Raw genomic sequence first — 134,709 nt, forward strand, 5'->3', positions numbered from 1 at the left:
GCCACAAATGTGCATGTGTCTGCTCAAACGGTCAGAAACAGACTCCATGAGGGTGGTATGAGGGCCCGACGTCCACAGGTGGCAGTTGTGCTTACAGCCCAACAGGACGTTTGGCATTTGCCAGAGAACACCAAGATTGGCAAATTCGCCACCGGCGCCCTGTGCTCTTCACAGATGAAAGCAGGTTCACACTGAGCACGTGACAGACGTGACAGAGTCTGGAGACGCCGTGGAGAACGTTCTGCTGCCTGCAACATCCTCCAGCATGACCGGTTTGGCGGTGGGTCAGTCATGGTGTGGGGTGGCATTTCTTTGGGGGGCCGCACAGCCCTCCATGTGCTCGCCAGAGGTAGCCTGACTGCCATTAGGTACCGAGATGAGATCCTCAGACCCCTTGTGAGACCATATGCTGGTGCGGTTGGCCCTGGGTTTCTCCTAATGCAAGACCATGCTAGACCTCATGTGGCTGGAGTGTGTCAGCAGATCCTGCAAGAGGAAGGCATTGATGCTATGGACTGGCCCGCCCGTTCCCCAGACCTGAATCCAATTGAGCACATCTGGGACATCATGTCTCGCGCCATCCACCAACGCCACGTTGTACCAAAGACTATCCAGGAGTTGGCGGATGCTTTAGTCCAGGTCTGGGAGGAGATCCCTCAGGTGACCATCCGCCACCTCATCAGGAGCATGCCCAGGCGTTGTAGGGAGGTCATACAGGCACGTGGAGGCCACACACACTACTGAGCCTCATTTTGACTTGTTTTAAGGACATTACATCAAAGTTGGATCAGCCTGTAGTGTGGTTTTCCAATTTAATTTTGAGTGTGACTCCAAATCCAGACCTCTATGGGTTGTTAAATTGGATTTCCATTGATTATTTTTGTGTGATTTTGTTGTCAGCACATTCAACTATGTAAAGAAAAAAGTATTTAATAAGATTATTTATTTCATTCAGATCTAGGATGTGTTGTTTAAGTGTTCCCTTTATTTTTCTGAGCAGTATAGTTAGGGCTTTGATACCGGCAATTCCTTTCAGATATAAGCAAAAGGCGGAAAAAAGTTAGTGATATGAAAAACGTCTTATTCATTAAAACAACTACTACAAGGCCTCCCGAGTGGTGCATAGGTCTAAGGCACTACATCGCAGTGCTAGCTGTGCCACTAGAGAACCTGTTTCGAGTCCAGGCTCTGTCGCAGCCAGCCGCGACTGGGAGACCCATGGGATGGCGCACAATTGGCCCAGCATCGTCCGGGTTAGGGGAGGGTTTGGCCGGCAGGGATGTTCTTGTCCATTTGGGCACTAGCGACTCGTGTGGCGGGCTGGGCGCAATGCACACTGACACGGTTGCCAGGTGTACGGTGTTTTCTCCGACACATTGGTGTGGCTGGCTTCCGTGTTAAGCGGGTGTTGTGTCAAGAAGCAGTAAGAAGAAGAAGCCTGGCTGGGTTGTGTTTCGGAGGATGCTCGGCTCTCGACCTTTGCCTCTCCCGAGTCCATCTAGGAGTTGCAGCGATGGGACTGGACTGTAACTACCAATTGGATACCACGAAATTGGGGGAAAAAAGGGGTAAACATTTTTCAAAAAAATAAAAACAAACAAAAAAATATATAAAACTAATACATGTCAAGAGGACAGATCAAGAGGGATGCTTAGATAGGCAGAAAAATATACAGAATTAACTATAACGATTATATGGCTCTATTGCAGGAAAAAGCTGTTTCAGGTGTTTGAAAAATACAAAATTCTCCAACTTCCCAACTGGGGGCCTAGCCCCCGTCCTAACCACTCACCAGTAATCCTCATGTACTTTGTGCCCCATCAGACTTTTGGGGTGCATGATGGCCCTGCAGAACCTTGTAAGAGAGTAACACTAGACTTCCTAAATCTCTTGCCATGCTGCTCCATGTAAATTGCTGATACACAAGACAAAATGTCTGTTGTTCCTCTTAACATACACTATTCATCTATCAGTTAGTCACAGTCAATAGTACCTCTAAGTGAACATGGAAATATTTGAGATAAGGACATTTCCATAACACAATAAGATATTCTATTTCAGAGGTACATGGCTACACTGCAAATTGCTAATTTTCTACATCAGTATTATAAAGCTTATACTCTTTAATTTGGTTGAGTGCATACGATCACACCAATAAATAGGAATAGCTGGCTATGAATACATTCTGTGTGCCAATATTGGTGAGGGCAATCACACTAAAAACCAACCTGGTCTCAGAGCATTTCGTATTATTCTAAACCGAGACACTCCATTAACCTGTTGAGGACAGACGTTCCGCTAGCGGAACCCCGTTCCGCCTGCGGAACCCCTAGCCAACAGCCAATGGCATCGCACGGCGCGAAATACAAAACCAACTAAAATACCACAATTCAATTTTCTCAAACAATCAACTATTTTACACCATTTTAAAGATAAGACTCTCGTTTATCTAACCACATTGTCCGATTTCAAAAAGGCTTTGCAGCGAAAGCAAAACATTAGATTATGTTAGGAGAGTACATAGACACAAATAATCACACAGCCATTTTCCAAGCAAGCATATATGTCACATAAACCCAAACCACAGCTAAATGCAGCACTAACCTTTGATGATCTTCATCAGATGACACTCCTAGGACATTATGTTATACAATACATGCATGTTTTGTTCAATCAAGTTCCTATTTATATCAAAAACCAGCTTTTTACATTAGCATGTGATGTTCAGAACTAGCATACCCACCGAAAACTTCCGGTGAATTTACTAAATTACTCATGATAAACGTTGACAAAATACATAACAATTATTTTAAGAATTATAGATACAGAACTCCTTTACGCAATCGCTATGTCCGATTTTAAAATAGCGTTTCGGCGAAAGCACATTTTGCAATATTTTGAGTACATAGCTCGGCCATCACAGACTAGCTAATTTGACATCCACCAAGTTTGGGGTTCACTAAACTCAGAATTACTATTAGAAAAATTGTATTAACTTTGCTGTTCTTCGTCAGAATGCACTCCCAGGACTTCTACTTCAACAACAAATGTTGTTTTGGTTCCAAATAATCCATAGTTATATCCAAATACCTCCGTTTTGTTCGTGCGTTCAGGTCACTATCCGAAGGGTAATGCGCAAGCGCATTTCATGACCAAAAAATTCAAAATATTCCATTACCGTACTTAGAAGCATGTCAAACACTGTTTAAAATCAATTTTTATGCTATTTTTCTCGTAAAATAGCGATAATATTCCAACCGGGTGACGTTGTATTCATTCAAAGGCTGAAAGAAAAAAAATTGAGAAGTCTCGTGAACGCGCATCTCAGTCTCACTGTCCCCAGGCTGACCACTTACAAACTCTGCTGTTGTACTTTGCCCAGAGACAGCAGACACCCCATTTCACTTTCTGCCGGCTTTAGAGAGCCAATGGAAGCCTTAGAAAGTGTCACGTTACAGCACAGATGCTGTAATGTCGATAGAGATGCAACAGAAGGACAACAAATTGTCAGACAGGGCACTTCCTGTATGGAATCTTCTCAGGTTTTGGCCTGCCATATGAGTTCTGTTATACTCCCAGACACCATTCAAACAGTTTTAGAAACTTTAGAGTGATTTCTATCCAAATCTACTAATTATATGCATATTCTAGTTTCTGGGCAGGAGTAGTAACCAGATTAAATCGGGTACGTTTTTTATCCGGCCGTGAAAACACTGCCCCCTATCCCAAAGAAGTTAAAAGGGAAAGGTGGATACCTAGTCAGTTGTACAACTGAATGCCTTCAACAGAACTGTGTCTTCCGCATTTAAAACAACCCCTCTTTAGTATGCTATGTTATGTTTTGTATGGTATGTATTAATTTGTCAATGCCCATGACCTATTTCGTATGATATGTTATGAATTTCAATTCGTTTTATATGTTATGAATTTGCAAAACATACAACATGTTACAAATTTGCAAAAAATGTATGATATGTTATGAATACTATCTAGGTGGCTAATTTGAGGCACCTGGCTAATGTTATCTAGGTTAGGGGTTAGGGTTAAGTTTAGGAGTTGGGTTAAGGTAAGGGTTAGGGGAAGGGGAAGGGTTAGCTGAAAGGGTTAGGGTTAGTGGAAGGGTTATCTAGCATGCTAAGTAGTTGTAAAATAACTGAAAAGTAGTAAGTAGTTGAATATTTGCTCATTAGCTAAAATGCTAAAGTTGTGCATGATTTGGGTTGCTAGACATTCGTGTTATACGCCCACCAGACCACCCACCCACCGTACTTTCATTTTTGCCTTTAGTAACTATCTGTCTTATATAAACATATCAAAAGTAACATTTCATACTAATTTGAGTGTCCCCGATTAACATTTACTATGTTTCGTCCAGTCTATGAGACCAGGCTGTAAAACTGGTCCTGACACCCAGACATTCACAGTCACATGTTAACATAATTGAGTAACCATAAGAGACATTCCAATCATGCACTGCAAAGTTGATAAGGTCTGTTAATATGAGTAATGGAAGAGTTTTAGGTATAGAGAGCTCTCTGTTTAAAAGTTACACCGGCTACACTTTCACCAGTGATTGGGCAATATAGTGTGCCATAATCTGAGCAAATATTAACCTATATCATGATACAGTACTATATGATATGACCATTTAAAATAAAACAGTGTAGGGCAGGCAAATCAAGTTGTACATGAATGGCCAGACCATGGTTGATAAAACAGTCACACCTGCCACCTGAGTCAGAGAGGACAGTGTGCAGCTGTGATTGGGTGCAATCTGGAGGCTGGCTCACCCATCACTAGTCTCCTTGAGGCAAAGGTCATGTCAGTAAGGCAGGACTCTCAGAGGCTGCTGTAGGGTCGGGCCAGATACTGTAGGTAGGCTGGTGTAAATCACATTCAAGCCAGAATCCAGCTGGGGCCTGAGTCTGCCTTCCACAGGTATGCGAGACATTTTGGAAAACAAACAGAAACCTGAATCCTCACATTGCACAAGTTGAATTCAATGTTTTGACAGGTTGTACCCAACTACTCTCAGGTTGAAGTTACAGGACAGACAGAGACCAGGCAACTCTGATCAGAACAACTCTAATTATGCCATCTTTAGCAGTCTTCTTCTTCTTCTGTATAATGGTGTTTGCAACAATAGCCTACCTGTAGTAGTTTGGTAGCAGTCCCTTATTTATGAGGACCAATTGCCAATGCGTTTTCAATGCCTGATAATACTTTTGTATTCAATACAGAATGGCAGAACATTGAATTCAGAAATTCAGATTGAATTCCCTATCAAATAAAGTGCACATGTAGGTCTCAGTGTGTAATATGAATTACGGACCACACCTTGAATGGACAGTCTCTCTATAACCGGGATGGGCAACATTGATGGGGGGGTGGTCACAAAAAAATCTGAACTCATCATGAGGGGCAGCAGTGGCTCGTGGGTCTGCAGTACCCACATCCATACCCACACATGCACTCAAAGCCGGCACTAGCACTAGCCATTTGGCCCCAAAGCATTTTAGCGGCCCCCCTCTTGACAGCAGAGAGAATGTTTCAGAGTTAATTTTCTGCAATTCTACACATTTTGCCATGGGGCGTAGAGAAAATGTTGTACTTTTTTTTATCCGGTGGGCCTCCAGTTGCCCATCCCTGCTCTATAATGTACATTTGTATCCGCAACTTTCTGAATGCCGCTTACCCCCCCCTCTAAAAGCGGAAGTAGAACTTCCTCGACAGTCGGTGAGAAGTGTGTCTGTCAAAATATTGTGTTCTGCTACTTCTGACAGTGACCGCTCGACCTGCCGAATACCTGCTCTAAGGTAAGTAGCAAGTCGATAAAGGTTCGCAAATTATTTAGCTAGCTTCCAATTTCTGTCAACTGTAGCGGCATCCATAGCCTTGTAGTTAGTTAGCTAGCTAACGCTAATGCGTGAACTTCTCGATACCAACGGCGTTTAGCTAACGTTAGCTAGCTAGCTACACACCCACAAAATGAAGTTATTGGACTTTGCGCCAAGCTAACTAAACTAGCTAGCTATCTACCTAAACATTACTGAGGGGTTGTACATGGAAATACAGCTAGCACAGCTGCTGTAGCTAGCTAATTAGCACTCGCTCAACCTCCTCAGTGCCACCTTAGACAGGTCAGGGAATTTACCAGCCACGTCAGAGCTTGTCTGCTGTTTCTACTGTGTCTGCTGCTGCTACTTCTGTGTTACTGGAAGTACCACGCCTCACTCAGCTGTATCAAAACACCACTGCCATTGGCCAGTGTGCCAGAAAAAGGTGAAAGGGGATTAGGTGAAAGCCACCTGCCTCAATACTATCATTCATTCTTCAAAGTTTAGTGTGTTGTTGATGCATAATGTTTCTCTTTTCTGCAGTAATTGAAATAAGGATAAGGGATGGCACCAAAGAGAAGGGCTGCCTCATCCACCAAAGCCAATAAAACGGGTGGAAAGAAGGTCAAGCAAGAGCCTGACACACCAAAGGATGCCTTTACCTCTGCCAAAGAGGCTCTGAAAGCTGCAGGGCCAGAAGTTAAGGGCAAAAGGAAGGCTGATGAGCACTGCTTGCTGTCAGAACAGCATTCAGGAAGGGTGAGTTGGACATCATGCCATATCAAGGCAGGGAGTAGACTATTTATTGGGCTGCCTGTGCCACCAATCATATAAATGTATTGTGTACTATTTCAGCTCAAAAGTCCTCCTGTGCAGTCAGTATTACTCATTGAGGTACTTTGAAAGTGTTACTGTGATTGAAGCACTTGTCACACACTGACTGTAAAGGCTATGACAATGAATGGCTGTGTGAGTTTAGTTCAGCCACACCCTTCATTTAGAATCAATGAGGTTTGACTACATTCCAATATACAAACCTTAGAAGTGACATGTAGGGTACAGTAATAGTTTCAGTTGGAAGTAAACTCCCTGAGAGTGAGAGACATTTGCCTCTTGCATTCATCTAATACAGAAGGGGACTATTCTCTTCTTTCCTTGTTCAAGACATTACCTCTGCTCAGTTGTAATGTACGCTCCCCCAAGATACCTGAGATAATGAGTGTGTAAGGTCACTCATATCTACTGTATATGCTGCATTCAGTTACAGCTGTTTCAAAAGACCAATGTGTTGCTACAGCGTGTTTGCTAATCATTCATATGTAGCAGAATCTGAGAAACTGTCACTAGTAACTGGTATTTGCCTTGATTTGTTTGATCAGCCTTGCAGTCACCTCAGTAGGACAGACTGCTGTGCAGTGCAATAGATGAATGTCCTCCTTTAATCTCCCCCACAGGTGCATGAAGATTATGATTGCATGCTGAATCAGACCAACATTGGAAATAACAACAACAAGTTTTATGTCATTCAAGTGTTGTGTATAGATGACTCTTACTACTGCTGGACCAGATGGGGGAGAGTGGTAAGCTTAATTTCAGACAAAGACACGATGGTAGTTTACTACACATTCCTGTGTATACTTTAGTAGTAAATCTACATTTTAGTTAATTATGTTAAATACTAAGCTATTAATTTATTGAGCACCCAGAATTGAGCATCATCTTCTCCTCTCTCCCTTAAAGGGAGAAACAGGCCAGTCAAACCTATCAGACCTCTCCAACAGCCCAGACAAAGCCATCAAAGACTTTGAGAAGAAGTTCAAAGACAAGACGAAGAACAGCTGGAAGGAGCGGGACAACTTTGAGTCTCACCCGGGGAAGTACACACTGATAGAGGTGGATGGAGACCAGGATGCAGAGGTCAAGGTAAAGTGGTGGCTGGGTCTCAGTAGGACCACAGATTCTAAAGTAGGGTTTGGCAATTTTATGTATCAATGATGTTTGACAGTCATTGTTGATGTTTTAGCATATTTGAACTTGAATTCACCACCGGAGTCTGGCAGAGCAATGCTGAATACACAGCATTGCGACAAGCCAAATGGCCTATTCCCTATTTGCCATAGCGAAAAAACGAAACGTCCACTCACTGTCAATTGCGTTTATTTTCAGCAAACTTAACATGTGTAAATATTTGTATGAACATAAGATTCAACAACTGAGACATAAACTGAACAAGTTCCACAGACATGTGACTAACAGAACTGGAATAATGTGTCCCTGAACAAAGGGGGATCAAAATCAAAAGTAACAGTCAATATCTGGTGTGGCCACCAGCTGCATTAAGTTCTGCAGTGCATCTCCTCCTCATGGACTGCACCAGATTTGCCAGTTCTTGCTGTGAGATGTTACCCCACTCTTCCACCAAGGCACCTGCAAGTTCCCAGACATTTCTGGGAGGAATGGCCCTAGCCCTCACCCTCCGATCCAACAGGTCCCAGATGTGCTCAATGGGACTCGTCAATGAAGAGCACTTTTTGCCAGTCCTGTCTGGTCCAGCGACGGTGGGTTTGTGCCCATAGGCAACGTTGTTGCTGGTGATGTCTGGTGAGGACCTGCCTTACAACAGGCCTACAAGCCCTCAGTCCAGCCTCTCTCAGCCTATTGCGGACAGTCTGAGCACTGATGGAGGGATTGTGCGTTCCTGGTGTAACTCGGACAGTTGTTGTTGCCGCCATCCTGTACCTGTCCCGCAGGTGTAATGTTTGGATGTACCGATCCTGTGCAGGTGTTGTTATACGTGGTCTGCAACTGCGAGGACGATCTGCTGTCCGTCCTGTCTCCCTGTAGCGCTGTCTTAGGCGTCTCACAGTACGGACATTGCAATTTATTGCCCTGGCCACATCTGCAGTCCTCATGCCTCCTTGCAGCATGCCTAGGGCACGTTCACGCAGAAGAGCAGGGACCCTGGGCATCTTTCTTTTGGTGTTTTTCAGAGTCAGTAGCAAGGCCTCTTTAGTGTCCTAAGTTTTCATAACTGTGACCTTAATTGCCTACCGTCTGTAAGCTGTTAGTGTCTTAACGACTGTTCCACAGGTGCATGTTCATTAATTGTTTATGGTTCATTGAACAAGCATGGGAAATAGTGTTTAAACCCTTTACAATGAAGATCTGTGAAGTTATTTGGATTTTTACGAATTATCTTTGAAAGACAGGGTCCTGAAAAAGGAACTTTCTTTTTTCCTTTTTTTTTTTTACATACAGTGCCTTTGGGAAGTATTCAGACCCCTTGACTTTTTCCACATTTTGTTACGTTACAGCCTTATTCTAAAATTCATTAAATAAATTATAATCCTCAGCAATCTACACACAATACCCCATAATGACAAAGTAAAAACCTCATATTTATTCAAATATTCTTTACATAAGCATTCAGACTCTTTGCTATGAGATTAGAATTTGAGCTCAGGTGCATCCTGTTTCTATTGATCATCCTTGAGATGTTTCTACAACTTGATTGGAGTCCACCTGTGGTAAATTCAGTTGATTGGACATGATTTGGAAAGGCACACACCTGTCTATATATGGTTCCACAGTTGACAGTGCATGTCAGCGTAAAAAAAAGTAATGAGGTCAAAGGAATTGTCTGTAGAGCTTCGAGACACACTTCGAGGCACAGATCTGGGGAAGGGTACCAAAAATGTCTGCAGCATTGAAGGTCCCCAAGAACACAGTGGCATTCATCAATTTTAAGTGAAAGAAGTTTGGAACCACCAAGACTCTTCCTGGAGCAGGAGCTGACATGCACTGTCATTCCAGGGTTTTTCTTTAATTTTCCTTTTTTTTTTTTTTTTTGTAGAATAATGGTGAAGGCATCAAAACTATGAAATAACACATATGGAATCATGTAGTAACCAAACAAGTGTTAAACAAATCAAAATGTTGAATATTTGAGATCCTTTAAAGTACCCACCCTTTACCTTGAGAACAGCTTTGCGCACGCTTGGCATTCTCTCAACCAGCTTCATGAAGTAGTCATCTGGAATGCATTTCAATTAACAGGTGTGCCTTGTTTAAAGTTATTGGTGGATTTTCTTTCCTTTTTAATGCGTTTGAGCCAATCAGTTGTGTTGTGACAAGGTAAGGTTGGTATACAGATGATAGCCCTATTTGGTAAAAGACCAAGTCCATATTATGTCAAGAACAGCTCAAATAAGCAAAGAGAAACGACAGTCCATCATTACTTTAAGACATGAAGGTCACTCAATCTGGATATTTTCAAGAACTTTGAAAGTTTCTTCAAATGCAGTTGCAAAAACCATCAAGTGCTATGATGAAACTGGCGCTCATGAGGACCGCCACAGGAATGGAAGACCCAGAGTTACCTCTGCTGCAGAGGATAAGAGTTGGCTGCACCTCAGAATGCAGCCCAAATAAATGCTTCACAGAGTTGAAGTAACAGACACATCTCAACATCAACTGTTCAGAGGAGACTGCGTGAATCAGGCCTTCATGGTCAAATTGCTGCAAAGACACCACTACTAAAGGACACCAACAAGACAAAGACTTGCTTGGGCCAAGAAACACGAGCAATGGACATTAGACAGGTGGAAATCTGTCCTTTGGTCTGATGAGTCCAAATTTGACATTTTTGGTTCCAACCACCTTGTCTTTGTGAGACGCAGAGTAGGTGAACGGATGATTTCCGCATGTGTGGTTCCCTCCGTGAAGGATAGAGGAGGAGCTGTGATGGTGTGTCGGTGCTTTGCTGGTGACACTGTCTGTGATTTATTTAGAATTCAAGGCACACTTAACCAGCATGCTTACCACAGCATTCTGTAGCGATACGCCATCACATCTGGTTTGGTCTTAGTCCCACTATCATCTGTTTTTTTCAACAGGACAATGACCCAACACACCTCCAGGCTGTGTAAGGGCTATTTGACCAAGGAGTGTAATGAGTGCTGCATCACATGACCTGGCCTCCACCATCACCTGACGTCAACCCAATTGAGATGGTTTGGGATGAGTTGGACCACAGAGTGAAGGAAAAGCAGCCAGAATGTGCTCAGCATATGTGGGAACTCCTTCAAGACTGTTGAAAAACATTCCTCCTGAATCTTGTTGAGAGAATGCCAAGAATGTGCAAAGCTGTCATCAAGACAAAGGGTGGCTATTTGAAGAATCTCAAATATAAAATATATTTTCAATTGTGTAACACTTTCTTTGGTTACAACATGGTTCCATATGTGTTATTTCATAGTTTGATCTCTTCACTATTATTCTACAATGTTGAAAATAGCGGTTCAATTGTTGTGAAGAAGGCTTCAGGGCACCCAAGAAAATCCAGCAAGCGCCAGGACCGTTTCCTAAAGTTGATTCAGCTGCGGGATCGGGACACCACCAGTACAGAGCTTGCTCAGGAATGGCAGCAGGCAGGTGTGAGTGCATCTGCACGCACAGTGAGGCGAAGACTTTTGGAGGATGGCCTGGTGTCAAGAAGGGCAGCAAAGAAGCCACTTCTCTCCAGGAAAAACATCAGGGACAGACTGATATTCTGCAAAAGGTACAGGGATTGGACTGCTGAGGATTGGGGTAAAGTCATTTTCTCTGATGAATCCCCTTTCCGATTGTTTGGGGCATCCGGAAGAAAGCTTGTCAGGAGAAGACAAGGTGAGCGCTACCATCAGTCCTGTGTCATGCCAACAGTAAAGCATACTGAGACCATTCATTCATGTGTGGGGTTGCTTCTCAGCCAAGGGAGTGGGCTCACTCACAATTTTGCCTAAGAACACAGCCATGAATAAAGAATGGTACCAACACATCCTCCGAGAGCAACTTCTCCCAACCATCCAGGAACAGTTTGGTGACGAACAATGCATTTTCCCGCATGATGGAGCACCTGCCATACAGCAAAAGTGATAACTAAGTGGCTCGGGGAACAAAACATCAATATTTTGGGTCCATGGCCAGGAAACTCCCCAGACCTTAATCCCATTGAGAACTTGTGGTCAATCCTCAAGAGGCAAGTGGACAAACAAAAACCCACAAATTCTGACATTCTCCAGGCATTGATTATGCAAGAATGGCTGCCATCAGTTAGGATGTGGCCCAGAAGTTAATTGACAGCATGCCAGGGTGGATTGCAGAGGTTTTGAAAAAGAAGGGTCAACACTGCAAATATTGACTCTTTGCATCAACTTCATGTAATTGTCAATAAAAGCCTTTGACACTTATGAAATGCTTGTAATTATACTTCAGTATTCCATAGTAACATCTGACAAAAATATCTAAAGACACTGAAGCAGCAAACTTTGTGAAAATTAATATTTGTGTCATTCTCAAAACTTTTGGCCACGACTCTGTGTGTGTGTGTGTGCGCACACAGTTTGTGGTCACTTAGAAATGTCCTTCTTTTTGAAAGAAAAGCATTAAATTTCCATTTTTTAAAACGACATCAAATGGATCAGAAATACAGTGCAGACATTGTTAATGTTGTAAATTACTATTGTAGCTGGAAAAGGCTTTTAATGGAATATCTACATAGGCGTACAGAGGCCCGTTATCTGCAACCATCACTCCTGGGTTCAAATGGCACATTGTTAGCTAATCCAAGTTTATCATTTTAAAAGGCTAATTGATCATTAGAAAACCCTTTTGCAATTACGTTAGCACAGCTGAAATCTGTTGTTCTGATTTAAAGAAGCAGTAAAACTGTCCTTTTAGACTAGTTGAGTATCTGGAGCATTAGCATTTGTGGGTTTGATTACAGGCTCAAAATGGCCAGAAACAAACACCTTTCTTCTGAAACTCGTCAGTCAATTCTTGTTCTGAGAAATGAAGGTTATTCCATGTGAGAAATTGCTATGAAACTGAAGATCTCGTACAATGCTGTGTACTACTCCCTTCACAGAATAGAGCAAACTGGCTCTAACCAGAATAGGAAGAGTCGGAGGCCCCGGTGCACAACTGAGCAAGAGGACAAGTACATTAGTGTCTAGTTTGAGAAACAGACGCCTCACAAGTCCTCAACTGGCAGCTTCATTAAATACTACCCGCAAAACACCAGTCTCAATGTCAACAGTGAAGAGGCGACTCTGGGATGCTGGCCTTCTAGACAGAGTTGCTAAGAAAAAGCCATATCTCAAACTGGCCAATAAAAATAAAAGATTAAGATGAGCAAAATAACACACACACATAAAAGTCAGCTCCTGAAAAACAAATTATTTAGCCTATAACATTCTTTATAACACTTGAATGAACATTGGTGTAGGCAAAAAATGAATAGGCCAATTAGCATATAAGTATAGGCCAACAAGTTAGAAAATAAAGTAGCCTAAACAAAATAAGTACTAAAATAACAAATGAGTCCAAAAAAATATGCATGTAAGTCTAAGGGTTTGACAGCCTATAGATTAGGCTAAAATATTCTATATCTTTCGAATAAGATGCATCTGGATTTGAATATAGGCTACATTTAAATAAAGTGCAATGAGGAACCATTAGGTTTAGTTGTTTTTTACCATGTCTTAGACCTACCTGAAGGTTTCTGGCAGCAAACGCCAGCATGTTCACCTTTTCTGCCCAGAGTAACTCCGCAGGATGATGGACTTGTAAATGTTGGAGGTTTGTAGTCTGTCCATCCATTGCCTGAAACCGAAGGACTGCTTAACACCACCAAGTCAGCCATTGTTTTTTTTCTGATTTAATATAAGGCAGGCTATTCTAAAGTTACTTAGTGAAATGTTTTTTTTATTTTTTATTATTTACAGTCTGAAGTAGCCTAAATGAAGAATTATGCAAATGCCCTTACCCAGATCCTCAAGATGATGCAATAGCCTGCACTTGATATGGCTGTAAATATATATATATATATCTATCTTTGTCTCTATCAAAAAATAGCTGTAATTTCAGACATCGCCCAACCATACTCTAAAGAATAACAACTTTTTACCTTCCTGGTTCTTGTAATTAGTATATCTTACAATACGCTCAGGCGGTCAGGCTGACTCATTTATAGTTTTGCTGTGTCCATTTCTGTTCCCTCTCTATAACATGCTCTCTTCTGGCTTTTGCAGGTGGACTGTGTTGATGGGAAGATTGTCAAGGGCCCCAGAAACATCCTCCCTTGCACCCTGGATAGCCCCACGCAGAAGCTCATCCAGCTCATCTTCAGCAATGACATGTTCAAAGAGGCCATGGAGTGCATGAACCTGGGTGGGTGTCAATCTGTCCAGCACACCACCTGTACCCCTCCAGCACTGAAGCAACTTTCTGTTCCTCAGTCAGTAAGCCTGGGTGCTGTCTGTCTATGTACACATGTTCTGTTATGTAACATACCTGTTGGACTGGACTGCTTGTTGTATTGTGTTTTACTCTGTCAGTGCAATGATATACTAGGCTGTTAAACTGAAGTCAGGGAAGCCCAGGCATCTGTTCTATGTGATCAGAGAAGAGTATCCTAAATCATTAGTCATTTTAAATGGAGGGTAAAGCCTGGCGATCTGGAGCTAAATGTCTAATCCATATAAAAACCTAGTTTGTCTGATCGATAATGTAAGTATGACTGTAAAATGTATACAATGTTTATTCAGCTGTGTTGCAAGTTCCCTAACTACCACATTTTACCAATGTAGAGGAGAGCAGTCAACATAGGCCTATATAAACTTTGCAGGTGTCTAACATATGAACTCAGACAGAGCAGTGATATGTGTGTAATCATATCCCCCATTTTTGTCTCTCTCTTTGGGCCACCAGACATAAAGAAGATGCCCCTGGGGAAGCTGAGCAAGATGCAGATCGCTAAGGGCTTTGAGGTGCTGGAGGAGATCGAGGGAGCCATGAACGCCAGCAGGCCCAAACTGGAGGAACTCTCCTCCAAGTTCTTCACCACCATCCCACACAACTTTGGACGCACCAGGCCCCCGGTCATCGACAGTTCTGAGATCGTGGAGAAGAAGAAGGAGATGCTTCTGGTGAGATCACCTTGTACTTGATTAGACGCTGTCACAGTATTGTACTTTATGGAATGACATTGATCTTGGTCAGTACTATTTAGGGCCAATAGTTTTTTAATAGCCTACAATAAGAAACCAGTTTTCCCTGATCAGGTCTGGTGAAACTCCTGGCCCTAATCATGAGTGGTCTTGTCCAGGCCTGATCCCATTCCTGACTGTGCTGTCCCCTGCAGGTGCTGGCTGATATAGAGATAGCCCAGAACTTGAAGGCTGAGACTGAGAAGGCCCAGGAGCAGATGGAGGTGGAGAAAGTACCTCATGCACTGGACCAAAACTATCTGTCTCTCAGCTGCAAACTCAGTCTACTACAAAGAGATACACAGGAATTCAAGGTACTGTGGTCTCTAATAGAAGTTGAATTCTATACAAACACCACTGTATTGTTCAAAATCAGACAAGTCTTTAGTGATATACTGATGGTCATATTTAAATGGGTGACTATATTTACTGTGACAAAGCATCATTTATATTACAAAGAGAAGAATATTGCAAATGTTAAGCTTCCATTGTATTTCCATTCTTGCCTCATTTAAAGGTAATAGAGAGATACCTGAAGGCCACTGCATGTAGTCACAACCAGCCAAAGATTATAGATGTCTGGGAGGTGGACAGAGAGACTGAGGTGGGTAACATATGGCTCAACAACTTCATGTCATAATCCTTGTAGCGTGTAATAGAGTATTTTCTTTTTTACTAATTTGCTGTGATCTTGATTTTTGTGCTGATGTATGTACAAGATAAATATATTGTTATAACTGTAGGTTTGTTTGACTTAGCATTAGTATTTAAAGTGATTGATCTTTCTGTGGGGATTGTTCTCCCCAGGCAGAGAGATTCAGGGAGAACGACGGTCTAGAGAACCGGCGTCTGCTGTGGCACGGTACCAATGTGGCGGTGGTGGCAGCCATCTTGAAGGGCGGCCTTCGGATCATGCCCCAGTCAGGGGGCCGTGTGGGCAGGGGCATCTACTTTGCCTCGGAGAACAGCAAGTCAGCTGCATACGGTGAGGCTATAGCTACCATGTGGCTGAACTACCGGTATCTCTTTTAGACGTCATCTTCGGAATATCCAGTCAATTTCCAAATGTATGTTCATGTAGTGAGTATAAGACTGTTAGGTGCACTACTACGACACTGTTTGTTTTGTGAATAAATAACGTGCTACTTACTACATATGTGTCCTGTCCCTGTGTAGTGCGTACATCTAAAGACAGGGGGGTGATGTTTCTGAACGAGGTGGCGCTGGGGAAGGAAAACACCATCACTATGGACGACAGCTCCCTGAAGGAGGCTCCTACCGGCTACAACTGCGTGGTGGCTAGAGGACAGTTGGAACCAGGTACAGTAGCCTGAGCTATGTTGATGTCAATTAAGAAGAGCGTGGGTCCTAGGATTGCGCTTTGGGGTACTCCCTTGATGACAGGCAGTGGCTGAGACAGCAAATGTTCTGACTTTACACACTGCACACTTTGAAGAGGTAGTTGGCAAACCAGGCCAAATTCCCCTCAGACACAAATACTCCTTAGCCGATCCACAAGAATGGAATGGTCTACCGTATCATAAGCTTTGGCCAAGTCAATAACAGTAGCAGCACAACATTGCTTAGAATCAAGCGCAGTGGTGACATAATATATGACCTTTACATTGCAGTGACACATCCATAACCTAAGCAGAAACCAGATCGCATACCAGAGAGAACACTGTAGACCAAGAAAACCAGTCAGTTGACTTTTGATAAAAAGAACAATATAGAAATTGACCTATGACGGTTAGGATTTCCCAGTGCCTTCCAAGCACTGGGAAACTCCCCAGAGAGGAAAGACATGTTAAAGGTGACAGAGGCTCAACGATGATGGGGGCTGCAACCTTAAAGAAGAAAGGGTCTAAACCATGTTAGGTAGGGCAGTTAGGGTATAAGCGGGTGCTGATGGTGGATGATGGCAGTCAGCAACAGTCAACAAATAGCTATTTGAAAGCTTAAAACCAGCTAATCAAGTTGTTTGGGAACAGACTTAGTGGAGACTACCGAGCACTGAATGTGTTCCTTGGTAAAGATTGCCACTCCACCACCTTTGGAAGATCTGCTTGCCGAAAAAGGATATAACCAGAAAGGTTAACATCAGTGTTCAGAACACTCTTTCTTAACAATGTCTCAGTAATGACCAACACATCTGGATTGGAGCTGTGAACCCACACTTTAATGTACTTGTCCTCTTGCTCAGTTGTGCACCGGGGCCTCCCACTCCCCTTTCTATTCTGGTTAGAGCCAGTTTGCGCTGTTCTGTGAAGGGAGTAGTACACAGCATTGTACGAGATCTTCAGTTTCCTGACAATTTCTCGCATTGAATAACCTTCATTTTTCAGAATATGAATTGACTGACGAGTTTCAGAAGAAAGGTCTTTGTTTCTAGCTATTTTGAACCTGTAATTGAACCCACAAATGGTGATGCTCCAGATACTCAACTAGTCTAAAGAAGGCCAGTTGTATTGCTTCTTTAATTAGCACAACAGTTTTCAGCTGTGCTAACATAATTGCAAAAGGGTTTTCTAATGATCAATTAGCCTTTTAAAATGATAAACTTGGATTAGCTAACACAATATGCCATTGGAACACAGGAGTGATGGTTGCTGATAATGGGCCTCTGTACGCCTAAGTAAAAAATCTGCAGTTTCCAGCTACAATAGTCATTTACAACATTAACAATGTCTACACTCTATTTCTGATCAATTTAATGATATTTTAGTGGAAAAATTAGCTTTTCTTAAAAAACAAAGGACATTTCTAAGTGACCCCAAACGTCTGAAACTGTAGTTAGATTCTTACCCGTATACATGGATGAAAGCTTCACGGCAGACTGCAACCCCTTTCATCTTTTCCATTTAGTTTGCACAGCTTGTTTGGCCCGTTGTGTTCCACTGATTTCTAAACTCGGGTCAACGTCTCCGTGACAACAACACTGTTGATCGCCGTTTCTTCCCCATCACAGTCATCAGAAGACTCTACAATGTCTTCTTCTGCTCTTCCTCCCGGGGAAGGACTGCCCGTTCCATGATCTCGCCATCACGGTTGACAACTCCCTTGTGTCCTCCCAGAGTGCTAAGAACCTTGGCGTGATCCTGGACAACACCCTGTCGTTCTCCACTAACATCAAGGCGGTGACCCGATCCTGTAGGTTCATGCTCTACAACATTCGCAGAGTACGACCCTGCCTCACACAAGAAGCGGTGCAGGTCCTAATCCAGGCACTTGTCATCTCCCGTCTGGATTACTGCAACTCGCTGTTGGCTGGGCTCCCTGCCTGTGCCATTAAACCCCTACAACTCATCCAGAACGCCGCAGCCCGTCTGGTGTTCAACCTTCCCAAGTTCTCTCACGTCACCCCGCTCCTCCACTCTCAACACTGGCTTCCAGTTGAAGCTCGCATACGCTACAAGACCATGGTGATTGCCTACGGAGCTGTGAAGGGAACGGCACCTCCATACCTTCAGGCTCTGATCAGGCCCTACAACCAAACAAGGGCACTGCGTTCATCCACCTCTGGCCTGCTGGCCCCCCTACCTCTGAGGAAGCACAGTTCCCGCTCAGCCCAGTCAAAACTGTTCGCTGCTCTGGCACCCCAATGGTGGAACAAGCTCCCTCACGACGCCAGGACAGCGGAGTCAATCATCACCTTCCGGAGACACCTGAAACCCCACCTCTTTAAGGAATACCTAGGATAGGATAAAGTAATCCTTCTAACCCCCCCCTTAAAAGATTTAGATGCACTATTGTAAAGTGGTTGTTCCACTGGATATCATAAGGTGAATGCACCAATTTGTAAGTCGCTCTGGATAAGAGCGTCTGCTAAATGACTTAAATGTAAATGTTCTTCAATGAAAATGTTTTTACCTAAATCAGGGATTTCCTCATCGTCTGATACATTTACAGAGTCCGAGAGAAAGTCAGCATGGCACAGTCGTCCTCCAGAAAGTAGTCCATCACAACTTTTTCCCACTGACCTTTGTCGATAGCGCCTGATAAATTCTGGGCAGCGGTGTTATTGAGAACAGTAGCAACATATTTGCAGTTCTCCATGGCTGAAGTTATATCTTTCGAACAAACTGCAGTAGAAAGGATTATTTACGCATAACGAGCAGCTCATTTTAAAGACACAAGATGCTACACCACAGAACAATCTGAAACTCATCTCTCGGCATGTCTGGCCCACTCATTATCTCAGCTAGTCATGGTTAGCGGGAATGTTCCTGGCTTTTTCTTTGGCTAAACCAACTAGGCTATTAATTTATCAACTTTATTTGTGTTTACAGATGGCAAAAAAGTTTGTTTTTAAGGCACTTGAAAGTTCATGTTCGAGAACACATTTCTCCCAGAAAACGCATTTTGATCAAATATTTTTTTACGTTCTAAAGTCTCTCGTGACTTGCGACATATGCCTAGTTTCCTGAATCGGGTCACATATTGTACAGCATTTTCATCAGGTAACGTGAATAAAAAGCCGGAGGGAGGTAGTTGAATAGGATGGGAAACCAAGAGTCTGTGTAAGAGAGTTGTAGTTGCAAGTGTCTTTCTCCATATACACTACTGAAGTGGTCACTGTATGTCTAAACATCCGGTAGATGATTAGCAGATATCCAGAAGACTGCATAAGTCTAGTGAACACTTTTGTTGTGTATATCAGTACAGTGTTTGTATAGTGTTTGTATACTCTACCAATTAGACAGAGTAGGAGACATCTCTCTCCTAAACACTTGTGTGTTTCAGCTGTATGGTTGTGTAGTGAACACTGTGTGTTGTTTCAGACCCGTCTAAGGACATCTTCCTGACTCTGGATGGTAAGCAGGTGGCTGTGCCTCAGGGTGAGCCCATTAAGCAGCCCCAGTACAAGGACAGCTTCTTCTCCAACAGCGAGTATCTGGTCTACAAGGAGAACCAGTGTCGCATCCGCTACCTGCTGGAGCTCAAGTTTTAACCGGAGAGGGGAGAGGCACCTATGCCATCTAGGAGAGAGATGTCTCCTACTCTGTCTAATTGGTAGAGTATCAAGAGTATTATTCAAATGAAGGTGGTTGTTAGACATCACTGTCACTGAGTACCATATTCAACCAAAGTTGTCTATAATGTATCTGATATACTTCTCTGTGCCTTATGCTTTACACAACAGGCTTTGAAGTCTTCCATTGTCAGTTTTAGTTGCAAGTCGTTGGTGATTCTACTCTTAACCGGAGTATAAATACTGCACTCACTTAAAATTATAATCCTTATTGTAATTCTATTAGTCTACAATATTTACTTTGAGCAGACCATAGTATTGTGGATTTTCAATGTTATTGTACTATTTGGCCACTCATTTCTGTTATGGGAGGACTATTCTCTTTACCTTTTACTGGATTTAGTGTGAATACTGTACCTTGACTAATATGCAATACAATACCTACCTGTATCTTTATTCTGCACTATACGTTTTCATTTAGCTGTGAGTATTTCCTACTCTGAATATACTTGTATAAAGCTTTATTTTCACTCACCTACTTTGTGAAAACATCTCTCTTCAATAACTGTTTGAATGTTAGTGCATGCAACATAATTCAATACACTAGATAGGCCTATATGCTGTATTGGCATGAAATAAAATGCATGTTTGAAGGAATAACTGTCGAGTTGATCTGTATGCTTATAGAAATTTGATTTGCATGTAGTGTGTGTCTATGAAGGAGACCATGCAGCTTTGCAGATCTATAATCCCAGTGTACTGTGTATGTTAATATTCATGTGTTACCTAGCAAGGCTCTGAAAGTTCCTGTGGTGATGATCAATGCTCTTGTTTCAGTTTATACATTTTCCTGGGCCTGGGTCCAGATTCACAAAGCGTCTTGAGTAGGAGTCGTGATCTAGGATCAGTTTTGCCTTTTAAATCGTAATGAATAATTGGATGGTGATCTGATTCTGGATCAGCACTCAAACTCTGAGACGCTGTAAGACTATTGGGCTGTTTATTGCACATAGCATCCTGTTGAGAGAATGTCCTTCTGCCTCGTAACCAGGAGGTGTCACTAGTGAACACTCAGTCTCAGACCACCTCTCTGAGCCTTTTTGCACCTGATCTATTTACTTGAAGGCTCAATAAACAAATAACCCTCCAGCTGGCTGTCAGACCTCTCTCTCTCTCTTAGGAGACTGCATATGCTTTCAACTATTTATGTAACTCAGCCCAGACCCCAGTGTTTTGACAAATCACTCTTAAGTTATTTTTTTTCAGCACTTTTGATACTTCTGTGGGTTGCCACTATTTAGTGTTTGTTGCTCAACATGTTTGCAACATGCTGTAGATGCACAGTTGGATGTGTTGACCACATTCTTCAGACAACACATTCAACATTTCCATAAACAGCAACACCAACACAGATGGTTACCATTAGTTTCTTCCATAAACCTATATATTGAACAGTGTCATCCAGTGATTGGTGGAAATGTTCTCATATCACCACAGCTGGGTCAATCACTAAATCCAATATAGGAAAGTTCAGGAGTCACGACAAGATTATACCTCATGTTTTAATAACCCTCACTCTATGAGTAATGTGATATTTGGTTGTAAAACATTTTTTTTGGGGGGGGGGTATTTGCATCTAAGTAGTACAGACACACATTGTTGGAAAAAGCCAACATGTTAACTGCAACTGGCATATACATGTTAATGCAGAGCTGATGTCAGTCTTTTGAATTGGTGTGCTCTAGGGCCCAGGGAATAACTGTCTCTTTAAGGGACAGTGGAGTGTGTGTCTGTCTGGGAGGGAGGGGGGGAATCACACAGTGCACAATGTGTGACAGTCACTGCCTTCCACAGTGATAGAGAGGAGGAGGAGGGATGGAAAGCGCATCCTCACATCTGTCAGGGACTTAGACACCATCCTGAGTGAAGTGAAGTGATCACCCTCTACACACCTGCTCACACACTAGTGTCCCTCTGTGATCACAGCCTGGTCTGGACCAGGGAGATTCCCTCTACACCTATACCAGAGACTTCAAAACCTCCGGAAAACCCATTGGCTAACTCTATCCTCAGCAGTGTGGAGCTTGTCCTGCTCATCCAGTGGAAATACCCAGTGTAACTGGTCTATGTGGACCCGTTCAGGTCTGGATCTGCTTAACTGAGTTCTCCTAAACTAAAACAACACCTGGGATATCCAGAAAGGAGGAATCATAAAATCCTGCTCTCTTTGAATTGGACTGGACATATCATAATCTCATATGGGTAGGTTACAAGACTTCTTATCATTCTACTTATTTTGACTCAGTTCACAAGTTCACAAATCCATAAAATGTATCTTCAACAGGGGGCATAGCTAACAGGTGTACATTCTGTTGGAGATGCACTGTGCATTTTTACATAGAGTGAAATCACTTGAATGTTTCATCAGATAATCATAGATGAGCTGAAAGTTGAGGCAACAAGCTATTTTAAGAGTCATTGTTTTTTGGGGAGTGGGTTTTCTAGTTCAGGTGCATGTGTTTCAAATACAAGGTAATGTACAGTATATCTCCAGTGTTCACTATGTCTATGTGCTCTTAAGAAATTACTTAATCTTTTGAGTAGAATAGTATATGGTAATTTCCTGAATGGAAATTTAACAATGTTTTTATATCCCATCTATTATCATTCATAATACACAGCCTTACAAAACGTTTGCCTCTAAAGCTATCTTTAGCTACATCCTAAATACAAAATGTAAATTTTAAGAAAATACTTTTAATATATTAACATTGAAGGATATTATACTGACTCATCTCAGTGGGTTACCCAGTTGACAGTAGCTGTGCAGGGACAGCTCGAGCTGAAATGGCTGGGGGAGAGGGAAGGGGTGGGCTCAGAGAAGGACAGGAAGTGGGGTGGGGGCAGTGAGGGGTACATTGGAGGGACAAGCATGGGTGACTCATGTGACCTCTCAAATATAGCACCATTTAACAGAAGTCATTGGTCCTTCAGTGCAAAACATGTTATTTTTAAGTGTTATACTTTTTCTCCTGTCTGTAGAAAATACACCTTTCTAAAGATGGAAAGGACCAGGACATGAATTAAAGGGACTAATACTGGGCTTATGAATCAAAGTCAAAAGTTGTTTTGCTTTCTTCTGTGAGTGAAAGGTTGTTGTTGCTCAATGTTTGAAGAGAAAGTAGGAAAAGCACCACAATCCATCCATTGGCCCCGTGCACCACACCGTATCTAATGTGCCCTTTGCTGTTACCTACTTCGTGTTCCCCAAATCCATGCAATGCTGACACCATGTAGCAAGGAGTAAGGACTATATGTTTTAGACAAACTGTAGTAACCCACTGGGCATAGACGCAAGTTCGTCTAGTTTTGATTTAAATTCAACTAACATGAATTCAACATGAAATTTAAAAAAATTATTCACCATGTCATTATATTTAGCTTAAAAGTTAGCTGAAGAAAATACAAAATGCCCTCATGTTTATAACTGTTTGGAAATCTAATAATTTTTCCAAGTTGGTTCAACTTCATCACATTATTGAGGTTTTGAAATGACATGTAAACAACATTGATTCAATCAGTTTTTGCCCAGTGGGAAGTACTTTATCTGAACTAAAACAGTTTTTTTCTAATTCAGAATCAACTTATGCATCTGTTTTTCTTATCAAAATAGTGAAAATGCATGTGTATTCTCATTTCTTTAGCTGTCTTGGTTTTAGGTCCATGTGATCTGGTAGTTTGGCTTGTCAGATAACCTCCAGGCAGTGAAATAGAGAGCGCTCAGGCCATCCTCTTATGACTATAATGCTGTAGAAATGTAAATAATATCCAACATTTTACAAATTCATTTGCTTTGTTTTATTTTTATTCTAACTTCATTACTATATTAGATTATACACTGAGTGTACATAACATTAAGGGTTAGGGTTAGGCATGGACTTTACAAGGTGTCAAAAGCGTTCCACAGGGATGCTAGCCCATGTTGACTCCAATGCTTCTTGGCTGGATTTCATTTGGGTGATTTCATTTTGGATTTCATTTTGTATTTTACCCCCTAATTTCATGATATACAATTGCGATCCAATTACAATCTTGTCTCATAAACACAGCTATTTTTACTCTTATTTTACCCTAAATGTTTGTTTTTATTACCCTCTCATCCTCTTCTGTGTGAGCAAGGCAGAGCAAAGACGTCATGAAGATTCAACTTGTAGAATATTTTTTTCTCAAGAGCCTGTCAGACAGAATGTCTTTGAAGGCTTAAAGGGTTATTTAATGTAGAACATATTTTTTGTCAATACAATGGGGTCTCCAGGGCCTTCTGAAATGGAATAAATCAGTTTGGGTGTCCCTCACATGACAGGGATGAAGACTGATTTAATAGAAAAAGATTACTAGGCATCAAAGCACTATGTACCGTAGGAGCAAACCATATGTTAAGCTGCATCAGCATGACATTTCAAGCTCCTATACAGTAAATGTTTAAATTGTGTTTTTGTCTCCTTAACAGGACATATCCAACATGATGACAAGTACGTGAAAAGAGAAGAAAGTAAACATTGCAATGGGGCCTGCTGCTGTAGTGATGCCTCTGACTACTCTTCTGTGAAATATGGAGAAATCTGGTCCGATGCTGGCCTCTATTCCTAATCGCACAGGGGACAACCTCACAACCGGTCTATGGGGACCCAACCCCACAGTCCCTGCAGAGGTGGGAGTGGTCACCAGCTCCCAGTCTCAGATTAAAGATCTGATTGGGCTGTTTGCAATGGTGACCCTTAATCTCATCGCCCTATTGGCCAACACTGGAGTCATGGTGGCCATCGCCCGCGCCCCACACCTGAAGAGGTTTGCCTTTGTGTGCCACCTGTGTGCAGTGGACCTGCTGTGTGCCATCCTCCTCATGCCCCTGGGCATCATATCCAACTCACCCTTCTTTGGCACCGTGGTGTTCACGGTGTTGGAGTGCCAGGTCTACATCTTCCTCAACGTGTTCCTCATCTGTGCCTCCATCCTCACCATCACCGCCATCAGTGTGGAGCGCTACTACTACATCGTCCATCCCATGCGCTACGAGGTGAAGATGAGCATCAATCTAGCCATCAGCATAATGCTCCTCATATGGGTCAAGTCCATCCTTCTGGCCCTGGTCACCCTGTTTGGTTGGCCTGCCTACGGGGCCCACAGCTCCATTGCTGCCAACCACTGCTCCCTCCACTGGAGCCACAGTCGGTTGAGGAAGGTGTTCGCCGTGCTCTTCAGCGTGGTGTGTTTCCTGTTACCTGCCATTGTCATCTTCGCTGTCTACTGTAACGTGTACAAGGTGGCGCGCTCGGCTGCCCTGCAGCACGCACCCGCGACCACAACCTGGGCCTCGTCCAACCCAGCCAAACGTGCCAACCGTTCTGACTCCATCAACAGCCAGACCACCATCATCACCACCACCCGCAGCCTGCCCCAGAGACTGTCCCCTGAGAGGGCATTCAGCGGGGGTAAGGCTGCCCTCACCCTGGTGGTCATTGTGAGCCAGTTCCTGCTCTGCTGGCTGCCTTACTTCTCCTTCCACCTGCACTTGTCCTTCAGATCGTCCCTGCAGAGTCCTGGGGACGTGGAGGAGGCCGTCACCTGGCTTGCCTACTCCTCCTTCGCTGTCAACCCTTTCTTTTATGGCCTTCTCAACAGGCAGATCAGGGAGGAGTTGGTCAAGTTCCGGCGCTGCTGCTCCTCCGGGCCAGTGGAGCTGGTGGCCTCCAGCCATGAGGGCTCCTTTCAGGAGAACTTCCTCCAGTTCATTCAGAGAAGCAGCAGCACGGCCGACAAGCGCTCCAGCTGCACCAACTCCAGCCCCAGGAACACTCTGGACCAGGGGGTCAGAATACCTGGCCAGATACCAGAGGAGCATGGCTAAACAAAGGACAGTGGACAACACACTTCAATTTGGACTGTTAATATGACAGCTCTCTGTACTCTCACCCTGAGTTTTTCCTGATTATGTGTCCTGACCAGGAAAACTATAGGGCCCTGAGGTTTTTCAGGTCAGATCATGTGGTTGGTAAAAACTCAATCCTGTACTCATAAGCTGTACCTAATATGCCTCTGAGTAGGTGTCCATTATTTATTGGTATGGGATTCATTCAGGTAAGGTCTCCAACACAAGACCAGTGTTTTAATGTGAAATAAGAAATTATTGTGACAGAATTTAATTGACTTTACCATTGTTTCATGACAGGCCTAAACCGAAACATTATGTTAAACAGTCTCCATATATACTTCCATTCATTGTTTCAACTGGTAGCAAGGGACCTTCAGATGAGTTTCGTGTGGCCTCACCATCATGTTCGTTAGAGTCTCATCTTTCCATAGTTTGTAGGCCAAACCGTTGGTACGCTACAAATGATTTTGTGAGCAGACCGATTTTCGGGATTGTCTCGTGGTCTGACGAACACCACTCTAGTTCTTTCACCACAGATGCAGAATTGTGATATAGGCAGATGTGGTGGACTGAGAGGCATCCATTTCCCCCAAAAACACATCTCTAGCTTAAATTGACAGATTTTTATGGGGATTTTTTTATTATTACAATTAGATTTACACAGGGGCGCGGACATCGACCTTAGGGGGTTAAAATGTATGCTTGTTTTATATAATGTTGTATGAATCATAATCTCAGCAAAAAAAGAAACATCCTCTCACTGTCAACTGCGTTTATTTTCAGCAAACTCAACATTTGTATATATTTGTATGAACATAACAAGATTCAACAACTGAGACATAAACTGAACAAGTTCCACACACATGTGACTAACAGAAATTTAATAATATGTCCCTGAACAAAGGGGGGGTCAAAATCAAAAGTAACAGTCAGTATCTGGTGTGGCCACCAGCTGCATTAAGTACTGCAGTGCATCTCCTCCTCATGGACTGCACCAGATTTGCCAGTTCTTGCTGTGAGATGTTACCCCACTCTTCCACCAATGCACCTGCAAGTTCCCGGACATTTCTGGGGGGAATGGCCCTAGCCCTCACCCGCCGATCCAACAGGTTCCAGACGAGCAGTATGGCTGGTGGCATTGTCATGCCAGGATGAGCAAGGATGTCAGGATGAGCCTGCAGGAAGAGTACAACATAAGGGAGGAGGATGTCTTCCCTGTGACACACAGCGTTGAGATTGCCTGCAATGACAACAAGCTCAGTCCGATGATGCTGTGACACACCGCCTCAGACCATGACGGACCCTCCACCTCCAAATCAATCCCGCTCCAGAGTACAGGCCTCGGTGTAATGCTCATTCCTTCGACGATAAATGCAAATCCGGCCATCACCCCTGGTGAAACAAACCCGCGACTCGTCAGTGAAGAGTACTTTTTGCCAGTCCTGTTTGGTCCAGCGACGGTGGGTTTGTGCCCATAGGCGACGTTGTCGCCATTGATGTCTGGTGAGGACCTGCCTTACAACAGGCCTACAAGCCCTCAGTCCAGCCTCTCTCAGCCTATTGCGGACACTCTGAGCACTGATGGAGGGATTATGCGTTCCTGGTTTAACTCGGTGTTACGGGAATTAAGTTATCAATGTTCTTAAACCGAACTTCAATTTAACTACTCAGTTTGTATACCAGAAAGTGTAAGGTTCTGGTTGAAAGAAACAGACTGAGACCCAGCTAACAATGGTCAGAACGTTTATTTACGAGAGCTCTAAAATCCATACAATGCACACAGCTTTTTATATTACCACACACACCCAAATGAACTCGCATCAGTAGAGAACTCCACCCCGCTTTAAGCGGCTGTATTTTTCCACAGTACACATACATTCATTATCAAACCTTGCAACCTGTCTTCTAATCTCCTGCCAGCTAAGCCATTCTCAGGCCGTTGTTTCTCATTCTCAGGCCTCTTCTCCTGTTCCTTTCCCAAGGTCGTCTTATCAACTCTGCCCTGCACATTTTGAAGTAGTAACAGTGTCCTAGTCTTAAAAATCTACTCACACACAGCATTGGATTATAGTCTTTAACACCTTATTATAGCCTTATAATTTCTAATACATTTCAACAGGTTATATGGTTTCTGAGTGAAATCATTTAGTCAAACCTTTAATCATATAATTTCCATTACACTCGGACAGTTGTTGTTGCCATCCTGTACCTGTCCTGCAGGTGTGATATTCGGATGTACCGATCCTGTGCAGGTGTTGGTACACGTGGTCTGCCACTGCGAGGACGATCAGGTGTCCTTCCTGTCTCCCTGTAGCGCTGTCTTAGGCATCTCACAGTACGGACATGGCAATTTATTGCCCTGGCCACATCTGCTGTCCTCATGCCAACCTTCCAGCATGCCAAAGGCACGTTCACGCAGATGAGCAGGGACCCTGTGTTTTTCAGAGTCAGTAGAAAGGCCTCTTTAGTGTCCTAAGTTTTCAACTGTGACATTAATTGCCTACCGTATGTAAGCTGTTAGTGTCTTAACGACTGTTCCACAGGTGCATGTTCATTAATTGTTTATGGTTCATTGAACAAGCATGGGAAACAGTGTTTAAACCCTTTACAATGAAGATCTGTGAAGTTATTTGGATTTTTACGAATTAACTTTGAAAGACAGTGTCCTGAAAAAAGGAAGTTTCTTTTTTTGCTCAGTTTATATTCTGAAATAACATTTATGGACGTGTTTACTCATGTTTCCAATGAACAGGAAAAAAGGTATTGGAATACTTTCCTATTATAAAATTGTACAGCGGGAATGTAAAGCTTCTAATTTACTTTCTCTCATTAACACATTATTTAAATAAAGCATAATTACAAGAGTAACAACAATGGATTTATCTTTTCTAATAATTACAATAATTAAAACCATCTTACAGTGAAAAACTATATGTCATGTGCAAGTACATATCAATGCAAGGGATAAAAGGCAAAACTAGTATAAAACATCAAAAAAGCAACATGGAGATTTAGAAATGGAACCATCCACCATGAATCTGAGGGATGCCTTAAATGTCGTCTGTGCCTGTCGCCATGGAAATGCAGTGAGGCAGTAGGCAGGGACACATAGCAACAATGCTGGATGCAGTGCTGCAGTGCTGGATGCTAGGCTTTTGATCCAGTTTGGGAGAGCATAGAGCGAAAGAGAGAGAGGCCTGAACCTGCTCTTCACATTACATAGGCTGTGGGTCTCATTACCCACAGCCTATAGCTACAGACATACAGAGAGACAGAGCTTATTATCATCTGAATAAAGCCAGTGAAAAAGGATAGGCCAGCATGAGACTTCTCAGTGATTGAATCTACCTGACTACATATAGTGGCACAGTTCCAGTGAGAAAGAGATAGTGAATGTCCAATGGAAATCATTACTTAGTGACGTTAACGCTCTAGGAGTGATGACACTCATTTTATGACTGCTCTTAATCTGGATTGGGGCTCAGGGTGGATTCTTCCCAGCAAATAATGGCACATAGCATCGCCATAGAACAGGTGTATTTGCGTATTGTTATGTAACCTGCGTTGTATGACCGATCCATGAGTTAGTAAGAACAGGGAGGTAGATTCTCAAACACACACACCAGACCTGGGTTCAAATACAGTTGCAAGAAAAAGTTTTTGAACCCTCTGGAATTACCTGGATTTCTGCATTGATTACTCATAAAATGTGGTTTGATCTTCACCCCTTAAAATTAGTGGATTCGGCTATTTCAGTGACACCCGTTGCTGACAGGTGTATAAAATCGAGCACACGGCCATGCAATCTCCATAGACAAACATTGGCAGTAGAATGGCCTTACTGAAGAGCTCAGTAACTTTCAACTTGGAAACATCATAAGATGCCACCTTTCCAACAAGTCAGTTCGTCAAATTTCTGCCCTGCTAGAGCTTCTCCGCCCAACTATAAGTGCTGTTATTGTGAAGTGGAAACATCTAGGAGCAACAACGGCTCAGCCGAGGTGGTAGGCCACACAAGCTCACAGAACGGGCCGCCGAGTGCTGAAGCGCGTAGTGTGTAAAAATGGTCTGTCCTCAGTTGCAACACTTACTACAGAGTTCCAAACTGCCTCTGGAAGCAACGTCAGCACAATAACTGTTCATCGGGACATTCACAAAATGGGTTTCCATGGCCGAGCAGCCGCACAGAATCCTAAGATCATCATGTGCAATGCCAAGCGTCGGCTGGAGTGGTGTAAAGCTCGCAGCTATTGGATTCTGGAGCAGTGGAAATGTATTCTCTGATGAATCACACGTCACCGTCTGGCAGTCCGACAGACTAATCTGGGATTGGCGGATGCCAGGAGAACGCTACCTGCCCCACTGCATAATGCCAACTGTAAAGTTTGGTGGATGAGGAATAATGGTCTGGGGCTATTTTTCATGTTTCGGGCTAGGGAAATCTTAACTCTACAGCATACAATGACATTCTAGACAATTCTGTGCTTCCAACTTTGTGGCAACAGCCTGGGGAAGGCCCTTTCCTGTTTCAGCATGACAATGCCCCTGTGCACAAAGTGAGGTCCATACAGAAATGGTTTGTCGAGATCGGTGTGGAAGAACTTGACTGGCCTGCACAGAGCCCTGACCTCAGCCTCATCGAACACCTTTGGGATGAATTGGAACGCAGACTGTGAGCCAGGCCTAATTGCCCAACATCAGTGCCCGATCTCACTAATGCTCTTGTGGCTGAATTGAAGCAAATCCCCGCAGAAATGTTCCAACACCTAGTGGAAAGCCTTCCCAGAAGAGTGGGGGCTGTTATAGCAGCAACAGGGCAACAAACTCCATATTGATGCCCATGATTTTGGAATGAGATGTTCGACGAGCAAGTGTCCGCATACTTTTGGTCATGTAGTGTATTTCATCCGTTAAAACATGTTTAAATTATTTATTTAAAGGTAGACTCAGCGATATGACATAGATGCATTAAGTAAACAGCATAGTAGGTCAATTTCCGGAACAACTAAGAGTGTTGATCGCGAGGCACAACTTCTCCGCTGTTTTGGTGGCCTGGCTACCACACTGTACCAACGTGAAGTGAACCCGTGCACATGCGAAGATACTGTGTACGACGGTTTGAGAGTGTAGTCTTTCATCTCACTCATCTCAATATCTGCGGTGCTGCTTGTGGCAATGTCATTTCGCTGAGTCTATCTACCTTTATGTACATTATTTATTGAAATGTCTTTTAAAATGCCAGTCCGATGCATCCGGGGATCAGACACACACACTGGAGATCTACTAATGGGTCTAAAGGTTGGATAAAGCAGATGTTCCCCTTAAAGCACCCTGGGAATCCACTGTGCCAAAACTGGTAGGGGGTAATGTGCTAAGAGCAAATTCAGACAGAGTTGTCTATTTGAACCTGTAGTCAGCTGGAGGTCCTGGCCCAAAGCCCCTCTCTCTGATGATCTACAAAGATAACATAGAGTAGTGTCTGGCAAAGGTGAGGGCCACAAAGGGCTGCCTGCTAGCTTAGTAGTTGTATAATTCAATGTTTCTATCCACACATTACTTGATTACAGTGCTTTCAGAAAGTATTCACACCCATTGACTTTTTCCACATTTTGTTGTGTTAGTCTGAATTTAAAATTGATTAAAAATATATAATAATGTGTCACTGGCTTACACACAATACCCCATAATGTCAAAGTGTATTATTATTTTTTTTTAATGTTTACAAATTGATACAAAATAAAAGCTGAAATGTCTTGATTCAATAAGTACTCAACTTCTTTGTTATGGCAAGCCTAAATAACTTCAGGAATAAAAATGTGCTTAACAAGTCACATAACAAATTGCAGGGACTCACTCTGTATGCAATAATGGTGTTTAACATGATTTTTGAATGACTACCTCATCTCTGTACCCCTCACATACAATTATCTGTAAGATCCCTCAGTTGAGCAATGAATTTCAGACACAGATTCAACCACAAAGACCAGGGAGGTTTTCCAATGTTTCGCAAAGAAGGGTACCTATTGGTAGATGGGTAAAAAAAGAAGCAGACATTGAATATACTTTTGAGCATGGTGAAGTTATTAATTACACTTTGGATGGCGTATCAATACACCCAGTCTTTACACATATACAGGCGTCCTTCCTAACTCAGTTACCGGAGTGGAAGGGCACTCCGGGATTTCAGGGATTTCACCATGAGGCCAATGGTGACTTGAAAAAAGTTATAGTTTAACTTCTTAAAGTATAGGGGGCAGTATTTTCACGGCCGGATGAAAAACGTACCCAAATTAAACTTGTTACTACTCTGGCCCAGAAACTAGAATATGCATATTATTAGATTTGGATAGAAAATACTCTGAAGTTTCTAAAACGGTTTGAATGATGTCTGTGAGTATAACAGAACTCATATGGCTGGCAAAAACCTGAGAAAAATCCAACCAGGAAAGTCTGAGAATTGTAGTTCTTCTTTTGAATCTCTACCGAAACTACAGTGTCTGTGGGGTCATGTTGCACTTCCTAAGGCTTCCATTGGCTGTCAACAGCCTTCAGAAAGTTCTTTCAGCATTCTCCTGTCACTGGGCAGATAATAGTAGCTCAGTCAATCAGTGGACTGCCTGGGGACAAAGGGATTGGATATGCGCGATCCCGCGAGCGCCGTTCCTTCTTTTTCTTCTTGAATGAATATGCTATTGTCTGGTTGGAATATTAGCACATTTTTACGTTAAAAATACCATAAAGATTTATTTTAAACAACATTTGACATGCTTCTAAGAACGGTAATGGAACATTTTGACTTTTCGTCTTTGGTACCGCACTCGCGCGTTATGCCTTTGGATAGTGCTCTGAACGCACAAACAAAATGGTATTTGGACATAAATATGGATTATTTCGAACAAAAACAACATTTCTTGTGGAAGTAGCAGTCCTGGGAGTGCATTCTGACGAAGATCAGCAAAGGTAAGAGAATATTAATAATACTAATTCTGAGTTAAGTGACCCCGAACTTGGCGGGTGTCTGTATAGCTTGCTGTGATGGCTGAGGTCTGTACTCAGAATATTGAAAAATGTGCTTTCTCCGTAAAGCTATTTTAAAATCTGACACAGCGGTTGCATCCAGGAGTAGTCTATCTATAATTCTTTAAATAATTGTTATATATTTTGTCAACGTTTATGATGAGTATTTTTGTAAATTGATGTGCACATTCACTGTCCATTTTGGTGGGAATACATTTTCTGAACATCACGAGCCAATGTAAAATGCTGTTTTTGGATATAAATATGAACTTTATCGAACAAGACATACATGTATTGTATAACATGATGTCCTAGGAGTGTCATCTGATGAAGATCGTCAAAGGTTAGTGCTTCATTTAGCTGTGTTTTGGGTTTTTGTGACATATATCCTTGCTTGGAAAATGGCTGTGTTGTTATTTTTGTCTATGTACTCTCCTAACATAATCTAATGTTTTGCTTTCGCTGTAAAGCCTTTTTGAAATCGGACAATGTGGTTACATTAAGGAGAAGTGTATCTTTAAAATGGTGTAAAATAGTCGTATGTTTGAGAAATTGAAATTATGATATTTTTGCTATTTTGTATTTCGCGCCATGATATTTCACTGGCTGTTGAATAGTGTGGGACGGTCACGTCCCACCGAGGCCAGAGAAGTTAATTGCTGTGATAGGAGAAAACTGAGGATGGATCAACAACATTGTAGTTACTCCACAATACTAACCTAATTGACAGACTGAAAAGAAGGAAGCCTGTACAGAATAAAAATATTCCAAAGCATGCATCCTGTTTGCAAAAAAGCACTAAAGTAAAACTGCAAAAAATGTGGCAAAGCAATGAACTTTTATTCCTGAATACAAAGTGTAATGTTTGGAGCAAATACAATACAACACATTGCTGAGTACAACTCTCCATATTTTCAGTCATAGTGGTGGCTGCATCATGTTATGGGTATGCTTGTAATGGTTAAGGACTGGGTAGTTTTTAAAGATAAAAAAATTATGAAATCCTAGAGGAAAACCTGTTTCAGTCTACTTTCCACCAGACACTGGGAGATGAATTCACCTTTCAGCAGGACAATAATCTGAAACACAAATCGGCCAAATCTACACTGGAGTTGCTTACCAAGAAGACAGTAAATGTTCCTGAATGGCGGAGTTACAGTTTTGACTTAAATTTACTTGAAAATCTATGAAAAGACCTGAAAATGGTTGTCTAGCAATGATCAACAACCAATTTGACAGAGGTTGAAGAATTCTGAAAGGAATAATTGGCAAATGTTGCACAATCCAGGTGTGGAAAGCTCTTAGAGACTTACCCAGAAAGACTCACAGCTGTAATCGCTGCCAAAGGTGCTTCTACAAAGTATTGACTCGGGTGTGAATACTTATGTAAATTAGATATTTCTATATTTAATTTTCAATACATTTGCAACATTTCTGAAAAGCTTGTTTCACTTTGTCATTATGTGTTATTGTGTGTAGATAGGTGACATTTAAAAAATATATATATTTTGAATTCAGTCTGTAACTCGACTAAATGTGGAATAAGTCAAGGGGTATGAATACTTTATGAAGGCACTGTATATGATATGACAGATTAACAAAGCCACGGTGGCTTGAGTTACGCTACATAATTTCTGTTGTGTGATAAAGAGCAGGCACATCTCTATCTCTGTCTGTGCGGCTCACCCACCAAGATGCCTGGTACACTCCATCACCATGATTTCACCACACATCAATCATCCCATCCAGTCTCAAAACCCTACCCCAGAACGGCTGCTGTAAAACCAATCCACCCATCAAGACACTCCATTCAGTACACTATATCACCAAGTCGAAGCTTATTTGATGATGATTGTTGTCTGTATATTTATCTACACTTTGACTCAAGTCTGCAATAAGCAGCAATGGGTAGTGGTACAGTACAGCAGACAAAGATGTGTGAGGAAACTAATTCTAATTCACCCTGCATGTTTGGCAATAATGTTTCATAGGCTTCTAAATAGACAAATGCAGAGTACAAAGTCTTGGCCAGCAGAGAGCGCTATAAAGACAAACGTTCTATCTCACTTTCAATGGCTCTATTACAAGGCTTTGAACAGGCTGCTTGCTGGCTCTCCATGTCTGCAGACTGAAGGGCATACTGCGTCAGCTCCGTCTCCTGTGCTGTTCAACCAGGCGATGACAACAAAATCACATCACATCCATGTGAATCATGCTGGGTGTGGATCTATTGAAGCAATTCAATGTCTGACACTTGTATATGCCCTGCGATACACTAGATGACCAAAAGTATGTGGACACCTGCTCAATGAACATCTCATTCCAAAATCATAGGCATTAATATGAAGTTGGTCCCCCTTTGCTGCTATAACAGCCTCCACTCTTCTGGGAGGGCTTTACATTAAATGTTGGAACATTGCTGCAGGGACTTGCTTCCATTCAGCCACAAGAGCATTAGTGAGGCCGGGCACCGATGTTGGGCGATCAAATCAAATGAAATGTATTTATATAGCCCTTCTTACATCAGCTGATATCTCAAGGAGCTGTACAGAAACCCAGCCTAAAACCCCAAACAGCAAGCAATGCAGGTGTAGAAGCACGGTGGCTAGGAAAAACTCCCTAGAAAGGCCAAAACCTAGGAAGAAACCTAGAGAGGAACCAGGCTATGAGGGGTGGCCAGTCCTCTTCTGGCTGTGCTGGGTGGAGATTATAACAGAACATGGCCAACATGTTAAAATGTTCATAGATGACCAGCAGGGTCAAATAATAATAATCATAGTAGTTGTAGAGGGTGCAACAAGTCAGCAACTCAAGAGTAAGTGTCAGTTGGCTTTTTCATAGCTGATCTTTGAGAGTATCTCTACCGCTCCTGCTGTCTCTAGAGAGTTGAAAACAGCAGGTCTGGGACAGGTAGAACGTCCGGTGAACAGGTCAGGGTTCCAGCAGGTCTGGGACAGCAGGTCTGGGACAGGTAGCACGTCCGGTGAACAGGTCAGGGTTTCAGCAGGTCTGGGACAGCAGGTCTGGGACAGGTAGCACGTCCGGTGAACAGGTCAGGGTTCCATAGCCGCAGGCAGAACAGTTGAAACTGGAGCAGCAGCACGGCCAGGTGGCCTGGGGACAGCAGGGAGTCATCATGCCAGGTAGTCCTGAGGCATGGTCCTAGGGCTCAGGTCCTCCGAGAGAGAGAAAGAAAGAAAGAAAGAGAGAAAGAGAGAATTAGAGAGAGAATATTTAAATTCACACAGGACACCGGATAAGACAAGAGAAATACTCCAGATGTAACAGACTGACCCTAGCCCCCCGACATAAGCTTTTGCAGCATAAATACTGGAGGCTGAGACAGGAGGGGTTGAGAGTCACTGTGGTTCTGTTGAGTTTATGGACCCAGTTTTCCCATCTCGAGGCCATAATACCCACTTTATAATACCCACTTTATAATACCCACTTTAAAATACCTACTTTATAATACCCACTTTAAAATACCCACTTTAAAATACCCACTTTATAATACCCACTTTAAAATACCCACTTTATAATACCCACTTTATAATACCCACTTTATAATACCCACTTTAAAATACCCACTTTATAATACCCACTTTATAATACCCACTTTATAATACCCACTTTATAATACCCACTTTATAATACCCACTTTAAAATACCCACTTTCTAATACCCACTTTTTAATACCCACTTTATAATACCCACTTTAAAATACCCACTTTATAATACCCACTTTATAATACCCACTTTATAATACCCACTTTAAAATACCCACTTTATAATACCCACTTTATAATACCCACTTTTTAATACCCACTTTATAATACCCACTTTAAAATACCCACTTTATAATACCCACTTTATAATACCCACTTTAAAATACCCACTTTCTAATACCCACTTTTTAATACCCACTTTATAATACCCACTTTAAAATACCCACTTTATAATACCCACTTTATAATACCCACTTTATAATACCCACTTTATAATACCCACTTTAAAATACCCACTTTAAAATACCCACTTTATAATACCCACTTTATAATACCCACTTTTTAATACCCACTTTATAATACCCACTTTATAATACCCACTTTAAAATACCCACTTTATAATACCCACTTTATAATACCCACTATAGGAGGGGTCAGGAGACACCGTGGCCCCATCCGATGAAACCCCCGGACAGGGCCAAACAGGCAGGATATAACCCCACCCACTTTGCCAAAGCACAGCCCCACACCACAAAGCACAGCCCCCACACCACACACCACGCGATTAGACCTGGCTCGCAGTCTACATTCCAATTCATCCCAAAGGTGTTCGATGGGGCTGAGGTCAGGGCTCTGTGCAGGCCAGTCAAGTTCTTCCACAACGAACTTGACAAACCATTTTTGTATGGACCTCACTTTGTGCACAGGGGCATTGTCATGCTGAAAAAGAAAGGGCCTTCCCCAAACTGTTGCCACCAAGTTTGAAGCACAGAATCATCTAGAATGTCATTGTATGCTGTAGCGTTAAGATTTCCCTTCACTGGAACTAAGGGGCCTAGCCCGAACCATGAAAAACAACCCCAGACCATTATTTCTCCTCCACCAACCTTTACAGTTGGCACTATGCATTGGGGAAGGTAGCGTTCTCCTGGCATCCGCCAATCCCAGATTCTTCCTTCAGACTGCCAGATGGTGAAGCATAATTAATCACTCCAGTGAATGCTTTTCCCCTGCTCCAGAGTCAAATGGCGGTGAGCTTTACACCACTCCAGCCATCACTTGGCATTGCGCATGGTGATCTTAGGCTTGTGTGCGGCTGCTCGGCCATGACAACCCATTTTATGAAGCTTCCGACAAACAGTTTTTGTGCTGACGTTGCTTCCAGAGGTAGTATGGAACTCGGAAGTGAGTGTTGCCACTGAGTACAGACGATTTTTATGCGCTTCAGCACTTGGCGGTCCCGTTCTGTGAGCTTGTGTGGCCTACCACTTTGCGGCTGAGCCGTTGTAGTTCCTTGACTTTTCCACTTCACAATAACAGCACTTACAGTTGACCGGGGCAGCTCTAGCAGTGCAGAAATTTGACAAACTGACTTGTTGGAAAGGTGGCATCCTATGATGGTGCCACGTTGAAAGTAACTGAGCTCTTCAGTAAGGCCATTCTACTGCCAATGTTTTTCTATGGATATTGCATGGCTGTGTGCTCGATTTTATATACTTGTCAGCAATGGGTGTGGCTGAAATAGTCAAATCCACTAATTTGAAGGGGTGTCCCCATTATTTTGTATATATATAGTGTATATCATTGTCTCACTATGTATTTTGTGTCTTAAAATACGGCAAAATATGTTTTACAGGACGAAGCAGCATTACCAACATCATTGTAATTAGCACAGTGTTATCAATGGACTCAAATCAACACGTGTGCCTCAGATATTTTTTTTATATAATTCGCTCATTTTACTCTGTCAATTACAATGTGGAGGACAGCTCCTACTTTAGGAAAGTTCTCACACAGGTCAAAATTAGCTCCTTCATTTGACCTGTCAGTTGTAGAATGTCATACGTTATGGGCCTGTGAAAGCCAATTTGGGAATTCCACATTGAGGGAGTATGCACAGACGCAGTCACCAGTCCACTATGTCCCACTGGGGTGTCAGCGACTGGGCTGCTGGGGTGAGAGGAGTAGGATTGGTCTATGGTGGTCAACCTCCAGAGCGACCCCCGCCTTCATCCTCTGTCCCAGCCCAGTGAAGGTGCATGCCTCTGAGACACACACACCATGGCCACGGGACATACGCCAGCCAAGACCAGGCTAGACCTGGAGGACATAGTGGAGCAGGAGACTCCTCTGTGGGTCCCACCCCTGGGGATTCCTCCAGACAGATACACAGCAGAGGGACTACTGGAGGAAGTAGTCGAGGTAGAGGCAGAGGAACCAGCCCAGGAGGATGACTCTGTTTCACTCTCCATCTCTATCCACAGTTACACCAGGCCTCTGGTGAAGGACAGGGACCCAAGGGGAGTCAACAAGTGTCTAAAGGTAACTGACACACACGGCTGCACAGCCCGGTAAACAGCGAGTTAAAGTGAAGGTTTATACAGACAGAGAGCACTCTGTGGGAGATAAAAGCACTGCGTGTGCTTGCAAATACTCCACATACCACACATCCCCTGTCTGTTGACTTCCAGATAGGGGAAGGGGAGGTTAAAACACAGGGATGATATAAGAGAGAGAGACAGTATAATCACGTATTGATGTTCTGAGATCCTCTGGAAATGTTATGGTTGAGATAGGGAAGGATTTGGGTTACCTAAATAGAGCTCTCAGTACGACATGAGCCTTTAATGGTAAACTTGTTAGATAATGTCTATACAATGCATACAATGTTCAGTGGTATGGATTAACTGGCTAGGATTTTATTGAGATGAGCACTCATGTATCTCAAACCCCATAACTTTAATGGTAGACTGGACATACATCTGAAGGCAATAGAGAGGGAGATCTGGCATCCAACAAAGTGGAATCTGATGTTGAAAACTGGTGTGCTGAGCGATGCTGACCTCATGTGGACACAGTTTGAACTAAACTTTGTTTTTCATCTCGCACCGTGACCATATTATAAGTAATGATTCAGTCCCATTGTAATGTGGTTATTGCAGTGAGTGTGATTAAGTTCATGTCTGTGGCTTCTCTGCATCACATTAAATAAATAAAAAATAAAAAGTATTTGAGAACCTCCCAACCTCCTTATTCTGACCATCCCTATACATAGAACTTCACTAAAGTCCCATTCTAAAGAGAGCTCCCACCAGGCCATGCCCTGATTGTACTCTGTGTCTCCTGGGGTGACGTTTGAGGACATGATAGCCGAGCCCCCCTCGGTGCGGAGCTTCGATAAGGTGTGGCTGTGGAGCCACGCCCTGTTTGAAGTGTCCCGTCTCTGGTGCTACCGGCTCATCTCCCTCCTCCTGGCTGTGCCCGTCTCTCTGGTAGCAGGGATCCTCTTCGCTGTCCTCAGCTGCCTACACATCTGGTGGGTCCTCTCACCTTTGACCTCCTCTGATGTGGTCCATTCAATGTCTTCAGTTGGTGCTTGATGGAGTTGAATGATGCGCCTGTTGTTTCAGTGCATTGTGTATAGTATAAACTTGCTTTAAAAGATATTGCACTGGCCTGTTAATGCTCAATCTGTCTGTCTGTCTGTCTGTCTGTCTGTCTGTCTGTCTGTCTGTCTGTCTGTCTGTCTGTCTGTCTGTCTGTCTGTCTGTCTGTCTGTCTGTCTGTCTGTCTGTCTGTCTGTCTGTCTGTCTGTCTGTCTGTCTGTCTGTCTGTCTGTCCGTCCATCCATCCCCAGGCTGATCATGCCCTGTATGCAGCTCTTCCTGATCAACATGCACTGGGTTCAGACCGTGTGGAGTAGTTTGTTAAACATCGCCATCACTCCCTTCTTTAAGAGTATGGGAAAGTGCTGTGGTAGCATCAACGTCCGACTAGCCAGGGACTGATGTTGGGCTTTGCCACCTTCTATGGGAGTGTGGAGGGATGGTGGAGGGAGGGTGGAGGGAAGGAGGGAGGGAGGGTGGAGGGAGTGGGCTGGGCTGAAGCACACTACATTGGCACTGGTTGTTTGCAGTCATGTCTTATTCTCAAAGAAAAAACTACTTTGCAACCTTTACTCTGCAAAGGACGAATTTTGAAAAGTAGAACTTGTCATATTTATTTAGTAAATCTGTTAAATTATATTACACAGTATCTAAAAATGATATAATTTATGTTTTTATTTTAGTACAAAATACAAATTTAGAACTATTATTGGTTCATTGGAGTCAGTTTCATCTCTAAACCATAGCTTGATAAAACAGAAGGAGCTACTGACTTGTCTCTGGAGCCTAAATAGACTTAGGCAATTATAGCTGCCCCAGCAATTCAAATTATGTAAACTTTAAAAGCACTGCACAGCTGTTGTGAGATGTTAATGCACTCTACCGTACTAATCATTGGTATTTCTGACCCTTAGCATGCATACACTACCATTTTCTGGAGCTAAGAGCTGTGCAAAGATACAGCAGGGGAAAGGGCCAAACTTATGAAGCAACTATTTTTGTGATACAGTTCATTTTCAATGGAAATTGCAGTGAACCTTGCCTATACCACAGGGATACATTCTTCAACTTCTCTGGGATTGTAAGAAACCCTTTTAAGTTGTCTGGTGGACCGTACTGTTCAGTAAAGAAGTCAACATCAATGTCAAAACATCTAGGAGTCTTAGACAATCAATTTCACTCCCATGAGGTCTATCTGTGGGGGTGCCATCTGTCTGTCTGTCTGTCTCAGTCTGTCAGTCAGGACCCACTGCAGTTTACAGCATTGACACACACAGGAGACACAGGCATGCCCTCCGTGGCAATCAGGGATCTATTTCTGTCCCTCCTCCTTCTCCGTGCCTCGACCCCCAGCCCACCAGACCCCAGACCACACTCTGATCCCATTCCACCACTCCCCTTTCCTCTCTCCTACCCCCTATTTCCATCTCTCCCACTCTCTGTCTCTCTGCCCAAAGGGAACTGGTACAGGGAACATGATCAAGCCACTGCTCTTCCCTAAAGAAACACTTCAGTTGACTCAATACAGTATTTGTAGCATTCTACTAGACAGCAGTCTGTTGATGGAGATAAATTGCAACAGGCTTACAATAGTGATACACTGCTATTACTGTTGCTTGCTTAGCTAACGCTTCTTTTTCCTCCTCTCCTTCCTCCCTCTTTTCCATATCATCATAATGTATCTATGGTCTTGTTTATGCAACAAGTAAATATAGGATGAAATGACTGATCATGACAACTGTAAGGAATCCTAAATCAGATGATACATTTATTTTGAGAGAGTATTGCGTTTTATAGGGGTATGTAAGCAGTTAGACAGAGCTGACACTGTAAATCATGAAAGATCCCAGTTTAAATAATTTTTTGTGCATTGGTGTCATCATCTCAACATAATATGCATGTGAGAGGGACCAAAATTGTTTCTGTTCTACTATGGGACATATTGGTAGTGGTATATAGTGTATACGTTTATTTTTCATATTAGGAGGTCAAATCTGCTTACTCATCTTTAACTAGTTAATCAAAACATTTGTATTTCAATCAAATGTATTTATAAGGCCCTTTTTACATCAGCCGATGTCACAAAGTGCTATACAGATAAGTGCTACACCGGATAAGACAGGAGAAATACTCCAGATATAACAGACTGACCCGAGCCCCCCGACATAAACTTTTGCAGCATAAATACTGGAGGCTGAGACAGGAGGGGTCGAGAGTCACTGTGGTTCTGTTGGTTTATGGACCCAGTTTTCCCATCTCGAGGGCATAATACCCACTTTATAATACCCACTTTATAATACCCACTTTATAATACCCACTTTAAAATACCCACTTTATAATACCCACTTTAAAATACCCACTTTACAATACCCACATTACAATACCCACTTTATAATACCCACTTTATAATACCCACTTTAAAATACCCACTTTATAATATCCACTTTATAATACCCACTTTAAAATACCCACTTTATAATACCCACTTTATAATACCCACTTTATAATACCCACTTTAAAATACCCACTTTATAATACCCACTTTAAAATACCCACTTTATAATACCCACTTTAAAATACCCACTTTATAATACCCACTTTATAATGCCCACTTTAAAATACCCACTTTATAATACCCACTTTAAAATACCACTAAAACTCATGATGTCCATAAGAAGTAGAGATTATTTGTGCGGGCTTATAATACAGAATAGATACAAAATGCACTGGTGAGTTAGTTGATCTTTTAAGGATGATAAATAATACAAATAATAATAAAGGCTTATGCGAAGTCAATGACATGCTCTTGCTTTCTTCATACAGAATGCATGCCATCAAAGAGGTGGATCCCTAGCATCTATCACCTACAGTACAATGACGAGTTTGAGCATGCTCTTTCCCTGGTAGAAGATGGATGTGCCTGGGTTGACGGGAGCCATGGGATAAAACACCCAATTTCTTGTCTCCAAAGTACTATAATTTAATATTGATTTTGATTTGTCAATGAAATCAGCTACTACTAACTAGGGTTGCAAAATTCTAGGAAAATTGAATGAATTCCCTGGTTTTCCAGATGTTCTATGGTTCCACTTGTTCTGTTCTGTCTTGCCCTGAGACTCACAAGGACATTCTCCTCTGCAGATAAAACAGGCTTTGATGACATCAGCTGTTCCAGTAAAGTCAACACCGCCAACACTCTCCTTGCGAGATAGATACTTCGTACTTCATAGTGTAGAGGAGTCTAAACAGAGAGTGCAAAGGGATTTTGCCAATACTCTGATTTTCTTTTGCACACAAACTGTTTTGAGTTGACTTTAAGTCGAATACTTAGAGACAATATCATAAAGGGTGATTGCTACAGAGACATACATAATCATACATTGATTCAACTGTGTTGAATTGTATTTTTTTTATTGTATTATTTTGTCTGGTTTTGCATTGGAATTGCCACTGTAGTGTTGTGGAAGCTATCTTTAAAATACAGCACCAACCATTTAGGTACATTAAAACATTTAAATGTAAATAATAATAATAATTAAAGGTTTGATTCCCTTATAATCCCATTTCAAAACGAACTGTATATTTACAAACATATACAGTTATTCTCAATACTTAATCTAAAAGGGCATATAGCCTATATCCATTATATCTGGAATATCAAGGTGGAATTGTCGTGTCCTGTACATCCCTCATTGCTTCCTTGCCTATCTTTTTAATAAAAACTTTCAGCATCACCCTGTCTCAGCATGATCAACTTATACCACTGTGAAATAAACAGTGGTTACCTCAATCAGCAGCACTTTTATTAGTAGTATCTATTCATATTTTATTGATGATTATTTATGAACATTATTATTACGTTTTACAGTAACTAGTCTTGCCAAAATACATTGGCACTGACTCACTACTATGTGCTGTCCAGCTATATGCCATAGGTCAATGAAATACTTTATAGTGGACGTATTGAGACAGTGACACACTGCACAGTGTTCTCCCACCAGTGAGGCTTGACTCATAAATGAAAACGTCATTTTATTTTTTATTCTAATTGCTCGCTGTACAGCCCATAGAATTTGTTAATAGACATAAAGGAAGTTGTATAATATGTCACTGACAGCTTGTTAACTGTAACATTTTCAATGTCAGCGGTAGTTTATCAATATAAAGCTGGACAAGATTCTCAATAAAATATTTTTTTTATCACAGTGGGTGACAGCTTACTGATGACTGAAAATGAGCACCTCAACAGGGCATTTGCCTACAGGGCTAGCTGAAACTCATTGACATTGTATATTGATGGTCAGTTCACGGCTGAACTGCACATCATCCGTTGCTTATTAAAAGTAATTACATTCCAAAAGATGCATATGTAAAGTGCATGTTTCTAATTGTTAATGTAGGTATGCGTCAACACCTGCTGAACTATAGTATGCTTTATTGTGCTTTCATCAATACATGGATGAGTAGAGGTGGACGAGTTTTACTTCAATGACCGGTGAGGATACAGAGAGAGGATCACGTTCACCTTTTATGAATGAAGGGAAGCGGTAAAGACACCAAGCTGGGATTACAACATAAACCTTGTGTTAGTGACCAGAGGGCTGAGGACTGTTACATAGTCAAACAACATTCAATGACTTTTGGCCTCTATAAAAACAAAAACAAATCATACAACAACAACACATGGATGAATGATGAATGATCTGGTAAATCCAATATGTATCAATTAAGTATCTTGTTTTGAAAATGTTCTATGCATTCACATATACTTTGTTGACTAAGCATAATACAGTGGATTTCTGTTTATGACAAAGTCCTACATTCTTCCTGTCTGGAAGTTGTTGGTCAGTGGGGATGGTACTGTAGTGAACTGTTGGTGTTAGTGGGAGCAGGAGTAGGAGAGTCGTCACTGCATCACCCTAGAGTGGAAATTCATGCTACCATGTAAGCCCTGCCCTGCTGACCCCACAGCCCAGTGTGAAATTTGACACGGCTATGGGGTCCCCTTTAAGACATGCTTTTGCTGTGTGTGTGTGTGTGTGTGTGTGTGTGTGTGTGTGTGTGTGTGTGTGTGTGTGTGTGTGTGTGTGTGTGTGTGTGTGTGTGTGTGTGTGTGTGTGTGTGTGTGTGTGTGTGTGTGTGTGTGAGAGAGAGAGTGTGGGTGTGTGGGTGTGTGAGTCTAGGTGTGTGTGTGTGTGTGTGTGTGTGTGTGTGTGTGTGTGTGTGTGTGTGTGTGTGTGTGTGTGTGTGTGTGTGTGTGTGTGTGTGTGTGAGAGAGAGTGTGGGTGTGTGGGTGTGTGCATGAATGTGTGTGTTTGTGTGTGCGCATGTGGGGGCAGCAGCTGTCCACTGTAATTTCAGCCGTGTCGTCACAGTAGTAACAGGGAGGATCAGTGTGACTGAGGGGGCTGCCTGCAGTCTGCTTCAGTGGGTTCACACTCACTGTCCTCTGCCCCAGCCCTCCACGCCCCACTACTCTCCCTGCCTCTGCCCCAGCCCAGGCCCACGGCCCCACCATGGCCGACCAGTACCAGTACAACACCAACGAGGAGAAATTTGTGAAAGACAGCCACACCAAGGAGATCGACCTGATCAACAGAGACCCTAAATTGATCAATGAGGATGTGATCAAGGTAGGTAAACCATGACAACACCACCCACTCACACACACACTGAATCTACAGGTTGAACTCTTTTTACCTCAAGTAAGGAAAGACAAGTTTTAAACCTTTAAAATTAAGTCTAATGTCTAAACTTAAAGCCAACACTGTACACTTCAGTATGTTGCTGTGTTGCTGCCATGAAGGTCCCAAAATAGTCCCAGGCCTATTCCTGGGTGCCCCAGCACGGCCCCAGCACGGCACCCAGGGTTTATTTCTGGAATGGGGCTAAAGGGCTGTGACAGACAGGGATATTATGAGGTGGTTTCTTTTCAGAGCTTTATCGCTGCTTTTCCTGTGTTTGTCGTCATGTTTACATACAGTAATATCTATCATGCGCTACATTTCCCCAGAGCTCAGGAGAGCGTGGAAGAAGATAGTCTACTGCCTGGCTAAACAGGGTGTATGGAAAAACGTTTATAGACTTGATTGAGTCATCTGTTAAGTATAGCATGTACAGTGGGGTCAGAAATTATTGATGAAGATGAGCAATAATGACTGTATAAAATAAAAAACATAAATACTGAACTATATTGTATGCAAATCATTTTTTGGGGGGAAATTATATTATTTTATACTAATATAATTGCTCAGAGAAGGTAATGTATTTTTTCTCAAAAAGGTAGGGGTCAAAATTGTTACCCCTAAAGATTTGTATAAATAAATTAATCAAAAGTTTAGTATTTGGTCTCATATTCCTAGCATGCAATGACTGCATCAAACTTGTTGGATGCATTTACAGTTCATCTTGGTTATGTTTCAGATTATTTTGTGCTCAATATAAATTAATGTTAAATAATGTATTGAGTCATTTTGGAGTGACATTTTTTCTAAATAAGAGTAAACCATGTATCTAAACACTTCTCCATTAATGTGGATGCTACTACGATTACAGATAATCATGAAAGAGTCGTGAATAATGATGAGTGAGAAAATTACAGAGGGTCAAAGATTGTAATGTACCCCCAAGACATGCTAACCTTTCCTGTTATTGGTAATGGTTAGCATGTCTTGGGGGTGTGATCTTTGACCGTCTGTGTTATTCACGATTCCTTCAGGATTATCTGTAGTCATGGTAGCACCCACATTAATGTAGAAGTGTTTAGAAACCTATTATTTACAATAAAAGTGACTCCAGAATGACACAATACATTATTTAGCATTTCTATAGTGCACAAAATTATCTAAAACCCAATCCAAATGAACTTCAAATGCATCCAAAAAGTTTGTAGAGTCACAAGCTTGACGTAGTCACCGCATGCTAGGAATATGGGACCAAATACTAAACTTTTGACTACTTTATTTCTAAAAATCTTTCGGGGTGTCAATATTTTTGAGAGAAATATTTTATATATTTGTATAGAGAAAAAAAGTATGACTTGTTAAACATTTTCTTTCAGCGTATACTATAGCTCAGTATTTTCATGACTTACAGTGGCTTGCAAAAGGATTCACCCCTTGGCATTTTTCCTATTTTGTCGTTAAAATATATTTTGGGGGGGGTTGTATGATTTGATTTACACAACATGCTTACCACTTTGATTCACCCTTACCACTTTGATTCACCCTATTCACCCTCCACCCAAAGTATTGACTTTGGGTGGAGGGTGAATAGTTATGCAGGCTCAAGTTTTCTGTTTTTTTTGTCTTATTTCTTGTTTGTTTCACAATAAAAAAGACAAAAAAACAGAAAACTAGAGCCTGCATAACTATTCACCCTCCAACCAAAGTCAATACTTTGTAGAGCCACCATTTGCAGCAATTACAGCTGCAAGTCTCTTGGGGTATGTCTCTATAAGCTTGGCACATCTAACAACTGGGAATTTTGTCCATCCTTCAAGGCAAAACTGTTCCAGCTCCTTCAAGTTGGATGGATTCCGCTGGTGTACAGCAATATTTAAGTCATACCACAGGCTCTCAATTGGATTGAGGTCTGGGCTTTGACTAGGCCATTCCAATACATTTAAATGTTTCCTCTTAAACCACTCGAGTGTTGCTTTAGCAGTATGCTTAGGGTCATTGTCCTGCTGGAAGGTGAACCTCCATCCCAGTCTCAAATCTCTGGAAGACTGAAACAGGTTTCTCTCAAGAATTTCCCTGTATTTAGCACCATCCATCATTCCTTCAATTCTGACCAGTTTCCCAGTCCCTGCCGATGAAAAACATCCCCACAGCATGATGCTGCCACCACCATGCTTCACTGTGGGGATGGTGCTCTCGGGGTGATGAGAGGTGTTGGGTTTGCACCAGACATAGAATTTTTCCTTGATGGCCAAAAAGCTGAATTTTAGTCTCATCTGACCAGAGTACCTTCTTCCATATGTTTGGGGAGTCTCCCACATGCCTTTTGGCAAACACCAAAGTGTTGGCTTTTTTTTTCTTTAATAAGCAATGTTTTTTTCTGGCCACTCTTCCATTAAGCCCAGCTCTGTGGAGTGTATGGCTTAAAGTGGACAGATACTCCAATCGCCGCTGTGGAGCTTTGCAGCTCCTTCAGGGTTATCTTTGGTCTCTTTGTTGCCTCTCTGATTAATGCCCTCATTGCCTGGTCCCATGAGTTTTGGTGGGCGGCCCTCTCTTGGCAGGTTTGTTGTGGTGCCATATTCTTTCACATTTTTTATAATGGATTTAATGGTGCTCTGTGGGATGCGCAAAGTTTCTGATATTTTTTATAACCCAACCCTGATCTGTACTTCTCCACAACTTTGTCCCTGACCTATTTGGAAAGCTCCTTGGTCTTCATGGTGCCGCTTGCTTGGTGGTGTGCCTTGCTTAGTGGTGTTGCAGATTCTGGGGCCTTTCAGAACAGGTGTATATATACTGAGATTATGTGACAGATCATGTGACACTTAGATTGCACACAGGTGGACTTTATTTAACTAATTATGTGACTTCTGAAGGTAATTGGTTGCACCAGATCTTATTTAGGGGCTTCATAGCAAAGGGGGTGAATACATATGCACGCACCACTTTTCAGTTTGGAAAGCATGCCTACAACCAATTTTAAAGTTGTGTTAATTAAAATGAATAGACTGTGATTCAGTAGTAATATTTCAAATTCTAGAAAAAGGTTTACATCTGTTAGGCATCTGTTGAGTGTAACAAGTTAATTACCATTCAGATGTCTATGCAACAGTGAGCCAGGATTTTGTAAGGACCAGGTGTTGGATACTGAATACAACAAGCAATTACAAACTGGGCCATCATAGACATGCATTTTACGTGAAGAAACTCTGGGTTTCCAGAAACTTTATCCAAATCGTCCTCTGAGAAAAGTTTGGACTATGCATATTCATCAATAGTGCGAAACTGTGGGACATTTTGAGCTAATTTTTTAGATAAATGCAAAGTAACAAACAATACCATATGAGGGTGAAAGTTGACATCACTCATAACTAAACAAAGATATAGGCCCCTTTTCGGTACACAACACAATGACGTCACGCACTGACTTTTGGAGGCAGAATGAAAGCCATCACCATCTGCGTCCATTCAACATAGACCGCATTTACATACTGTAGTTATTACTTCTAAACAAAACAAGTTTTTGGGGTTCTCATACGCTTACAATGTTGTTTTGGTTATTGCTTGAGCAGTTGCTAAGAGTATATTTAGTTGTGATCTTTACCAAATACCTATTTTGGATTCAGTAGTTAACGCTCATTGATATAGTCTGTAGCAAAGTTAGCAAAGGGTATGTTTACTGGTTGAAGTTTAAGTGTTGTTTAGTTTTTTTTAACGTATAATGCAGTTGATGGGCAATGATGACACACACATTATAATAAGCAGGTCATTCATACAAGCTTTACAATCCAATCATAATCCAAGGTAGTGTGAAATGCACTCATAAGCAACATGTAAATGGAGGCTTTTTTGCTAGCGGTCTATAAGAACTCCCTGTGTCCCTCGTGTGGCAATGTTTGCACAGTACACAGTACAGATTTAAGGGTGGTATAGGTCCTAGGTATAGTTGTGTTTATTTCATCCACTATGTATCCCAGGCACTACTAATGATAACAGTAATATCATTAAGTCACAATAACGCATGTCTTTTGCATAATCATAACAATTGATTTGTGAGGAAACTGGGCAGGGATTCAATCAAGGGTGCACTGTTGCGAAGCGCATTGCTCTTGACTTTAAAAGGGAATTTACACTTGTACCGACATTCACAGCATTTACCATGACTTTTCCGTGAATATTAAGAAAATTACCGTTGAAAGGCATATTGTCAACAGTGCAAGGGGTTTATTGACAACAAGTCGTTGATTAAATCATGGCCCTGGTGTTAGGTACTCAGAAAACACTAGACTTCCTTTCATCAGTGAGAATTCACTAACGTCGTCCATGGTATTCCTTCCCTGCAGGTAGAGTTTGAGGATGTAATCGCAGAGCCCGACGGCACACACAGTCTGGATGGGGTGTGGAAGCTCAGCTACACCACCTTCACCGTGTCCAAGTACTGGTGCTACCGCATCCTCTCAGCCATCTTCGGCATCCCCGTGGCTCTGCTCTGGGGCTTCCTCTTCGCCTGCATCTCGTTCTGTCATATCTGGGCCGTGGTGCCCTGCATCAAGAGCTGCCTGATCGAGTCACAGTGCATCAGTCGTATCTACTCCCTCTGCATCCAGACCTTCTGTGACCCCTTCTTTGAAGCCCTGGGCAAGATCTTCAGTAGTGTGAAAGTGGCCCTGCGCAAAGAGGTCTAGACACTCACACCAGAGGTAGCTGGTGAGGGGAGGACGGCTCATAATAATGAATGGAATGGAGTCAATGGAATGAATCAAACACATGGAAACCATGTTTTTAATGTGTTTGAGACCATTCCATTATTCTGTTCCAGCCATTACTGTAAGCCTGTCCTCCCCATTTAAAGTGTCACCAGCCACCACTGACTCACACCCACCACAGTGTTTACATGTGTTTGGATGAAATGTTGCACCCTTTTTATATGCCAGACCAGATGACCAGTCCTGGTGTCCTCATATTTCCCAAGACAACCCCCGTTACCCTCACCCCGCCCGAAACCCTGGGCCCCGACCCTGCCCGTCTTGCCCTTTGAGTCCTGACATGCTACGAGCAACCAGCGCCATTAGAGGCTCTGTGATAGCTGCAGCATGGTTGGGTGACAGCTCTGGCTCCGTTGGAAGGCAGAGAGCTGCCTGTTCATTGAGGGAATAGAGTGCTGGCAGCCATGGCATGAGCAGGACTAACATAGCGAATGTATCTTGAGATGCTGAGGACAGTGGCTTCTCGGTCACATGACATAAACACCCCAGTTACTCTAACAACATTGCAGCACCTGTAGGACAATACTGCCTATAAAGGGCTCTCCAACCCTATTCCTGAAGAGCTGCCATCCTGTAGGTTTCCGCTCCAACCGTAATCTAGCACACCTGATTCTAATAATTAGCTGGTTGATAAGCTGAATCAGGTTAGTTCCAACTAGGGTTGGAGCGAAAACCTACAGGAGGGTAATTCACAGGAACAGGGTTGGAGAGCCCAATTCTGAATTAATATACAGTATATTAAACAGTCAGATGTGTGTGTTTGTGTGTGTGTGTGTGTGTGTGTGTGTGTGTGTGTGTGTGTGTGTGTGTGTGTGTGTGTGTGTGTGTGTGTGTGTGTGTGTGTGTGTGTGTGTGTGTATTGTGTGCCTGCTGATAAACTAGTTGATGTTGTACAATAGAAAATAGAATTGTAGTGCTTCAACAAGATTATATCACCTTTTACAGAATCAATAAGAAGCATTTTCTCTACTGAATAATTTTGATTAAACACATTCTAAATTGTAAATTTTGCTTCACATTTCTTTCACATAAGCTACCAATAACTTGACTGTGTGGCTGTTGAAACTGTAAGAATGTTAGAAAGAAAGATGACTCAGGTTTTAAAATGATAAGTGGAATTTTCTATTTGCAGGTCCTACAATTCAGCCAAGTATGTGGCATCAGAGTGTATGCCAACTATCTCACTAAAGATATATACGACATTGGTATTATTGCATTTGTTTATATATTGATTGAGAAAGAGAAGTACAAATATCTGTTGTCGAATTATGATGAGTGGGGCCTAACCTAATCTGTGGGGAATTTGCTCTATCAGCATTTGCACATAATTATTTGATGGATAAGACTGTGGCTATAAATATTCCAGAGCAGTATTTGGGTTTCTTTGAATTGATATCACAGATTATTATTATTTCTAAACATTCACAAGAGTCTTGAGACCTTGAGACCACAGTACAATAGTGCAGTATCCTCTTGGCCTCTATAGATGTAGGATCTTAATTTGAACCAGTTTGCTACAGTAGTAAAATAATCCTGCAGGCAACAGGACATTTTAATTATTATGTGGATTATAATACATTTTTGTAGGGGTTGATAAACTTTTCGTAAGGGAAAATCAAGTCTGAGATTTTAAAGTGGAAATTACAAACTTATTTTTGTAACCAGGTGGACCAGTCATTCTCATTGGAAGGTAGGGATAGAAAAGCCATCTGAGAACCAGTGGTCTGGATCCAAACACGTAAGGCCATGCCTATAAAAGTAGCATTATCCCATCCCAAGTCTTTTTCCTATCTTTCTATGACATGTATGTATGTGCACAATAATAAAAATGTAAGATACAGAAGTTCAACATACTTTATGAGCTGGGTCGTTCCTACAATGTGGTGCCTTTTCTGTCCCCAGGAAATATCACTTATTATTTAGTGTAAAATGTGGATTCCAAAAGGCTTTAAGTAGAAGGTCAGTGTCCTTTACCTTAAAAACACAAAAATATGGATCTTGACAGGGAATTCTATGCATTTTGAACACTTTTTTTCAGTGGATATAGGTGTTTTTGACATGTCCCTGGGTGTTATCAAATCAAATCAAATCAAAGTTTATTTGTCACGTGCGCTGAATGCAACAGGTGTAGACCTTACAGTGAAATGCTTACTTACAGGCTCTAACCAATGGTGCAAAAAATGTGCTAGGTGAACAATAGGTAAGTAAAGAAATAAACAACAGTAAAAAGACAGGCTATATACAGTAGCGAGGCTATAAAAGTAGCGAGGCTACATACAGACACCGGTTAGTCAGGCTGATTGAGGTAGTATGTACATGTAGATATGGTTAAAGTGACTATGCATATATGATGAACAGAGAGTAGCAGCAGCGTAAAAAGAGGGGTTGGGGGGCACACAATGCAAATAGTCCGGGTAGCCATTTCATTACCTGTTCAGGAGTCTTATGGCTTGGAGGTAAAAACTGTTGAGAATCCTTTTTGTCCTAGACTTGGCACTCCGGTACCGCTTGCCATGCGGTAGTAAAGAGAACAGTCTATGACTGGGGTGGCTGGGGTCTTTGACAATTTTTAGGGCCTTCCTCTGACACCGCCTGGTGTAGAGGTCCTGGATGGCAGGCAGCTTAGCCCCAGTGATGTACTGGGCCGTACGCACTACCCTCTGTAGTGCCTTGGGGTCAGAGGCCGAGCAATTGCCGTACCAGGCAGTGATGCAACCAGTCAGGATGCTCTCGATGTTGCAGCTGTAGAACCTTTTGAGGATCTCAGAACCCATGCCAAATGTTTTTAGTTTCCTGAGGGGGAATAGGCTTTGTCGTTCCCTCTTCACGACTGTCTTGGTGTGTTGGACCATTCTATTCATCAACTTCCATGAGAAATATTAGCATTGAAATAATAATACATTTATTTTATAGTCCTAGTTAAATTCTCTATCAACAATAATGTTTTTTTTCATGATTATTGTATTTATTATTATTTTATTTAAGATTTGCTGTGTGCCCTTGATATCACTTTGAACCGTGTTAGTTTGTTATAGTTCTCTATTAACATTTCAAAATGTTAAAATATGTTTGGTAGAGAAGTAAAAATCCTGTTCAGGGGTTATGCAAGCTCAATCTTGCTCACTCACAGAGCTATGGCTAATTTGGGCTCCAAATTTACACCCTGTTAGGATTATGGACCTAACAGGTAGAAAAATGCCCCCCTTTTTTTATCATAGAATAGTATTTTTTTAAATAAAATATACTTTTTTCTAAAGTTATGAGGTCCAAAAGGCTCAACTCCATTTGATGCACAAAAAAAATCATTTCAGACTCACTTGATAGAACACAAACAATTTATTTCAAATAAATAAGAGATACATACAGTACGTACTTTCCAAAATACAACACTCTAAATGCAAATAAGGAAATTATGTTTTCTATTAAATGTTCAGTAGGTTTAAGGATAAATTGAAAACCATGACGTTTACAGTAAAAGCAGAAGCCAACTTTGTAAAAAGTAAAATAAAATAATACTGCCATTTGTGATGTGCAGAAGGACCAGAGTTTCAAGTAGCTTCCTAATTAAGGCAGGTCACCCTCTTTATGCAATAGGTTCTAAATTACATTGAATAATCCAGATAGATCAAAGCAGGATTCATGAAATTGCTCTCCCAATTCTGAGTGTTCTGAGTGTGTGTAATCCATTTTCTCAATCCTATTTTGCAATGAAGAAGACGTCAGCCTACCACTCAAAAAGTACAGACAGAGTAATTATGTAGGAACATTTTTGCCAAAGTACACCACAATCTTCATAGAAATACATTTGGATGTTTGTGTTCATCCTAGAAGAAAATGGTAGCTAGTTTATTGAGTTGCCTTCTGTAAAATTAAGTAAGTAAACATTTACAGCATGACAGATATGGCAGTTGTCATTTCACAAACTGTGTAATAGTTGAAACGTACTGTGTGTGTGACCTAACGGATGGTGTGATGCAACAGACATGAGCAACATAGCACAGGAGACATCCTATATGTCAATATGTGCAAAGGAATGTAAGAGGAGAGTAGCTTTACCTTCAGGCTGACAAAATTAATAAGAATTGTCACTCTGTCTTGGTCAGTATTCACAATCCAAACCACCATAACAGATCTGATTGACACGAAGTCTGTGGCATGGGAGGCCTATGTTAATGGACTTTAAGTCCATGGTGAGGAGAACACAGCTCCCTCCTCTCCTTGGTTGGGAGTGACAGACAGTCAGTGCTTCATTTTTCATTTACCATCTCCTGTCCTCCTCCACGGACCAAATATGTAAATCCATCAGTCTGAAAACACAATCAATGGATGACTCACTCTGAACTGCGACAGGACATTTCCCTGTAAGTGGAGACGTTCAACATGTCCCCAAATAAATCTCCATCTGTACAACAATCAATTGTTCAATTTACTCTTGACAAACCATGTCTGAGACGAAATATAAAAATCAGTGCAATAGTTTTAGGTGAGCCTCCCCCGGAGCAGGACAACAGTAGGGGAAGGAGAAATGTGGGTTTGGGGCGGTGTTGGAGGGTGTGTGTGAGGGGTTTACAGTTCTGACTGGGGGGGTACCATTGTGGGGAGTGAGGGCGTCTCATGTGGTGGAGGTCTGTGTGACGCTCCTCTGGCTACTGGTGCTCTTGATGACGTAGGTGGAGGAGTTGCTTTTGCGGCTGGAGTCGTTGTCACGCTCGCAGTGGCACTGGGAGGACTTGAGGTAGCGGGCCGAGCAGCACACAAAGTTCTGCCTCAGGTCTGAGAACAGGTGGCCCGCAAAGCACATGTAGATCCACGGGTTACAGCAACTGTTCAGACTGGCCAGCAGCATGGAGATGATGAAGGGCATGGCTGGGGAAACAAGACACACACAAACACTTAGATTTTTATTGATTGCAAATTGCCTATACATTTTTAAAGATGATATCTGATTGGATCGATCGATTTCCATTGATCTCATTCACACGTTGTAATGATCTACATTTCAGACAGAGCTTAACATCTTACAAACATGACTGTTGGTCTCATTATGAAATTATCCTCTGGTTCTTCTAAGGACAAACATGAGGAAACCATTTACATCTTAATTATCTCTCCCTTTCTCCTTTCTCCTTTCACCCTTTCTCTCTCTTTCTCTTCCCCAGTGATTTTACCCACACACCGCTACTGATTGGATAGCCTATCTATGGGGCTAGTTTGGGTCCGTCAATGTGTCATTAAATGCTTTCAATATGTGTATATGCAGTGGCGGATTTAGGTATAGGAGACATGGGCAGACGCCCAGGGTGGCATCTTACCGGGGTCAGCTGCACAACAAAAAAAATCGTAATGGTGACATTTGCGCGATTGGTTTTCTATTGATCATTTGCACGTCACGTCAATGATATCATGTCAACGCATGGGACTGTGGGTCAATTAACTTTGTCGGAGTGGGCGGCCTTATTCTAGTTTGTGAGCAAGGCAGGCTACTGCCTGGGAAGGTCTCCCATTCAGAAGTACGAGATGGGTAGGGGGGCTGAGGTAGGTTGACCTCAGGTCTCCCCACTGGAAGCCCGAGGTAGAGAGAGCGGGGGTAGGTTGACCTCAGGTCTCCCCACTGGAAGCCCGAGGTAGGGAGAGCGGGGGTAGGTAGACCTCAGGTCTCCCCACTGGAAGCCCGAGGTAGGGGGCGGGGGTAGGTTGACCTCAGGTCTCCCCACTGGAAGCCCGAGGTAGGGAGAGCGGGGGTAGGTTGACCTCAGGTCTCCCCACTGGAAGCCCGAGGTAGGGGAAATCTATCAAATAGCGCACCTCTAACTTTGAACAGTACTAATGCAATTAGTAAAATCATCACTACGAAATGCTACCAAATAAACCACAATTCATTCATAACACTGTGAATATATAGTTTCACAGACATATTTGATGCATTTTTTTATGGTTTGTGCGAAATTGTTAAGAATAATATAAAACCAGTCTGCACACCACCAAGGTGAATTGGTTTAGTCTTGACTCTTGGTTGACAGTGTTGGGGGATGGGTAATGTATTGATGCCTGAGTGCCAAATCAACACAAATTTGTTTCTATTTGTCTTTGTTACTTCTTTTTGATATTTAAGAGACTTATTTTTGTATTTATTTTTATATTTATATCGTTTTAAATGTTATGATTATTTATTTGTGTTGTTCCGAATGTCTGAATAAAAATGACAGTTAGTGCAGAATGGTGCTTTTCATTTTGTTGGCGGGGGGCTGAAGGGGGGGGTTCGCCCAGGGAGCCATACAAGCTAGCACCGCCACTGTGTAAATGAATTTAAAAAATGTATAGTAGATTTCATTTTTTTAAGTCATTGGATTTTGGTGATGTTGACATTTAAAAATATTGTTCCATGTACATTGTCTAATATACTGAAGGTCCCTAACTAGCCCCGTAAGGATATCAAATGCCAAACCAAATTGACCATGGGCATTACGATTGGGTCGCGTGCAGTGCAGCTGCGTTCCGAATTGATGATTACTTGGGTGCTGCCAGCTGTGGGCATTTGGGCAAGATTGAAATAAATCCAACCCAATGAAAACTGTTACGGTATCCTTCATTCTGTGACATACCATTTTTTTCCTACCATCTCACAAATCTCTGTTTGGGACGAGACTGACTTTATGACCAATTTTATCCTATTTACACTTAGTAGTCAATTTTGACACTAGAAAACATTTTCTGAATTGGAATTCTTTAATGGAATTGTCTCATGTCCTGTATTTAACCTCTTCTTGGTGATTGCTAATCTCTCTCCATACGTCCCTCTCCTCCAATATTCCTCTCACATCATCTTTAATGGCTGGCCCTCTAGCTCAAATACGAAGGTTGCTCAAATCTAAATCACTGGGAGCAATCGGCAGAAGGGCACAGGAGCACAACCGAGTAAATAGGGACTAATTGATCCGTCAGTCATTAAGGCTGTGAGTTATATGAGCACAAGTGTCCCGATGTGAACACTGTAACTCATTCTTTTGTCTGGTGATTACAGTGTCAGAGCAGGGAGGACACACATTTACCGGGGATAGGGCCGACATGTGGGGGAAACAACTTTCAGTATGCAAGAGTGAAGTGGAATTGATCTACTAGATAACTACAATGTAAAGATAATACAAAACAAAGTAAACTCAGTCATATGACAAGTCATTATGTCCTGCAGCATTAGGATGTCCTGCAGCATTAGGATATCCTGCAGCATTAGGATGTCCTGCAGCATTAGGATGTCCAGCAGCATTAGGATGTCCTGCAGCATTAAGATGTCCTGCAGCATTAGGATGTCCTGCAGCATTAAGATGTCCTGCAGCATTAGGATATCCTGCAGCATTAAGATGAACTGCAGCATTAGGATATCCTGCAGCATTAGGATGTCCTGCAGTATTAGGATGTCCTGCAGCATTAGGATGTCCTGCAGCATTAGGATGTCCTGCAGCATTAGGATGTCCTGCAGCATTAGGATATCCTGCAGCATTAAGATGAACTGCAGCATTAGGATGTCCTGCAGCTTTAGGATGTCCTGCAGCATTAAGATGCAGCATTAGGATATCCTGCAGCATTAGGATGTCCTGCAGCATTAGGATGTCCTGCAGCATTAGGATATCCTGCAGCATTAGGATGTCCTGCAGCATTAGGATATTCTGCAGCATTAGGATGTCCTGCAGCATTAGGATGTCCTGCAGCATTAAGATGCAGCATTAGGATATCCTGCAGCATTAGGATGTCCTGCAGCATTAGGATGTCCTGCAGCATTAAGATGTCCTGCAGCATTAGGATATCCTGCAGCATTAAGATGAACTGCAGCATTAGGATATCCTGCAGCATTAGGATGTCCTGCAGTATTAAGATGCAGCATTAGGATATCCTGCAGCATTAAGATGTCCTGCAGCATTAGGATATCCTGCAGCATTAAGATGAACTGCAGCATTAGGATATCCTGCAGCATTAAGATGAACTGCAGCATTAGGATATCCTGCAGCATTAGGATGTCCTGCAGTATTAAGATGCAGCATTAGGATGTCCTGCAGCATTAAGATGTCCTGCAGCATTAGGATATCCTGCAGCATTAAGATGAACTGCAGCATTAGGATATCCTGCAGTATTAGGATGTCCTGCAGCATTAGGATGTCCTGCAGCATTAGGATGTCCTGCAGCATTAGGATGTCCTGCAGCATTAGGATATCCTGCAGCATTAAGATGAACTGCAGCATTAGGATGTCCTGCAGCATTAGGATGTCCTGCAGCATTAAGATGCAGCATTAGGATATCCTGCAGCATTAGGATGTCCTGCAGCATTAGGATGTCCTGCAGCTAGTGAAGTAGATACTCTGTAATTCCATTGCTTTGTAGCTTACTTTGAGCCACAAAATGACACAACTTAAAACTCAATATATAAAATTCAATACATACTGTATGCTATGCTAAATAGCATACAGTATATGGGCTCCTGAGGGGCACAGCGGTCTAAGACACTCCATCTCAGTGCTAGAGGTGTCACTACAGACACCCTGGTTCAAATCCAGGCTGTATTACAACTGGCTGTGATTGAGAGTCTCATAGAGCGGTGCACAATTGGCCCAGCGTCATCCAGGTTTGGCCGGTGTAGGCCGTCATTGTAAATAAGAATTTGTTCTTAACTGACTTGCCTAGTTAAAAAAATGTCTTGCCAGATCATGTCTATAAAAATGTTTTATGGCTTTGTAAAAGGTGGCGCACGGGTGAGAATGGGGCCAAGATGTCATTTGAAGGAAGGAATTATGATGATAAATAACCTTTGGTAGATTAGCTCATGGTGCCGTTTACCAAGAGACGATCAATCACACTAAACTGGCAAATTAGAATCTTTCCCTTGATTCGTAAATCTGCTGTCAGGTCCTGTGCTGACTCATGGCCACGGTTTAGGCTCTTTAGCACATTCATAAAGGCTGACACAACATCAAACTATTTTATTTCCTCTTCTAAGAAAGACAATTATTTACAATCATCTGAGTTTAATATCAAGACTGCACTTCAGATGATTCACTGCCAGAGAAGCTAAGCAGTAGAATTCCAAAACAAGACTCTGTTTTGGCTCTCAGCCAACCACTGACCTGGCTATCAGATGCACTACACTATTAATTCCTTAAATGGAAGCTGGTACAATAACTCTCTATTTAGTCTCTGATCACATGATTGTTTGAGTCAACACAACTGAAAAGGACTTCCCTATTTTAATAAAAAGGCGCATCTAACATTATATTTAATAACACTTTACTAATGCCTCCACAGTGCTAGCTGTGCCAATAGAGATTCTGAGTTTGAGTCCAGGCTCTGTCGCAGCTGTCTGCGACCGGAAGACCCATGGGGCGGTGCACAATTAGCCCAGAGTCCGGGTTAGGGGAGGGTTTGGCCGGCAGAGATGTCTTTGTCCCATCGTGTATGGTGTTTCCTCTGACAGGGTGGTGCAGCTGGCTTCCAGGTTAAGTGGGCATTGTGTCAAGAAGCAGTACGGCTTGGTTGGGTTGTGTTTCAGAGGATGCACGGTTCTCGACCTTCGCCTCTCCCGAGTCTGTACAGGAGTTGCAATTGGATACCATGAAATTGGGGGAGAAAAGGGGTAAAAAAAAATATATATATATATTTTAAAAAGAAAACTTTACTTTTTGAATGACAATAACAACAATGAGGCTTGGTGTCTCTTAAATAAAGCTTCTTTAAATGCAGGGAGGAGCACACCGTGGCCATGGACAAAAGGAGTCCATGGGGACAAGGCAGACTTGTGGAGGAAATTAATATTCATTACATACTAAACTGTTTAATTAGACATAATGTTTTTTATTTAAATAATTGTCCATTATTACATGCTAGTATTTTTTACTGATACAAACTTTTTGGGTGCGACCGCAGTATGTGACCTCCTGTGCTTGCGATCGGCAGGAATTTAGCTATGTGGGAATTGCTGGGAGGAACAGAGAATGGTGGCAATATCAGCTATCTTGATCTACACAGACGAGCTAAATTACTTTTTACAACTCTGTTTCCAGGGCCTGTTTCTGTACAACTGCTAACTGTCACAAAGATAAAAGGATGTACTTTCTATAAAAGGAGAGAGACAACTCTGTTCGTTGAGCTTTCAACTCTGAACTATTCTTAGTGATGGTTGATTCCTTCATTTCTGCAAATCTTATAATAATGTTGTTGTTTAAAAGAATCTGAAGTCTCTCTTACTATAGAATTTCTACCACAGAATGCTGATCGATGGAGTCACTGCCAGTCAGCATCACACAGCAGAGCAGAGGGTGAGGCAACTTGGGGAGTATGAAGGCTATACACTCAGGTATGGATGGGCATGAACATAACTCATAGATGGGATGCTGCAGATCAGCACCTGATAATCAATATTGAGACAACATAGGCAGCAAACTTTGTCTTGGTCTATTTTTTTTACGGTTTAGCCAGTTTTCTTCATTATGTTGCCATTCAAAACAAATTACAATATAGTGTTAAACCCACAGAAACAAGCTCAAGATACCCACATGAAAAAAGACTATAGTACTGTAGTATTACTATATGTATATATTATACACTGAGTGTACAAAACATTAAGAACACCTTCCTAATATTGAGTTGGACCCCCAGGAGGTCACATACATAGCTTTCACCTGCATTTCACAGTAAGGTCTACATCTGTTGTATTCGGCGCATGTGACAAATAACATTTGATTTCATTTGACTTGATTCACCTGGTTAGTCTATGTTTTGTACACTGTGTGTGTGTGTGATTATGTATTTGCATGTGTGCACTCTAGAGTGTGTTTGTTTATATGAGTAGGAGAAGGTATTCAAGTCCTAAATCCCTTAAATTTGAGCTATGGTACTGTTGTGTAGCAAGAGGGAGGAAGCACAGGTCCACATGAAGCTTCAATCAATGATTTTGCTGTGGGTTGCTGTTTGGGAATCATGTTTCTGCTGAGTTCACCCCTTTTCAGGGAAAGCAGGAAACAGAGAACTTTAACTTTTGTGTTTGCAGTTTGATTTTATTGCGAGAGTGGTGGAAAATTCTCTTATTTGAGCCCATCTCTGGGGAGCCAATGTATAATGGTTTTCGAGGAGGAAAAACACCACTGACAACCATTCTGTACTAACTGATGTTTCCAATTTACAGTTTAGCTTCTCTGTGGCAAGAAAAGGAAGCTACAGGTTAGCAGCTCTATCAAGGGGTATGTCAAATAATCTGCTCTGTAATAAAGTGTCATGACTTAAATCCTACATTATAGTTTAATCAGAATAGTATTACAAGTGTGTCTTGATAGGTTGTTATCTGAATGTGAATAGGTGTAATGCTGACATCATTATCTGCCATGATGGAGGTAATAGGCAGTGTGATGTGGTCCTTATCAAACATTAGCAAAGTACTGCATGTGTTACTAATGGCCTCCTCAGTAATAGCCATTAGTCTGTACGGCTGTCTGGGCTCACTCTGCTGGCTGTGGTGCTGCAAGCTAATGGATACCTTATCTCTCCATAGCCACATGCAGCCAGGTTCTCTTCCATAATGGCTGCTTTCAAATAGTTTATAAGCTACTTTCTTTCCATTTTAAAGCCAATATATTATGGATTTTCCAATCGTATTTTATGGAAACGTATAGTGAAAATAAACTATTTGCACCATGTTGCATCCCCTGTGTATCCGTGAGAGTTAATGCCCAATATGGCAATATAACTGCATTGGCCTTACTGCTGTTAGTCCATAGAAACTCAACAAATAAAAGATTCACTACATGGAACAACAGATAGTCTAGCGTGTGCTCTGGGAGTCGGGAAGCAAGTTCAGGGAGTGAATCATTTAATCAATAAACGGAACATAATACAAAACAAGAAACACGAACAACGCACAGACATGAAACTGAAACAACAACACCTGGGGAAGGAACCAAAAGGAGTGACATAAATAGGGCAGGTAATCTAGGAGGTGATGGAGTCCAGGTGAATGTCATTAGGCGCTGATGCGCGTGACGATGGTGACAGGTGTGCGCAATAATCAGCAGCCTGGTGACCTAGAGGCCAGAGAGGGAGCACACGTCACAGTACACCCTCCTCGACGCGCGGCTTCAGCCGTAGGATGCCGACCAAAATGACAATCCCGGGGACCAGGAGCGAACCGGTCACCTCTGCTGAGGCGCGGGAACCTGTCGATCCAGCTGAGGCGCGGGAGCATCGCGACCTAGAGCGCTGGAGAGAGAGCACACATGACAGTACCCCCTCCCTGGCAGGGAGCTCCAGCCGCAGGACGCCAACCAAAGGGACAATCCCGGGGAACAGGAGCGGACCGGTTGCCTCCGCAGAGGCGTAGAAACCTGACAAACCGGCTGAGGCGTGAGAGCCTGATGACCCGGCTGAAAACTCCCCGGTTGCGTCGGCTGAGGCACGGGAATCTTTTCACCCAGCTGAGGCATGGGAGCCTATCGATCCCACTAAGGTATGGAAACCTGTCGAGCCAGCTGAGGCAGGGGAACCCGTCGAACCCACCGAGGCATGGGAACCTGTCAAGCCAGCTGAGGCAGGGGAACCCGTCGAACCCACCGAGGCATGGGAACCTGTCAAGCCAGCTGAGGCATGAGAGTCCGATGAACCACCTGAGGCCTCCCTGGTAGCTCCGGTACTGACACCCGGACCCGGCCACCTCCAACACAAAAACAAAAAAAACACTTCCCTTTGGTGAGGCGTTATTCTGTAAGTCGGGAAGCATGTCCAGGGAGTGACTAATTTAATCAATAAACATAAGCACACGTGACATAGTCCAAAAATAAATCAAAAGGAAGTTGGTTTTAAGGTGTCTGTTCTATATCAGAAAGATATAAGAAAGATCAGGAAATGATTATCTATTTTTCCCATACAAAATATTTGGGGGCACTAAACCACTTCCATATATACTGTACTTCCTTCAGATGAGTTTTGTGAGGCTGGTGAAAAACAAGTCTCATCTTTCCATAGAGTGGTCATATTTGTCTGTAGGCCAAACTGTTCTGACGCTACAGACGTTTCCGTGACAAGACCGATTTTTGGGATGTCTCATGGTCTGACAAACACAGCTGTAGCTTGGCCACCTTCCAACGCATATGTTGAAGGCTGCCATTGGCGGATGCGGTGGATTGAGACGCAGCCCTTGCAAAAACTGTTATCTCTAGCTTAAACAGATGGATTTGGATGGGGGGTTTTGATTATGCTAATTATATTTCCATGGGGGCGCAGACATCTACTCTACTTAAAAAAAAAAATAACTTTGGCTGAGAATTGTTATTTCTATACTTTTCCATACACTTGTAATGCAAGATTGTTTGGGGATTCTAATAACTGTTTACCACCTCGTTTTATTTCCTGGTGTTTGTCTTGAAATGTTGGGAAATCATTTGTGATGCTGCTGCTGTGGAAATCAGAAGGGAACAGAACAGAAGAGAACAGTTGTGTTGAATATTATTATTTGACCCTGCTGGTCATCTGTGAACATTTGAACATCTTGGCCATGTTCTGTTATAATCTCCACCCGGCACAGCCAGAAGAGGCAATCACAAGCCTGCTGTTCACTAGCCTGCAAAGCAATCACTAGCCTGCTGTTCAGTGGAATGGCTGTGTGGTCCCAAGTCTAAGATTAAGGGTCTCTTTTCCTAGTCTAGAAATATAATTCATTCCACATTGGCCATGCTGTCAATGAAGCATGATTTGTGCTGCACTCAAAACAACTGTTAACTCGGAACTGCAAAATCTGACTTTAGTGAGTTCAAGATAACTGAGAACTCTGGAAAAATGAGCCACGACTGGAAAAATACATTTGGAACTTTCATCCAACTCGGAATTGTAACTCGGCCTCTTTCTAGAACTATGACCTGAAGATCACTGACGTCATCATGATTCAAACTTTTTTTCTGCGAGTTCCCAGTTCTCTTGAAAGCACCATAAATCCAGAGAATGCCAAACTTTGATGACAAAGTTTGATGACAAAATGTGTCCACAAGAAGGACCGCCGCTCCACCTTCCTGTTCAAGTGAGCACAGCACAGCAAGGTGAGTCCAAAAATGTATTGTATGCTTCTGCATAAATTATGTGATATGGCAGGGAGATATATATACTGTAGCTAAGAAGGTAATACTAAGTGTATGTTATGTAGTAAGCTGTTAGTAGCCCATGTGCCTCACTCTAATAATTTGGTCTATTTTCACCTCTTAAAATGTTGCTTACTGTTCTGACTTGGTGGTGCACATGTAGCCTATAACCTGTTTTTGAGAAACGTAATGATCAAATCAAATCAAATCAAATGTTATTGGTCACATAAACATGGTTAGCAGATGTTAATGCGAGTGTAGCGAAATGCTTGTGCTTCTAGTTCTGACCATGCAGTAATATCTAACAAGTAATCTAACAATTTCACAACAACTACCTTTTACACACAAGTGTAAAGGAATTAATAAGAATATGTACATAGAAATATATGGATGAGCGATGGCCGAACGGCATAGGCAAGATGAGAATATTGTAAGAGATTTCATTGTCTGCTTATATGCCTATTTTATTTATCTTATGGTTCTGACTTGGTGTACAGGGAGAGCACTGTAAGAGCGGCCCATGTTCTGAATTATTTCGCTGTACATTTAAAATGTGTTGAACAAATAGTTATATTGACTATGTCTGTCCTAGCTCGCTCATTAATGTCTTAATGGAAATTACGGATTTCCTCTTATTCGCTTTTCATCCCCTTATGCCATAGTTTGTACATCTCAATTGTCAGAAGAAACCACATTTGTTTAAACAATTCAGCCATATCAGCTATGTTTTTTTAAAAGACAGTAAATGAGGCTGAGTGAACTGTTTCGCTGCCAGACAAGGCTCTGCTGATAGCCAGGTGTAGCAGTGGTAAGGTGTTGGAAATGCTGTTGGGACTCAGCTTTATGTAGACCCTAACAGTTTGTGGGCACCGTTTGTCAACGTTACAGTGCAATTAATGTATTGTTGAGTGTTGTGTTGTGGACTGGCTTTGCTGGCATACATCCCACTTTTTTTTTTTGCACCACCAAGATTTATATGCTAAAATCGCCACTGCCAACAGCAATAGCATATTTGACGAAAACCAATGAATTAATGAATAACATTGGATGTGGCCATAAAGCGGGTCATTAAGAGATTAATTGCAGTGGACTGACTGTCTGCTGCGCCATCGAAGAGCTCTAGGGTGTCGTGCCGTGCCGCTGCCCTGTGTGCTGGACTGAGGAGATGACATGCGTGGCCCCACTTGCACGCCGATGTGCCGCCCAGGTAACAATAGCTCGGCGTACATGTATAATCAGACTAATGATTAACTGCAGGCAGGCTCGGTTGGTTGGGCCTCAGAGATGCGCGCAATCCACGCAGGTTACACTCATGAAAGACTGCTTCCAGTGATTTATTTTGGTTGCATGTAAATCATCGTGCGTAGGATAATTTACTTCACTTCAGTGGAGGGGTATTATAGCCTAATAAGATCACTGTTGTCAATGTTGTTGTTGTTCGTTATAGAGAGTGAATCAAATGGACGGTGGTGGTGTTTTTTGTCTTCATAAAACAAACTGTACCAATTCTGGACAACCATTGTCAAATTCAAATCTTTTCAAAAATGAAGGATATGTTGATGGCTTATATAGGCCTATATGAAATTAATAAAACGAATAATGTTTTTTTTTGCAAATGTAACATTATTCCATACATATTTGGATTGTTGCCCCCGCGTCTCCACAAGTCACCATAACATTCGATAGGTGAGCAGAGCTTCATTTGCAACATGGCATTTTGGTTGGCTGGAGGCATATAATGAGATGCTGCGGAATTATCTAAATTTATGTTGTCATTTCATCCACTGCCTGTGTGGGTGGGCGGCTTCTCCATATGATGCGTCTAATCTTACAAATACATCCTCTGGCATACATCCTCTGACGTTCCTCAGGATGACCAACATTTTATGGGTAAAAGTGCAGTGTCCAATATTGTGCGAATTTCAATTGACTGTCAATGGCAAAGGCTGTATAGTGTATCTTTGTATATTTGTATTACCATCGAGGCTATTTGCTATTCGTAATTATTTAAATTTTACGTACACCATTGCTGTAGCTGTGGGCTGCTCCGGTGCGCAGAATGCCGAAGTCTGATAAATAATAGTACACCGCGTGCAACATTACGCACGCCACATGATACACTCCAAGGCAGAATACGCTCTGAGCGCTTAAATTAACCATGGACATTCATTGTCGTTTAACTTTAAAATGTACATATTAATAATTGCTTCAGTCTAGAATTGCGAAGCCCCTCGTTAAAGTAGCTCCTATTACGCACATAATCTTACCGCACTGCATTGTACTGGTTATTTTCGAGGTGAAGTTTACATTTACCTTCCCGGGGCGCCGCTGGATCCCAAGCCGTCCACATCTGCACGGTGAAGAAAGGTGTCCAGCAAACAATATACGCCAGGACTATGACAAATGTCATTTTAACGGTGGTTATCTTCGCTTTGGAGATGAGCTTTACACTGCTCACCCGGGCGAGCGCATGGCCTTTCGAAGTCTTCGGGGTGAGGCTTATGCACTGGTCCCTCTTGGTTTTCATTCTAAAGTTTTGCCATATCTTAAAGCTTATTAGCCCATAGCAAAGGCTCAGTATGGCCACTGGTATAATGTAGATGGTAAGGCTAATCCAAGTTATATACGCTTTGGCACCCCAGGGCTCAACGAAGTCGCCCCAACAGTCATACACTCCGGCTCCAACGTCCTTCAGAGAAAATATGTACATCTGTGGGCTGCTGAACAATAGGCTGAGGACCCACGATATAATCACATAGAAGCGGTCCTTTCTCTTTTGCAGAGACCGAAGCGGCTGACAAATCGCTAAGCACCTGTCTACGGACATCAAAACAAGCACATAGGTAGAGGCGAACATCCCGACGATTTGAAGGTATTTCACCAACCTGCACAGGATATCGGGTCCATAGAAACGGAAAGTAATGTCCCAGATAAGTTGTGGCAGGACCTGAAATATAGCCACCACCAGATCAGCGATGCTGAGGTGTTTCATGAAGTAGTACATTCGGGACTGGGTGTGCTTGGTGGTGTGGATGGCCACCAGAACACACAGGTTCCCAGCCAGGGCCAGGAACAGAACCAGGGCGAGCACGGTCACCTCCACTTTAGCCACCTCATCGTTCCGTTTCAGGGGGTTAGTCTGGTTTCCCCCGGTGGTCCCGTTGCCAAGGGTTGAGTTCCTCCAGGATTTGTTGAATGACCAAAAGTCCTGCTCATTTAATATGGTACTTTCCATTGCGTTGACCGTATCCTCTGACAGTCCTCGTGCGACGCCCAAAATGCACTTCCAGCAATGTTCAGCCACCTTTAAACAGTGGAGGGTTGTTTTAAAGTACCGCGTATTCTTTGGCTCTTCTTCTAACAGGTGTCAAGGCAAAGCATCCTAGTGTGGAGCCGTGTTGTTACCTTTTACGCACGTGGGAAAATGCAATCGCAATTTTGCGCTGAAGCCTTATTTCTTATTCATATCCGAATAGGAGCAGACACTGAAGGAGAGGAAATAGAGGAAACCCATAAACACCTTGTTTTAATTCAAAACAATTAAATTATATAATACCAAATTAAAGGGGCAATCTGAGATTGGTGCATCCATTTTTGTAATTTAAAATGAATGCGATTTGGCTACCCGTAGCTTTTAAGAATATAGCTTATACATGCCTCGTGAGCTTAGTTCAACTGTCGAACCCCATCAGAACCCCAAATATATGCTCATTTAATTGTAAACAAACATTTTACAGTAAAAAAATATGGTTAAAACTATCATTTTGATAGCATGGAAGGTCTTTGTATTCATATCTCTGTCTGCTTTGTTATTGTTTGAAATGTAGATAGCCCCTTTAAACGAAAAAGGAACAGAACCACATATGATTGTAGAAATGATTGATAGAGGCTCACCAATGTCTAACACATTGTCTATGCATATTCTTCAGACATCCAAATGATATTTTAACATAGCCTACAAGTAATAAATAGCCTATTATGATGGGTTTTCCTAATGTAAATGTAGACTACTTACATGTGCATCTGCTTTACTCTCTGTCTTGTAAATAGAATACTGGAACGCGACAGTGTTTTTTTTCTTCATAAACCATAAACCAGCCTCCCTCACTAGCAGCGATCAGAATGGCCAGTATCATGATATTTATACCACTTGTATCCCTGGCCAAGATCACACGAGAAATGGATTTACACATTATTTCCACTAGGTGTCCGTATGCGCCACTCTGATAGATGATGGCCTGGTACTGGACAATTCACTTCATCTGAAATGAAAAAACTGACAACTGTTCTATTTCCCGAAAACGAAGTGGTCATCATCATCATCATCATCATCATCATTTATCCTAGTCAACTAAAAGCCTATAATGACAAAGATAACGAACAATCATAATTAAATGGCCAATTAAAGAACTTCACACTAGAGATTAAATATATGGACACTAGCTTTACAGTCGACAATACAGCCAATCTGTAAATAGCCCACCCGACTACCCCATCCCCATATTATTACTTACCCTCTTGCTCTTTTGCACCCCAGTATCTCTACTTGTACATCATCATCATCTGCACATATATCACTCCAGTAGTAATGCTAAATTGTAATTATTTTCACCTCTATGTCCTATTTAATTGCCTACCTCCCTACCCTTCTACATTTACACGCACTGTACATCGTTTTTTCTATTTTTCTTTTCTTTTGTGTTATTGACTGTATGTCTGTTTATTTGTAACTCTGTGTTGTTGTTTTTTTCGCACTACTTTTGCTTTATCTTGGCCAGGTCACAGTTGTAAATGAGAACTTGTTCTCAACTGGCCTACTTGGTTAAATAAAGGTGAAATAAAAATAATAATACAAAATGGCTAGGCTAGTGCAACATTCCATTTAATTCCATGAATGCCTCTGAAACAATTGTGGAACAAATGTTATCCCACTGAGCCCACATGTTGAATCAATGTTGTTCCCATGTCATTTCAAGGAAGTTATGTTGAACCAACGTGGAATAGAAGTTTAATTTGTACCCCAGTGGGTTCTTTCTTCGGCAGCCTGCTGCTCAAGGTACGTAGGTACATAGGCAAATTATTGATCGAATTTAGGATGGTTGTAAATACAAATGTTGACTACATCCATGCCATGCATAACCTTGAAATTGCATATTTGTCTCATTGATGATGTTTTATAAAGGCGTTCGGCACAGAAATCTATTCTGTGTGCCTGTGATGAACCACACCGCACTACCCCAGCCACTGAAAGGAATGAGCTCGCCTGCATCCGAGTCCCCCAGGGCAGCAGACAAACTTCTTCTGAATTCTAAAAGTCAACAAGTTCCCAAAAATAGCCATAAGAAGAACTAAGAAGTATGGGGTTGCTGGACGATTATTGAGGAAGAAGTCGGCCTATGAGATACTGTGCAGATAGCCTTAGAAGAGACTACAATGTGTGGACTGACTTGTCTTGGCCTAATCTTAGAACATTATTATAGGCCTAGTTACCGCTCCTCTGCTTCCTGACTGCAGGTCAATCAGCCCACATGCTGATGTTACATGCCATTAGTTTCGCCACTGCTGCTGCTTTTTATGTCACACATTAGTTTAAAACATGGCAAAGGTTAAAGGGGCTTATTTTCATAATTAGTCAATGGTGTTGCTTGTTTAACAGAACAAAATTAGGAGATCCCCTTTGTAGATCACTCATTAAAATGTTTGCCTATCCTTAAAAGCAGTTGAGCTGACAGCCATTTTGCACTGTTTCACTATGGTTTTAGTCAACAATCTTAGTCAACACTATGGTTTTAGTCAACAACCCCCCCCCAGAAATTACATTTACATCTTTTTACATTTTAGTCATTTAGCAGACGCTCTTATCCAGAGCGACTTACAGTAGTGAATGCATACATTTCATACATATTATTATTATTTATTTTTTTGTACTGGCCCCCCGTGGGAATCTAACCCACAAATCTTTGTCCTTTAGCTTTCACCTGGAATTGTTCATTTATGTCTGATAAAAATAAAAATAAAATCAACCCATATGATCTAGTACACAATAAAAGTATAATAAAGCAAATATAGGATGTTTGTGAATAAATCCAAAATGATCATTTATTTTTATTTTTTTATTGTGAATGAATAATCTTTTTCATACTTAATAATATGTCCATATATAGTTATATCCTGTTTTTGGAACATCTACCCAAAATATTTCACCTTCTTTATTACTTTACAAAACATATCATTGCATTAGTGATAGGCAAAATCTGTTAATATTGTGAATGTCTAAATCAACATTTGGGCCATTTAAACAGCATTTCTCCCTCATAGACAAGGGGAAATGGGCTGGATTTTGTCATTCTGAGCATATGCAATGTCTCTGCCTCACACGTAAAACAAATGTTTGACTTCCACACAATATTACTTCTTTACTTGTTTTAGGTTTAAGGAAGTGTGTAGATTGCATGCTTTATTATAGTTATATGAAAGTTATGTATTTAGATCTGCCTGCTCGCACAAATTCAGCGATTGCTTTGCCATGTCTGTGCTGTGAAGCAGTCGAGTTGGATAAATGTTTTTCTAAGGAATGCCCATCTATCCTAAAGTTGCAGTGAAGTGATATAAATTGATGTAATGATGCAGCTGACCACCAGAGGGAGGGAAATACACATTTATTAGACAGAGGACGTTTACGTGGTCCGAGGAAGCTCTGGATGGTGAACAAGGCCTTGGGTAGAAGTTTTCTATATCAAACTGTGCTCTTCTTTCTCCTTTGAAGCGAGCTGAGGAGAAAAATAATCATGTTTTAACTGAATTATCCATCCCTCAAACATAATCTGTTTCCATTAACTACATAGTTCACATTTTTTAAGATATACTGAACAAAAATATAAACACAACATGCAACAATTTCAAAGATATTACTGAGATACAGTTCATAGAAGGAAATCAGACAATTGAAATAAATACGTTTTTTCCAACAAAAGGTCTTTATTACAGACAGAAATACTCCTCTAGCCAGAAATACTCCTCAACTATGTGACATAAATCACTCCCAAAATCTACTGTAGCCCACATCCCACCCAGAGCTCATCCCAGTCACTTCTACATTCTCCCACAGATTCCAGTGGCTGTGGAATTCCCACTGACGCAGGGGCCAGCTACGGAGTTAATTATTCTATAGCCCTGATGATGAGGATGGTGATATCACTAACAAAAGGATCACTGGTTGCATAAGCACACCCCGTGGCCCAGACCCTTCTCTTCCCCTCTGTTAGTCGAGGCACATGGCCAGCAGACCCAGGTTACACATTTTAACAGGATGTGTTGTGATTCTACCCTTTAAAGTAACTGTTCTGTGTTTCCAGATTTCTATGAACATAACCCATAATAATTAATTACAATATGAGTGAAATGGTTTTCCTTCTAAAAATGTGTAATTATGTTTAAAAAACAGCTTTTCTATGTTAGAATGGTGTGGGTGCACCTCAATAACAGAATGTGAGTAGACCGCTGATTGGCCAGCTCAGCCTATGAGCCAACATGACATCATCTTCTGTGAGGAAATAAGCATTTTTTAAATGGTCTGTTTAAATACAAGTTTGAGGTGGGGTGCTTGAAGTATTTTTTTCTCAGATTTATGCTTCGGCCACAAATAGTGGCCCACTCTGACAGCCTCCGCAGAGCCTCTTCAGAGCCTGATACAGTCTGTTTGTAAAGTCAGGACCCCAGCCCTCTCGCTCCCAAGCAATAGCAGGCTGAAGCCTCCTGTGGTGTCTGTGGAGTGCCTCTGGGAGAGGTGTTTATTTGGGTTAGCCCAGTCTGAGGGGCACGGCGTGGGCAGGGGTGGTCAACCCTGGCCACTCCTCAGGGGGAAATGAAACTAACAAGTCCAACAATATCCGTCTTTCATTTCAGAGGATTATGCCCTGTTCATATGGAACACAACACAACAAGCGAGGGTGCTGCTGTCCTGTATTTGGATCCAGTGTTAACTGAGCAACCAATTGTTTGTAATTCACATTTTGCCTGTCTTCATGATGAAAACATCCATTATCATAATAGGTGGATGTGGATGAGTCATGCTTCTCTATTTCTAGGAGGAGTAAAGATGGAAACAGCTAGAACACAGTGATTCGAGGTGTTATTTTCATCCACTTTTCATTACAAGTGGAGTCGATGTCAGACCGGAATAATTGGGTTTTCTGAATTCCCAATCTTATCGGCAACAGTCCTAAAAAAGCTAAAATATGACTGTTTTTCAGCTCCTCGTTAGTTTGACCAAAGAATACACAGCGGCTTGTCCGGTTCTCTTTCCAATACATATTCAACAAGAAACAGTTTATGTACCCATTGGGTACAGATGTAAATTATAAAAAAATTCCACACTGGTTCAACGTAATTTAATTGAAATAACGTGGAAACAAAGTTGATTCAACCAGTGTGTGCCCAGTGGGTAGTCCCTCTCCTCTTGCAGCTGTGCTGCAGCTTCTTTACCAACTGTATTATTTCATACTTCAGAAATAAGTATACTTTTATTCTTAAGACAAATTTATATGAAGTGGGGACACGCTTGATAAAGATGAATAAAAATGACTGTATAAAATAAATACTTCAAATACTGAGCTACTGTATATTGTATGCTCAAAATATGGGAAAATTATATTATTTTATACTAATACAATTCATACATTCTCATTTTGATGCCAAACCCACCAATGGTGTGCGTGGCCAAAGAGCTCTATTTTCATGTCAGCTGACCAATCCAAGTGCCAATGTCATTTAGCAAACTCCAGGCATTTCCATTTGTTAAATGACATGAAAATTCAGCTCTTTGGCTACGCACACCAGTGGTGGGTTTGGTGTCGAAATGAGAAAACATGAGCAGAATAAAAACCTATACCTACTGTAAAATATGGTGGTGGATCTAGGATGTTATGGGGCTAATTTGCTTCCACTGGTCCTGGGGCCCTTGTTAAGGTCAATGGCATTATAAACTTTACCCAGTACCATCGATCTTCCAGCAAGAGAATAAATAAATGGTTAATTTGACACAAAATCAACGTTTTGTAATGGCCATCTCAGTCTACGGATTTGAGACCCATTGAAAACCGGTGGTTTGAATTGAAAAGGGTAGTCCATAAGCGCAGACAAAGGATATCAAGGATCTGGAAGGATTCTGTATGGAGGAATGGTCTAGGATCCCTCCCAGTGTGTTCTCCAACTACTTTTCTTGTTGTTGAAAAAGGCTCAGTGTCATTATCATGGCAAGGTGAGGTATTGAAAGATATTGAAAACAGGGGTGTCAATAATCTGACCCTTACCTTTTTGAGAAAAAAATGTATTACTTGTTCAACAAAACATTTTTCTCAGAGTAATTGTATTAGTATTAAATAATATAATTTCACAATTTTTTTTGTTGCATGAATACAGCTTAGTATTTGAATAATATATTTTATACAGTCATTTTTGCTATTCTTTATAAGGGTGCCAATCATTTCAGACCCCACTGTGGGTAGCCTAGTGGTTAAGAGTGTTGGGACAATAGCCAGAAGGTCACTGGTTCGAATTCCTGAGTAAAAAAGGTTCAAATTCCTGAGTCAAAAAGATGAACAATCTATAGACGTGCCCTTGCGCAAAGCGCTAAACCCTAATTGCGCCTGTGAGTCGCTCTATTGCTTTATTGACCAGACAATATGGATCTGCACGAGAGGGAAATGTTATTGTCCAGTTACACCTGAGTACAAAGTCAACCAGCTGACAATCAATCAAATTTATTTATAAAGCCCTTTTTACATCAGCTGATGTCACAAAGTGCTGTACAGAAACCCAGCCTAAAACCCCAAACAGCAAGCAATGCAGATGTAGAAGCACGGTGGCTAGGAAAAACTCCCTGGAAAGGCCGGAACCTAGGAAGAAACCTAGAGAGGAACCAGGCTCTGAGGGGTAGCCAGTCCTCTTCTGGCTGTGCCAGGTGGAGATTATAACAGAACATGGCCAAGATGTTCAAACGTTCATAGATGACCAGCAGGGTCAGATAATAATAATCACAGTGGTTGTAGAGGGTGCAACAGGTCAGCACCTCAGGAGTAAATGTCAGTTGGCTTTTCATAGCCGGTCATTCAGTTAGAGACAGCAGGTGCTGTAGAGAGTGAGTCCAAAACAGCAGGTATGGGGCAAGGTAGCACGTCCAGTGAACAGGTCAGGGTTCCATAGCCGCAGTTAGAACAGTTGAAACTGGAGCAGCAGAATGACCAGGTGGACTGGGGACAGCAAGGAGTCATCAGGCCAGGTAGTCCTGAGGCATGGTCCTAGGGCTCAGGTCCTCAGAGAGAAGAGAGAAAGAGAGAGTGAAAGAGAGAGAGAAGGAGAGAGAGAAGGAGAAAGATAAAGATAGAAAAAGAGAGAGAGAATTAGAGGGAGCATGCTTAAATTCAGACAGGACACTGGATAAGACAGGAGAAAAATACTCCAGACATAACAGACAGACCCTAGCCCCCCGACACAAACTATTGCAGCATAAATACTGGAGGTTGAGACAGGAGGGGTCGGGAGACACTGTGGCCCTGTACAACGATACCCCCGGACAGGGCCAAACAGGCAGGATATAACCCCACCCACTTTGGCAAAGCACAGCCCCCACACCACTAGAGGGATTTCTTCAACCACCAACCTACTACCCTGACACAAGGCCAAGTATAGCCCACGAAGATCTCCCCCACGGCACAAACCCAAGGAGGGCGCCAACCCGGACAGGAAGATCATGTCAGTGACTCAACCCACTCAAGTGACGCACCCCTCCTAGGGACGGCATGGAAGAGCACCAGTAAGCCAGTGACTCAGCCCCCGTAATAGGGTTAGAGGCAGAGAATCCCAGTGGAGAGAGGGGAACCGGCCAGGCAGAGACAGCAAGGGCGGTTCGTCGCTCCAGTACCTTTCCGTTCACCTTCACATCCCTGGGCCAAACACAGGCTTCCAGGGAGGGCAATTTTGGGGCTTCACCATGGTTCATTGAAATGTACAGCTGTGTATCGTCCGCATAGCAGTGAAAGTTAAAATTATGTTTCCAAATGACATCACCAAGAGGTAAAATATGTAGTGAAAACAATAGTGGTCCTAAAACGGAACCTTGAGGAACACCGACATTTACAGTTGATTTGTCAGAAGACAAACCATCCACAGAGACAAACTGAAATATTTCCGACAGATAAGATCTAAACCAGGCCAGAACTTGTCCGTGTAGACCAATTTGGGCATCCAATCTCTCCAAAAGAATGTGGTGATCGATGGTATCAAAAGCAGCACTAAGGTCTAGGAGCACGAGGACAGATGCAGAGCCTTGGTCTGACGCCATTAAAAGGTAATTTACCACCATCACGAGTGCAGTCTCAGTGCTATGATGGGGTCTAAAACCAGACTGAAGCGTTTCGTATACATTCTTTGTTTTCAGGAAGGCAGTGAGTTGCTGCACAGCAGCTTTTCCCCCAAAAAATTTGAGAGGAATGGGAGATTCGATATAGGCAGATAGTTTTTTTATATTTTGTGTCAATGTCACGTCCTGACCATAGTAAGATGTTATTTTCTATGGTAGAGTAGGTCCGGGCGTGACAGAGGGTTTTTTCTACGTTTTCTATTTCTATGTTGTCAGGTTCTAGTTTTGTATTTCTATGTTGGGATTTTGTTTGGGATGATCTCCAATTAGAGGCAGCTGGTCCTCGTTGTCTCTAATTGGAGATCATACTTAAGTAGGTTTTTTTTTTCCACCTGGGTTTGTGGGAGATTGTTTTTGAGTAGTGTATGTTTCACCTCTGTGTCACGGTTTGTTGTTTTGTTCTTTAGTTTATGTATTGCATAGTTTCATAGTGTAAATAAAATGTGGACCGTCACACGCTGCACTTTGGTCCGCTTCTCCTTCCTCTGACAACCGTGACAGTCAAGGTTTGGCTTTTTCAAGAGAGGCTTTAATACTGCCACTTTTAGTGAGTTTGGTACACATCCGGTGGATAGGAAGCTGTTTATTATATTCAACATAGGAGGGCCAAGCACAGGAAGCAGCTCTTTCAGTTGTTTAGTTGGAATAGGGTCCAGTATGCAGCTTGAAGGTTTAGAGGCCAATACTTTTTTTCATCATTGTGTCAAGAGATATAGTGTTAAAAAACTTGAGTGTCTCCCTTTATCCTAGGTCCTGGCAGTGTGGTGCAGACTCAGGACAACTGAGCTTTGGAGAAATATGCAGATTTAAAGAGGAGTCTGTAATTTGCTTTCTAAGGATCATGATCTTTTCGTCAGAAGTTCATGAATTTATCACTGCTGAAGTGAAAGCCATCCTCTCTTGGGGAATGCTGCTTTTTCATTAGCTTTGCGCAAAAATAAATGTAGGATTGTTCTTATTCTCCTCAATTAAGTTGGAAAAATAGGATGATCGAGCAGCAGTGAAAAAAATGTCGGAAGACATTCCAGTTTGGTGTTGCGCCATTTCCGTTCCAATTTTCTGGAAGCTTGCTTCCGGGCTCGGGTATTTTATGTATACCAGGGAGCTAGTTTCTTATGACAAATGGTTTTTGTTTTTAGGGGTGCGAATGCATCTAAGGTATTACGCAAGGTTAAATTTAGTTCCTTAGTTAGGTAGTTAACCAATTTTTGTACTCTGACGTCCTTGGGTAGGTGCAAACGTATTAAAATGGTGGTCCGATAGTCCAGGATTATGAGGAAAACATTAAGATCCACAATATTTATTCCACTGGACAAAACTAGGTCCAGAGTATGACTGTGGTAGTGAGTAGGTCCGGAGACTTGTTGGACAAAACCTACTGAGTTGATGATGGCTCCAAAAGCCTTTTGGAGTGGGTCTGTGGACTTTTCCGTATGAATATTAAAGTCACCAAAAATTGGGATATTATCTGCCATGACTACAAGGTCCGATAGGAACTCAGTGAGGAACGCTGTATACGGCCCAGGAGGCCTGTAAACAGAAGCTATAAAGTGATTTAGTAGGCTGCATAGATTTCATGACTAGAAGCTCAAAAGACAAAAACGCAGTCATTTTTTTGGGAGGCAAATTGAAATTTGCTATCGTAAATGTTAGCAACACCTCCGCCTTTGCGGAATGCGCAGGGGATATGGTCTCTAGTGTAACCAGGAGGAGAGGCCTCATTTAACACAGTAAATTCATCAGGCTTAAGCCATGTTTCAGTCAGGCCAATCACATCAAGATTATGATCAGTGATTAGTTCATTGACTATAACTGCCTTGGAAGTGAAGCCATCCTGTCGAAACCAGTTTATAGCTCATGACTGATCCTGTCCAGTCAATAGCCACACGTGTCTCAGCCACTGGTCCTCTGCCTGTCTAGTATCAACATTAGCCAGGGTTTAGGGATCACGCTATCACACCTGGCAGCTTAATGTTGTTTGTCTTTATCGACAATCACACACAGCTCTGTTCGTCTGTTTCAGAAATAATCTCTCTTTCCCATTGCCACTATGAGATTATACATTTTAATTCATTAATTAAATTACTGATTTCTGTTAGAGAGTTGTAGGCTCTACTCTCTGAACTTTTATTTCAGATAAATGTATGTTTTCCCACAATGGACCAGCGTCAGCTCAAAAGTTAGAATCCAGTGCAATAAAATTGAACAATCAATGAAGTGCAGGTTGACCTTCAGAACACCACCATTCTGAGCAGGGCTCTCCTCTGTCTGTAAAAGCAGAAGGACCTTGAAGCCAAAGCTAATGCAAGGACAGGCTGGGAGCTGGGAGGGAGCTGCAAGAGCAGTGTAGGGCTGTAATGCTTGCTAATGGACGGTGCGTAGGCTGAGCCAAGGGCACTGTGGCCATGATCGGGAGTGGACTGGACACCCTTCTAAAGTCACATGATACAGAGTCTGACTCACCACCACTGGATTGTCAATGTCACATTCACAGCAAACTGACTGGCAGCACAGAGACATGCACTGAGAGATGGAGATACCACTTTCACTAGGGAAATCAAGGTTTCTTAAATTGAAGTTAATGGTTATGAAAATAGCCCAGTCAAAAACAGAATCATTATAGCAGTAATTGCTACAGTGCATTCGGAAAGTATTCAGACCCCTTCCCTTTTTCCACATGTTACGTTACAGCCTTATTATAAAATGGATTAAATTACTTTTTTTCCTCATCAATCTTGTGTGTACAATACCCCATAATGACAAAGCCAAAACAGACATTTTTGCAAATTTATCCAAAATTTGAAACAGAAATAGCTTATTTACATAAGTATTCAGATCCTTTGCTATGAAATTCAAAATTGAGCTCAGGTGTATCCTCTTTCCATTGATCATCCTTGAGATGTTTTTACAACTTGATTGGAGTCCACCTGTGGTAAATTCAAAGGATTGGACATGATTAGGAAAAGCACACACCTGTCTATATAAGGTCCTACAGTTGACAGTGTATGTCAGAGCAAACACACAGCCATGAGGTCGAAGGAATTGTCCGTAGAACGCCGAGACAGGATTGTGTCGTGGCACAGATCTGGGGAAGGGACCTTCAATGCTTCAAAAATTCTGCATCATTGAAGGTCCCCAAGAACACAGTGGCCTTTGTCTTTCCTAAATGGAAGAAGTTTGGAACCACCCAGACTCTTCCTAGAGCTGGCTGCCTGGCCAAACTGAGCAATAGGGGGAGAAGGGCCTTGGTCAGGGAGGGGACCAAGAACCCGATGCTCACTCTGACAGAGCTCCCGAGTTCCTCTGTGGAGATGGGAGAACCTTCAAGAAGGACAACCATCTCTGCAGCACTCCACCAATCAGGCTTTTATGGTAGAGTGGCCAGACTGAGTAAAAAGCACATGACAGCCCGCTTGGAGTTAGCCAAAAAGGCACCTAAAGGACTCTCTGGTCTGATGAAACCAAGATTGAACTCTTTGGCCTGAATGCCAAGCGTCACACCTGGAGGAAACCTGGCACCATCCCTACGTTGAAGCATGGTGGTGGCAGCATCATTCTGTGGGGATGTTTTTCAGCGGCAGGAACTGGGAGTCAGTATCGAAGGAAAGATGAACAGAGCAAAGTACAGAGAGATCCTTCATGAAAACCTGCTTCAGAGCACTCAGGACCTCAGACTGGGGGAAAGGTTCACCTTCCAACAGAACAACGACCCTAAGCACACAGCCAAAACAATGCAGGAGTGGCTTCGGGGCAAATCTCTGAATGTCCTTGAGTGGCCCAGCAAGAGCCCGGACTTGAACCCGATCAAACATCTCCGGAGAGACCTGAAAATAGCTGTGCAGCGACGCTCCCCATCCAATCTGACAGAGCTTGAAAGGATCTTCAGAGAGATGAATGGGAGAAACTCCCCAAATACAGGTGTGCCAAGCTTCGAGGCTGTAATCGCTGCCAAAGTTGCTTCAACAAATTACTGAGTAAAGGGTCTGAATACTTATGTAAATGTGATATACATTATTATTTTATATAAATTACCAAAAAAATTGTGTTTTTCGTGGAGATTGATGAGGGGGGAAACGATTTAATCCATTTTAGAAGAAGGCTGTGACTTAAAAAGAATTGTAAAAAGTCAAGGTATCTGAATACTTTCCAAATGCACTGCATAGATGTGGGAAGACAAAAATAAGTCATGATTACTGAATGATGTTCATATTTTTCGGACTCATTTAGAGTTTGTCCATGTGACCAAGGTAAGACTGCTTTACCCTGTTCTTATTTTGTCTCTAAATTAGGATTTAAAAGGTATTGTCCAGCCCAACTGTTGTCCTACCATCTTACTGCTCTCCATCACTACTCAGGTAATGTAGAGAGGATGATAAGAAACAGGTTATTGGACTCCCATGTTATAAGTCCGAAGAGACCCAGCAGAAGCATGTTTGTGTGTGTATAGTATATGCATGTGTGTGTATGCTTGTGTGTGTGCAAGAGTATGGGAGGATAATCATCCTTCCCAGAAGGGGCACATAGCCTAGTGGTTAGAGAGTTGGGCCAGTAACCAAAAGGTTTCTGGTTTGAATACCCAAGCCAACAAGGTGAAAAATCTGTCCATTGTGAATTTTTTATTTTTTTTGTGTTTAACCTGACCAATACACCTGGTACCTGATCACTGTGGGGTTAGGTGTATGTGAACTGGAGGTGGTTAGTTGGGGCTCTCATATTTCACACCAGTGGGACGGCGTCCACGGCTCTGCTCTTTGGCAAGGGTTTAGCTTTTGGCTCTCATTTCAGATTTAATTCATGTCAGACCAACTCTGCTATCTGTCACAACGTCATGGTGAGTTAGCATACCACAAGGGAGCTCACAGTCAGGAAAACAACTCCAGTTATGTTTCTTTCTCGTGAGAAATATGTTTTAGCATGTTTATGTTTTGAGTTAGGATGGGAACGAAGTTGGTAAAAATGCTAGTCATTATCGTATCCCAGCAGGCAAAATTTGCCATGGTTACATCATAAAGACGTTTCTCACTTCACTGATTTTGGAAGCAGGGCTTCTTATAAAGACACAATTAAATAACAGAGGGAACATAAAAAACACAGAACGCTCTCTTTTCAATCAAACTAAAATCCATTGGATTGTGGACCGATTGTGATTGATCAGCCATAGATGGAATGAATAGACTAAGTGCTGTCAGGTCAGAGGAAGCATCTGAAGGTTTGGCTTGGCCCACAATGCACTGGAGCACCTGAGATTTGTATTATTATCCCTCAATTCCTCTCACCTCACCTCTCCACAAGGTTATTGTTCAACTGTTTTGACAGTACGGTGAGGTAAGAGACAAAAAGCCTCAGGAGGACTATACAGAAATGTCAGATAATGGGAAATATGAAAATTTATAGGCTCATATAAAACTATTTCCCCCATATTTTAAGGTTAAGAACAAAACAGAACAGTAAGGTACATCCAAAAAAGCTCTTTTGAATAATCCATGGGCTGTTGTAGATTGATGATATCTGCCTAGCAGATTGCGGAAGCTTGCGTAACACTTATACAGTTGCAGAAAGCCATAGCGTGCAGGAGACTGCTCTTAGTAGCTTTAAGAAAAACCTCTGCATGTGTCAGAAGTCATAAGAGTTTAATTATGTTATTGTTGGGCAGTAGGTGGGAATTACAGGAGTGAACTTTTGCCCCACTCCCAATCTCAGCACCAAGAGCATGAAATCACCGTCTGATAAATCTCATTTACTTGAAACAAAACATAATCCTCTTAGCTCATGACATTTAGCTTATTAGTAAGGCAGGGTGAGCCCATTAAAACTCGCTCCGCTCTTTTGTTCAGTTTGACGGTCATCCTACAGACATTTGTCAAGCTAGTTTGAGTTTTTCACTCCATTCACACTTTACAGGTGAGAGAAAATAATAATAGACATTATATGCATAGCCTACTGCTGAATGACCACATAGTGAGAGAGAATCAGTGGTTTGTTACATGCCCGAGACATTACCTCATAGGCAATGTTACAGCTGGGCAGTTATCTGACCACAGAGAAGGCAACTCCAGTCAATCCATTTTCACTCCAGCTTCTCCTTCAATCTTTACAAGACACAAGAAAGTTGATTCTAGAAAAGGAATGAGAGTAAAGGGGATTCTTCAGATGAAGGAAATATCTGACGGTTTGGCAGGCAGTCCCAGCCAAGGTGATGCTTTGAAGCTCTCAGTGTTTAATCCTTCCCAGTTTCTCCTCTTCCTCTCAATTTCACCCAACATTCCTGTCTGGTTTGCTAATCCCATTTCACTTCCCTGTCCTCCTATTATTGTTTATTTTGTTTGTTTGTTCCTTCTCTCCTTAAAGCTGGGTCTCGTCAGATGCAATGTTTGTTATCACACGGTGCTTGTCTTGGTTGCCCACGCCCGTCGGTCGCCATAGATATAGCCTCTCCAATTACTGGACCAATTTGGATTACAGGACATGATATCAGTTCAATGAACAGGATCCCATCAAATAAAAATGCAATAATGCGCATGCACTGATGTTAGAGATGAACTAAATAACTTTCCCTAATATCCTGCTTGGATGGAATATGGGTCAAAGGTGTCGGGAACTCAAATAAAGTAATCGGAGGAATTAGCAGGAGAAAATACAGATACTCAGGACCAGGGGGTATTCAACTCTTACCCTACGAAGTCCGGAGCCCACTGGTTTTCTGTTCTACCTGATAATTAATTGCACACGCCTGGTGTCTCAGGTCTAAATCAGTCCCTGATTAGAGGGAAACAATAAAAAAATTCTGTGGAACTGGCTTCGTGGTCCAGAGTTGAGTTTGAAGGCTTTAGACTTTGAAGGCTCACTTTATCACTGAATTCTATCAAATACCAATCATGGCCAATAAGAAAATATTGACCATGACACTAATATTTAATTACCATTTATGATGTGCTGTACTGCACTGTGTGTACTATGATCAGAGCTTGGAATTTAAGACCCCACAGGAGATCTTAAAGTAGATCTCAGTGTAATTGTGATTTTATAAAACAACTATTTGATCCTTTATCTGATTTGCAGCTTGCCAGATCATTTTAATTCACTGTAGAATCTATAAAATGGACCTCAAATAACATTATACTAGATTAGATTACTTGTGATTACTTAGATTTATTCCAGGCAAACGTAGTGGTCTACCTGAAACATAAAGCACTGATCACGTTGAATGTTACAGTTGCTGATAAAAAAAACAGAACTGCAGGTCTACATTTGGAATACCTCATCAACCTGTAGAAAACAGCCAAGCTTGGTGCATGCTCAAATATGGAGTTTGCTCAGATTATCGTCTACATTGATACTCTTTACATGATGGGCAATTATTAATGGACTTTTCAGATTGTGGCATTATATCATGCCAGGGTAATGAAGAGCACTTAATCAATCAAGTAAACATGGTGTTCTTACACTTTCAAGGCCCTATTTGTAATGGAAAATCTGGTTCATAAGTGAGTTATCAAAAACTGGTTTGACACAGAAAGGAGCACAAACAAGTGATACAGTACTAAAGTGAAATTCACTTAAAAATGTTATGGGTCCCAATCAGCTACATGCAATCTCTATGACAGGACAGAACGAGTGTGTCAGAGCGGCTCCACTAAGAACATGTCTGGCAATGACATTGACCATTACTGTAGAAGTCTAAAAGTAGTAAACGTAATACTGTGTGAAAACTGGATGGCACCATTTCTCTTCCATTGATACTTGAATGACCAGGCAGAGGATAGGATGTTCAAACCATAGAAAATACTGCTGACATAAATGACAAATCGCAATGTCTTAAGAACATTCTAGAAAGAAAGTATCCATTTCTATTTCGCAGGAAATTTGTTTGACAAAACCTTCTGCTTTCTAACCCATGGTATTTCAATTACACTGGGCAAATCAGCATATTTTAAGACAGGCTACACGATTAAAGACCCAGTGCAGTCAACATATTTTTTTCCTGTGTTTGTATCATATTGTACAAGAGCTGATGAAACTAACACTGTAAAAGTGTGAAAAAATATCCTGTTAGTTGCTGGTTGAAAATACAATATACACAGGACCTTCTAATCAGCAGGTTTTCATGGGCGGGAGGTTCAGCTTTCATTGGTTACATCACCATGCGGTAAATTGGTTAATAGACCAATAAAAAACATTGTTCCCAACCTCTCTGCCAATAAAATCAAGTTTTCAGTATTTATGCCCATTTTAATGAAAATCTATTACAATAAGGTACTTCATTGTTACCCAGAAATTATTTGATATTGACGTAAAAATGGCTGCATTGGGCCTTTAATTATTTACAACAGTTGAGTCGAAATTGAATTGGGGTTGGCTTGAAAATGATAGCTTTATCAAAAACACTTCAGAAACTCTTAGAATGGTAAGACTGTGAAACTGAAGCCATTACACAGCTAATCTGATAGAAATCTGTTTGTTGTAATATAAAAAAATATTCAATATGATCTGTGACTAATGAAAACTGCTTTGTTGCCTAAAGGAATGGAAGAAAGTGAGAAATCCTGGGCATATTGGATTTCAGTTTGCATTTTGAAAGACTTAAATGCCAGTTCCGCTTCTTTTGATGTTTTGTCTTAATGCCAATGTCTTGCTGTTCGTCTTAATGAAATGTGCACAAACCTGTACTACACTCTAAAAAGAAATGGTTCCTGCAGGATCCTTCAGGAAATGTTAAGGTAAAACATGAACCTTAAGGTTCATGTAGGATCCTTTAGGAAAATATAAGGTAAAAAAAAATAACCTTAAGGTTAACTTTAGAACCCATACTCTGCCGTCAGTTAGTTTTTTTAACCTTTGTAGACTTAAGGGGGCTTTGAAGAACCCTTTTCAAAAGAAGGGTTCGTTTTAGAATCAGTGGTGCACTCATGAGTAAAGGGCGCTCGTATGTGTAATTCAAATTGAGAACGTTGGTTAAAAGACTGGAAGCTGGAAGTGCACGGATGGTTGGAGACGCGACAGAGGATCGACGGGGAAGGTGAGCGAACCTTTGCTATTTGCTAGCTAAGATAATAATTAATCAAACTATCAAAAAACAAAAAAACAATAATGTACATCATGTAGTGTACTCTTCATTTTTCATCAGCAAAGCTATAGACTGCAGCCTAATGTTAGCTGGTAATTGTTGTAGCTATAATCTTTGGTAGCTACATGTATATTTTAGCTAACGTTAGCTAACTTTAGCTAGATAGATTCAATATTTAGACATTTTTGTCCTAATTTAAACAAAATGAAACACATTGTTAATGTAAATTACTATTGTAGCTGGAAATGGCTGATTTGAATGGAATATCTACATAGGCATACAGAAACCCATTATAAGCAACCATCACTCCTGTGTTCCAATGGCACGTTGTCACTAGCGGTTCTGGGGGGGGGGGCAGTTCCCCTGTGACAACAATTTTAGACCCCCTTGTGGCCCCCCTAAATGTGGAGTATGAAATAATTTTTACATAACTAATTTTTGCTCTTGTTCTTTTTTTACATCCGTTATTAGACAGTGGCAACGATGATGATTATGAACATGGTCTTTTGCCTGCTAATGCCTGCAATGCAGTGAAGAAAACGATATGACAACAATAACGTCTAATGTAACTGGCCCCTCTAACAGTACAACTGGCCCCATCTTGGCCCCCCCAGTTGAAATGGTCTAGAACCGCCACTGCACATTGTGTTAGCTAATCCAAGTTTATCATTTTAAAAGGCTAATTGATCATTAGAAAACCCTTTTTCAATTATGTTAGCACAGCTGAAAACTGTCGTGCTGATTAAAGTAGTAATAGAACTGGCCTTCTTTAGACTAGTTGAGTACAACAAATACACACAAATGTAAAGGGATGAATAAGAATATGTACATATAAATATATGGATGAGCGATGGTGTGCGGCATAGGCAAGATGCAGTAGATGTTGTAGAATACAGTATATTCATATGAGATGAGTAATGTAGGATATGTAAACATTATTAAAGTGGCATTATTTAAAGTGACTAGTGATACCATTATTAAGTCTGTTTATTTAAGTGGCTAGAGATTTGAGTCTGTATGTTGGCAGCAGCCTCTCTATGTTAGTGATGGCTGTTTAACAGTCTGATGGCCTTGAGATAGAAGCTGTTTTTCAGTCTCTCGGTCCCAGCTTTGATGCACCTGTACTGACCTCGCCTTCTGGATGATAGCAGGGTGAACAGGCAGTGGCTTGGGTGGTTGTTGTCCTTGATGATTTTATTGACCTTCCTGTGACATCGGGTGCTGTAGGTGTCCTGGAGGGCAGGTAGTTTACCCTCTGGAGAGCCTTGTGGTCGAGGGCGGTGCAATTACCGTACCAGGTGGTGATACAGCCCGACAGGATGCTCTCAATTGTGCATCTGTGAAAGTTTGTGAGTGTTTTAGATGACAAGCCAAATTTCTTCAGCCTCCTGAGGTTGAAGAAGCGCTGGTGCAACTTCTTCACCACACTGTCTGTTTGGGTGGGTGGACCATTTCAGATTGTCTGTGATGTGTACACTGAGGAACTTAAAACGTTCCATCTTCTGCACTACTGTCCCGTCGATGTGGATGGGTGGGGTGCTTCCTTTGCTGTTTCCTGAAGTCCACGATCATCTCCTTTGTTTTGTTGACGTTGAGTGAGAGGTTATTTTCCTGACACCACACTCCGAGGGCCCTCACCACTCGTCGTTATTGGTAACCAGGCCTACCACTGTAGTGCGTCGGCAAACTTGATGATTGAGTTGGAAGCGTGCATAGCCACGCAGGGAGTACAGCAGAGGGCTGAGAACGCACCCTTGTGGGGCGCCGGTGTTGAGGATCAGCGGGGTGGAAATGTTGTTTCCTACCTTCACCACCTGGGGGTGGCCTGTCAGAAAGTCCAGGTCCCAGTTGCACAGGGCGGGGACGAGGCTCAGGGTCTCGAGCTTAATGAGGAGTTTGGAGGGTACTATGCTGTTAAATGCTGAGCTGTAGTCAATGAACAGCATTCTTACATAGGTATTCCTCTTGTCCAGATGGGATAGGGCAGTGTGCAGTGTGATGGCGATTGCATCGTCAGGGGACCTATTGAGGCGGGAAGCAAATTGGAGTGGGTATCAGGTAGGGTGAAAGTGATATGGTTCTTGGCATACATACATACATACATACATACATACATACATACATACATACATACATACATACATACATACATACATACATACATACATACATACATACATACATACATACATACATACATACATACATACATACATACATACATACATACATACATACATACATACATACATACATACATACATACATACATACATGTATTTGAAGTGTGATTAAAGTGTGTTCTGTGTTATTCCTTTGTCTTTTCCAATACTAAATGAATGGTGAAAGAATGTATTTACAGTGCAATTATTGTGTGTTATGTTACTCCTGTCTCTGTCCTCCATACTCTTCCTCTCCATACTGTCTTGTCATAATCACTGCAGCTGATAGCATAGCACATATTAAACTTTTACTTGATAATAATCAACGCCATCAAACAATGTAATTTGTATTCCAAACATAATTGTTAGTCTAAATGTAATCTTGTATTTTTCTATTTTGCTTTAGGTACCCCTCTAACCAGAAATACATAGATGTGGGCACAGCACTCATTCAGAAGTACTCCTCATTGAGAGACCACAAGGGGAATGGATTTGTAAGAATTCTTCAAATTTCATTCTCACATTATTCACACACTAATAACCTTTTTACACCACATTGTGCCTACCCAGATCATAATGTGCTGGTTTGGATTTTTTCTTCTCATATTGTTTATTCCATCACATTTTTAGCAGCATAACGAGACAATCGCAAGTTATGTAATTGACTGAGTCTGCTCCTCTGACCTCGGTCAAATGCAAAGATAGAAGTAATACTGTGTAAGGTCAAATCAAATCAAATAAAATGTTATTTGTCACATGTGCCAAATACAACAGGTGTAGACCTTACAGTGAAATGCTTACTTATAAGCCCTTAACCAACAATGCGGTTTAAAAATAAATAAGTATTAAGTAAATAATAAATAAGTTAAAAAAATGTACAAAAATACTAATAATTAAAGAGCAGCAGTAAAATAACAGCGAGGCTATATACAAGGGGTACAGGTAAAGAGTCAATGTGCAGGAGCACCGGTTAATCGAGGTAATTGAGGTAGTATGTACATGTAGGTAGAGTAAAAGTGACAATGCATAGATAATAAACAGAGAGTAGCAGCAGCGTAAAAGAGGGGAGGGGGGGCAATGCAAATAGTCTGGGTAGCCATTTGATTAGCTATTCAGGAGTCTTATGGCTTGGGGGTGGAAGCTGTTAAGAAGCCTTTTTTACCTAGACTTGGCGTTCCGGTACCTCTTGCCATGCGGTAGTAGAGAGAACAGTCTATGACTAGGGTGGCAGGAGTCTTTGACAATTTTTAGGGCCTTCCTCTGACACTGCCTGGTCTTGAGGTCCTGGATGGCAGGAAGCTTGGCCCCCGTGATGTACTGGGCCATACGGACTACCCTCTGTAGTGCCTTGCGGTCGGAGGCCGAGCAGTTGCCATACCAGGCAGTGATGCAACCAGTCAGGATGCTCTCGATGTGCTACATTGTTAACTTACTTAGAAATATGACAAACTTAAGCAAACTTAATCTTATTTTTTTCTTCTTACAGTGTGTTAAGTTCCCATCACCTACCATAAGAATAGTTGGGAATCCCTTTGAGGATGAGAGCCACGTTCAAGTCTTCCTGGATGGAGAGGAGCTACTCACTGAAGAGCCTGAGGACATCTCCATGTGATTGGGACTGGCAATGGGGGTCCATTTCCTTTTTCATATTTAATATGCAGCATCAGTGAAAAGCACTATGCTGTGCATTCAGAAATTGCTAAACAGAAGTTGAATGACAAACTTTTTGCTGTGGAGAGGGATAGGGGAGACCAGAGCACGAAGTAACGGGAGGTCAGTTGTAACAGCCACACAACTCAAATTAGAAACCACTTAGAAGCTGTTATTCAATGTGCTAATGCTTTAAGTGTCTCTACATGCCTATGAGTTTTATTATTGGCCTGTGATTTTTTTTTTATGTATCTAAACATATCATTTGTATCTGTAAGATGGGGTATTTTGATTGGTGTCACGTCCTGACCAGTAAAAGGGGTTATTTGTCATTGTAGTTTGGTCAGGGCGTGGCAGGGGGTGTTTGTTTTGTGTGTTTCGGTTTTTTTGGGGGGTTTAGGTTCTATGTTCTCTATTTCTATGTTTATATCTAGTTTTCTACTTCTGTGTTGGGTTTTTGGCAATGACCTCCAATTAGAGGCAGCTGGTTGTCGTTGTCTCTAATTGGAGGCCATATTTAGTTGTGTTTGTTTCACTTGTGTTTTGTGGGTGGTTGTTTTCCTGTATAGCCTGTGTTGCCTTACGGAACTGTTTCGTCGTTTTGTTTATTTTGTTCAAGTGTTATCTTTAACCTGTTAGGGCTAGGGGGCAGTATTGACACAGCTGGATAAAAAACGTACCCGATTTAATCTGGTTACTACTCCTGCCCAGTAACTAGAATATGCATATAATTATTGGCTTTGGATAGAAAACACCCTAAAGTTTCTAAAACTGTTTGAATGGTGTCTGTGAGTATAACAGAACTCCTATGGCAGGCCAAAACCTGAGAAGATTTCAAGCAGGAAGTGGCCTGTCTGAGAAGTAGTGTTTCATCTTGGCTCTTTTTATTGAAGACTCAGGATCTGTGCAATAACGTGACACTTCCTACGTCTTCCATAGGGTCTCAGAGCCCGGGAAAAAGTTGAACGATATCGAGGCAGGCTCTGGCTGAAACACTTTATCGCTTTTGGCAAGTGGCCACTCAGAGTACTATGGGCTTAGGCGCGTGCCCGCTTCGACCGAATGCTTTCTTTTCCTTTGTCTGTTTATCTAAACACAGATTCCCGGTCGGAATATTATCGCTTTTTTATGAGAAAAATGGCATAAAAATTGATTTTAAACAGCGGTTGACATGCTTCGAAGTACGGTAATGGAATATTTAGAATTCTTTTGTCACGAATTGCGCCATGCTCGTCACCCTTATTTACCCTTTAGGATAGTGTCTAGAACGCACGAACAAAACGCCGCTGTTTGGATATAACGATGGATTATTTTGGACCAAACCAACATTTGTTATTGAAGTAGAAGTCCTGGGAGTTTTTATTTTTTTCTTATAGTAAATCTGACTTTGATGAGTGCTAAACCTGCTGGGTGTCTAAATAGCTAGCCCTGTGATGCCGGGCTATCTACTGAGAATATTGCAAAATGTGCTTTCACCGAAAAGCTATTTTAAAATCGGACATATCGAGTGCATAGAGGAGTTCTGTATCTATAATTCTTAAAATAATTGTTATGCTTTTTGTGAACGTTTATCGTGAGTAATTTAGTAAATTCACCGGCAGTGTTCGGTGGGAATGCTAGTCACATGCTAGTCACTTGCTAATGTAAAAAGCTGGTTTTTGATATAAATATGAACTTGATTGAACAAAACATGCATGTATTGTATAACATAATGTCCTAGGGTTGTCATCTGATGAAGATCATCAAAGGTTAGTGCTACATTTAGCTGTGGTTTGGGTTTATGTGACATTATATGCTAGCTTGAAAAATGGGTGTCTGATTATTTCTGGCTGGGTACTCTGCTGACATAATCTAATGTTTTGCTTTCGTTGTAAAGCCTTTTTGAAATCGGACAGTGTGGTTAGATTAACGAGAGTCTTATCTTTAAAATGGTGTAAAATAGTCATATTTTTGAAAAATTGAAGTAATATCATATCTAAGGTATTTGAATAACGCGCCACAGGATTCAACTGGCTGTTGAATAGGTGGGACGCAAGCGTCCCACCTAGCCCATAGAGGTTAAATAAATTAAGAAGATGAGCACTTTATCCGCTGCGCCTTGGTCCAATCATTACGACGCCTATGACAGAACCACCCACCAAACAAGGACCAAGCAGCGGGGATTGGAGCACCAAGGAGAAGGATGGACGTGGGAGGCAGAACAACGTTTCTGGTAGAGAAAATTAAGGGAGCTACATGAGGCCGAGAGGGGCACACGGGGAGTTTGCCAGAGTCAGAGTGGAGACCTGAGCCAACTCCCCGTGCTTATTATGGGGAGCGATGGATCAAGCAAGCACCTTGTTACGCAGAAATGCGCACGGTGTCGCCCATACGCATGCACAGTCCGGTGCGGCGAATAAGGGCTCCGCAGCGTTGCCGGGCGAGAGTTGGCCGGCAGCCAGGAGAAGTGTGCCGGCACAACGGATCTGGTCTCAGTGCGTCTCCTCGGCCCAGTTTACCTTGCGCCTGCTCTACGCACGGCAGCTCTCATTCCCCAGCACGGCCCAGTTCGCCCTGTGCCAGCGCTCCGCCCATGCCGGGCTACAGTGACCATCCAGCCAGGACGGGTTGTGCAGGCCGTGCGCTCCAGACCTCCAGTGCGCCTCCAAGACCCAGTGTACCCTGTGCCTGCTCCGCGCACTCTACCTTCAGTGCGCCACCATAGCCCGGTAAGGCCGGTGCCTGCTGTGAGCACACGATCCGAAGTACGTCTCCCCAGTCTGGTGAGACAAGTTCCAGCGCCCCGAAGGAAGCCTCTAATGATGGTCAATGGTCCGACGTCTCCAGCGATAATCCATGGCATGAAGCCTCCAGTGATGCTCCTTAGCCCGAAGTCTCCAGCGATGCTCCTCAGCCCGGAGTCTCCAGCGACGCTCCTCAGCCAGGAGTCTCCAGCGACGCTCCTCAGCCAGGAGTCTCCAGCGACGCTCCTCAGCCAGGAGTATCCAGCAACGCTCCTCAGCCAGGTGCCTTCAGCGACGCTCCTCAGCCAGGAGCCTTCAGCGACACTCCTCAGCCCGGAGTCTCCAGGGATGCCGTGCAGCCCAGAGTCTTCTGAACGAGAGTTACGGCCAGAGCCAGAGCCACCTCCGTAGTGGGAGGATTGGGAAGGGGGGGTGTAGCACAGGGACCGTTGTTGATGGTGGCCACCTTCCCTTCCCTCCATTTAAGTTTGGGTTTGTTTTTGTGGGTTTTTGTTTTGAGGTGCATTCAGGGTCTGCACCTTTAGGGGGGGGGGTACTGTCACGTCCTGACCAGTAAAAGGGGTTATTTGTCATTGTAGTTTGGTCAGGGCGTGGCAGGGGGTGTTTGTTTTGTGTGTTTCGGGGTTTTTGGGGTTTAGGTTCTATGTTCTCTATTTCTATGTTTACATCTAGTTTTCTATTTCTATGTTGGGTTTTTGGCAATGACCTCCAATTAGAGGCAGCTGGTTGTCGTTCTCTCTAATTGGAGGCCATATTTAGTTGTGTTTGTTTCACTTGTGTTTTGTGGGTGGTTGTTTTCCTGTATAGCTTGTGTTGCCTTACGGAACTGTTTCGTCGTTTTGTTTATTTTGTTCAAGTGTTATCTTTAAATAAATTAAGAAGATGAGCACTTTACCCGCTGCGCCTTGGTCCAATCCTTACGACGCCTATGACAATTGGAATAGTTAATAACAATAATTGTTATTGTGTTTTTATTTATTGATTGCATATTTGGATTTCTGTAACTTTCAAAGTTAATACAATTCATTTGTGACTTCAAGTTTGCCATTCAATGTTTTTTGTATTATTATTATTGTTAAGTATTATTGTTATTATTAATAGAATACATGGGACATAAAAGGTTCCTACAGAAATGTAAAACCCTAGAAAGTTCTATGAGGAACCTTTTTAAAAGGTTCCTCAGGGAAAAGGTTCCTGAAGGCACCTTTAGGGCTTCTGCCGGTGTTGCAATCTGAGGAGCCCCTAAAGGTGCCTTCAGGAATATTTTCTTTTGAGTGTACATCCCATGTGACTGAGATCATGGATGTTATCCCTGATATTCTCTCACACTAATGTGTATTCCCTATCCCATGTTACCTGTAAGAATGGGATGATATAGCACTATGATGACAAATGACATTCACCTGGCCTCCTCAGTACAAATGAGAGAGGAGGATGGGTTCTTTAACTACAGTATATACCCCCGTAGGAAATTGGAATGGATGTTAGTTTTTCATATGGGACTAAAGGACCTTTACACCACCACTCCCCCATACTCTGTGTTTCCTAAAGATAACAAAGGCCTTATGGTCCATCATCAGTGTCAGTCATGATGGATGAGAAATGTCATCATCCATACTCTGTAACCAGAGAGCCATGTCCGCAGCCAGTGTGCCCCTGCATAGTCGGCTAGTTTGACATGGAACTGGCTGCGGATATGGATACACATCCCTAGGGGCAGAGGGAGGTGATATGTATCATATCAAAATGAGACAGAGTGAGAGGGAGAACAAGGAAGAGAGAAAGAGAGAATGTAAAGGTAATGGGGCTCATTTCAGAGGTGCTAATGAGGCCAGTAATAACTCCGGACCAGCCGCTACAGCCAGCCACGTTTGCTCTGCTGTACTGCAGCATGCAGCAGAGAACATTTGGCCTAACAGAATGTTGTCTGCACTGTTTGTCCTACAACTCTGTCTACATCCGTCTGTAGTCAGACCAGTGGAAGAGACATCCACAGCCTGTAGCTGGATGTCTGGCCCAACACAGCCCAGGGACGGAAGCCTAACTGCGGGTCCAGTCCGGGAAACTCCACCCTGGGGCATTCCTCAGGTTCTGACTGGATTGTTAGAACCTCCCACAGGAGTACAGCTCCGAGTTGGCTGTCCATAGAAATGTAATGATATTTATATTTCTATGGTGTAGCCTGCATGGTGGAATGGATATTTGTTCTGAAATATTCAGTGGAACTGTGATGCAATGCTGGAGAGAGGTCCCAACTTGAATATAACTAAGCAAAGGAGAAAAGAGATTTGGATAGTGAAGACATGGGATCGGTCAATTGCATGCTTTGAATGGTAGAGGTCAGCTTTGATGCAGCATGTTGACAGATGCATATGGTTCAGATGATTTATGGATGTGACTTCACACCTAATATGTGGTAAGTAGGAAGATATACAGTAGTAGTCATTTGCAGGTGGAAATTATACCTCTACCACATGCATCATCTGTCAGTAAGTGCAGTCCTGGAAATTCAATCTTCCTTAGCCCATCTCGTTCCCTCCTCCTGAATTATATAGTGCTGGCATCTAGTCCAGTAAATAACATGTGAAGGAGCTAAAGTGGTTATTACATAGTAACAACACACTGCACTATAAGGACCTGTCTCTGGTGAGCTGAGCAGCCTTGCAGTTAAGCAGCTTCAACATTGTGAACATAATGTGCTGTCGCCAGGGACCCATTTAATTTCCCAGCCATTGGAATTATTACAGGCTCTACGTTCGGTTCAATACTAATTCATAAAAGTGCGGATGGCTACTTTATCCCTCATCTTATTACGCTCCTTTACAATCCCCATGACAACTGGAGGTGCCTTAATCAGAGAGGTCCATTAAAAACATATTTCACCCTCTCCATTTCACATTCTGTCACAGGACCCAACACGGCTCCTTATGGCTCCACAGACAGGAATAGAATTATGGAGATGGGAAAGAATCAGGTCTCTTTAATACACATCAGGTCTATGTCAGCGCTCAGCTCAGCACTCAGCCATTCCAACGAGCAGAGCAGACAGGCACGCCACTGTGCACCTTTTTAATTATATCCATCTCACACTCATAAAATGTTAACCTAGACCTCATCACTGGCTGTAATCCTGAGTCTGGCTATAGGAATATAGCACTACACAAATTCACACTTTCATTCTGGACATCTGCGTTATAAGATCTGTATTTCTCTGAGTGAAGTTGTGGTTGCGTGGTCTCCAAACCCTTGAAAGAAATGTGAACCTCAATGTTCCGTGCACTTTCATCACCTAGTAAATCTCCGCACACTGTAAGTATGGAGAGGGATCCCTCCTGCAGCAGTGCCAAGTGCCCCCTCAATAGACCAAAGATAAACATAATAACATGTAAATGGGCATATTTATATAATGAATATGAATTTGGAGGGCAGAAATGATTAAATATTAAAGCATTAGACCTCTCACTAAAGGCTTCAGTCATACAAAAACTATACTTATATCCAAACTGGTTCTCTAGCGGATTAGTAAGAATGGCTCACCCCGTGTTCAAGATTGGCCCTTTTCACTTCATTCAGATTACATCCTCTCACTTTTGGTTATTTGAAAATGAAATGATCTCCAAAATATTGCTATTTTTAAAACAAGCCATAGAAAGCTGGTTAATATTTCAGTTTAATCCACCTGAAAAGACAGAAAAAATATTACAACAAATATTATGGTTCAACTAAAATATACTAACTGATTCCCTCACACATGCAGTTAACAGAAATATATGGAAATGTCTGCTCAATCCCAAAATTACAACCAACTGATTGCAGTATTATTGCAAAAAGTGGAAAGGGTAGAAGGTAAGGAACTTGTCTGTCGGCATTAAAGATGAAAGAAAATTGTGTTAAACAAAAAAGTATGCCAGTTCCATTTAAGGACCAAAAAAAGTACAGCTGTGCCATACAGGTTGCAAAATAATTGGCAGGAGATTTTTGATGTACCCATTCCATGGCACATGGTTTATGTCACGACTTCCGCCGAAGTCGGCTCCTCTCCTTGTTCGGGTGGCGTTCAGCGGTCGACGTCACCGGTCTTCTAGCCATTGCCGCTCCGCTTTTCATTGTTCCATGTGTTTTGTCTTGTTTCCCCGCACACCTGGTTTACATTCCCTAATCCCACTACATATATATTCCCTCTGTTCCCCCCAGGTCTTTGTGTGGAATTGTTTTTTTACGTGTTTTGTGTGACGCACCAGGCTGGTTTTTCCCCGGGTACCGTGTTTAGCTCAGTTGGTAGAGCTGGTGTTTGCAACGCATGGTGTTTGCAACGCCAGGGTTGTGGGTTTGAGTCCCATGGGGGGCCAGTACGGGAAAAAAAAAATGTATGAAATGAAATGTATGCATTCACTAGTGTAAGTCGCTCTGGATAAGAGCATCTGCTAAAATGTAACCCGAAGTGTGTTTAATTGTTAAGCATTTGCATCATTGTGACTGTTGTCGCGCTTTTCACTTTTGCCATTGGCTGGAAGTTTTTTGACGCAGTTGCGTCCGTCTGTTGTTGCTTCTGCCAAATAAAGTGTGCAACTGATCACAACTCTCTGCTCTCCTGCACCTGACTTCTATACCAGTAGCGCACAACCTGACAGTTTATGAACTGATACACAAAACAATGCCGGATTCAAAACTTGGAGTTTTTCTATTTAAATTATTATACAGGATTCTGGCAACCAATATAATGTTCTATATTTGGGGGATACAACCATCCCAGCTATGCAGATTTTGCTGCGAAGAGACAGAATCATTAGATCATTTGTTTTGGTACTGCCCATGCGTAACTTGTTTTTAGTTGCTAACTTGGAGCTAACTCTGAAAATAGCACTGTTGGAAGATTTGAAAAGTTATTGTCAATCAATCAATAATATAATAATACTCTTGGCAAAAACGTTATCTGTACAATCTGTAGCAACTATGAGAATAGAAATATTCTGAACTTTTGTTAAACATCACAGCACAGTGGAAACATATATGGCAGCTAAAACTGGATGGTCTTCAGAGATAAATGGGAGGGGTTGAGGGTAGCTGAAGGCTGGGACAAAACAAACAAAAGATAACTAATGTAAAATATAGTGTGCCCGTAAAATGTATATAGTATGTTTAAGCTGGAAGTAGAAGTATTGTGGTCCATTAGTTTACTCCAAATAGCGTAAGGGTTGCAGGGTTAGGGGGAAATAATAAAAAAGGAAAATATATTTCAAAAAATATATACAGTTGAAGTCGGAAGTTTACATACATTGAGGTTGGAGTCATTAAAACTTTACAACCACTCCACAAATTTCTTGTTAACAAACTATATATTTGGCAAGTCGGTTAGGACATCTACTTTGTACATGACACAAATCATTTTTCCGACAATTGTTTACAGACAGATTATTTCACTTATAAATCACTGTATCACAATTCCAGTGGGTCATAAGTTTACATACAGTAAGTTGACTGTGCATTTAAACAGCTTGGAAAATTCCAGAAAATGATGTCATGGCTTTAGATGCTTCTGATAGGCTAATTGACATCATTTCAGTCAATTGGAGGTTTACCTGTGGATGTATTTCAAGGCCTACCTTCAAACTCAGTGCCTCTTTGCTTGACATCATGGGAAAATCCAAAGAAATCAGACCTCAGAAAAATAATTGTTGACCTCCACAAGTCTGGTTCATCCTTGGGAGCAATTTCAAAATGCCTGAAGGTACCACGTTCATCTGTGCAAAGAACAGTACACAAGTATAAACACCATGGGACCACGCAGCCGTCATACCGCTCAGGAAGGAGACGTGTTCTGTCTCCTAGAGATGAACGTACTTTGGTGCAAAGTGCAAATCAATCCTAGAACAACAGCAAAGGATCTTGTGAAGATGCTGGAGGAAACAGGTACAAAAGTATCTATATACACAGTAACATGAGTCCTATATCGACATAACCTGAAAGGCCGCTCAGCAAGGAAGAAGCCACTGCACCAAAACCGCCATAAAAAAGCCAGACTACGTTTTGCAACTGCACATGGGACAAAGATCGTACTTTTTGGAGAAATGTCCTCTGGTCTGATGAAACAAAAATAGAACTGTTTGGCCATAATGACCATCGTTATGTTTGGAGGAAAAACGGGGAGGCTTGCAAGCCGACGAACACCATCCCAACCTTGAAGCACGGGGGTGGCAGCATCATGTTGTGGGGGTGCTTTGCTGCAGGAGGGACTGGTGCCCTTCACAAAATAGATGGCATCATGAGGAAAAATATGTGGATATATTGAAGCAACATCTCAAGACATCAGTCAGGAAGTTAAAGCTTGGTTGCAAATGGGTCTTCCAAATGGACAATGACCCCAAGCATACTTCCAAAGTTGTGGCAAAATGGCTTAAACAAAAAAAGGTCAAGGTATTGGAGTAGCCATCACAAAGCCCTGACCTCAATCCAATAGAAAATGTGTGGGCAGAACTGAAAAAGTGTGTGCGAGCAAGGAGGCCTAAAAAACCTGACTCAGTTACACCAGCTCTGTCAGGAGGAATGGGCCAAAATTCACCCAACTTATTGTGGGAAGCTTGTGGAAGGCTACCCGAAACGTTTGACCCAAGTTAAACAATTTACAGGCAATGCTACAAAATACTAATTGAGTGTATGTAAACCTCTGACCCACTGGGAATGTGATGAAAGAAATAAATGCTGAAATAAATCATTCTCTCTACTATTACTCTGACTTTTCACATTCTTAAAATAAAGTGGTGATTCTAACTGACCTAAGACATGGCATTTTTACTAGGATTAAATGTCAGGAACTGTGAAAAACTGAGTTTAAATGTATTTGGCTAAGGTGTATGTAAACTTCCGACTTCAACGGTATTTAAAATGATATATACATTACCAGTCAAACGTTTGGACACACCTACTCATTCCAGGGTTTTTCTTTATTTTTACTATTTTCAACATTGTAGAATAATAGTGAAGACATCAAAACTATGAAATGACACACGTATGGAATCATGTAGTAACCAGAAAACTGTTAAACAATTCAAAATATATTTTAGATTCTTCAAAGTAGCCACCTTTTGCCATGATGACAGCTTTGCACACTCTTGGCATTCTCTCAACCAGCTTCACCTGGAATGCTTTTCCAACAGTCTTGAAGGAGTTCCAACATATGCTGAGCACTTGTTGGCTGCTTTTCCTTCACTCTGCGGTCCAACTCATTCCAAACCATCTCAATCGGGTTGAGGTCGGGTGATTGTGGAGGCCAGGTCATCTGATGCAGCACTTCATCACTCTCCTTCTTGGTGAAATAGCCCTTTCACAGCCAGGCGGTGTGTTGGGTCATTGTCCTGTTGAAAAACAAATAATAGTCCCATTAAGCACAAACCAGATGGGATGGCGTATCACTGCAGAATGCTGTGGTAGCCATGCTGGTTAAGTGTGCCTTGCATTCTAAATAAATCACAGACAGTGTCACCAGCAATGCACCCCCACACCATCATACCTCCTCCTCCATGCTTCACAGTGGGAACCACAAATGTGGAGATTAGCCATTCACCTACTCTGCATCTCACAAAGACACGGCGGTTGGAACCAAAAATCTCAAATTTGGACTCACCAAACCAAAGGACAGATTTCCACCGGTCTAACGTCCATTGCTCATGTTTCTTGGCCCATGCAAGTCTCTTCTTCTTAGTGGTGTCCTTTAGTAGTGGTTTCTTTGCAGCAATTCGACCATTCGACCACTTGAACTCCGTGAAGCATTTATTTGGCCTACATTTTCTGAGGCTGGTAACTCTAATGAACTTATCCTCTGCAGCAGAGGTAACTCTGGGTCTTCCTTTCCTCATGAGAGACAGTTTCATTATAGCGCGTGATGGTTTTTACGACTGCACTTGAAGAAACTTGAAAAGTTCTTGACATTTCTTGACCTTCATGTCTTAAAGTAATTATGGGTGCATATTGAAGATATTGGAAGAACTGTCCACATTTACTTTTTGTCAGTCAACAAGATGAGTAGGCCTTACGAACAGGAAAAGCACTAGCCTATGTCAATCTACTATCCCCCATAGTACAAAGGTCGACATATTCTATTCTGTGCGAGAAATAAATATCCAAAATATTCCACAGTTGTGGGATGCGATAGATCCCAAAGGAATACAACCACTAGCATAAAAAAAGTTCACACAATGTGGCTGACGCAATAGATCAGAACGTTTAGCTTAAAATGTTGATAAACTATTAAGCTATTTCTTTACATTATAAGCGCAGCTATACGCACATGGTAGTAGGCTATACGTGTGAATATTTCATTAGCAGAAAAAAACTATCAAAAGTGAACGATAATGCAATTTTGCATGTAATGCTTTCATTATAAAGGTGCATGTTTATGTTGAAAATGATTTTCCCCAAACTTGAAACTCACTTTCTGCTTATGTATGCCAGTTAGGCTCTACACCCTTTACAAAGCAGATTAATGTGCTTCATTTTAAGAAGTTATTTGGCCACTTTAGTTGTGATACAAACCTTATTAAACATTTAGACCTATGGGCTAGGCTACTTTAGGTGTGTGACTATGATTTGAAAAAGTTGGGGAAAAAGGCATTGTTTCTTATGCTGGGAATCATTGGTAATATATCATTCACAACTGATAGGCTAATATTGGCACCCATCAGACTATTCTTGATTTAACCTCTCTGGGCTAGGTGGGACATTTGCGTCCCACCCTACTCAACAGCCAGTGGAATCCCGTGGCGCGATATTCAAATACCTTAGAAATGCTATTACTTCAATTTCTCAAACATATGACTATTTTACACAATTTTAAAGACAAGACTCTCGTTAATCTAACCACACTGTCCGATTTCAAAAAGGCTTTACAACGAAAGCAAAACATTAGATTATGTCAGCAGAGTACCCAGCCAGAAATAATCAGACACCCATTTTTCAAGCTAGCATATAATGTCATAAAAACCAGAACCACAGCTAAATGCAGCACTAACCTTTGATGATCTTCATCAGATGACACTCCTAGGACATTATGTTATACAATACATGCATATTTTGTTCAATCAAGTTCATATTTATATCAAAAACCAGCTTTTTACATTAGCATGTGACTAGCATGTGACTAGCTGTAACGTCTTGTCTGTAGTGTGGCGGAAAGAAGCGCAGGAAGCAGCGAACACTGTGTGGTAATTTTAATGGAACCACCAGTACAAAAATAAAAGGTCTCCCAACAACAGGGAAAAATACAATAGACAGGCACAGTCGAACAAACGCAGTCGACACACAGAAAAACAATCCCGCACAATAGGGTGCGGGCCAGCTGAACTAAATAGCCCTCTTAATTGCCTAACTCAGGGCAGGTGAGAAAACATAAAAAAAGGGAAAAACAAAAAGGGAATCGGTGGTAGCTAATAGGCCGGTGACGACGACCGCCGAGCGCCACCCGAGCAGGAGGGGGCGCCACCGTCGGTAGGAATCGTGACACTAGCATTCCCACCGAACACTTCCGGTGAATTTACTAAATTACTCACGATAAACGTTCACAAAAAACATAACAATTATTTTAAGAATTATAGATACAGAACTCCTTTATGCAATCGCGGTGTCCGATTTTAAAATAGCTTTTCGGTGAAAGCACATTTTGCAATATTCTGAGTAGATAGCCCGGCCATCATGGCTAGCTATTTTGACATCCACCAAGTTTGGTCCTCACCAAACTCAGATTTACTATAAGAAAAATTGGATTACCTTTGCTGTTCTTCGTCAGAATGCTCTCCCAGGACTTCTACTTCAACAACAAATGTTGGTTTGGTTCCAAATAATCCATAGTTATATCCAAATAGCGGCGTTTTGTTTGTGCGTTCAAGACACTATCCGAAGGGTAACGAAGGGTGACGCGCGGACACGTATCGTGACAAAAAAATTACAAATATTCCATTACCGTACTTCGAAGCATGTCAAACGCTGTTTAAAATCAATTTTTATGCGATTTTTCTCGTAAAATAGCGATAATATTCAGACCGGGAGTCGTTGTTTTCGTTCAAAGACTGAAAATCTAAAATGGACTCTTCACGTGCACGTTACAGCAGAGATCCTCTGTTTTCAATAAAGAGAATAAAGAAGGCCAAGAAATGGTCAGAGAGGGCACTTCCTGTTTGGAATCTTCTCAGGTTTTGGCCTGCCATATGAGTTCTGTTATACTCACAGACACCATTCAAACAGTTTTAGAAACTTTAGGGTGTTTTCTATCCAAATCAAACAATTATATGCATATTCTAGTTTCTGGGCAGGAGTAATAAACAGATTAAATCGGGTACGTTTTTTATCCGGCCGTGAAAATACTGCCCCCTATCCATAACAGGTTAAACTCTGTAACCATGCACAAAGGGATATTCAGTGTCTGCTTCTATTAAAAAAAAGCCGATTTACCAATAGGTGCCCGCCCTTCTTTGCGATGCATTGGAAAAACCTCCTTGGTCTTTGTGGTTGAGCCTGTGTTTGAAATTCACTGCTCGACTGAAATAATTATATGTGTGGGGTACAGAGATGAGATAGTGTTTAACATGATTTTTAATGACTATCATTGCACACAGAGCGAGTCCATGCAACTCATTATGTGACTTGTTGAGCACAATTACTTCTGAACTTACACTACATGACCAAAAGCATGTGGACACCTGCTCGTTGAATGTCCCCCCTTTGCTGCTATAACAGCCTCCACTCTTCTGAGAAGGCTTTCCACTAGATGTTGGAACATTGCTGCAGGGACTTGCTTCCATTCAGCCACAAGAACATTAGGGAGATCAGCATTGATGTTGGGCGATTAGGCCTGGTTCGCAGTTGGCGTTCCAATTCATCCCAAAGGTGTTCGATGGGGTTGAGGTCAGGGCTCTATACAGGCCAGTCAAGTTCTTCCACACAGATCTTGACAAACCATTTCAAACTCATCATCAAACTTTGATTATTTGAATCAGCTGTGTAGTGCTAGGGCAAAAAACAAAAGTGCGCCCAGGACCGAGTTTGGAAAACACTGTTGCAGGCTATGGGCTCTCCAACCATGTTCCAGAGGTCTTGGGCCTATAGGCTACGTTTGGAGTTATTTGGCCATTTCAGTTGTGATACAAACCTTAGCAAAACAAATAGGTTTGTGGGCTAGGTTACATGATGACTATGATTTGAAAAAGTCACAAAAGAAATGCATGGGCTGTGTATCATCCACAAGTGATAATATTCTCACCATTCAGACTATTCTCAATTTAATCTTGTCTTTACCAGTACTTACTTGAGCCGGGTCCTGCCGGAACAGGTCACTGCACCTCTCTGTTTTGGACTGTTTCGTTCCAGAATCTATTTGGCCGGATCCGGTACCTCACAATGCATGAAAAACACTTTTTGCAATGTAAAAATTATAATAAAGCAAATCAAAGTTTATTCGATTTGCCTCTCCAGTAGTTCTCCTGCCACATAATGTGAAAATCTGTAAGTGAACAGCACGCAGACAAAACAGGTAATCCTTCAAATACAATCACGGGAAAATACAGGTTGAAAAGCAATGACTCCTGCTGAAAAGAGAAGACTCCAATCCTTATGCTGTAGGCTACCAAAATATTTGATCAAGTTCCAAATATTGTTTTAAGTAAAACAAGAGCGAGATAGGCTTTTGGCACATACGCATCAGCCATCACCAGCGAGTGAGCTGCGCATCAATGGGTGAGTCAGAGAGACTGGAAAGCATTTTTGAACACGACCTTTGCCTCTCCCGAGTCCGTATGGGCGATGAGACAAGACTGTAACTACCAATTGGATACCACGAAAATTGGGAGAATGTTTTTTAAAGGTGCCAGGAACAAAAAGTGAGCTCAAGAAGGGGGTGACCTGGGGAGCGGAATGCATGATTTAAAAAAAAATCACCTTTATAATGAAGCATTGCATGCATAGCATCGTATTTGCATAGTGGCATAGAACAGTAGAGTTAAGGCACTTACAGAAGTTGCACACATGGGGAACATTTTTAGTAGCCGAGGATTCCAGAAAAATGTGTCCTTTTATAAACGCATTTCATGCAAGTCATTTTAGATGACTGGAGACAGGCAAAATCTTTTTTAATATCGCACAAATTATCGAAATGACAGGCTACTTCGACACTGACAAACTGAGAATCTGAGATCAATAAAAACGACCTTGTCTTGAATCCATCAATAGCCTAGGTCTAAGTGTATGTGGAGACGCACATATTGTAGGCTCAAGTTTGGTAGGCTACTAATGATCATCAAAAGCATCAGAGCACAGTTTTGGAGGCTAGTTACCATGACCGCAGTCATGACTCCTGACTGCCGATAATATTGACACCATAACAGCCCTATGTTTGGCACCTACTACCATACCCCATTCAAAGGTACTTAAATCTTTTGTCTTGCCCATTCTCCCTCTGAATGCCTCACATGCACAATTCATGTCTCAATTGTCTCAAGGATTACAAATCATTCTTTAACCTGTTTCCTCCCATTCATCTACACGGATTGAAATGGATTTAACGAGTGACATCAATAAGGGATCATAGCTTTCAGCTGGATTCACCTGGTCAGGCTATGTCATGGAAAGAGTAGAGCTGTGTTCGAGACCTAAAGATGGCACAGGAGGGGAGGGCTGCCGTCTTATCGGCTCTTAACCAACCATGCTATTTTGTTGGTTTTTACGCGTTATTCATAACTTGTTTTGTAAATAATGTTGCTGCTACCATCTCTTATGACTGAAAAGAGCTTCTGGACAGCAGAACTGGGATTACTCTCCTCAAATTGGACCAGGAGTTATTCTTCAATGAGTCGGACGCGAGGGATATACAACAGACACCTGACCAGGCCCAGATCCTGTGATTCGCTGGAAAAGGAAACGTAGGTTTTGTGGAAAAAGATCAGGATGCCTTGCGAGGATCAGGCGATGAGTGGCTAATCTGCCCTTGCCTTTCGTTCTGCTAGCTAATGTTCAATCGCTGGAAAATAAATGGGACGAACTGAAAGCACGTATATCCTACCAACAGGACATTAAAAACTGTAATATCTTATGTTTAACAGAGTCGTGGCTGAACAATGACATTAAGAACATACACTCTATTGGCAGGACAGAACAGCAGCCTCTGGTAAGACACGGGGTGAGGGCCTATGCATATATGTAAACAATAGCTGGTGTACAATATCTAAATAAGTCAAGGTTTTGCTCGCCTGAGGTAGAGTATCTCACGATAAGCTGTAGACCACACCATGTACCTAAAGAGTTTCATTTGTATTTTTTGTAGCTGTCTACATACCGCCACAGACTGAGGCTGGCACTAAAACCGCACTCAATGTGCTGCATTCCGCCAAAGTCAAACAGGAAAACACTCATCCAGAGGCGGCGCTCCTAGTGGCCGAGGACTTTAATGCAGGGACATTTAAATCAGTTTTACCACATCTCTATCAGCATGTTAAATGTGCAACCAGAGGGGAAAAAATTCGATACCACTTTTACTCCACACACAGAGACCTGTACAAAGCTCTCCCTCACCCTCCATTTGGCAAATCTGACCATAACTCTATCCTCCTGATTCCTGCTTACAAGCTAAAATTAAAGCAAGAAGCACAAGTGACTCGGGTTTTAACCCCTGTGCGGCCTCCGTCCCGTATCTTCATGCTAACAATCTCCCTCCCCCCAGCACTGTACCAATAAAGTTATATAATTGTCATGACATTGAGATGGCAATAAACCTATCTTAAAAATATAATATGCTAGTATTGATAGATACAGATTTATCTCAGCTCCGCTTCACAGCTACACAGTGGGCACTGGGCAGTGTCTCTCTCACTGTCTCAGTGGGTCTCTCTTTACCCCTTGATGCAGAACATGTAGTTCTCTCCTTGCAGTATTCACATTGCCTGGATTAGATTTGCTAATTTGGTCAATTTCTCTGTTCACTGTTGTATGAACCCATACATTTCAATACTCTGTATTCCCCTGTGACTGAGTGCTTGCCATGTGCCATTCATCAGTCATGTCACCACTCAGGTCTCAGATGACAAGTTGAGGTGATGACATCACTGTCACTCCTAATTACTGATGTACGCCAAAGGTTTTATGACTTTATGAATGTAGCTGCTCATTTGACTGAACAGATCAGCATAGGAACATTTGTCCACTGTTCTGAAATGTACAGTACAATAGTTTTTTTTAAATGTCATTTCAATTTACACATGTTGAGGAATTTGCTTCCATTTTGAATAACAGTTCAATCATAGGCTAAGGGTTTGTGGTGTAGGACTAACTCTCAACAGTTGTCACTTCAGCACAGAGGACATAATAAATTAGACCCAAATCAGACACCATAATGTCCTGGCAGACACTGAAAGCAAGAGCTCCTGGGAGCTATTACATTGAGTGATTTGATGATAACAAATCAAATTATATTTGGTGCAACGAATGAAAATAAAAAGTGGAGAGGGAAAGAACAGTATACACAGTCACAAACAGACAAATGCACAAAAACAAGGGCATGATCAGTTATTTTTCCCTTTTTCCATTGTGGTCCATTCCTTCGTCTGAACAGGGAAGTGGGGCACACCACGAACACACCCCCTGGGCTCCTCGAGGTCACCACATGTGGAGATTGCAAATGACATATACAGTATGTGTCATCAACAGCATATCAAGGAAACAACTGTCACATTCAGACATCTGATGGACCCTCCTACTACGGTGCATTCGGAAAGTTTTCAGACCCCTTGAATTTTTCCAAATTTTGTTGCATTACAGCTTTATTCTAAAATGGATTAAATTGTTTTTTTTTCCTTCATCAATACCCCATAATGACAAAGCAAAACAGGTTTAAAAATGTTTCCTAATTTACTAAAAATGAAAAACAGGAACATGGAGACTAGTCAGGATCGAGGGTCGAGGATCGAGGATCGAGCAAAGTACAAAGAGATCCTTGATGAAAACCTGCTCCAGAGCACTCAGGTCCTCAGACTGGGGCGAAGGTTCACCTTACAATAGGACAATGACCCTAAGCACACAGCCAAGACAACGCAGGAGTGGCTTCGGGACAAATCTCTGAATGTCCTTGAGTGGCCCAGCCAGAGCACGGATTTGAACCGGATCTAACATCTCTGGAGAGACCTGAAAATAGCTGTGCAGCAACGCTCCCCATCCAACCTGACAGAGCTTGAGGATATGCAGAGAAGAATGGGAGAAACTCCCCAAATACAGTTGTACCAAGCTTGTAGTGTCATACCCAAGAAGACTCGAGGCTGTAATCACTGCCAAAGGTGCTTCAACAAAGTACTGAGTAAAGAGTCTGAATACTTATATAAATGTGATATTTCAGGTTATTTAAAATGTTTAATTTGCAACGTTTTCTAAAAACCTGTTTATGCTTTGTCATTAAAAAACAATTTAATCCATTTAATAAGGCTGTAACGTAACAAAATGTGGAAAAAGTCAGTGTCAGAGTGTCAGACCACAACCTTAAATTTGGTTCTTCAAACAGCATACATTAACATAAGTTTCCATTTGAGTGGTCCACAACACCACATGAATATACACCGGTGTACCGGCAGATGACAGTGACAGCTCATCTTCTTCATAACAACAATGATTCACCCTCTCATCACTACCTACCTTCCCCTTGTCTTGTTTCTCTCAAGTCATGGCCTCTAACTCCAGTGGGACCTGTAAGGGTCCTGCTTACCTTGTCGTTCCTGGTCTCCAGGGCTGCTGTTGCTGTGTGAAGTCCTTAGCGACCCGGTCATGTGTCCTTTAAAGGGGGAGATCTGAGAGAGGAGAGATAAGCAACTCTGCTTCTGTCTGTGTGAATAAACAAATAAACATTGAGCACAGAGGATGAAAAGAAACATATACCTTTGAGGCTGGAGAACAAAGGAGAATGGTTGTCTTAGGGTTTGTGGTTTGTCCCTCTGGAAAGAGCATGATCTGCAGTAGATTTGATTCAATTTTATTTGATTTGTCACACAATAATACCTCTAACACACAGTGTCTTTGAGAAATTATTTTCAATGTAGACAGCAGGGAAAAAATAATACGTTTGTAAGAAACATTTCAAAGTGAGTAAAAGCATATATGATCTGCAGGTGGAATGGACCTCTCCACTTTTGCTGAGACTGAAGTATACTTTTGGTTTTCATCTCTTTCTAATCACTCTCTATACAGAGATATCGCTCAAATATACACCACACCTTCATACAGTCTTGTTGAGCTGAGGTTTAATTCTGTTTAAGATTGGGAGGTGACCCAATAATGAAAGTTTAATTCATCTTAATTTAATTACGGGTATACAGTACCAGTCAAAAGTTTGGACACACCTGCTCATTCAAGGGTTTTTCTTAATTTTTACTATTTTCTACTTTGTAGAATAATAGTGAAGACATCAAAACTATGAAATAACACATATGGAACCATTTAGTAACCCAAAAAGCATTAACCCCTGTGCGGCCTCCGTATGCGGGACGGACATCCAGCAAAAAATCATATCGCCATTAGCATAACAAAATTTAATAATATTTTTTTTTTTTTTTTATATCGTTTTATAGATACACCTCTCCTGAATCGAACCACGTTGTCCGATTTCAAAAAGGCTTTACAGCAAAAGCAAAACATTAGATTATGTTAGAGGAGTATATCGTAAAAGTAGCCACATAGCCATTTTCCGACCAACCACATGCATCACAAATAACCAAAAAACAGCTAAATGCAGCACTAACCTTTGACAATCTTCATCAGATGACACACCTAGGACATCATGTTACACAATACATGCATTCTTTTGTTCGATAAAGTTCATATTTATATATAAAAACAGCATTTTACATCGGTGCGTAACGTTGACTAACTATTTTCCCTCAAATGCATCCGATGAAACAGCGCTACAATTTACTAAATTACTATTCGAAAACATTTTTTAAATGTAATATTGTCATTCTAAGATTTATAGATGAATATCTCTTGAAAGCACCTGTAATGCCAGATTTAAAAATAACTTTACTGGGTAATCACACTTTGCGATAAAAGGGGATGCGATACTCAGAACAATAGGCTAGCAATAGCAATAGGCTAGCCATCTTGGAACAATCGCATATCAAATCTAGTCTTGTATACTATTGTCAATAATCCCTTACCTTTGATTATCTTCATCCTTAGGCACTTCCAGGAATCCCAGGTCCACAACAAATGTATTTTCGTTCGAAAAAGTTCATCCTTTATGTTCCATTAGCTTGTTGTTGTTAGCGCGTTCTGAAGGCTGCACCAAAAGTACCGATGTGCGCGGGGCTACTCTTTCAACAAAATGCATTTTTTTCTTATTTAGGTTCGTTCAAACATGTCAAACGTTGTATAACATAAATCTTTAGGGCCTTTTTCAACTAGAGCTCCAATAAGATTCGAGGGGGACGATTGCATTGTGTTTCAAAACGTTTCGAAAGGGGAGGGTAACCAGGGGCGCCGGCATCATAATGGTGATGGCCCTCTCCGTGTGACCACGTTCCACAGCGTGTCATTGTGTCAGTTTTCACAGTAGGAGACTCAAATCACTTTGTAAAGACTGGGGACATCTAGTGGAAGCAATAGGAAGTGCTCAATGAACCATAGCTCACGGTGTGATTAATAGGCAACGTGATGAAGTTGAGTTCGCAATTCAGAATTCCACTTCCTGTTTCGATCTGTCTCGGGGTTTTGACTGCCATATGAGTTCTGTTATACTCACAGACACCATTCAAACAGTTTTAGAAACTTTAGGGTGTTTTCTATCCACAAGTATTAATTATATGCATATCCTAGCTTCTGAGTTTGAGTAGTAGGCCGTTTAAAATGGGCACAATTTTTTTTTAAATACGCTGTGGCGCCCCCTATCCTAGGCGACCGTCAAGAGGTTAAAAAAGTGGTCAGATGAAGTAGATGCTAAATTACAGGACTGTTTTAAAAGAAATCCCGCTATGCCCTCTGCCAAACCATCAAACAGGCAAAGCATCAATACAGGACTAAGATTGAATCGTACTACACCGGCTCTGACACTCGTTGGATGTGGCAGGGCTTGCAAACTATTACAGACTACAAAGGGAAGCACAGCAGAGAGCTGCTCAGTGAGAGCTGCTCAGTGACACTAACTTACCAGACAAGCTAAATAACTTCTATGCTCACTTCGAGGCAAGTAACACTGAAACATGCATGAGAGCATAAGCTGTTCTGGACGAATGTGTGATCACGCTCTCCGCAACCGATGTGAGTAAGACCTTTAAACAGGTCAACATTCACAAGGCCGCTGGGCCAGACGGACTACCAGGACATGTACCCCGAGCATGCGCTGACCAACTGGCAAGTGTCTTCACTGACATTTTCAACCTCTCCCTGTCCGAGTCTGTAATACCAACATGTTTCAAGCAGACCACCATAGTCCACCATAGTAACCTGCCTACATAACTACCAACCCGTAGCACTCACGTATGTAGCCATGAAATGCTTTGAAAGGCTAGTCATGGCTCACATCAACACCATTATCCCAGAAACCCTAGACCCACTCCAATTTGCATACCGCACCAACAGGTCCACAGTGATGCAATCTCTGTTGCACTCCACACTGCCCTTCCCCACCTGGACAAAAGGAACACGTATGTGAGATTGCTATTCATTGACTACAGCTCAGCGTTCAACACCATAGTGCCCTCAAAGCTCATCACTAAGTTAAGGACCCTGGGACTAAACACCTCTCTCTGCAACTGGATCCTGGACTTCCTGACGGGCCGCCCCCAGGTGGTAAGGGTAGGTAACAACACATCCACCACGCTGATCCTCAACACGGGGCCCATCAGGGTTGCGTGCTCAGTCCCCTCCTGTACTCCCTGTTCACTCATGACTGCACGGCCAGGCACGACTCCAACACCATCATTAAGTTTGCTGATGACACAACAGTGGTAGGCCTGATCACCGACAATGATGAGACAGCCAATTGGGAGGAGGTCAGAGACCTGACCGTGTGGTGCAAGGACAACAACCTCTCCCTCAAAGTGATCAAGACAAAGGAGATAATTGTGGACTACAGGAAAAGGAGGACCGAGCACACCCCCATTCTCATCGACGGTGCTGTAGTGGAGCAGGTTGAGAGCTTCAAGTTCCTTGGCGTCTACATCACCAACAAACTAACATGGTCCTAGCACACCAAGACAGTCGTGAGGAGGGCACAACAAAACCTATTCCCCCTCAGGAGACTGAAAAGTTTTCGCATGGGTCCTCAGATCCTCAAAAGGTTTTACAGCTGCACCATCGAGAGCATCCTGACTGGTTGCATCACTGTCTGGTATGGCAACTGCTCGGCCTCCGACCGCAAGGCACTACAAAGGGTAGTGCATACAGGCCAGTACATCACCGGGGTCAAGCTTCCTGCACCAAGGACATCTATACCAGGCGGTGTCAGAGGAACGCCCTAAAAATTATCAAAGACTCCAGCCACCCTAGTCACAGACTGTTCTCTCTGTTACCGCACGGCAAGCGGTAGCGGAGCGCCAAGTCTAGGTCCAAGAGTATTCGAACACAGCTTAGGTGTTCTTAATGTTTTGTATAGTCAGTGTACATCTCCAGTTTGGCTTGTCTCTTCTGTTCCAGTTTGCTGCAGCACTGACAGATGTGTTAACATGACAACTGTGTGGGAGTTTTGAACGACTCTTCCCCCCCTTTTGCTCCATGCTGGCTGAAGACCTAGCTAGCCCGTAACTAGGTAACACCAGGCACAGATGAAAGGGAAAACCTATAAGTATCTTTGCCATAAATAAATAGGGAAAAGCTGCAATTATATTTGCTGACACCCTACAGTCAAATTTTGGTACTAGACTAGCTAGCTAGCTATGTAAACCACACCATTCTGCGAACATGCTTGCTGCAATGACGGTTACAAGGGGGTTCTTATTTAAATTAGGTAAGAGATAAGACGTTACCATTGATGTATTCAAATGAGAGGCTTCATGTGATGTCACACTAAGCCCTTAATAATCCTGCCTCCTGAATTCAAGTTTTTGAATATTGCCGTTCCAGAAAATTGGAACGGAAATGGCGCCACACCAAACTGGAAGTCTTCCGACTAGCTTGGAAAGACAGTCTTCCGACTAGCTTGGAAAGACAGCCCTCACTGCTGCTCGATCATCCTATTTTTCCAACTTAATTGAGGAAAATAAGAACAATCCGAAATTTATTTTTGATACTGTCGCAAAGCTAAGTAAAAAGCAGCATTCCCCAAGAGAGGATGGCTTTCACTTCAGCAGTAATAAATTCATGAACTTCTTTGAGGAAAAGATCATGATCATTAGAAAGCAAATTACGGACTCCTCTTTAAATCTGCGTATTCCTCCAAAGCTCCGTTGTCCTGAGTCTGCACAACTCTGCCAGGACCTAGGATCAAGGGAGACACTAAAGTGTTTTAGTACTATATCTCTTGACACAATGATGAAAATAATCATGGCCTCTAAACCTTCAAGCTGCATACCGGACCCTATTCCAACTAAACTACTGAAAGAGCTGCTTCCTGTGCTTGGCCCTCCTATGTTGAACATAATAAACGGTTCTCTATACATCGGATGTGTACCAAACTCACTAAAAGTGGCAGTAATAAAGCGTCTCTTGAAAAAGCCAAATCTTGACACAGAAATTATAAAAAACTATCGGCCTATATCGAATCTTCCATTCCTCTCAAAATTTTAGAAAAAGCTGTTGCGCAGCAACTCACTGCCTTCCTGAAGACAAACAATGTATACGAAATGCTTCAGTCTGGTTTTAGACCCCATCACAGCACTGAGACTGCACTTGTGAAGGTGGTAAATGACCTTTTAATGGCGTCAGACCGAGGCTCTGCATCTGTCCTCGTACTCCTAGATCTTAGTGCTGCTTTTGATACCATCGATCACCACATTCTTTTGGAGAGATTGGAAACCCAAATTGGTCTACACGGACAAGTTCTGGCCTGGTTTAGATCTTATCTGTCTGAAAGATATCAGTTTGTCTCTGTGAATGGTTTGTCCTCTGACAAATCAACTCTACATTTCGGTGTTCCTCAAGGTTCCGTTTTAGGACCACTATTGTTTTCACTATATATTTTACCTCTTGGGGTTGTCATTCGAATACATAATGTTAAATTTCACTGCTATGCGGATGACACACAGCTGTACATTTCAATGAAACATGGTGAAGCCCCAAAATTGCCCTCGCTAGAAGCCTGTGTTTCAGACATAAGGAAGTGGATGGCTGCAAACTTTCTACTTTTAAACTCGGACAAAACAGAGATGCTTGTTCTAGGTCCCAAGAAACAAAGAGATCTTCTGTTAAATCTGACAATTCATCTTGATGGTTATACAGTCGTCTCAAATAAAACTGTGAAGGACCTCGGCGTTACTCTAGACCCTGATCTCTCTTTTGAAGAATATATCAAGACTGTTTCAAGGGCAGCTTTTTTCCATCTACGTAACATTGCAAAAATCAGAAACTTTCTGTCCACAAATGATGCTTGCAATGTCACTAAGGCCTCTATCTCTGTCAGACAGTCCTAGGTCTGATGAGGACACTGCTTGAAAGGGGTATCTCACCCATTGAAGTTTTTGAGATCTCTGTTGTTTAGGGAAGTACCAATCAAAGTTCTGCTGCAGGCTGGCCATGTGATCAGCCATGTCCTTCTTCACAGCTTCACACATGGGTGAATCGATCTGCTCAGTTCCCACACCCTCTCCAGGACCCTCCCCCTGGAAACCACCTAACCTCACAATAAAAGAGCAGGTGCTCATGGTCTGCTTCCATCTCCTTGCAAAGCTCTCTGAACAGCCTTGTTTGAAGAGGTCTCTTCTGGATCAGATTCAACACCATTACAACTGAGTCAAAAACGGCCCTTAGGTAAGGTTTAATGCTTTGCTGGCCAAAGACTACCTGTGCAGAATACAATGTGTCAGCTTCACGTTAGGCACCACTCTGCAGACATGCGCTATGAAGTCATGCATCTTGCACCATCAGTGATGATCCAAACACAATTTCCCCATTCAAGTTGCAAGTCTTTCAAATGAGTGTCTACCACCCTGAACATGTCCTCTCCCCTTGCTGTTGTTTGTATATGGTCACAGAAAATACATTCCTCATCATCAAATAAGTATCTTGCATATACCATCAACTGCAGAATTCCAGCCACATCCACTGACTCATCCAATTGAAAAGATCATTTATTGTGCTGTTTCATCTTTTCTATCACAGATGCTTGTATGTCAACTGACATATCTCATTCTTTTGCCCACTGTGTCATTGGAAAGTATGACTGAGTTAACTTTTTCTGCTCCCTCTTCACCCAAGAGACCCAGCCATCCCTCAGGCAGGGTTTGATGAGCTCCTCTCCTATATTGTGGGGCTTCTTTTTTCCCTTGGCAATATTCACACTCACCTGGTATGAAGCTTTGAGGATAGCTCTGTTCCCTTTGAATGCCTGTTAGCCACCTACAATGAACTATCATGCACAAAAATGAATTTGAAATATGTTGAATTGAATTCGACCTACTCTTGATTTATCTTATCAGCTGTGGGTGTGTGTTCTGGTCTACATCTGTGTGATGGGTTTAATCGTTTTCTTCCAGTTCAGAATAAAAATTATTTGTATTTTAACAGCAACAGTTCCAACCTAGACTTGTTTTCAACAATAATTTCTACAGTAAGATGTACAGCATGCCTGATCATTTTTCATCTTCATCTGTACTGTTACTTAGGGTTGCACTAAGTAGCTAGCTAGCTTGCATTTGCTAACATTAGATAACTAGCCATTAGCTGTGTACAAGGAGATTGTTTGAAAGAGAAACTCACATCTACTACTATGAGAGATAGTACTCCCTTTTTTCTGCTTATCATCACCTGTTATAAAATGACAACATTGCCTTGCTAGTTGACTTACTCTTCCATTGCCAAAACACTGTTTCCTGAAGCATTATGCCCTGTTCTGAAAGTAGTCCCTGGGTTTAACATCATGCTGTGGATGTTTGGTCAGGATGTGTTATTATTCATTTGTTCGATTTGAGAGACTAATCACTAAGCACTTCCCTGCACAAAAAACATTGTGGGCGCTCGTTGTTATTTATCAAAGTTTGTATGAAACCGAGAGAGAGAAAGACATTGCTGTATTTGCATTTCATGACGATTGAGCTCAGTCAGAACTTGTGGCTAGCTTGGGTCCATTCGATGACATCGGTGAGTGATGGCCAGTGGGAATGACAAGTCAGTGGCTGACAGCGCATCATCTGCTGCTGAACGACAGCGCTGCAGCGTGTGGGTCGCGGAGTGATCTTGAAGAAAACTGCAGATAAAAGATCTGGCAAACAGCGAAGCACATGTGCATCTCTCTCCCACTCACGCAGAGACACCGCAGCTAAGCAGAGAGCTCAGTTGCACTTGGCCAAATCAATTCCAGTAATTCATGAAATAATTATACTCTGACACGTCGTGAGCCACCATTAACATGTCCGCAACCCACATTTTAAGAAAGGCAGCAATAAAGGTGTAGCAGGACTTGTCATAGACTACTCAGAAATATCTCATCCATCCTATTCACACATACAATGACACACCAACACCAACAAACACACACAAACACAACGCCGACTACATTACCTCCTGAGATCATTTTCTTAATCGGCACGGCCGTGTATATCCCAACCCAAGCCGACACCACGACAGCTCTCAAGGAACTACACTGGACTTTGTGCAAACTCGAAACTGCATATCTTGAGGCCGTATTTATTGTAGCTGGGGAATTAAAAAAAAATGTATCTCAGGAAAACGCTACCAAAGTTCTATCAACACATCTCCTGTGCTACTCGCACATCGAGATCTCTGGACCATTGCTACACCCCCTTCCGGGATGGCAACAACACTTTTCCACGACCCTCCCTTCTGTAAATCAGATCACACTTCCATTTTTCTACTCCCGTCCTATAGGCAGAAACTTAAACAGGAAGTACCCGTGGTAAGGACTGTTCAACGTTGGTCTGACCAATCAGAATCTATGGTTCAAGATTGTTTTGATCACGCGGACTGGGAAATGTTCCGGGTTGCCTCTGATAATGACTCGGTGACAGAGTTCATCAGGAAGTGCATAGTGGATGTTGTTCCCACTGTGATGATTAGAACTTATTCAAACCAAAAACCGTGGATAGAAAGTGTAAACCACAGCATTCAACTACGACAAGGTGACTGGGAACATGGATGTGCACAAACAGACCAGCTATGGCCTCCGTAATGCAATCATAGAGGCAAAATGACAGTACATTGTCAAAGTGGAGTCGCAATTCAATGGCTCTGACACCAGACGTACAGTACCAGTCAAAGGTTTCGACACACCTACTTATTCAAGTGTTTTTCTTTAGTTTTAAAATGCTCTACATTGTAGAATAATAGTGATGATATCAAAACTATGAAATAACACATATGGAATCACATAGTAATCAAAAAAGTGTTAAACAAATCAAAATATATTTTATATTTGAGATTCTTCAAAGTAGCCACCCTTTGCTCGTTCTGATATTTCATCATTTCGTTATTTTTATTTTTAGGATTTGTGTGTGTAGGAGCTAGAGCTAGAAACAAGCATTTCACTGCGATAACATCTGCAAAATATGTTAATGCTACCAATAAAATGGGATTTTTTTCCGGTCACAACTTGCAGACGTGTTTACGTGCTGCTGTGCGTTTTGTTGCTAACCTTACTTTGCTACCTGACAACTTTACGGTATTTACTTTTTAATTACCGTTTATATTTTTAGTTTTTCTGTCGCTCGACTTTTTTTCATTCATCTTTTTCACTCCGGACGCTTTATCTGGACGTGATTTGTCAGGACCTCCACCAGCCGAAGCAAAGTAGTAACATTAACATGATGCTTTCTAATTGCAGTAGCTGTACTCATAATATACAGGAGAACGATCGCCTTACGCGAGGATAGCTGTGCTGCAAGCCCAGCTTCAGACGCAATCATTAGGCAAGGGTAATTTCAGTGTAGGAAAGGATGAAACAGCGTCTGTACCACCAGTGAGTACAGATAGTAGTATAAATCCCCTCGCACAGTCCCCGCAGCCGGACAACGCCCTCATGGCTTCTGGAGGGAAATGCTGTAGGAATGCTCAACCGGTGTCGCTCATTCAGCTGACAGAAACTTTCAACCGGTTCTCCCCATTAAGCAGCGAGTCGGAGTCAGAGGCCGAGCCTTCTCTGGTCTCTACTCCTCCCATTACAGGGTCTGAGACGCCGAAGCCTCCCACCATTAGCTCTGACAAATTGAAAACCCTAGTCATTGGCGACTCCATTACCCGTAGTATTAGACTTAAAATGAATCATCCAGCGATCATACACTGTTTACCAGGGGGCAGGGCTACCGACGTTAAGGCTAATCTGAAGATGGTGCAGCTAAAGCTAAAACTGGCGAGTGTAGAGAGTATAGCGATATTGTTATCCACGTTGGCACCAACGATGTTAGGACGAAACAGTCAGAGGTCACCAAGCGCAACATAGCTTCAGCGTGTAAATCAGCAATAAAGATGTGTCGGCATCTAGTAATTGTCTCTGGCCCCCTCCCATTTAGGGGGAGTGATGAGCTCTACAGCAGAGTCTCACAACTCAATAGTTGGTTGAAAACTGTTTTCTGCCCCTCCCAAAAGATAGTATTTGTAGATAATTGGCCTTCTTTCTGGGACTCAGAGCTCGTGCTGCTAGGTGACCTAAACTGTGACATACTTAACACCCCGGCCATCCTACAATCTAAGCTTGATGCCCTCAATCAATGAACCTACCAGGTACAGCCCCAAAGCTGTAAACACGGGCACCCTCATAGATATCATTATACCAACTTGCTCTCTAAATACACCTCTGCTGTTTTCAACCAAGATCTCAGCGATCACATTGCCTGCATCCGTAATGGGTCTGCGGTCAAAGGACCTCCACTCATCACCATCAAACGCTCCCTGAAACACTTCAGCGAGCAGGCCTTTCTAATCGACCTGGCCCGGGTATCCTGGAAGGATATCGACCTCATCTCGTCAGTAGAGGATACCAGGTTATTTTTTTTAAATGCCTTCCTTACCATCTTAAATAAGCATGCCCCGTTCAAGAAATGTAGAACCAGGAACAGATATAGCCCTTGGTTCTCTCCAGACCTGACTGCCCTTAACCAACACAAAAACATCCTGTGGCGTTCTGCATTAGCATCGAACAGCCCCCGTGAAATGCAACTTTTTAGGGAAGTTAGAAACCAATATACACAGGCAGTTAGAAAAGCCAAGGCTAGCTTTTTCAAGCAGAATTTGCTTCCTGCAACACAAACTCAAAACAGTTCTGGGACATTGTAAAGTCCATGGAGAATAAGAGCACCTCCTCCCAGCTGCCCACTGCTGCACTGAGGATAGGAAACTCTGTCACCACCGATAAATCCACTATAATTGAGAATTTCAATAAGCATTTTACTACGGCTGGCCATGCTTTCCACCTGGCCACCCCTACCCCGGTCAACAGCACTGCACCCACCACAGCAACTCGCCCAAGCCTTCCCCATTTCTCCTTCTCCCAAATCCAGTCAGCTGATGTTCTGAAAGAGCTGCAAAATCTGGACCCCCACAAATCAGCCGGGCTAGACAATCTGGACCCTTTCTTTCTAAAATTATCTGCCGAAATTGTTGCAACCCCTATTACTAGCCTGTTCAACCTCTCTTTCGTGTCGTCTGAGATTCCCAAAGATTGGAAAGCAGCAGCGGTCATCCCCCTCTTCAAAAGGGGGGACACTCTTGACCCAAACTGCTACAGACCTATATCTATCCTACCCTGCCTTTCTAAGGTCTTTGAAAGCCAAGTTAACCTGTTAGGGCTAGGGGGCAGTATTTGCACGGCTGGATAAAAAATTGTACCCGATTTAATCTGGTTACTAATCCTACCCAGTAACTAGAATATGCATATACTTATTATATATGGATAGAAAACACCCTAAAGTTTCTAAAACTGTTTGAATGGTGTCTGTGAGTATAACAGAACTGATTTGGCAGGCAAAACCCTGAGACAGATTCTGACAGGAAGTGGATACCTGATGTGTTGTATTACCTTTAAACCTATGCCATTGAAAAACACAGGGGCTGAGGAATATTTTGGCACTTCCTATTGCTTCCACTAGATGTCACCAGCCTTTACAAAGTGTTTTGAGTCTTCTGGAGGGAGATCTGACCGAACAAGAGCCATGGAACGATGATGGCCCATTAGACACCTGGCGCGCTAGGTCATGCTGGGTACCCTCGTTCCAATACGTTTTAAAAGATTTTGCATTCGTCCGCCTTGAATTTTATTCATGTTCTGGTTAAAAAAGGCCCTAATGATTTATGCTATACAACGTTTGACATGTTTGAACGAACGTAAATATATTTTTTCCCCTCGTTCATGAAGTGAAGTCCGGCGGGCTTAGATCATGTGCTAACAAGACGGAGATTTTTGGACATAAATGATGAGCTTTTTTGAACAAAACTACATTCGTTATGGACCTGTGATACCTGGAAGTGACATCTGATGAAGAGAATCAAAGGTAATGGATTATTTACATAGTATTTTCGTTTTTAGATCTCCCCAACATGGCGGCTAGTCTGTATCGCAACGCGTATTTTTCTGGGCGCAGTGCTCAGATTATTGCAAAGTGTGATTTCCCAGTAAGGTTATTTTTAAATCTGGCAAGTTGATTGCGTTCAAGAGATGTAAATCTATAATTCTTTAAATGACAATATAATATTTTACCAATGTTTTCTAATTTTAATTATTTAATTTGTGGTGCTGACTTGAATGCCGGTTATTGGAGGGAAACGATTTCCTGAACATCAATGCCACAGTAAAACGCTGTTTTTGGATATAAATATGAACTTGATAGAACTAAAAATGCATGCATTGTCTAACATAATGTCCTAGGAGTGTCATCTGTTGGAGATTGTAAAAGGTTAGTGCATAATTTTAGCTGATTTTATGGTTTTGGTGACGCCTGTCTTTGAATTGGCACAACATTACACACAACTCTTGTAAATGTACTGTCCTAACATACTCTAAATTTATGCTTTCGCCGTAAAACCTTTTTGAAATCGGAAAACGTGGTTAGATTAAGGAGATGTTTATCTTTCAAAGGGTGTAAAATAATTGTATGTTTGAAAAATTTGAATTTTGACATTTATTTGGATTCAAATTTGCCGCTCTTGAAATGCACCTGCTGTTGATGGAGTGCACCACGAGTGGGACGCTTGCGTCCCACCTAGCCCATAGAGGTTAACAAACAGATCACCGACCATTTTGAATCCCACCGTACCTTCTCCGCTATGCAATCTGGTTTCAGAGCTGCACCCACCCATAGCACGCGTTCCAACAGGTATATCACACTTGTCACCCCCAAAGCCAATTCCTCCTTTGGCCGCCTCTCCTTCCAGTTCTCTGCTGCCAATGACTGGAACGAACTACAAAAATCTCTGAAACTGGAAACACTTATCTCCCTCACTAGCTTTAAGCACCAGCTGTCAGAGCAGCTCACAGATCACTGCACCTGTACATAGCCCATCTATAAATATTCCAAACAACTACCTCTTCCCATATTGTATTTATTTATTTAGCTCCTTTGCACCCCAGTATTTCTACTTTGCACACTCATCTACTGTCAAATCTACCATTCCAGTGTTTTAATTGCTATATTGTATTTACTTCATGGCCTATTTATGGCCTATTTATTGCCTTTACCTCCCTTATCTCACCTCATTTGCTCATATTGTATATAGACTTATTTTTCTACTGTATTATTGACTGTATGTTTGTTTTACTCCATCTGTGTTGTTATATGTGTCGAACTGCTTTGCTTTATCTTGGCCAGGTCGCAGTTGTAAATGAGAACTTGTTCTCAACTTGCCTACCTGGTTAAATAAAGGTGAAAAAAAAAAAAAAAAAATCACCCACAAACAGGACCAAGCCTGGCCTGTTGAGGAGTGACGAACTCCATCCTAGCTGGAGGGGTGCTCTCATCTTATCTATGAACATAGACAGGGCTCTAACTCCCCTAGCTCCACAATGAGATAGGGTGCAGGCTCCGTTGTCCTGAGTCTACACAACTCTGCCAGGACCTAGGATCAAGGGAGACACTAAAGTGTTTTAGTACTATATCTCTTGACACAATGATGAAAATAATCATGGCCTCGAAACCTTCAACCTGCATACTGGACCCTATTCCAACTAAACAACTGAAAGAGCTGCTTCCTGTGCTTGGCCCTCCTATGTTGAACATAATAAACGGCTCTCTATCCACCGGATGTGTACCAAACTCACTAAAAGTGGCAGTAATAAAGCCTCTCTTGAAAAAGCCAAACCTTGACCGAAAAATATAAAAAACTATCGGCCTATATCGAATCTCCCATTCCTCTCAAAATGTTTTGAAAAAGCTGTTGCGCAACTACCTTCCTGAAGACAAACAAAGTATATGAAACGCTTCAGTCTGGTTTTAGACCCCATCATAGCACTGAGACTGCACTTTTGAAGGTGGTAAATTACCTTTTAATGGCGTTAGACCGAGGCTCTGCATCTGTCCTCGTGCTCCGAGACCTCAGTGCTGCTTTTGATACCATTGATCACCACATTCTTTTGGAGAGATTGGAAACCCAAATTGGTCTACATGAACAAGTTCTGGCCTGGTTTAGATCTTATCTGTCGGAAAGATATCAGTTTGTCTCTGTGGCTGGTTTGTCCCCTGACAAATCAACTGTAAATGTCAGTGTTCCTCAAGGTTCCGTTTTAGGACCACTATTGTTTTCACTATATATATTACCTCTTGGTGATGTCATTCGGAAAAATAATGTTAACTTTCACTGCTATGCGGATGACACACAGCTGTACATTTCAATGAAACATGGTGAAGCCCCAAAATTGCCCTCGCTGGAAGTCTGTGTTTCAGACATAAGGAAGTGGATGGCTGCAAATGTTCTACTTTTAAACTCGGACAAAACAGAGATGCTTGTTCTAGGTCTCAAGAAACAAAGAGATCTTATGTTGAGTCTGACAATTAATCTTGATGGTTATACAGTCGTCTCAAATAAAACTGTGAAGGACCTCGACGTTACTCTGGACCCTGATCTCTCGTTTGACGAACATATCAAGACTGTTTCAAGGACAGCTTTTTTCCATCTACGTAACATTGCAAAAATCAGAAACTTTCAGTCTAAAAATGATGCAGAAAATTTTATTCATGCTTTTGTCACTAGTAGGTTAGACTACTGCAATGCTCTACTTTCGGGCTACCCGGATAAAGCACTAAATAAACTTCAGTTAATGCTAAACAAGGCTGCTAGAATCTTGGCTAGAACCAAATAATATGATCATATTACTCCACTGCTAGCCTCTCTACACTGGGTTCCTGTTAAGGCAAGGGCTGATTTCAAGGTTTTACTGCTAACAAAGAAAGCATTACATGGGCTTGCTCCTACCTATCTTTCCGATTTGGTCCTGCCGTACATACCTACACGTACGCTACGGTCACAAGACGCAGGCCTCCTAACTGTCCCCAGTCCACTTGGCTGCGCTGCTGCTCCAGTTTCAACTGTTCTGCCTGCGGCTATGCAATCCTGACCTGTTCACCGGATGTGCTACCTGTCCCCGACCTGCTGTTTTCAACTCTCTAGAGATAGCAGGAGCGGTAGAGATACTCTGAATGATCGACTATGAAAACATTTACATTTACATTTAAGTCATTTAGCAGACGCTCTTATCCAGAGCGACTTACAAATTGGTGCATTCACCTTATGATATCCAGTGGAACAACCACTTTACAATAGTGCATCTAAATCTTTTAAGGGGGGGGGGTTAGAAGGATTACTTTATCCTATCCTAGGTATTCCTTAAAGAGGTGGGGTTTCAGGTGTCTCCGGAAGGTGGTGATTGACTCCGCTGTCCTGGCGTCGTGAGGGAGCTTGTTCCACCATTGGGGTGCCATAGCAGCGAACAGTTTTGAGTGGGCTGAGCGGGAACTGTGCTTCCTCAGAGGTAGGGGGGCCAGCAGGCCAGAGGTGGATGAACGCAGTGCCCTTGTTTGGGTGTAGGGCCTGATCAGAGCCTGAAGGTATGGAGGTGCCGTTCCCTTCACAGCTCCGTAGGCAATCACCATGGTCTTGTAGCGGATGCGAGCTTCAACTGGAAGCCAGTGGAGAGAGCGGAGGAGCGGGGTGACGTGAGAGAACTTGGGAAGGTTGAACATCAGACGGGCTGCTGCGTTCTGGATGAGTTGTAGGGGTTTAATGGCACAGGCAGGGAGCCCAGCCAACAGCGAGTTGCAGTAATCCAGACGGGAGATGACAAGTGCCTGGATTAGGACCTGCGCCGCTTCCTGTGTGAGGCAGGGTCGTACTCTGCGAATGTTGTAGAGCATGAACCTACAGGATCGGGTCACCGCCTTGATGTTAGTGGAGAACGACAGGGTGTTGTCCAGGATCACGCCAAGGTTCTTAGCACTCTGGGAGGAGGACACAAGGGAGTTGTCAACCGTGATGGCGAGATCATGGAACGGGCAGTCCTTCCCCGGGAGGAAGAGCAGCTCCGTCTTGCCGAGGTTCAGCTTGAGGTGGTGATCCGTCATCCACACTGATATGTCTGACAGACATGCAGAGATGCGATTCGCCGCCTGGTTATCAGAAGGGGGACAGGAGAAGATTAATTGTGTGTCGTCTGCATAGCAATGATATGAGAGACCATGTGAGGATATGACAGAGCCAAGTGACTTGGTGTATAGCGAGAATAGGAGAGGGCCTAGAACAGAGCCCTGGGGGACACCAGTGGTGAGAGCGCATGGTGCGGAGACAGATTCTCGCCACACCACCTGGTAGGAGCGACCTGTCAGGTAGGACGCAATCCAAGCGTGGGCCGCGCCGGAGATGCCCAACTCGGAGAGGATGGAGAGGAGGATCTGATGGTTCACAGTATCAAAGGCAGCAGATAGGTCTAGAAGGATGAGAGCAGAGGAGAGAGAGTTAGCTTTAGCAGTGCGGAGAGCCTCCGTGACACAGAGAACAGCAGTCTCAGTTGAATGCCCATTCTTGAAACCTGACTGATTAGGATCAAGAAGGTCATTCTGAGAGAGATAGCAGGAGAGCTGGCCAAGGACGGCACGTTCAAGAGTTTTGGAGAGAAAAGAAAGAAGGGATACTGGTCTGTAGTTGTTGACATCGGAGGGATCGAGTGTAGGTTTTTTCAGAAGGGGTGCAACTCTCGCTCTCTTGAAGACGGAAGGGACGTAGCCAGCGGTCAAGGATGAGTTGATGAGCGAGGTGAGGAAGGGGAGAAGGTCTCCGGAAATGGTCTGGAGAAGAGAGGAGGGGATAGGGTCAAGTGGGCAGGTTGTTGGGCGGCCGGCCGTCACAAGACGCGAGATTTCATCTGGAGAGAGAGGGGAGAAAGAGGTCAAAGCACAGGGTAGGGCAGTGTGAGCAGGACCAGCGGTGTCGTTTGACTTAGCAAACAAGGATCGGATATCGTCAACCTTCTTTTCAAAATGGTTGACGAAGTCATCCGCAGAGAGGGAGGAGGGGGGGGGGGAGGGGGAGGAGGATCCAGGAGGGAGGAGAAGGTAGCAAAGAGCTTCCTAGGGTTAGAGGCAGATGCTTGGAATTTAGAGTGGTAGAAAGTGGCTTTAGCAGCAGAGACAGAAAAGGAGAATGTAGAGAGGAGGGAGTGAAAGGATGCCAGGTCCGCAGGGAGGCGAGTCTTCCTCCATTTCCGCTCGGCTTCCCGGAGCCCTGTTCTGTGAGCTCGTAGTGAGTCGTCGAGCCACGGAGCAGGAGGGGAGGACCGAGCCGGCCTGGAGGATAGGGGACAGAGAAAATCAAAGGATGCAGAAAGGGAGGAGAGGAGGGTTGAGGAGGCAGAATCAGGAGATAGGTTGGAGAAGGTTTGAGCAGAGGGAAGAGATGATAGGATGGAAGAGGAGAGAGTAGCGGGAGAGAGAGAGCGAAGGTTGGGACGGCGCAATACCATCCGAGTAGGGGCAGAGTGAGAAGTGTTGGATGAGAGCAAGAGGGAAAAGGATACAAGGTAGTGGTCGGAGATTTGGAGGGGAGTTGCAATGAGATTAGTGGAAGAACAAAAAAAACAAAAAAATAAATAAAATTAAAAAAAGCCAACTGACATTTACTCCTGAGGTGCTGACCTGTTGCACCCTCGACAACCACTGTGATTATTATTATTTGACCCTGCTGGTCATCTATGAACATTTTAACATCTTGGCCATGTTCTGTTATAACCTCCACCCGGCACAGCCAGAAGAGGCCTGGCCACCCCTCATAGCCTGGTTCCTCTCTAGATTTCTTCCTAGGTTCTGGCCTTTCTAGGGAGTTTTCCCTAGCCACAGTGCTTCTACACCTGCATTGCTTGCTGTTTGGGGTTTTGGGCTGGGTTTCTGTACAGCACTTTGAGAAATCATCTGATGTAAGAAAGGGTTTATAAATACATTTGATTTGATTTGGTTTGATACAGTGCCTTCAGAAAGAATTCACAACCTTTACATTTTTTCACATTGTGTTGTGTTAAAGCCTGAATTCAAACACATATCCAACACAAAACAACACATCACTGAGTAACACTTCATATTTTCAAGCATGATGATGGTCACATCATGTTATGGGTATGCTTGTCATTGGCAAGGTCTAGGGAGTTTTTTTTGTATATAAAAATAAATGGAGTAGAGCTAAGCACAAGCAAAATCCTAGAGGAAAACCTGGTTCAGTCTAAGGGGTATGAATACTTATATAAATACATGTTTCACTGTCAATAAATGTGCAATAAAATTCTAAAAACATGTTTTCACTTTGTCATTATGGGGTAGTGTGTAGATAGGTGAGCATTTAAAAAAAATATTTAATACATTTTTAATTCATGCTATAACACAACAAAATGTAAACAAAGTCAAGGGGTATGCATACTTTCTGAAGGCACTGCATGTTCTTGCATTTCTAGGAAAGTTGTCTCAATCAATACATCTTAAGTGGACAATTCTAATGGTTAGTTGAACCTCACAAATGAATGCAATTACAGAGCAGATCAGACAACAAACTGTATTGAGTCAGCAGATAGCATGGTCTGAATGTATAGCTAGGCTATATAGGTTGGGCAGTCAATAACAAAAGAGACCCCACTCTCCTTATCAAAACGCAGTACAGAAAGTCAAAATTCACAATTGCAATACACAAAGCTGATAAGTTTGACTTAAAACTGCATTGAGTGGTGAGTGACACCCACTTGATAATTTCATGTCCATTTCAGATTTTATATTTGTCATTTTGCTTCCTTTGTTGCCATTGTCTAACAAAAACAGAACATTAATACATTTGAAGTGTGAAGATTGCAGGAATGAAAACAGACAGACGGGTCTAGGAGAGAAAGGACAGTGTGCTTCCCTGTTTCCTCCAAATAGAGTGATAATTATACAAATATTCCATTGGATTTCATATTCAACTTGTACTAATTTCTCTTGGCTGAAGTGCTCACCATTGTTGAACAGTCTCCACTGACTGAAAGAGCAAGAACAGAACAGGCCCAGGAGTGGGGTTCCATGGCACCAAATAGAGGGGCTCCCTTCACAAATAATTAGGATGAAAGTGGATGAGGGGATGATAGTGTTTCTAAAAGAAGAGGCCTTCATTGAGTTGTATTTTATCTGCTAATTAAACCTCTTGTCCATTTCATTAGCAGATATCTTGCCCCCGTTCCCCAGGCCCCTCCCCCTGTGCATCTTAACTAGCTGTGGGAGGAGGAGGACTGACAGGGGAGCTGAGGTTACGTGCGGGAGCAGAGAGAGCTTCAGATGGCTCATGTTAGCCAGCTGACTCTAGGGAAACTGTCTGGCTTCATCATGTCTTTCCTGAATCACATCATTACCAGCTGTCATGTAGCCTTTGATAAAGCGTATGTCAGCAAAGAAAGTCTTTTAGAGTCCTCTATGGGAATCTGCCTATTCATCTTTGTTGATATGCTATTAAAAAACACAAGGCAATAGTTTAATCACCAACTCCAATCATTAACTACTTTACACGTTACTCATTGTGTATTAATTCCTTGTGTTATAATTGTTTTTCTATAATTTTCTCTTTACATTGTTGGGAAGGGCTGTAAGTAAGCATTTCACTGTAAGTCTACACCTGTTGTTTACGAAGCATGTGACACATGCAATTTGATTTGATTTTGACAATCCAGTTTCTTTCTCTCGCTCTGCCAAGTAATGAAAATGAAGTTTCTCCCATGAGGGTAAAGAATTCTGTCTTTCTTCTCTATCATTATCACTTCAACAGGTGAACATGGCAACAGTGTAGTCGAGCAGAGCTCTGGTCTGGGGAAATGACTGAGAGAATGCTTCATGCTTTGTAGCTATTGGGAATCAGAGTCAATTACAGGCTGTCCAATGACTGATTGGAGAGGCACTCCAGACATCCCTGGCACTAGACTGCTACGCACTAAAATGGAACAGAAACCATCCACAAGGTAATGTACTTTTTGGTGTGTGTCCGTGAGCCAATTTTCAAGCATTTCTGCTAGTTACAAAACCCATCTGTTGATTGTGACCACACAATCAAATAAAATTGTCAAATACACATATTTTGCAGATGTTATTTCAGGTACAGCGAAATACTTATGTTGTAGCTTCAACAGTACAATATACCTAACAATACACACAATTCCTCCTCCCGCCCAGTATATAAATACACTGAACAAAAATATAAACGCAACATGCAACAATTTCAAAGATTTTACTGATTTACAGTTCATATAAGGAAATCAGTCAACTGAAATGAATGCATTAGTCCCTAATCTATGGATTTCACGACTGGAATACAGATATGGGTCTGTTGGTCACAGATACACTATATATAAAAGTATGTGGACACCCCTTCAAATTACTGGATTTGGCTATTTCAGCCACACCCGTTGCTGTCAAGTGTATAAAATTCAGCACACAGCCATGCAATCTCCATAGACAAACATTGACAGTACCAGTGGTGTAAAGTACTTAAGTAAAAATACTTTTAAGTACTACTTAAGTAGTTTTTTGGGGCATCTGTACTTTACTATTTATATTTTTGAAAACTTTTACTTTTACTCCACTACATTCCTTAAGAAAATAATGTACTTTACTCCTTTCATTTTCCCTGACACACAAAAGTAGTCATTACATTTAGAATGCTCAAGCATGCCAGAATTATGGCACATATAAATATAACGCTTTGTCATCCTGTAACGGCTGTCTTTGGGAAGAGAGGACCAAAACGCAGCGGGTTGCGTGCTCATCATTATATTTATTAAATAAATGAACACGAAAAAACGACGACAGGAAACAGTTTAGCAGGCTATACACATAACAGCAGTGCTAAAACACAACTACCCACAAAATCCCCAGGTGAAAACAAGCATCTAATATATGACTCCCAATCAGGAACAACGACGCGCAGCTGTTCCTGATCGGGAGCCACACAAACCACACAGAAATAGACAGACTAGAAAACCATAGAAAACCAACACTAGAACATATACTCAAACCCCAGACTACATTAACCAAACACCCCTTTAATAACACACACAACCCCAACCATACAAAACAAATACCCTTCTGCCACGTCCTGACCAAATATTAATACAATTACTCCCTCTGCTGGTCAGGACGTGACACATCCCTACTGTCTCTGATCTGGCGGACTCACGAAACACAACTACTGTGTTTGTAAATTATGTCTGAGTGTTGGAGTGTGCCCCTTTCTGTCCATAATTAAAAATTATATGAAAATAGTGCCGTCTGGTTTGCTTAATATAAGGATGTATAGCATTTACTTTTACCCAAGTATGACAATGTAGTACTTTTTCTACCACTGTACTTAAATACATTTAAAACCAGATACTTTTAGACTTTTACTCAAGTAGTATTTTATTGGGTAACTTTCACTTTTACTTGAGTCATTTTCTGTTAAGTTATCTTTACTTTTACTCAAGTATGACAATTCAGTATATTTCCACCACTGGGCAGTACAATGGCCTTATTGAAGAGCTCATTGACTTTCAACGCGACACCGTGATAGGATGCCACCTTACCAACAAGTCAGTTGTCAAGTTTCTGCCCTGATAGAGCTTCCCCGGTCAACTTTAAGTGCTGCTATTGTGAAGTGGAAACGCCTAGGAGCAACAACGGCTCAGCCGGGAAGTGGTAGGCCACACAAGCTAACAGAACGAGATCGCCGAGTGCTCAAGAGCATAGTGCGTAAAAATCATCTGTCCTTGGTTGCAACACTCACTACCGAGTTTCAAACTGCCTCTGGAAGTAAAGTTAGCACAATAACTGTTTGTCGGGAGCTTCGTGAAATGGGTTTCCATGGCCGAGCAGCCGCAAACAAGCCTAAGATCACCAGGCGCAATGCCAAGCGTAGGTTGGAGTAGTGTAAAGCTCGCTGCCATTAGACCCTGGAGCAGTGGAAACACGTTCTCAGGAGTGATAAATCAGCTTCACCATCTGGCAGTCCGACGGACGAATCTGGGTTCAGCAGGTGCCAGGAGAACGATACCTGCCCGAATGCCAACTGTAAATTTTGGTTGAGGAGGAATAATGGTCTGGGGCTGTTTTTCATGGTTCGGGCTAGGCCCCTTAGTTGCAATGAAGGGAAATATTAACGCTACAGCATACAATGGCATTCTAGACGATTCTGTGCTTACAACTTTGAGGCAACCGTTCGGGGAAGGCTCTTTCCTGTTCCAGCATGACAATGCCTCCGTGCACAAAGCAAGGTCCATATAGAAATGGTTTGTCGAGATGGGTGTGGAAGAACTTGATTGGCCTGCATAGAACCCCATCGAACACCTTTGTGATGAATTGAAACGCTGACTGCGAGCCAGGCCTAATTGCCCAAAATCAGTGCCCGAACTCACTAATGCTCATGGCTGAATGGAAGCAAGTCCCCAGAGCAATATTCCAAACTTGAAGGTCACTTTTTGCCCACTGAAGTCAGTTACGACACTGAACTGCAGTCAGGTCAAGACCCTTGCTAAGGACGATGAGCTTCCCTGAGACGGTTTTGAACAGTTTGTGCAGAAATTCTTTGGTTGTGCATACCCAGTTTCATCAAATGTCCGGGTGGCTGGTCTCAGACGATCCCGTATTTGAAGAAGCCATATATGAAGGTCCTGGTTTGGCGTGGTTACATGTGGTCTGCGGTTGTGAGGCGAGTTGGACGTACTGCCAAATTCTCTAAAACGATGTCGGAGGTGTCTTATGGTAGAGAAATGAACATTAAATTATCTGGCAACAGCTCTGGTGGACACTCCTGTACTCAGCATGCCAATTGCACTCTCTCTCAAAATGTGAGACAACTGTGGCATTGTGTTTTGTGACTAAACTGCACATTTTAGAGTGGCCTTTTATTGTCCCCAGTACAAGGTGCAACTGTGTAATGATCCTGTCAGGAGGATGGATTATATTTGCAAAGGAGAAAGGCTCAATAACAAGGATGTAAACAAATTTGTGCACAAAATCTGAAATAAATAATATTTTTGTGCATATTCAACATTTCTGGGATCTTTTATTTCAGCTCATGAAACATGGGACCAACACTTTACATTTTGAGTGTATATTTTTTCAGCGATTTAAAATGTATATAATGGCGTGTATTGACATTACGGACAGTTTATGAATAGGAAAGTTGTGTACAGCAGTATTTATATAGGTGGAGCCTTGACTACAATAGAGTATATACATATGAACAGTGCTTTCAGAAAGTATTCCTATCCCTTGAATGTTTCTACATTTTGTTGTGTCACTGGCCTACACAAAATACCCAATAATGTCAAAGTGGAATATGTTTATATAAATGTTTACAAATGACCAAAAAATGTAAAGCTGAAATGTCTTGAGTCAATAAGTATTCAAACCCTTTGTTATGGCAAGCCTAAATAAGTTCAGGAGTAAACATTTGCTTAACAAGTCACAATAATTTGCATGGACTCACTCTGTGTGCAATAATAGTCTTTAACATGGTTTTTGAATGACTACCTCATCTTTGTACCCCACACAATGCCTTGCAAAAGGGCACCTATTGGTAGATGTGTAAAAATAAAAATAAACACACATTGAATATCCATTTGAGCATGGTGAAGTTATTAATTACACTTTGGATGGTGTATCAATACACCCAAAACATGCATCCTGTTTGCAACTAGGCACTAAAGTAATACGGCAAAAAATGTGGCCAAGCAATTCAAAGTGTTATGTTTGGGGAAATTCCAACACAACATATTGCTGAGTACCACTCTCCAAATGATCAAGCATTGTGGTGGCTGCATCATGTTATGAGAATGCTTGTAATCGTTAAGGAATGGGGAGTTTATTCAGAATAAAAACTAAAAGGAATGGAGCTAAGCACAGGCAAAATCAGAGGAAAAGCTGGTTCAGTCTGCTTCCAGCAGACACTGGGAGATGAATTCACCTTTCAGCAGGACAATAACCTAAAACACAAGGCCAAATATACACTGGAGTTGTTTACGAAGATGACATTGAATGTTCCTGAGTGGCTTAGTTACAGTTTTGACTTAAATTGGCTTGAAAATCTATGGCAAGACTTGAAAATGGCTGTCAAGCAATGATCAACAACCAACTTGACAGAGCTTGAATAATTTCAAAACGATAATGTGCAAATATTGTACAATCCAGGTGTGCAAAGCTCTTAGAGACTTGCCTAGAAAGACTGGCAGCTGTAATCACTGCCAAAGGTGATTCTAACATGTATTGACTAAGAGGTGTGAATACTTACGTAAATTCAATTTCTGTATTTCCTTTGTCACTATGAGGTATTGTGTGTAGATTGGTGAGGGAAAAATATATTTAATACATTTTGAATTCAGGCTGTAACACAACTAAATATGGAATAAGTCAAGGGTTATGAATACTTTCTGAAGGGCAGCAGTCTCTAAGGTGCAGGGTAGAGTACCGGGTGGTAGCCGGCTAGAAACAGTGACTAAGTTCAGGGCAGGGTACTGGGCGGAGGCCGGCTAGTGCTGACTATTTAAAAGTCTGATGCCCTCGGTCCCTTCTTTGATGGACCTGTACTGTCTCCGCCTTCTAAATGGTAGCCGGGTGAACAGGCTGTGGCTCGGTTGGCTGAGGTGATACCAGGTGCTGTAGATGTCCTGGAGGGCAGGCAGTGTGCCTCCAGTAATGCGTTTGGCTGACCACAACACCCTCTGAAGAGCCCTGCGGTTGAGGACGGTGCAATTGCCGTACCAGGCGGTGATACAGACTGACAGGATGCTCTCAATTGTGCATCTGTATTAGTTCATGAGGGTCTTAGGGTCCAAGATTAATTTATTCAGCCTCCTGAGGTTGAAGAGGCACTGTTGCACCTTCTTCACCACACTGTCTGTGTGGATGGAGCATTTCAGGTTGTCAGTGATGTGCACGCTGAGGAACTTTTCACCCTCTCCTCTGTGGCCCCATCGATGTGGATGGGGGTGTGCTTTCTTTGCCTCCTCCTAAAGTCCACGATCAGCTCCTTCGTTTTGCTGACATTAAGTTGGTTATTTTACTTACACCACTCTGCCAAGGCCCTCATCTCCTCCCTGTAGGCTGTCTCGTCATTGTTGGTAATCAGGCCTACCACTGTTGTGTTGTCAGCAAACGTAATGATTGAGTTACCACAATCACACAATGAAACATACCACAGCCGCCGGGATGATTATTCTTTTTCCTGGAGAGTTCTTTATTCCTGTCCGTGCAATGGACAGAGTACCCTAATGGTTGAATGGACGGGGACAGTACATCCGGAGAAAGCTGTGATTCCGTAAAACAGAATATGTGACAGTCCCTGATGTCTCTCTGGAATGAAATCCTCGCCCTGAGCTTGTCTACTGTATTGTCCAGGGACTGAACGATAGCTGGTAACATACTCTGAAGCGTTGGATGGTATTCACACCTCCTGGGTCTGACTAGGAGCCCAGACCTTATTCCTCTTCTCTGTCAATGGCGTCTCGGGGCAGCCGCCGAGATGATTAGAATTACCTTGTGGGAGTTACAAACAAAGGATCACATTATACTGTATCTGAATATCTAAACAACATGGAGACAAACAAGCTTGATGTGTTGTATGCAGTCACAGTGAAGTTCTGTCCAATAGCTCCAACCCAAACGCAGCTGTTGGTAAAGTTCAAAACCAGTGTAAATGAGGAAAGAATGAGGTTTTGCAAATCAACTTCCATTAATAGGATATAAAAGAACACTACAAATAATGTTCAGAAATCTCAATCAGGGTAATAGCAGACAAAAAACTACCAATCATGTGGGTATGTTTGTGATATTAAATTCACAGTACTAGTCTATTCAGCAGTGATGGGTACTATGTCTGACAATTCCTCATGAATTTATTCTGCTGTTATTAGGGTTGCCAAAGGAGGGTATATCTCTGGTAACTTTCAAAGTTTAAACTACCCACATTTTTGTAACTTTAAAGTTAGTGGCCTTTTTGGGTACTTCAGATTATCACAAGTGTCTGTAATTATCTTTGGCCCTCTGTGTGACATTATTATATGTAAAATATATAAAATAATAAAATAAGCTGTCTTTGATATAAATATTTTGGTGCCAAACTGGTGGCATTTGTGAAAAATGTCAATAGCTGAAAGAGTTGCAAATGCCACTGTTGATTGGATATATTTTTTCCTTAATTAGGATATTTTCTCTTGAACCATATGGTCTATCAACTAGAAACGAATGGACAATATGTAGATACCAGACATGGATAGTATAGTATTATTCTATCACACATTCAATAGTCAGTCCTCTGGATATTGTAACAGAGAGATACATTTTGGCCCCTTAGAGGGGGAATGGCTGACTAGTCCTTGGCCATTGTCCTTTGTGCTTCCTTGTGTTCCTGGACCATTTGCAATGCAGCTCCAGGTGACAGAGAGCACATACATTAGGGCCAAGCCTACATTATCATAAACTGCCATAGATTACCTGTTAATTACCAAAATTACTGAAAGTTCTAGGTAACTTTGGTAAATTACCATTAGCTTTGCAAGCTGTCATGTTACATAGAAACATACATGAAACATATTGTACATCCAATCTCTTTTCTATTAAGAGTTCCTCAGAGAATTTGGACCCAGTCCAAGTTGGACCACCCCCCCTGTCCCCAAGGTCATTGCTCAGTGTCGCCGTCACTTGCTTGTCACACTCTGCACCCTCCACCCCTTTCCCCCCAGTCTGAAGGGCAATGATGAACCTGCTCACGTTCAGAGCTCCTAGGAGATGTGCTGGTGGCACACAATGTGACATCCTTCCCCTCTGACACACATACACACACACACACACACACATACACACACAGGTCTGCAGGGCAATGGACGGCTACAGGTGTTGTTAAGCATACGTCTCCATTGATGCAGCACTGATTAGCCACCCATAATGACTCTGACCTTTCCAGTGAAACTCCTTAAAGACTAAACATGATGCACAAACACCACTACCACACTGATAATTAAAATGAGGTACAGGGACAAGAATAGTCCAATTCAACAGCAACAAAACAAATGCTCAGAGCCCTAGGCATAGACACTATGACACCAGCTCTGTGCTCCCAACAAAGAGTTTACCGCAGGGATCCATTTCCATATTGCTATCAGCACTATTATGTTGCTGCAGTCATCCAGCACTGCATACAGTACCTTCAAATCAAATGTTATTGGTCAGATACACATATTTAGCAGATGTTATTGTGGGTGTAGAAAAATGCTTGTGTTCCTAGCTCCAACAGCGCAGTAGTGTCTAACAGTGCAGTAGCATCTAAAAACGGTTCACAACAATACATACAAATCTAAAAGTAAAAGAATGGAATTAAGAAATATATAAATATTCGATGGAGCAATGTCAGAGTGGCAATAACTAAAATACAGTACAATATAATACAGTATATAAATATGAAATGAGTAAAGCAGTATGTAAACATTATTTAACCATTATTAAAGTGACTAGTGTTCCATTATTAAAGTGGCCAGTGATTCCAAGTCTATGTATATAGGGCAGCAGCCTCTTAAGGTGCAGGGTTGCGTAACCGGCTGGAAGCCGGCTAGTGATGGCTATTTAACAGTCTGATGGCCTTAAGTTGGCAATCAG

General features: G+C 42.1%; 5 protein-coding genes across 6 annotated transcripts; 4 read left to right on the forward strand and 1 right to left on the reverse strand.

Moving 5' to 3' along the window:
• Positions 1 to 5,734: 5,734 nt before the first annotated feature.
• On the forward strand, positions 5,735 to 20,987 carry parp3 (poly (ADP-ribose) polymerase family, member 3). Of its 2 annotated transcripts, none has more exon segments than NM_001139954.1 (11): positions 5,735 to 5,816; positions 6,381 to 6,596; positions 7,292 to 7,417; positions 7,578 to 7,760; positions 13,910 to 14,048; positions 14,589 to 14,806; positions 15,022 to 15,180; positions 15,384 to 15,470; positions 15,674 to 15,851; positions 16,043 to 16,186; positions 19,648 to 20,987. In NM_001139954.1, coding segments are annotated over 10 exon segments (1,599 nt in total). In that variant the 5' UTR covers positions 5,735 to 5,816; positions 6,381 to 6,401; the 3' UTR covers positions 19,818 to 20,987.
• Positions 20,988 to 21,710: 723 nt separating this feature from the next.
• On the forward strand, positions 21,711 to 26,638 carry LOC106583185 (probable G-protein coupled receptor). Its single transcript, XM_014167086.2, has 2 exons — positions 21,711 to 22,100; positions 24,349 to 26,638. Exon 2 carries the CDS (start codon positions 24,451 to 24,453, stop codon positions 25,744 to 25,746), a length of 1,296 nt encoding a protein of 431 aa, XP_014022561.1. The 5' UTR covers positions 21,711 to 22,100; positions 24,349 to 24,450; the 3' UTR covers positions 25,747 to 26,638.
• Positions 26,639 to 38,463: 11,825 nt separating this feature from the next.
• Positions 38,464 to 43,632, forward strand: LOC106583184 (uncharacterized). Its single transcript, XM_014167085.2, has 5 exons — positions 38,464 to 38,834; positions 39,641 to 39,828; positions 40,150 to 40,250; positions 42,722 to 42,868; positions 43,040 to 43,632. Exons 1-5 carry the CDS (start codon positions 38,574 to 38,576, stop codon positions 43,108 to 43,110), a joined length of 768 nt encoding a protein of 255 aa, XP_014022560.1. The 5' UTR covers positions 38,464 to 38,573; the 3' UTR covers positions 43,111 to 43,632.
• A 1,646-nt stretch (positions 43,633 to 45,278) lies between these two features.
• Positions 45,279 to 51,042, forward strand: LOC106583183 (caveolin-3-like). The gene is made up of 2 exons (XM_014167084.2): positions 45,279 to 45,531; positions 49,926 to 51,042. The coding sequence occupies exons 1-2, from the start codon at positions 45,415 to 45,417 to the stop codon at positions 50,265 to 50,267; spliced, it is 459 nt and encodes a 152-aa protein (XP_014022559.1). The 5' UTR covers positions 45,279 to 45,414; the 3' UTR covers positions 50,268 to 51,042.
• Positions 51,043 to 53,716: 2,674 nt separating this feature from the next.
• On the reverse strand, positions 53,717 to 68,949 carry LOC106583182 (isotocin receptor). The gene is made up of 3 exons (XM_014167082.2): positions 68,466 to 68,949; positions 66,764 to 67,935; positions 53,717 to 55,214 (listed from the first exon to the last, which is right to left on the reverse strand). Exons 2-3 carry the CDS (start codon positions 67,683 to 67,685, stop codon positions 54,961 to 54,963), a joined length of 1,176 nt encoding a protein of 391 aa, XP_014022557.1. The 5' UTR covers positions 67,686 to 67,935; positions 68,466 to 68,949; the 3' UTR covers positions 53,717 to 54,960.
• Between the last annotated feature and the right edge of the window lie 65,760 nt (positions 68,950 to 134,709).

This window comes from Salmo salar, chromosome ssa22, assembly GCF_905237065.1.
Source record: "Salmo salar chromosome ssa22, Ssal_v3.1, whole genome shotgun sequence".
In the NCBI taxonomy this organism is placed as follows: Eukaryota; Metazoa; Chordata; class Actinopteri; order Salmoniformes; family Salmonidae; genus Salmo; species Salmo salar.

Excerpts from the sequence above, each read along its gene's own strand:
- parp3 (XM_045705004.1), top strand. The coding sequence starts at position 6,402 with ATGGCACCAAAGAGAAGGGCTGCCTCATCCACCAAAGCCAATAAAACG. Across the intron at positions 15,852-16,042 it reads CAGCAAGTCAGCTGCATACG|TGCGTACATCTAAAGACAGG; the intron begins GTGAGGCTATAG and ends GTCCCTGTGTAG. Across the intron at positions 16,187-19,647 it reads TAGAGGACAGTTGGAACCAG|ACCCGTCTAAGGACATCTTC; the intron begins GTACAGTAGCCT and ends GTGTTGTTTCAG.
- LOC106583185 (XM_014167086.2), top strand. The coding sequence starts at position 24,451 with ATGGAGAAATCTGGTCCGATGCTGGCCTCTATTCCTAATCGCACAGGG.
- LOC106583184 (XM_014167085.2), top strand. The coding sequence starts at position 38,574 with ATGGCCACGGGACATACGCCAGCCAAGACCAGGCTAGACCTGGAGGAC. Across the intron at positions 39,829-40,149 it reads CTCAGCTGCCTACACATCTG|GCTGATCATGCCCTGTATGC; the intron begins GTGGGTCCTCTC and ends ATCCATCCCCAG. Across the intron at positions 42,869-43,039 it reads CCCAATTTCTTGTCTCCAAA|ATAAAACAGGCTTTGATGAC; the intron begins GTACTATAATTT and ends TCTCCTCTGCAG.
- LOC106583183 (XM_014167084.2), top strand. The coding sequence starts at position 45,415 with ATGGCCGACCAGTACCAGTACAACACCAACGAGGAGAAATTTGTGAAA. Across the intron at positions 45,532-49,925 it reads TCAATGAGGATGTGATCAAG|GTAGAGTTTGAGGATGTAAT; the intron begins GTAGGTAAACCA and ends CCTTCCCTGCAG.
- LOC106583182 (XM_014167082.2), bottom strand. The coding sequence starts at position 67,685 with ATGGAAAGTACCATATTAAATGAGCAGGACTTTTGGTCATTCAACAAA. Across the intron at positions 55,215-66,763 it reads TCCAGCGGCGCCCCGGGAAG|CCATGCCCTTCATCATCTCC; the intron begins GTAAATGTAAAC and ends TTGTTTCCCCAG.